Source organism: Melozone crissalis, unplaced genomic scaffold, assembly GCF_028551555.1.
Source record: "Melozone crissalis strain CALT ecotype California unplaced genomic scaffold, PUWL_Pcris_2 ptg000042l_1, whole genome shotgun sequence".
NCBI lineage: Eukaryota > Metazoa > Chordata > Aves > Passeriformes > Passerellidae > Melozone > Melozone crissalis.
The window spans coordinates 28,792,987-28,937,165 of record NW_026535820.1 but is presented as its reverse complement, the minus strand read 5'-3'; the positions used below and the strand labels follow the sequence as shown (position 1 = coordinate 28,937,165).

Genomic DNA, 144,179 nt, shown 5'->3' with positions numbered 1-144,179 from the left:
AAAAACAGAGAGAAGAATCAGTGAAAATCACTCGGCTGTATCTTCAGCTGAAGATTCACTTGTCCTCTAAAATGTGTAACTCACTTTGTCCTGCAGCAGATTGGTGCACTAAGGCTAAAAAACCTCCTCCTGCTGAATATTATCCCCAACATCACACCACACCATGCATGTGTGCACAGCACCATCTAATTGAACCTGTGCTCTTCTACACATTAGCCATAAGACTGCTATAGCAGGTTACATAGGTTTGCGTAAAATGTTTTTATATGATGCATATATTAGTTAATTTCTTCAGCATAATAACATTAAAATATATTTTTAATCAGAACTAGGGTATTAAAATCCAACTTTGAATGTCCTATGATGTACCATATATGCCATGGCATTTTAAAACCTTTTAAACATTTCTGCTAAATTAATTAGTTTTGCATTAAGGAGTCTCAATGCCTCCTATTAAATGCAACACATTTGAAGGACAATTAAACATTATGAACGATCCTTCTAAGGAAGTAACGATTGTGAGAAGAAAAACAAGATTTTTTTGGGTAACAAACAGGAACACAAGAACACATAAAAGACTTCAATTTATTTTAAAAGTCTTATGCCTGCAATATTTTAGATCCGTTTGTTTGAAAAATCTGTCTTCTGTTTTGTTTTCATAAAGAATGAAAACCCTAATGGAGTCCCGAAATCTGTTAATGGTACTAAAATTATAACAGTATAGCAAAAGAAAAAACCCCACACAGTAAAGTCTATATTATATATTTTTTATGTCTTTAAATGGAATTTACAGTTCTCCCTGGCAATGTGAATGAACATCCTATAATTTAGTCAATTTACAGATTACAGGTTCAAATTGACCTTGTAGCCCATAAAATTGCTCATCTTCAGTGCAGGATTAGAAGTGGGAAAAGAATGTCATAACTGTATTTAAGGAATTTACCATAACAATGGAAAGGAGGATATGCATGCATAATTTTAGCCACTCTTGCTCACATCACAGTTTTCAATTCTGAAACAATGCATATTCTGTGCTCTTCTCCTGGTTAACCATGGTGGAGACTGTTTCAATTTACTCACCCACAGACATGACACTTGTATTCCCTCATCCCAAGGTGCCTCTTGACATGGTTTCTGGCATCTCCAAGCTGAGCTGTTGCAAAGTGGCATATCTTGCACTTGAATGGCTTTGATCCTAAGTAAAATTTAGCATAAGATATGAGTTGAATTAGAATAAAATATCACCCATGGTTAAAGAAATAAAAATTCCTGAGGAAAAATAACCTTTTGAAAACCTCTCCCACATTTAACCTGTTTGAGATTTTTGCCTAATAAAAAAGTGTCTTGTACATAAATTTATAACTCCCAGGACACAGACAGTATATTCTATACATTACTCATTAAAGTTTCCTCAAGTTCAAGATCACAGAAAATACCCTCTTAAATTTAAATCTGGTCTTTTTCTTGTCATTAAAATCCACAAAATACATTAAAATGAGCAGAAAATACTATAGGTAGATGATGTATCAAAAAGATGGCAAAAGTTGTTCTATGTCTTTCCCAATGGCCAGATGCTGAAACTCAGGTAATGGTCCTAAAGTGGACTGGTATCAGTTTAAACTGCAAAACATTCTCTTTTTTTTTTTAGCAAATATTTTTAAAGTAAAATAATATTACAAGTCTTCCAACTTTGAATAGATTTCACATTAGCATTGGTATTTCAGATTTGTTCTGTCACACACAGCAAATGATTCATCACCTAGCTATTGTAATGGCATGCAATGTATGAACATACAGTGGATAAAATATTATGCCTTTATGACTGTTTTATGGTCAAGAATTTATGATTATTCTGCAAACCAGAAGTATTGACATTTTGGCTATTATTTATTTCAAGAACAAACTTTAATATTAAATGTCTGCTGCAGACCAAAGAACTCTGAAATTATTTCTCCAAGGAAAAAGTATCAACCTATTTCTTTTATCACATCAGTTCAGCAAAAAGTCAAATTATTTGTCTATCTTAATTAACAGTGATCATCTCTCAAGATGGAAAAACTGTCTTTTTTACTGCCATAGTTAAATTTGGCACATGTCAGTCCCCAGGTTATTACGCAGCAACATCATTCTAGAAGCACTTTCCAATTTTCTGACCACTAAATCCTTAAATCAATAAATCAAAATCAGACAATTGCAGTTAAAAGTAAGTACAATATGGTCAAAGAGTCTCCATATTATGTTTAGTATATGTTTTGTGAAGTACTTCTTCCCATACAGTTAAGCATAATATGAAATATGTGATCTTTAATAAATATACATAAAGAGCTCTGATAAGAAAAATGTTGCACTATATCATACTTGATCAATGAACCTTTTTACTTTGCCCTTGAAAATAGAACATCCTCCAAGAATCCACTGGCGAAATTGAGGATCTTAGTAAAAAATTTTAGAGTCTTAAATTTCAATTTAATTCTCAAAAGCTAACGAAAAATGAAGCATTTAATTTTAATCTTCTAACTGAAATAAAAAAGTCAACAGTACTAAGCACAGGCAGACAAGGTTGAATATTTCACAGTTCAATGACAATGAAGCCAGATCTCTTAATACTTCCATTTCTACTGTTGGAAGTAGATGTAAAATATATTTAGCACCTCAATGGTTATATCTAGTCAGCTGTATATGTTTAAATGTCAAAAGCAGGTTCAGACTGCAGCTCACAGCAATCACATTCTATCCATCACACTGAAAAAAACCCCAATTTATTTAAATGATCCTGATAAAACTGAATTAATCATTAATTTGGTGACATTTCAAATCAACATTGCATTCTACAAAGAGACCAGGGCAAATAAAAAATAAAACCTTATCTTTGCATTAAAAGACCACTAAAAGTTGATGCTTTAACTTGTGGTCTTTAGCTGGACAATTAACAACAACAAGGTCACAGGTGAAGATGATTTTTTTTTTTAAATCTATTGGTGTTTATACTGCTCTTTTTTCTCACAGAATTCAAATACCATGTGGATTCTATCCTATGTTCCCTTAGTTTCTCTCCTACTGATTAAATTGTAAATTCGCTCCTCATTCTGTTGCTGCAGGTGTCCCACAGGGCTTCCATACAAGACCTTTGCTGTTTTCCATTTACATGACTCTTTTGTGAAGAACTCGAGTTCAGACCAATCGTGACTACAGTGTGCTGACAATACAGAAATGTATTATTCTGTTGACCGCTCTCATCCAAAAATCACTGAGGCCTTGAGGGCTTTTGATTTTTATTTTTTTTTTCTCAGATCCAGAGCAGAATATCTGTTAACATCTCCATTTAAACTCCATGAAAATTCAAGTGCTGGCAGGCTCCAGTCGGTACTTATCACCTGAAACAAAAGCAGTGTATCTCCTTTTCAGGTTGCTGGTGCCAAATTTGTTCCAGTATGTTCTTGGATGGAACAACCCAAAATTTTATACTAAAAATAAAGACATTAGACTGTAATTTAAATTAATGGTAAAAAAAAAATTGTATTTGTCATAAAGATGTCTGAAGCAATATAAAACATTTAACCATTTCTTAGCCATATTTATCACCAACTTCAATGGTTCTCTTATGCTGTTTTAAACTGTGATACTACTGGATTCACATTTGGCTTTAAGTTCTCAGAAAAAAAAAAGAAAAATTTCACTGCTTTCACTATATCATCTTTCCAACCAAATTATTCAAAAAAATAGCCAAAAAAATCCAAAAAATCCACCAAACTACTTTACCCACAAGTTATGGCATGGAAAACAAATGCACATTTTCTGATGGTAGCAGGAAACAATAAGGCTCTTAACAATTGGGGGAACACCAAACCAACCAACAACATACAAAACAAAAACAGAACAATAACAACAAAACAAACAAAAACCATCACACCAAACTGAAAATAAGACTAAATTTAAGAGTTCAGGTCCAACAGACAAAAACCATCCTACTCTTTCATAAAAAAAGAACTGAGTCCATAATCTTTGCTTTACATTAGGAAAATAAAGACCCAAAGCTTTAAGAAAAAAATTCACTGTTGCAGCTTTAGGCCTGCCAAAGGCAACATGACCTGCACCTGCAGGCATTGCTGTGCTCCTAGCTCAGGCCCAATAGAAAGTGAGCAGAACCATACAAAATGTCATCATACCATTTCCTCCAAGGTTTAGGACATGGGGAGTAATACAGTATATTTGCATTGTGCACAACTGCCACTAACTGAGAAATCTGATGAGAAAAGAAACGTAGATGATGCAGCTGCAGGTGATTTTTCCTCAGATGTTGATTGTTAATTAAGTTTATGGGACCTCCATCAGTTGCAAACTAAAAAGTCTTCCACCTCTACTACTCCTTTTATTTTTCTTTACACTTCCTCATTTTCACTTGTCAACATGTGATGGATTTACTTGCTAGGTCCTCTACAGAAATGCTTTCCTTTCATTTGCAATGTGAAAATCTCCTACATTATTTAATGGTATTTTGAAACAGTATTTTTCTATTAATGGAAATTATTAGTTGTATCTTTATGCAACTTTCCCTTCTCTTCCCTCCACTACCTCAAATCATCACTGATTACTCAATTAAAAAAAAAAAAGGAGGAAAGGAGTTGGTGATGGTTACACATACATACATGTATATAAACCTATTTATGCACATCCAGATGCTAATGAAAGACTTTTTTAAAAGCATATAATCAGAATAATAAATGGGAAAATGTGTGGCTGTGCTTTTATGCACCTGTTGTTACCCTGGGATAGGTCAGAAGCTAGAAATGGTGGATTTTGCCTCACCAATGTTACACACAGTTGGTGCAGTAGGTCATTTCCTTCTGCCACTGCTCCCAATCACCTAAACATATTTGTTTGTTATTAAACTGCATCCACTGTGATACAGATGGGAAGAAAAGGTTCTATAAGAAGAGAACCACAAACAGGAAAATACACATTGGAAGAGAAAGCCTTCTTGCCATTAAGTATTAATAAAAGTCTCCACATTATTATTTATGTGAATAAGCAAAGCATAAGAAAACCATTTAATTTAGAGTTGCAATGAGAAAGAGGACAGATAAAACTCTGTTCTGTAACCCTTCTATACTTCTGCACCAAAAAATGACTTGCAAAATTAAGCGTATTCTTTCACTTTGCTTTGCATATTTAGTGCTATCCAAAAGCACAGTAAAAATATACTCCATGATAAGACCTACACACAAGATGTTAAAAAGTACACTAACTTTTACTAAATGTTACAATCAATGATGTAACTTATGTAAGTAGGGTTGCTTTGTCATATATTGATAGTTACCTCACTTTCACATCCACATTAACTTGATTTTAAATGCAATTAATACATATAGTCAAGGAAGACTAATGGACTACATTCTGCACTTAACCTGGTGGACATTTTCAAATGGCACAAGTGACCAGTGCAAACCTATTTTGCATTGTAAACGACTAAATAAATCTTAATGGATTAAGAATGATCAGCTATCAACACACAAGGGAAATTAAGTGCTGAAATGCCTACATTGATTATTTTAAATTATTAGCCTTACTCTGTTCTTGAATTTGTATGCTTTTAGTGAGCTTTAACACATTTACAAGACTTATTGACTATAATTACAAGAGAATTCAAGTAATGGACACATCAATTATAAGCAACATGTCTTGACCAGACAGTTGCATAAAGAATTCTAAAGAGAGCTCCATTAGCATCCTCCCCCTTAGTTTTATTCAGTTTTATCTGCCGTAAGAGGGCATATTAAGGGCTTATACAGCTGTTCTGACCATGTGAACATGAGCATCCCTCTGAAGACTTAACACTGCATTCCAAGTTGGATATTAGCTGAAGCAATACAGAAAACTACACTATTGACAGGACAGAAGTAATGCTGAAAGTATTAAGTATGTGAGTTATTGGTATACATGAATGCTGCAGTTACAGTAAAATACTTTGAAAGGTTTGAAATACAATGTCTCTGTTCCCCAAGATTAATTTTTAGGATTTGTTGTCCAGTCACGCCCTTGCCTTTTCATAAAAAAAACTTACAAAACTATTTTAGGATTATGCCAGGAATTACCATTCTTTTATGCTTCTTTTTGTTACCTTTTTGTTCTCTTCCTTGTAACCATGCACTAAGTTTCAAATACTGCATGAATTTAAACTATAGCTTCCATAATAAGCCATTATTTAAAAGTACAGTAAAATAAACCTTACAGTTTTAATGAAAATATGTTCATTGAAATGTGAATTTATTATTCAAATCCACTCATAAATTCAACCATGGAGACACCACTTGTCTAAGCAGAGCTCAGTGATTTAGAAAAGCTGTCTATTTAAAATAAAGAATGTATGGCAGGTTTATAGAAACATCGCAGTGAATTTTTACATAAATTTAGAACTGCAGCTTATGCATTTTTCTACAGAAATGTTTTTAAATTTTCCACTTAAAATTAAACATAAAAATGAATTTAAAGTGTGATCAGCACAGAAACTAAATCAGATGCTACACCCCTGTGCAACACATCAGCACTGCATACCACCTTCCAAAAAGGCTGACCAATTCCAACCGCTATAACTTATTTCTACCAAAACCTCTTGTTGTTTCTTATTGGCATTTATTTAGGAGTGATGTAGTATCAAATATCTATTCTGAAGTATTATGTAATGCTGAAATGCTGAAAGTTTCACTTAATTGAAATGAAATAAACAATTTGGATACTAAACAACTGCACAGAAGAGAAAGTTAGAAAGAACAGCTAACTAATCTCTCAAACCACCACTGCTTCATTATATAAGAACCAATGAATGGTTACAATGTAGATTAAAAGGAAGAAAATCTCTCTATATGAAACAAAAACAGAAGGGTGGCTGTACTTGAAATGTTCTTACATTTTCTGCCCTTTGATCACTGTATTTTCATACCCTTTTAGATAACTTTGAATTTCATCAGGGGCTTATCAGGAGATAAAAATGCCAGTTTCTAAGAAATATAAAAGGGCTTAACAAGCAGAAAAAGACCAATGGTATAATTCAGTGTTTCAAAGAGGCCAACTGCAACAACAGCGTTTCCATACCTGTGTGGGTACGGATGTGAGCTAGGAAGGCCATGGAATTGCTACTTCTACACATCTTCCCACAATACTTGCAGACATTGCCTTGGTTCTCTTCCCTCTCCCTGTTTATCTGCTCAGTGTCTTCAACAATGTATTTATTGACTTCCCGCAGCAGCTCTTCATGCTGCTCTTTGATGTGGAGAAACAAGCTCTGCTCGGAATCGAAGGGCTCCGTGCACTTCAAACACTTAAAGGTTGCGCCTCCTTCGGGCAGCTCCTCCACGCTCGCCTGCTCATTTCGCATGTGCCCAGCACTGGCCAAGTGCTGGTGAAGGTTGCTTTCTGTGTAAAATGATTTTCCACAGAGTAAGCAATGAAAATGCTTTTCTTTTGAAGGATGTTTCATGGCTATGTGAACATTTAGTCCGCTCAAACCATCTGCTAGAAAACCACAGTCATCGCAGCGAATACGTGTCGATTCCCCAAGGGAAATTCCTTCTGATTTCTTCTTTTTCCCACCACTTGTTGAAGTGTCTGCTGTCACTGTCAGCTCACTAGCTTTCACTGCCCCTGACATCTGTCCTTCTGCAGAATGGTCAGTGGCCTCCCCATCTTGATGACTTTTTAACCTCACTATAGAAGAATCAAACTTGCCAGCATTTTGCATTGCCTTTCCTTTATCATCAGCACTGATAACTGTTCCTAAAGCCTCATTACTACTTTCTTGCGTGCCCTCAGCTGTTGAGCCATCTGCCTCCCAAACATTGTTATTTATAGTTACTTCAGCTTCACGTTGTGCTTCCATAAGGGCTTCTTCCTCCTCCCCAGTAGGATCCTCTCTGAAACTTCTGTCACCATCTAAACTATGTCTATTTTGTACTGCTTCTCCAGTGTTTCCAGCAAAATTTGATTGCTCTACTGCACTACTTGTTTCTGGAAGACTTAGCATAAGTGGGTTATTTTTCTTCAGTGATTTTTTTGTGAGACTGTCTTTGTCTCTACATTCTGCTTCTGGGTTTTCACTACTTTCTTCCAAGCTCTCCATACCTTTCTCTGAATTGCAGTTTGTGTGGCTTGATCTAATTTGATTTTCTGCAGTGCAGTAATCATCTGAGTTGAGCAGCTCCTGACCATGCTTACTCTTCTGCACCTCACAAGTACCTGTTTCTTTGACTGATACTTCCTTGACAAGTTCAGCAACTTTATCTTTCTGAGGAGTTTGCTGGAATCCTTCACAATAAGGGTTTTCTCCTCCATTTGTAGACTCCTTATCAAGTTCATCTCCTACTGCATTTTGGGAATTGACATCTTTAGAAATTCCTGGAGATGTATTTTTATTTAAGGCAGTACACTCAGTAAAGCTTTTATTCATATGATCACCTTCTGATGCATCATTGGCACACTTTGTTTCATCTAAATTAAATTTTGATTCTCCTGCACTGTGATGGTGCTCCTCTTGAGGCAAAGCAGCGCCTTCATTAGTGGTATTTGCTGCATTTGCTTCCTCCCCAGAAGAAGAACAAACATAGGATTCTCTTCTAATTTTGTGTTTCTCTGTTGCTGCATGCCTTATCATCTCTCTGCGAGTAACAGCATAGTAGTCACAAGCCATGCAGTAGAATTCAAATTGTTTTGTATGTTTTCGCTTCACGTGCAGCTCTAAAGAAGCAGCAGAATGAGCAATGAAGCTGCAGTGTATACACTTGTTGTCGTTTGCACCCATGGCTCTCCTCTGGAAGCCTGGGTCACAGTCTTGAGCAACCCTTGCTGGTTCCAGCAACACATGTTGGTTTATATTCAGCGGATTCCTTCCAGGCTGCATATCTGGCAGCTTACTGGCACTTGTGGCTTTTAACTCAGCATCTCCTCGCTCAACTTCCTGATTGTCTAAGACAGAATTTTCCAAATCTGACTGGCCACCATCCTCAACATGTTCAGGCAAGGCAGTCATGGGGCTGTTAATCTTCTTGCTCATGGATTCAAAATTACCTCCTTCAGGGCTAACGATGATCTCCGAGTTCTGTTTTCCACATCCTTCTATTTCAACACGGCTTTTGTGTTTTTTGGTTGCACAGTGACGTTCCATATCTCCTTTGGTGACAGTGTAGTAATTGCAAACCTTACACAAATAGCTGTACTCATGACTGTGCTTTCGCCTGATGTGAACAGTCAAATTTGTAACACTGGAGGCCAAAAGGCCACAATGGGTACATGTCCTAGAAATAGTACCTTTGGGCTTCCCTCCTCTGGATGCATCAGCTAAAACCAATTCATTTTCACCAATCCTTTGCTCAAGTAGAACAAATTCCTTATTTCTTGATAAGTTTTCCACAGAAGAGGATGAAACATCTGTAATTTCTTTATCCAACTCTGTATTTCCACTTCCAGCAATGGAAGTATCCACCACTGATTTAATACCGCCAACACCAACACAAACCTTTACAATACATTCTTCAAAACGTAGTCCAATGTTGTTTTTCCTGGCATTTTCAAGATGCTTGCTTCTTTTGATATGTTTCTCCATTCCTTCCTTACTCAGTGAGTAGAGATTACATGCTTTGCAAAGGAAGTGATACTCTTGTGCATGTCGGAGTTTTATGTGCCTTGTAAGAACTGTGGAAGATCTCGTCTTATAAAAACACTTTTTACATTGAAATTGGGTTTTATTCAGAACAGAATGCTTTAGTTCATTTCTATGATTTATGAAGGAAGAGTCTGGAATTTTTGCTTGCATTGACACTTCCATTTCCTTTGCAAGTCTTTGGCTATTGTTCGATACTGAGTCATTGTAAGGTACCACTTGCAAGGTCTGATCACTGTTACTCATTGGAGTAGCTTGCTGAAATAATGAACCATCATGTTTCTCATTTTTTTGATGATTTATCAGCTCTTCTTCCAATTGAAAAAAAAGAACACAAGCTGGACAACTGTGGGGCATTTTGTGCACTTCACTCATGTGGCTTTGAAGGCTGTCCACATTCAAGCTGGTAAATGAACAGAGCTGACAATTAAAGCTACAACTATCCATCTGGTGTTTACTCTCCTGACAGTGTTGCTTCACATCTTCCCTGACTCCAGAGGAATAGCTACACATCTGACAACGAAACTGGATCCTTTTTGTATGAAGCTTTGCAATATGAGTTTCCAAACTTTCCCGGTCGTGAAAAACATGACCACAATCCAGGCAAGTGTGAAGGGCACCATCATCAGCAATAAGTTTAACTTCAGAATCTTTAGCACCTGCAGTGCTAGAAGAAGGGGTACTTGGCTTATATTCAGTGAGATCTTGTATTTCTGCAGCAGTATTGCAATTACTTTCAGCATCTGTTTCTAGTTCTGTATGAGACACAGGGCTTGATTCACCATGTTTAAGCTGTGTGCAGGAGATAGGCTTTTCATGTACTCCACGAGTTTCAGATTTGGGTCTCTTACTATCCCCCAACAATCTGTATCTTCTTCTAACCTGCCTTTTTAATGTAGAAGACCTACTCTGTCCAAATGAAGACCTTACCAAGAAAACATTTCTTTTGTGTTTCAGTTTATCAAATCTCCTCGTCCTGTGTAAACTATTAAGTAGCTTTTTGGTAGTTGGAAGCGATTCTGTTTTCTGCAAAATATTTTCTGATGGTCCTGGTATTCCTAGTTTTTCAGTTTGAACTTTATCATTTCCTTCTGTACCAGAAGAAAGTGATGTTTCTTCTGTCATAGTATCTGTTTTTTCAGTGGGAGTATTTGAAGATGGTATCATTTCAACAAGTTCGCTGCCATCAGTTTGTTTAGATAAGCTTACTTTTGAGCCTTTCAGTGCACTGCAAATACTTAATTCTTTTGCATCAGCAGTTCTTGCCATTAATTTATTGGTCCCAGGTTTTGCCCTGACATTCCTCTCTTTGGTTGCAGTAGATTGTTGGTTTTTAAAGGATTTTTTTGTCAATATCTGTACAAATCCTCCCCGTGCAGCAAGATTTTGGCGTCGAAGGTGAGTCTTGCCAAGGAAATGAGAATTTAGGAGACTCTCTTCAGCACTCTGAAAACCACAAAGATCACAAGAAAATATCTTGGATTTCTCATGATCTCGCTTAACATGCATATGTGACGTTGAACTACACTCACCTATGCAACCACAGTGAGGATGTGTTTGCTCTTTGGATGGTTTAGAGAGGCTTTCTTGTTTATGTTTTTCCTTATCAGAGCAGGAAGGTAAACACTGATCACTCATTTTGCCTTTAGGGTGTTTGTCTATGTTTCCACCTGTACAGACAACACTGGTTTCTTCTGAAGAATATAATTTATCAGAAAGAGCAGCTGACACGTCTTGTGAATGTTTATTTTCCTTTTGAATTTTCAATATGGCATCATCAGCAGCACATCTGAAATCATATCGTAGGCACAGAACATCTGTATTAAATATGTCACTATCAGGACCACTGGTGACACCTTTCTCTTTTACAGTTCCAGGTATTGTACCACATGATTCTCCAGCTAAAACTTTTTGCAATTTCCTTCCAGTATCTTTCATGTCTTCTGAAGAACTCAGCTTTCTTTTCCTGGAGACATTTTCAGGTTTCTCTGCTTCAACAATATCCAGACCAGCTGATTCTGAAAGTGCTGTTTTGTTTGTGCCATTCTCTTTTTCTTTCTTTTCAAGGTCCCTGAACACTTCATCTGATGTAAGCCTTGTTTTCTGTTGAGATGAAGAGTCACATCCAGCATTTTCTTCTGATGTATTTCTTGGGGATTCTTCTGTCAACTCAACTTGTAAATTCTCATCAACATCATCTCTCTTCTTATTTTCCTCCCCATCCATTCTTAACAGTGATATTACCAATTAAAGATCATTTGGTTTAGCACCTACAAAACAAAAGAGTTACTGTTAGTCTTTTATGCAAACTTAAGGGTTAAAATAATCAAATTTTAAAAACCCCAGGCAATATAGAAAATTTAAATCATGGCAGGAAGAAAGGCACAATGAAAGATATGAGGCAACAGTTTCACCATGGTATCTACAGCACCTTCTAGTTACAGAGCTTTCACAGTAATGACCACCATGGGAGCAAACACTTAGATCCCATAGTTTTTATGTAATCGAGTAATCTTCTACATGCTTTAGACTTGGGCAGACAAACATGACCTTTGTTTCTGGAAGTATATTTGGGACAGAAAATACTAATGGCTTTCAGGGAACTGGTCATGGAATATTTTACTTTTCCTGAACTAGAAAATCAGCTTCCCAAATTTAAACATTCCCAGGTGAAATAATCATGACAGCAACAACAAGCAAAAAAAAGCCAGCATAAATGTTAAATATTTTAAGTATGCAGCTTGCTTTTCTTCCTCTGCTTAGATTACCTGCTAAAGAGAAAGAGGGAAAACACAAATAGAACCATGTTCTAAAAGAATATGCTGCAAATATAGCTTCCCATCATTCCTAAAATATCCTCTAAAACATTGTTTCCTAACTGGGGAGGAGGGAGGAGAAACAGAAAGTCATGAAATAAAAATGCAGAGAAGGGCAGTACCTTTGAGATCCAGCACAAACTTTAACCATTCAAATCCAGTTACCAGAAGCTTTTGCTCAACTGCCCAGTGTGACCCTCTTGCTCCCAAGAAGATGCCGCCACTAGAAAACTGATGCTACCAACACAGTTTATAAGAGGGATGGGGATGGGAAATCAAATCTTGACATTTATTACCTTTTCATTTTGATATGAAGCAACTGAGAATTGAAAATGCATTTCATTTTAACAGATGATTAAATACTAAATGTTTATCTATGTGCTTTACACTGTGATTTAAACATCAATTTGCTGCAGATCCAAGTATTCAGTTTTTTGTTCAGTTACCCATTGAATGAGGCCATGACCACAATTGTAAGTACTTCCTGACAAGATTAAGTAATTGCAATGTTGATACAGATAACGTAGGGTACAAAAAGCTATTCAAGTACATGGTAAAAAAATAATTATGCTTAAATTTGAGGACAAAGTAAGAAAGTATTAAACTCAGAAAATAAATTCAAATCAGTTGGACTTATTACCCATGGAAGTAAAAAAGTGTTTTCTTCTTAAGAATAATTTCTGGAAAGCCCCTAGGGAATTGAGTGCACATTAGTCTAATACATTGAGCAGTTTTTCAACTGTAGGTCTTTCATTGAGCTGAAGCACTGACCAAACCTATACCAAGCTAGTTATACTTAAATAACAAGAGAATAATCACTTCTAGATCACAACAGCCCTTTGGAGGATCACAGTATTGTCCCCTAAATATGGCTTTCTGATTCTTATGCACTACTGTTTTTGTTTCTTCACAAAACCATGATGGAAACTTATCACAATTTGTCAGAAGGAAAACAGTCAGGGCTATATTCTCAGCTGGTATAAGTCAGCACACTGTTAGTATGTTCAAAAACACTACAGCAATTAATAGTAGGACCAGACGAAGCCTTTGAAGTGCAACCTTATCAGAAAAGGTTATAAGCATAGGTTATATCTGTTTGGGATACAGAAGAAAAAGATCAAATGAAAATTATGTGGTTTAACTGCTGTACAGCTTTATTTATATAATGCAAAATATCAAGTTACTTCAGTGACAAGTGTACAAGTCCATCCTTAAACAAGTGACCGTGGGTCCTTTGCCTTCTTGCACCTCCACAGCAGGTTCCCAGCCCACCACCAGTTGTGGGAAGAGCACCAATTGTGGGAATGGCCTGGGGAAGAGCAGCAGTTTTTCCTTTGCTGTACAAAACTATTTGCAATCTCAAACCAATTCTCCATCTTCTTTATAGGACACTTCCCTCTCAAACCATTAGATTTACCAGAAAACTTCTCCAGCAGTGAGCTAACACTGGCATTGAACATTTCCACTGTCAAAAGTTGTACTGGGATAATTAGAAGTTTCTCCATCAACAAAAAGGTTGCCTTTTCTGGCACTCCCCCAGAAATTCAGCTCACCTCCACTGGCCACTCGCTCACCTAAAAGAGATGTTTGATTATCTGCATACAGTCTCTACAGTTTTATCCTCATTTCTCAGCATTTGCTCAGTAACTCTCCAACAGAACTTCATCCTGCTCTGTGCTCAGATCACAATCCCAGTTCTGCTGTCCAACCTTCTCTCCTACTCAACTGCACCAGTTATGGATTTTTCTAGTACTTAGGAAAAAAAATGCATTTCCTCTATTTTATCTTTGTAAGCTGTTTGTAGTAAGAACTACAAACTAGCTGCTAGAAAAGTGAAAAATACAAAACATAAACCTCATGGGTGCTACCAATCACCTCAGTATGAAATTAAAATAATCACATGTGTAATACAAATATGCTAAGATGCCTTACACCTCAGACTTCTTGCCTAATTCCTTATCTCTGCTGTCATTTCATGACAAACTTCTAGCATGCAGACTAGGACTGCACTCTGTTCCATATACAGGCAGTTCTCCTAATGAAGTCAACAGCCTTACATCTACCCCCACAACCAGTAAACATTACCAAGGCGATTTCTCTCCAGCTGCACAGCAGGCCACCTGTGGCAAGGTATGGTAATGATACACCTTTACCAACTTCATCACTACCACACATCAAAGTTTCCATGAAAATAGTCTACCCCTGCACACCCTTCCCAAAGTTTGCCTCCATTCCACTTTCATATAATCTGTTATATATAAATATCACTACATGGGAGTCTGCACCTGCATGAAACCAAAATCCAGAAAGTATTCTCTATGAAAGAAAACAACTATGAGGCAGTTGCTGCTGTTTCTCTAAAATATTAATTAATCTAAGGAATTAAACAGCTTCCAATTTCTTTTAGCTCTCTCTTAAAGCTGCCTGTAGGACAAGAGTGCATCTTCTGATAGGCACTTAATGGCTCCTATCACTACTTTTTAATGGTACCATGACCAGCAATTTGTTGAGTTCTGCTCAGTTCTCCACATCGCACACAAGATCTGGAGCACTGGACCAAGTCTCTGTTCCTTCCTGCTACAGCCTTGCTCAGATCACACTGCCATGCCTCTAACACAATTTCAGTAGCACACAGCTCAGCTCCCTGATGGCAGACTAGTGCCCCACACCAAATGCTGCTGTGGGCTCCTTCCTGAATGGATATATTGCAGGAATGGCTATCACTCCTCAGGCATTCAGCACACCACTAGCTGCCTCTAGACAAAAAGAGCCTGTAGTGCTTCCTCTGCTGTAAGCTTCTCCCCCAAAAGCTCTCTCCCAGATTTGTCACTGGGTACTAGGACAATGGCGAAGCACAAGCTGATCATAAATGTGAGTGGTCCTAATCCTCTGTCTACCTAAAGCAATTCACTTCTGCTCTTAACAAAGCCACCACACTAATTAAGGGCTATCCTGCATTTGGTATTGTAATATAGAAGAATCAGTGCATTGGAGAAGGCATCAACAGCACTCAAAGTTTGGACAGTCCCAGTGACCACACAAGGTCAAACGGGTTTCTTTTTGGAAAATTAATCTTGGATCTACCTTAGTTTGGCACAGGGATCACCATCACAAGCAAATCAGCATCTGGAATTTTATTAACCTAATCAAAGAACACACTCTAGATACAACAAGTAACCCTCTGAAGCCATGGCACCCTAAGCATATGCTTAAATCTAACTCCTACTTGTTAGTGTGATTGAGTAAGCCTTTTGATAGCAACGTAATGCTGCCAAACTCGTACAGCAGTATGAATGGGGAAGATCAGCTCTTGAACCACCTTATTCATGGACCAACAAGACTAAAATCAATGCAAGATGTAAACTTTCTTGTGTTTCCTGCTACCTTCATCTTTTAAAGCATCATCTGGAAACATTTTTACAAGTTACAAGGGCTTGAAGTGCAACAATACATAACCACTTAAAGTATTCCATAAATAAACCAAAATGTATTTATATAGGCTCCAGGACTTCACCAATGGCAACGCCAGGTACTGCACAGCAGAAACCTGCAGCACAGGATCAATCCCAAGCTAAGCAGACAGCAGTCAAATCCTTGTATTTCCATAGTTTAAAAGCTGGTTCTGTCAAACAGTGCTGTCTTAACATCATATTCGATGTTCAAAATGAAGCTGTTCTAACTCAAAAGTGGGTTGACTTTTTGTAACATAAATCTTTTGTTAATGTTCATATAAATCAAGTATAGCTGAACAGATCCTTAAAGGATATGACCAAAAATTAATTTGCCACATTAGCTTCAGGTTAACAAATTCTTCTGCTTGGAGACAGTCATACATTACCTAATGCATTTTAAGGTTCTTTGCAGCACCGTGCTGTTCCTGAGTTTTGGAAAGAAACCCATTGTGGCCTCAAAATTTTTGCTCAGAAAAAGCTGAGCTCAGTAATTCTTTTGTAAATAGGTGCTCAAACATAGTGCTTTTCTTCAATAATTCTCTAAATATCTGAAAGAAGTGAAATATGTTTTTAAGATCTTCAAAAGCAGCATGTTTGTTACATATGTTACATCTGCACAGCCCAACTATCCAAATCCTTACAGAACGTGTAAGACACACATTTTTAAATTGCAAGTATATAGCACGTAGTACTTTGGCTATATCACATAAACCAATATAGCTAAAGATTCTCCCCTTTCATCCATTGGGATTTCCAAATCATTAGAATCATGAAGTTTTTGTTTCGAGATTTAAACTAATTTAAAAGACATCCCGCAATCACAATTCAGCACCATCTCACTATCTGTAAAGTAGAAAATTCGTACAAAAAAAAAGATAAAAATAGCACTTCTTGAGCAGCCACCACCATTTTTTACCTGATAACAACTCACTTTCGTATTCTTCGTACAAAGCTTTTTTGTATATTGACATAGTGTCTGCTACAGTTCTATACACAAGCATAAGTCATTTGTGGACAGAAGCTGTTTTCTTGGATGAAAATAGGGAACATTGGATTTGAGAGTTCTAATTTTTTACCACTGGTCCAAAAAACAGTATATAATGTCTTACTATGCCAAAAGGTGGAGACAGTGCAGTTCACTTTCCAGTGTAAGATCTGCACTTCTCTAATCCTCAGATGAAATTTAAAAAGTACTAATCTTAAATTAATTTCAAAAGGACAATTAATTTAGCAATGATTGATAAATCTCTAGTAAATGTCAAAATTCCTTAACTTGATGGTCAATACAATTTTATTTACTTCTCTTTTTGATCACATGCCAAGAGAAGGTGTAGGGATGTGTACAGAAGAACACACAAAAAAAGTACTAATTTTATTTTTGTTTTATGCTAATCCTGGCATTAGAATTTCCAGAGCACTTCTCAGTCACACTACTATTGTCTCCAAGTATTCAATGTCCAATCTGCAGCGTTTGTAAAGAATGTGACATATGGAAAACAGAGTTTCATTTTTTTCCAGTAAAAATTCCCCTTTTCAGACAATTAATACTTTCAATGAAAACATGGATGCGATGAAGCAAAATCATTTTAATGAACTCCTTAAAAAGCCTGCACAAAACTGCATGTTAACAACTCATCTCAACATACGACCTTTGTGTCAAACAAGCATCTTCTCAGGGGCACAACATCCTTCCTAAATCAAATCATATGTCTGTCTTATGGCCTTACAAAGTTACCTCACTTCCTTCAGAAAGACTAATCCAATCTAACAGTCTCCTCAATAATGGATTATAGGAGACAATACGGTTGTCAATTGAAATGGAACAAAGATCACCTTTCTTTTGAGGAAAATTTTGTGATATCCATTACAAACATTTGTTTTCCTTTGCAGCTCAAAAATGCTGGACTTCGAGCTTTGCATCACGAGCCCGTTCTTCCCACAAAGCCAGCACTTTCCTAGGACATCAAAATCTCCACAGGAGACTTCCAAATAATCAGCAGACTTCCAAGACTAAAGATTTTGAAATTTCCACACAGATCTATCCAGAATAGTTCAACTGACAAAAAAAAAAAGCCCCCTGATAGTCATCCCCTGTATACCACTGAAAATGGGGAGTTAGCTGCACCACCCATTAATTTTACTTTCTCACTGCCACCAGAAAAAATTGTAACGGCATCACAGGAAATGCACCTGCAATATGACCCACATCCCACTTGCTTCTGCTTCCAAACCAGCCAGAGTCCTTCCAGGTGAGCAGAAACTGGCAACACAAAGGCTCCCTAGTTCGTCATCCACTCATTTCAGAAAGAGCCAAATGCTGCTAAATGCAGCAGGGACCACTATTGAGATCAGCTTTGAAGAGGAAGTCAAAAAAGACACACACAGATATACACTTTTCATTTTAAGTGCAGTCAGAATCAATAGGAATGTACGTGCAAGACAGAGAATCAGAGGAAATGCACTAATATCACCTAAAAAATGTTCTATAACCTCCAGAGTTTCAATTTTTGAAAATTTAAGAAGGTCTGTATATTTTGTATTTTAAAATCAAAAAATTCTGTTTGCAGAGCAAGCATACATGTAACAATAGCAATAAAAACATTCAATAGAAACTTCTGAGGATCCAAGAAAGACTGTATTCAAATAGCACTGTGATATTGATGGATGAATAGCACTTTTAAAGTATTCACAAAATACTTCATTTTAGAGAGTTTATCAGATCCACGAAAGAAAATTCCAGGAAATAAATACCATTTTCCACATACATTAGTAAGTTCTGTGGGAATTTTCTAAATTATGTGCTTTCGTGAAAGATACAATTCTCACCAAGTACACCAATTAAAAGTAGAGAGAAACAAAAAGTAAAATGCAATTTGAATCTCTTTGTACTGTTGGCTGTAGTATCCTCTTAAGTACAGTGGACCACACTGGAATTTATCAGAGAAGTACACAAGCACTATCACTGACACCTGACAAAAATGTTGGAAGTCTTAAATTTTTCCTGAACTTTGGCAGCCAAAGATAAAAGCAAGTTTTACTGGCTTCTACTTGTAAATTTGCTCTTGTAAATTTTACCCTAGAAATCTGGTCCTAAGAAGCCCTATTTTCTCCTTTAAAAACATAAGGAATATGAATTCCCTAGAAGACTACTCTGGTGTTTAATATTTGTGAAGACTTACTAAATTTTCATCAACCTTTGCTCAAAATTAAATCCAAAAGACAAAAAACTATGGCTTTGTTGGCCTCTTGCTTAAAACTGCCATTTCATACAGAAAGCAAGAAGAGGCCTCTACCATCACAGCCTGGAACATATTGTTGTCTACTTCTACTGTATTTATCACCAGTTAAATTATCAAGAGAAGAATGCATGCAGTAATCAGTGTATTTATGGCCATGCTTCTCACTCTTGTGCATCCTGTTTTCCTTATCTGCTGCCTCTTCAAGAAGCTCAGCTGAAAAGAGCTGCACGAATTTTTGGCTAAATAGGTAACATAAAGACTTGGGATCTTTTGTGTGATAGGCTAACAAAGTTTCCAGAAAATACAAAGTGTACATTTGCTTCTAAAGAAAAGGGGACGTTAATAAAAATAAAAGCATTCTGATGACCCCTGGTGGCCACTACATACAAGGAAGTAATAGCATTCCATCTGAGAAAAGCAGATCAAACAGAATAGTCTTACATATTCTATTGGTAGGCATATCTAAAGAAATGACAGCTGATATTATTCAATTAGAATATTTATTAGAATGTACATATTTACATGTCTGTCTATATCAAATTACTGTATTACGGTAGACACACAGATACTCAAAAATTTAATTATTAGAAACAAATCCTCTTTTTCTCTTCAATGAAATAGAAGTGAGCACACTGGAAGTATTTCAACTCAGTCCGACAAGACATACAAAATGGACTTTTTTTCAGTTTTGATTTTCCATCTGGGTTGTTCACATAAAACACAGAGTGTTGGGGAGAAGCACAGTGGAAGCAGGGGGCTGCCTCACACCAGGGTGCACTCAGAAGGGCTCTGTGTAATAGATGATGTCCCAAATGCCTCCAGCACAGACAGTTCTCCAGCACACTTTAGGAAAGCAAACAAATCAGCCTCTCCTTCTTTACATTTATATCTTTATATTGGACTTCTACAAAAAGAAAATTAATATCCATCATTAGGAATCAGTATAAAAAGGTGATAGTTGAACACAGACCTCAGCTATGGAGAGGGTAAACCCTTAACATGCAGAGGAAAAGCTGCATGGCAAATCACACCTTTTCTCCTTAATGCTTTCCTGTAAAACATGCAAACAATCACAACAGTGCTGCCATGTCCTCTGCAACACAGAGAGGGATTTTTCCCGCAGTAACTTAGATGATCATGACTGTGACTTCAACCATGCATAGCTGTGCAAAGCCTGGCTTTCTCCAGAAGTAACTATTACCTGCGTTCAGCTGAACAAACCCATGCTTCAGCTACAGTCACTGCAGAACCTTTAATGCTCCATAGTTCTGTACTCAGAACAGTTCAGGGGTTCCAACTGACCTTTATTCTAATTTCCATCTGTGACACATCTGTCTGTGTCAAGAGACAAACCAACATAAGACAGCAATGGGAGGCGTACCAGTGTGAGGTAGCAATGTGAGTCCAAGCATTGGCAATAAGGGATGATACAAAAATTATTCATGACTTCTGTGGTGCCTGTGATAGCAGTCAAGGGATACTACTATGGCATAGCATGGAGCCTTTTCCTTTCCTCATCCTCAAGCCCTTCACTAGAAGAACTAAGCCATATGGCTACAAAAGCCTCCTGCACTTCAGCTGAGTACCAAAAAGAGGATGAAGGCCAAGCAGGCTCTCCCACTTCTCCCAAGCAAAACACAGTCTTGGTCAACAGGTGGAGAGTGAAGGTGAATGAGGGAGAAGGCATGGCTATCCCAGAGAGAGAGGCCAGAGGATGCCAGAGCAGCTTCCACCTGCCATTGCAGCCCATATGATGAAACCACATCTTCCCAGAATGGGTCCTAGGCAGATGGAACTGAAGGAGGGAAGGGACTGATGACAAGGAACAGCCTCTTGTTGATACCACCATCACTTACAAAATAAAACCCCCATTCGGTAGTCCAAAGCATTCACATTTACTGATAGTTTGGTAACAAATACCATGAAGGTTTCAAAGCTGCTGCTTGTTAACAGTATCCATTTCCCTCCATGTCTATTTGTTTCAATTCAACAAATTTTGTGCTTGCCTAAATCAGTCCCTGAAAACTCAGCTCTCTTCCAGAACCAGCAATATGCCTAAGCATCACTGTGCACAATGACAGCACAATTTGTGTGAGGCACACGTGTTCAACATTTCCAAACAAGGAACCATCTGACAACACTTTCATCTCTCCTGCAGGAGTGGTGCAATGGGGTATAGCAACAGGGAACAGTTGCACTGGGGACCACTTCCTTAATACCTACAAAAATTATGAAGCTTCATTCTCCTCTAAGAGCTGCACCTTGCTAACTGGGTATCTTAAGAGTGCAAAACCCCTTCCCTATTTTGAAGCACACTGTTTAACAGCTACACAAGACTGCAACGCATTTCCTTCTGTTGTTGGTTTATCAAATCAAACTCCCATCTCCAGCCAGCACCACAATATCAAACATGGGAGATATCAGCAATGGAGCCCAAAGTGTGCAGAGTCTCTCCCTCCCACCAGAGCCCAGCAGCCACACAGAGCCACTGCTAACCCCACTATCATCCTGCGTGATCAGGGTGGCACCACAGCCCTCCTCTTCCACAGACTAGGAAGATGTGCCTGGTCAACCTGGGGGTCCCAGGCACGGCCTTCTGCTCCCCAAGGCATTCCTGGGCAGGGAGTGCAGATGCTGCTGGACCCTGCCCAGACACAGCTCCTGGGCATCACAGGAGGGCACAGAAGGACCCTGCAGTGCTTGGCTGGGCAAGGGGACCTTGGGAGTTGGGGCAGAACTGCAACTTGGTTGCAGAGACTCCGTCTTTTTTCAATACATCATCACTCTCTCAGGGATGCTTTAGGAGAGTGTTATTACTAAAAATGCTACTAATTCCCTGAAAAACACCAAGTTGAAATCAATCCCACAAACTTTCCCAAGATCAATAGGTTTTAATGAACAAAGAAAACATACACAGTAGCAACTGAGGGCAAGTACCAGGAGACCAAGCTAGAGTAATAAATTGCACCTGCTCCAACACTTTCCTGGCAGGAAAAAATTGACATACCACTAAGCAGGCTGTTGCTCAGCTCAAACACCCACAGGATCTGAGGGCCCCCAAGATGGGTGACCCACGTGGTGACTTACCACAGCAAGCACAGCCAAGACTCAATGCCAGATGTGTCCCCCACCTAACAGGGGGGTTTGGCAGCTCTCAGTTGACGCAGCAGCCCAGACCAGAGTCAGCCCCTCTCACTGCAGGTCCAAGGGGCTGCTTCCTACAGTAAAGGGTCCTGGTACAGCCTGGTTATCTCTCAGCGGGTAAAAAGAATATTTAGTCACCTGTTTCAGTCATCAACAGTCATTTTTCTAGTATTCACCCTGGGAAAAACTTTTACAAGTTAACTCTCTTCCTACCTGTTATCATGGATGGAAAAGAGACAACAGTGTCAAATTAAACCTTACTGTTAACAGAGCAAAAATGTCGGTTTATGTCTTTTACAGTGAGACCTAACATTAAGTGTGCTGTTCCACCATGAATTTTCTAGAAGACTTGAGCATCACATCCTATTTTTCCCCAAGAGCTATCATACAGACTTTCACTTTCTAGTAAATTCCATGAGTCCTTGATAATCAAATGGAACTTCTGTTTTGTCAGCTAAGCAGCCTTTCTCATCTTAAAGCACCAAATTATTTTTACATGAAACAGGAAAGGAATTCACTTCTAACAGTGACCCTGCAATTCCATTTTACAATTCAAAATACAATTCCATTTTACAATTTAAAGTTTTGGAGCAAATGCACCACTTTCCCAGGATTTCATATCTGATATTATTTCCATATACTAAACAATACAGAAAATACAGAAAATTTCCCTGGTTGAACCGCTCTAACATCACAAATCGTAGCAATGTAAATATGTAAAGGATCTTATTACAACCATTACACTTTTCTCATCAATCTCATTCTGTACTACTGTGTTAAGGACATCCAAGTATTATTGGGTGCATGTACAATGGAAAAAATAAATTATTACCCTTTTTAATGAATCTCTCACAAATTTTTCCCTCTCCCTAAATCATAGAATTGTTTAGGTTGGGAAAGACCATGTTCCTTAAGTCGAACTGTTAACCCAGCACTGCCAAGTTCACCACTAAAACATGTGACGTCCCACATCCACGTGTCTTTTAAATACCTCCAAGGATGCTAAGCTCCACTCTTTCCATGGGGAGCCTGTTTCGGGGCTTGAGAGACCTTTCAGTGAAGGAATTTTTTGTAAATCCAATCTAAACCTCCCCCAGTGCAACTTGAGGCCATTTCCACTTGTCCTGTCACTTGTTACTTGGGAGAAGAGACCAACCCACACCTGGCCACAGCTTCCTCTCAGGTACTTATAGAGAGCGTTGAGGTCTCCCCTGAGTCTCTTTTCCTCAGGCTACACAACCCCAGGTCCTCATAAGACTCGTGCCCCAGACCCCCCACCAGCTCCATTGCCCTTCTCTGGACACACCCCAGCACCTCAATGTCTTTGTTGATGTGAGTGGACCAAACCTGAACAGAGGATTCAAGGTGCAGCCTCAGCAGTGCCGAGTACAAGGGGACAATCCCTGTCCTGCTCCTGCTGGCCACACTATTCCCCACACAGTCCAGGGAGCCATTGGCCTCCTTGGCCACCTGGGCACACTCTGGCTCTTGCTCAGCCACTGTCACTCGGCACTCCCAGGTCCTTTCCAGCAGCAGCTTTCCAGCCACTCTGCCCCAGCCTGTGGCACTGCCTGGGGTTTTTCATGACCCAGGAGCAGGACCCGACACTTGGCCTTGTTGAACTCACAAAATGGCCCCAACCCATTGATCCAGCCTGTCCAGATCCCTCTGCAGAGCCTTCCTGCCCTCAGCAGATCAACGCTCCTGGCCAGCTCAGTGTTGTCTGCAAAATGACTGAGAGTGCACTCGATCCTCTTGTCCAGATCACTGATAAAGATATTAAATAAAAGCAGCCCCAGTAATGAGCCCTGGAGAACACCACTGGTGACCAGCCATCAGCTGGATGTAACTCCATTCACCACCACTCTTTGGGCCCTGCCATCAAGACAGCTTTTTACCTAGGCATCTTCATGCCACTATCTGTGTTTTAAACTCGTTATTCAGTATTAAATAAAATTAAATAAGCCAAATTCTTTTTAATTAAAGTTAGTTTATTTTTTGAAAACTCAACAATTAACAATGCTTAGTTGCATTAATAACTCACTCTCCAGAATGCTTCAATAGAAAAATTAAATTAGATTATTTTTAATAACTTGTAGAATTTAAAAGTGCCCATTTATAAATTAAAGGACTACAGAATAAAGGTAGCAAATGCGCACATTCAATGCTATTAAAAGGCAGACACATGAGATCTCATGTATCTTGTGCCATTTGTAAAAAGATTGTTTTATTATCATTGTAACTAATCACAATGAAGACATCTCTTACAATCAAAGACATTATAATGAATTTTCTTTACAGCTACAGAGAAATGGGATTTGCTGTTCCGTATCAAACTAGAACAGGCTGTATAAATTCTTCTTCATATTTATTATTAAATGTAACTTTTATCTATAAAATCAGCCATGAAATATTAAAAACTGAAACAACAGAATTTATATCCTTTACTTAATTTAGTTTAAACGGTCTATTCACTAAAGAGAGGGGAAAAAAGGTTACATATGTATTATATAATGTGCCCTTCCCTCTCCCTCATAAGTATTTCCATTATAAACCACCTAGTTTTTGGAATTTATACCTCAGCTGTAAAAATCCACTTCATATGTAAAAGTTGGTGTACTTTTTCTTTTACAAATTTAAAAAAAAAAATCTTTTTCAGAAGGAAGGCAAGAAAGAATGTGAGAGAAGAGAAGGGGCAAAGCAATTAGACTAAGAATTTTAACTCTTGGCCAGTTAAATCAGTTGGTAGGAGCCATCTTTTAATTCAGCCCCATCTTCCCACCCCATCCTCTGAAGAACCACTGGGAGATGGTCAGCTGGCTGCACCAGAGCCCCTGGGCAGATGGGAGCCAGGTACTGGCCTCCAGTTGCTGCTGACCTCCCAGGCACGGCTGTCTTATCCTACTGCTGCCTCCTGAAGTCAGCTGTACAGCTGGGAATTGGACAAATGGAAAACAAGTGAGACTAGCAAACAGCATTAAAATCACCTGTGTCAGAGGAGAGACAAGACAAAGCACATTAGCACATCTTAAAAGTGACAAATAGACAAAACAGCCAGTAAAAAAAGGGTTCTCGCAATTAAAAGACATAAGATTTGAGCATTCAAGAACTGGCGACTGGACAACATACAGTGCAATGAAAACTGAACAGAAAAATAAAGGCAGATAAAGACCATCAGAAGTTCACACAAAGATTAAAAGGGTCTTATTTAAGACAGCAAGGAAAACAATTCATACATAAGATGGCAGATTCCAAAATGAAGCATGAAATAAGGCAACAAGAGACAAACAACCTACGACCTAAAGATGCAATCTACAACCTACACTATTCCCTGCTAACAATATCTTACTTTCAGCTTTTTCCAGGAGCACAACAGCAAAATTTACCATTATTTTCAGAGTCCCCATTTTACAGTCTGAAAGGAATAGAAAAAAAGCAGCAAAGGAGTAAAACCCTGCATTGGTTCTCATAGTGCAGGTGGTGAGTTGGATGAGCTGGCAGGAGCAACAACCAAGCTACACCAGGTAGATGCCTGCAGACACTGTCTCAGGAGCACCAGGGAAGCTGGCAAAGACCTGAAGTCCAGAGATGCTCCCATGTGCCCCAGGAGATGCTGCACTCTTGCTCAGAGGAAACCACCAAGGCTGTGCATTCAAATGTAGCCTTTATTTAGTCTTCAGCTAAGTTTATTCACCAGAAAAGTCTCTCTCTTGGCAATTCTTCAACTACAGCCCATGAGCACTATGTATATGTATTGCAACCAATTCCCACAACAATACAAATAAGCAATGTTTCTAAATTCATTGGTTCTCTACAGTGATTTAGGTTTGAAGGTAGTCAGTTTCAAAAAACTTTCATAAGGACGACCTTTTAGTGGACTAGATTAATCTGGCATACACAGACAGCAGAGGATATTTCCAAAATATCCACAAAAAAAACCAAACACAGTAGAAAGATATCACCCTACACACCCTCCTGCCACACACTCAAAAAAGGTAAATGAGCAAAATGAACTACAAAGTATGAATTTTAGGGATCTATTAGACATTGATATCATTCATTATTTTGATATAGCTTGATTTGCAATAGAGACAAACAACAAGGAACAAGAGAAAGAATGAGAAGATCAGTGCTCTAAGGCAAACATATCCTTAAAACTCGAGACTCAAAGAGCAAAGGCTGCAAATACAATATCAGTTACCAGTGAATAAAATTTATGTCAGATCACCAACAGGAAAAAAGAAAAAGGGAAAGGAATGGCTGAACCAAGCAGCAAGGATCCTCTAAGGGATCGGATGGTCTCATGGCACAAAATCTGCACTCAATTCCCAAAATTAAACATTCCAAAATCATTAATGTCTGTATCAACCAGGTATGTTAATTCTCAATCAGCATGAAACAGCCCTAAGCTAGAGAAAAACAGCAAACACAAGTCCTAAACCCAGAAAACAAGAGCTGCTAAATATGGCAACCGAGAGAAAAGCCACTGACTCTGCAGAGCTGCTACCACATCATTCACTGCTCACAAACCTGAGAAGCCTCATTCTTGTACCTGGGGCACACAATCTTTTATGAAGTCACTAAAATCCATATTCACTCTAGGAATAGTTTTATACTTCATGTCAAAAAATGTACTGACTATGAGATTATTTCATTTGAATTCACTGTACTTATTAGAATTTATTATCAAAATGTATTCATTACAAAAATATCTATTGAACAAACACAGGAAAACATTTATTAATTGTTCTACCTGGCTGCTCTTATTCAGTGGAAGGTCATAAAAAAAATCATTGGGAGTACTTTCAAGAACTATTCAAACAAACATTTCTAGAAGCAAAACCCCAACAAAATGGTTTTTAAATTTTAAGCATATTTTACACAGTACTAAAATTTGGAGGAATACTGTCCTCAAAATGTGCCTCTAAATTACCCCTATTTGGAATGACTGGCATGACTATATCAGCCACACACTTTAACACTGCTTGATCCAGTCAGCTCACTAAATCATTAAAAACATACATGACTGAGCTTCAGTTTGACCTGCAGTGACTCCTATATGTACTCTAAAAATTAACACAAGCACTGAATGCTACTAATCTTCAACTTGTAATAACTGATCAAAGAATACTGCCCTGTAATTCCCTACAAACTAAAATCATAGCACTGAACTGTGCATTTTCAAACAAGTGGTTTATAGCTCTAGATTTAAAATGCAAAGTTTCCATTATATTTAATAATTAAAATGCATGCTGTGTTATGGTTACATTTGGTGACTAGATTAGTAGTACCCCAACTGAGTTAAACAATGCCTTTTTCCTATTAGAGTTCATATTACCATATTGTCTATTTGTTTAAGAAAAGAAAGAAAAAAAGCACAGCAAGGAAGAAGGAATAAAAAAGAAATATGAATATCAAACATACTGAAAGACAGTGAGAACCAAGACAGCAAGAAGACCTGGTATCAGCAAAATATAGGCTAGCTGAAAGCAGAAAAGCTGAAATATCTGTGCATTTAAAGTATGAAAACTTTTAATAAAAAGAATATTCTCCCTTTGTCAATAAGGGTTCTCATTCAAAGTAAAGGGAATAAAGCTCAGTTTGTTTTCCTAGATGCGGTTGCTACAAATTGAGGGAATACAGACATCACTGTCAAAGTGCAGACTCTTTCAGGCTGTCAACTTCTTAATCAGGGTCTGACTTCACTGGAAAGTGTGAAATTATGTAATTATTTATGCTTTCCAATTCTGACGGTTTAAACAAATCCAGCACTATGAACATCATCTTTTATAATGCAAAATTCCTACTGCGATTTTGTTTTAGGGAATATACCTTTTCACTTTTTCCTGTGCTTTCTAGGTGGTTTATTCAAACAAAATTTAAATATTATGTGAAGTATTTGTTTTCTCTCAAAACAGATCCCATAGAGCTTAGAAACATAACTTACAAGGATGAAAAATAACACAAAAATAAAGTAAAAATTAAATCATGGCCACAGTGGCATCAACTGAAGCACTGTCACTTATATTGCCACCCAAAACTCTCTAATGGCAAGACTAAAGACCTTTGAGTACTTACAACAAATGTACAAATGAAATATTATTTGAGCCCATAAATATATTTTAATTACCTTGGTACCAGCAGCACATACAAAGACAAGCTTGTGTACCTGAAAGCTCACCTACTTCTCCCTCTATCGTAGCTGACCTAATGTATTGCCTCTGCCTGTAAGTCACCTTCACAGAAACCCATCCCCTTACAGGGTAAATACCCTTAGCATACAAAGTACAAAGGTAGGCATTCTCTGAAATAAAAGTTTATTTAACACTCTTTCCCAAAATTACACTTCACTGAAATCATGATGATGTGAATGAAGAAGAAGAGAAAGCATTCCTGCAGTCCATCTCCGCCAGCATGTTATTTTCCTGGAAATGGAACCTGAATAGCCTGACCAGAGGTAGCAAAATGCATGGTCAGGTTTTCACTTGTCCTCTCCAAACAACACCTTCTGTGCCCAATGACCTTGTGCCCAGAAGAATGTTTTGGGGTTTGACAGAAGGAGCTCCTTGTATCTCATAAGATGCCTGCTGCAGAGCAGCTGAGGTCAACGCCAAACCTTTGTCAACTTTCTCTTCAGACTCTTCCTCCCCCTCCCTCCTCAAGTTGCCATCCCTGTTAAAAACTTCGTGGGAGACACAAAGGAAAGGAGACAGGGAACAAGGCCTATATACAACCCTCTGCAGATATCAGAGGCACTCACAAAGAAGTCAAAGCAATTCTTGTCAAGAATTTCTGAGCTTCCTAGATTTAGAACGGCACTCACATTCACAAGTCTGCATTTTTAACAGTCAAAGCCTAATGAGAAACAGCTAAAGAAAAAAAAGGTAGTTTTTTTCTTATAACATATCTGCCAAGTTCCAAGTACCAACAAGTAACAACACTGTATTGCAAAACCTCTACTCAAGAACCAATCTATTTTTTGAGGTAGGATTTGGACAAAAAAATTAGAAATCCAATTTTATTTCTTTGGTTTTGTATGCAAAAATTATAAAATGGGGAGGTTGTGTCAGGTTCTGATTTTGATCATTTTGACACAAATTGAAAAAATTCTGTTAAACTAAATGAAAATATTCTGATTTATAGTCAGGTAAATAACATCAAATTCTAGTCCCAGGTTTTCTTTCCTTCCTGATTAAATTACATTAATGTACACTCAAAGCAACTACTGTTATCCCTGTTGGTTTTTTCAGAAGAATAATTTATCTGCTAAAAAATACTACCTGGACATAAGCATGAAGTCACAAGGGTTCTTCACATGTCTGCCATCTATCTGAAGCCTTGCAACAAAGAGGCTTTTAGCAGTATCATAGTACGTGGACACCAAGATATTATCCTAAATGTAGGGCAGAAATCAACCTGCTTCTGTGAGGACCTATATGCCATAATTTCTCCCTAAAATACTTTTTATTAACCTGATAAATATATGAGACAGCAAAAACCACAACACTCTGTATTCTTACATTATGGAATGTACCAGAAAAAGGCTCAACAACTAAATATTGCATCTCCACATTCTTGCTAAAAGGTTTGACATAGTATTCATTGCCATATTATTCCTAATTAACAGTTTAAGCTTGTTAACAAGAACAGTTTATTTGAGGTAAACAGGAATTATCTTTCCATTGTATAGGTAGGACTTGTAAATAGGACAGCTCATAAATTCTAAGATGAGAGCAACTAGGAAACGATTCATTAAGACTTGGGTTATAAATTCAAAACATGAAGCATAACATGCTTAAAGAAGATGGTTTTATTTTTAAAAGCATTCATTAGGCTCTCATCTTCAAGCTTCAGACTTGTAAATAATTTAAAATGAAAATGTGAACAACAGGCAGGGAAAACAAAACAAATGCAATTCAAATCAGTCCATTGTTGTACCAATAAAACTCAGAACAACAGAAACTAAGTTGGCAGATTCTGAAGACAACATCCAGAAAACATCTTTATGTACTGTATCTTTGAACTTACATGTTGTGCTACCACTGGCTCTAATAAAAAAAAAAATTAGCTCTGTCTTGTAACAGCCAGGCTTTGCCCAGTAAAGGATACACATGCTGAACTAGTAACTTTTGGTATTCATTGCACCTTATTCTGGAGATGCCAAAGCAAACAAACAAGCTGCAGTTTATCAATGCTTTTAGATTTTATATTTATCCATTCTGACTTTTCAGAAATGTATATCCTATTAGCAATTTATATGACAAAACCCAAGAATAATCTTCCTTTTAAAGATTAAGGTAAAAGGTAAACCTCAGTTTGCCTCACATGGGAAGCATGGAAAGAAACAGCCTTTACTTCACAGGCATTGAAAATAAAAAGAAGAAGACAAAAGTAACAAATCAAACAAATAAACAAAACACAAGGATCACTGCTGACCTGACAGTGTATTCAGTGTCCCAAATTCAATGTCAATACATCCCTGCAGAAAGCATGTTACACACCAAGGAACCAGGAAAATGCAACATTTTGCCTTCACTGAAGATATGGAGTTTGCTATCCTTTTCTCAAGGACTTGGAACAATCCAACTTAAATATTCAATGTCACTTAAATATTCAGTGGAAGACAAGCATGGAACTGGAATTTCTTTCTCCATGTTAAAAGACCACGTGTCATTGCAAAATGCAGAATTGCCATATTCCTTTGCCATATTCCTATGCCGTGGCTATTGTGCAGAAAGATGTGCATAGATGCTGGCTATCCCAGGAACTCCTCAGAAGCATGGAAACCAGGAAAGCTGACATTTGTCAGTCACAGGAATCACAGATGTCCTGCAGGGCTGCAGAACATTGAGCAGGAAACCCTGGCACACCCAGTGAGCTCTGGGCACACAGCAGGATGAGACTCAGCTACAGCACACACAGCCAGCACAGGGCTTTCCAGAGGCACCAACCCTACAGGCACTACAAGAGCAGTAAGTCTGATACTTCAAAATGTGAACCAAGATGGAAAAGTCACCCTGGTCCCTGCTTCTCCCTCCAGCACAGACGAGGGAGGTGCCAACACGCTAGACACTATCAGGGCAGATAAAGTAAGTCTCCTCCTGATTAGGAGTGCCAAAGCCAACTCTGCATGGACTATCTCATGTTCACAGCAAATGTCTACAGCAAACGTTTAAATAAATCCAATCCAACCCATTGAATGGAAACAGGTGAAGGTCACAGGCTCTTCCAGAGTGAGCCCGAGCTTGAAAATCTGACTAAAGAGAGAGCTCACATATATAAAGCCATACCAGAGCTCTTGAGGCCATCCAAATGGCAACACAACAGTCTGTCTTTGATTAAATCAGAACTCCTGTCAGGACCTCCACAAACTCCTCTGGAATGTTCTCAAACTTCTTGCTGGAGTGTTTCCTACAGAAAAGCTTATATAACCAGGTAACTGTATGGATTCCATTAAAAAAAAAAAATCACGTGAAATGATGATTTCCATGTGAAATGATTACTTAGTGTTACCATTCCAGTAAGTTTGTTACCCCTTGTAATTCCAGTGGATTTTAATATTTATATGCATTTTTTATGTCATGTTACCTGTATTTTTGAGAAGAACTTTCGAAATTGCAAAGATGGGGCTAAGAACAGCAAGAAACTTTATACCTACAGTGAGAGAAAGAAATAACAGCTAGAAAAACATCTATATATGCACTTGTAGCAAAATATAACCTATAGAGATGTACACATTCAGATCTATACATTGATCCTGTACACCTCCCCCTGGGCCACTGCATACATCACACACACGTACCAACTTGTATGTCTGGACTCAGAAAGGCAGAGGCAATTAAAATTTATGCCTGCACCACTAAGGATCAAAAAGCCTAAAACACTCATGGCCTCACAGCCCACTTGAACAAAACCCATACAGACAGTAGTTCAGTGGTAGGCCACACTACAGAGAAGAAAGGTCAGCCTGGTGTAGAACAAGCAAACAAAACAAAACAAAGCAAAAAAGATTTAGCAATCAACAGCTCTGCTAACAGAGGACTGGAAAGCAGTCACAATCATGCAAACAAGCATTCTACTTTTGGAACACCATTAGTGCCTGTTTCTAAAAGGCACTTAGGTAATTTCCTTCTTTGTAAGGATGTGTGTGAATTGGGTAGTAGGTACTGCAATTTTCCTTTCCTTACTGAGAAAAAAGATAGCTAGATTTCTTTCTGCTATAAAGCTGTAGATTGCTGACAAAAGTTTGGGACTCAACTTTCTTTTGTCTTCTCCTGTTGAAGAACTGAGATTAAGCAAAATATGAAAACTTTCACATACATTTAACATAAACACCTACAATAGGCTACAGACTGTCCTGTAAGTACTGACTCTTCTCTGCAGATGGCAGAAACAAGACTAATGGCATTCACAACTGCAGAGCAGGAAAGCATGTATGATTCCTGTTTTAAACATACAACTCCTTTCTCCAAAGCAAAGTTACCTTTAGAACTTCTGCAGGTGAGAAATTGGAAATTACAGGAACATCTTTTTTACATTTTTTGCTTCTGCACTAGTTTTATACACACATGCTTACAAACAATGTCACTTTATATGTTAACATAGGCCATAATGACCAAAAAACAATTAAAAATTACAATTGGGCATATTTAAATTTTCATACACATTTGTGTAACCATGTAAGAATGTCCACTGCAAAAGCAAACAGACCAAAGATACAATCCCTCTGATGTTACTGGAGAGATTTTGCATGAACTTTGACACCACGGGTCAGGCAAGATTTAAGCAGTTTGCAGTGCCAGGTCCCATGCAACCCTACTCCTAATACATTCTCTCCAAGACAATCATGTTGACAACCCTATGCTTGTTACTACTAAACATACTTGCCTGAGAGAAGTTGGCCTCTTCTCCCCGGCAACCAGCGCCAGGACAAGAGAACACAAGTCTTAAGCTGCACCAGGGGGAGTTTAGGCTGCACCTGAGGAAGAGTTTTGTGATTAGCTCTTGGAATGGACTGCTCAGGGAGGTGATGGAATCACTGTCCCTGAAGGTGTTTAAGGAAAGACTGAACTCAGCCCTTAGTGCCATGGTCTAACTGACATGGTGGTGCTGGGTCAGAGATTGGACTCAATCCCAAACGTCTTTTGAGAAAGAACCATAGTTGATTCTGTGATCACTCGTGAGGCACAGTGCTCATTTCCATCATGTCTTTGTGTCCACCAAGAAGTGCTGTCATTGCTTCTGCTCCTTCCACTCCTGGTACATCAGAGGAGCAGTGCCTCCATGCCTGGGCTGCTGCTGGCCAAGGCTGCAGTGATGTGGCTGCACCTCGGGCAGTGGTGGCAGTGCTGGGTGACTGTGCTACCCCAAGGTGGCAAGGCCAACACAAAGCAAGACCTTTCTGGGGTAGAAAAATAACCACAAATGCTGAGCTGGGCAGCTGCTGTCAAAGTGAAAGCACCACTTCCATTTGACTCCTCATGTTGGGGAAGATGAAACAGGAAAGCCTTATAAATATGATTGCCTGGCAAAAGATTTTGAGAATATAGAAACTATAAGCAAGACTGAAATGAAAGCAAGCTTTGAGATACCTTAGTTACTGAACAACTGGAAAACAATGGTGTGGCCGACTGAAGGTAATCCCCTCTTGATGAAACAATACCCTCTCCTTGCAGACAGGTCCAAGAGTCAGAGCAGGCCCTACTAGCTTGGCAGAAGGGCTCCAAAAAGTAGGTTTTAGGGTTTAAAATGTAACATAGTATGGTAATGTAATGATTCTTATAGGCTGTATGTAAATGCTCTAGGATTTGTATATTGTACTAGATTCGTTAGTGAGAATTCGAATATTCAACACAGAAGATTTATTGTATTGTAACGGGAACCTCACTCTCTTATGCCTTTGCTCTCTTACCCTTTTGACTCTCTTACCTTTTTTACTCCCTTATGCTCTTACCCTCTTGCTCTCTTACCCTCCTCATCCTCTCTACCCCTCTCTTCTCTCGGGCCTGCTCTGAGCTGGGGCTGGCAGCTCCAAGCAGCTCCCTGCACCCACACCCTTTGCAATAAACCACAAGTTCCACGACCTGGCTGCAGAGATCTCTCGTCTCCGTCCGTCCCAACCATCCTACCCCCCAACCCTCCCACAGCTCACACAACAGAGCACAGGAGAGAGACCACTCCACTGCATGTCTAGCTTTGAGAACAGCTGAAGGACACACAGCCACTACATCTGTTCAATCACATCATCTTGTCTTTCTTCCCAAGCTTTCAAAAGAGTAAGTTATGCTCCAGATTTCAATCTAAAAGGTCAACTTTTTAGTACCTTTAACATGCACCATAATACCAAGGCATTAATTTCAATGAATGAGTAGACCAAGTGTATCTGAAACCAGTGTTTTTATTTGACTTGGTGGGATCATCCATCCAATGAAACCTTTCTGTTTTCCTGAGGAAGAGAATATTTAAATTCTAAATCACATTAGCAAATTCAAACATAGGAGCCACCAAACTATTCCAGTTCAACCACATTTCATGTGCCAGTGTGTCTGTAAATTCCATCTCATGCACAAAACTGTATACATTCAAAAAATTGGAAAAAAATAGGCAAAGCAAAGCCACCTCATTCTAATGTTGTGCACACTAACAAGAAAATGCAGTTCTTCACTACAAAAGGTTGGGTTTAATGGAATACTGTGACTGACATCTCCTTCACACGCATTTTATATGAAAGTAATGTTTTTCTATAGAGACAACACAGGTTAAGTTTTAAAAGCATTTCTAACAAAGAAAACTCTCATGCAAATAAATTAGAAATCTCTGATGCTGTTACTATACAGTAGTTCCGACAGAAGAATGATAGTAAAGGATTTAACTCAAGTCATTTGAATTATATTTCCCAAAATGCTAATAAAACTGACATGTTTGAACATACTGAAAAAGTCACAGTCCATCATCATCCTGTCACATCAGTGCATTTAACTTTTTCTAAAATGTATGGATTATACAATTACTGCCAGGCTCCATATTTTATATATAAAAGCTACAATCTGATTATATGTCCATGCTGAGATAATTTATGAAATAAGGACAGAATGACTGCAATGTTACTTCCATGATGAATGTAACTTGCTGTGAATAGTGTAGGAGATTGCAAGAGAGACCCAACTGAAGCCTGTAATTGTCTTCATCTTTCATAAAGAGGTGTGACCTGGGAAAAATATAGACCCCAACATCCAAAGCTCCAGCCTCATACAAACATCTTGATTACTCAAGTTCTGATACAGGTATGGAAAATTTATAGTCTTCACATGCCACACCTTTGGGGTATTAAGGTGAGAATCACAGGGAATTACATCCAGTGTTTAAATTGTATGTTAGTCTGCTATGGTTTCTCACCACCAGAAAATCCACCACTGCCACTCTTACCCCTGCCCTTTGGGATTCCCATTATTTACCACTCCCTAGGTGTCACCACCATCCTTAGTATCATATGGATGAGCACGAGCATGTGACAAAGCCAAAGTCTTGTGAGTCTGCATCTGAACAACTACACAAAGAAGCAAAGAAAACAGGAAAACAGAAACAAAACCTTTAACTTTATAAATTCTAAGATCACTACTAGCTACAACATTCAGATCACAAATGTTTTTTCCTTCCCCTAACTAACATTACATTTAATATTAACATTATGGTCCACAGGCCACAACAGTTACTTGAAGGAGCAACAGGAAACCTTTCACAGCTCAAAGTAAACAGGACAGGACACAGACTCATAGAAAGGCTTGGGTTGGAAGGGACTTCAAAGATCACTTAGTGCCAACACCTTCTGCAAGAGCCAGCTGCTCAGAGCCCCATCCAACCTGGCCTTGGAACAGTTCCAGGAATGGGGCACCCACAGCCCCTCCAGGCAACCTGTGCCAGTGCCTTTCCACCTTCACACTAAACAATTTCCTCTATATAAAGGACATACAGATAATAACCTATCCCTCAAAGCCCATCCGGCAGTTCTGGTTTAATGATCTTTCCTTCTGAAGACAGACACACCCTCAGAAGTGTATCAACATTCCTGTGTTGTTTATGGGAACTTGCTTTCCCTGCCACCACCTGACAGATTCCCTAGGGGTCTACTCTTGATTCCTTAGATCAAAGCCACGTTGAAAGTCAGAAGACTGTGAGAGCACAGGAGGTGCTCATGATTCAAGAGCCCGACCTCCAGAGGAGAGCAGTAGTTCTGTGAGGAATAGCTGAGGGAGCTGGGATTGTTCAGCCTGGAGGAGGCTCAAGGGAGATCTTATCATTCTCTACAACCACCTGAAAGGAGAATGAGGCCAGGTGTGGGTCAGCATCTTCTCCCAGGCAACAGCTTGAGAGGACAAAAGCCTTAAGCTGCACCAGGGGAAGTTCAGGCTGGGCATCAGGAAGCAATCTTTTAATGAAAGTGTGATTAGACTTTGGAATGGACTGCTCAGGGAGGTGATGGAGTCACTGTCCCTGAAGGTGTTTAATGAAAGACTGGATGTGGCACACAGTGCTATCTGTTGACAAAATGGTGTTCGCTGCATCAGAGGTCTTTTCCATCCTACTTCTGTAATTCAGTGACTGCTCTGCCTGGTGACTGAAGCAGAATAAAGGGAAAGTAGCAACAACCCTTCCTTTATACCTTACAAGAGCCACGTACAGAGCTCCTACAGTCACGTGTGTCCGTCCCTCACCGTCAAGCGCTGCACTTCTCAAAGCTCATTCTACAGCAGCCTTCGGGAAAGGAGGGGGAAGTAAGAAAGGGGGTATTCGGGCGGCTGAAACCACACCGAGCATCGCCAAACCCCGCACGCCGCCACTCCCGAGCGCCCTCCCCGGACCGACCCCGCCCCGCCGCGCCTGCGCAGCCGCCACCGCGCCATCAGTCCCGGCTCGGCGGGTCGGGGGCGCCGCCCGGGGCCGTCCCTGTGGGGCGGCGGCTCCACGGGCCCGGCACCCACCGCCGCCGCCGTGCCCCGTCGTGTCCCGCTGTCTCCTCAGGCCGCAGCTGCGCCCGGCGGCCCCCGCGCGTGCGCACCGGCCCCGAGGAGCTGGGCGGCGGGGGGAGCCACAGGGAACATGGGAGGAGCCCGGAGCACGCGCCAGCCGGAACCGCGCAGCGCGGTGGCGACTCGCGCGGGTCCCGCCCTGTCCGGTTCTCTCTCTGTCCCTCCCGCCGTCCCCGCTGTCCTCGCCCGTGCTCTCTCCCTCTCCTGTCCCCGCCGCCGCCCGCCTGCGGCACAGCGGAAGGGAAGACCCCCAGGGCCCCGGGGCCGGCTGCGGCAGCCAATGAGCGCCAGAGGCGCTCTTCCCGCCCTCAGCGCCACGGCCAATCGGCAAGCAGCTTGGGAGGAAGCAGGCACGGGATTGGCTCGGATGGTGCGCCACAACCCGCTCGCCCGCCCACCCAAAAAAAAAAAAAAACGACGGCAGCGCAGAGGCCCAAAAAGCCCGAGGGGAGACGGCGACGCGGCGACCCCGTGAGCCCCCCTCGCGAGGGCCGAGGCACCGGCTCGCCCCGCGCCGCTGGGCGGCGGGACGGGCCGGCCGCGCCGCGGCGGGCAGCGCTTACCGCGCGGGGGGAGCCGAGCGCCTCCGCTTGTGCTGAGCCGTGTCACCAGTGGCGCGCCGTAGATCCGCCGCGCTGCGTCACTCCCGGCGCGCGGGGGGGGCGGGGGCGAGGCGCGCTCACGTGACGCGGCGGCGCCGGCGGGGCGGGGGCGCCGGTGCGGCGGCGCCGCTCGTGCCGCCGCGGGCGCGAGGGGCCGCGCGCCCAACGGCCGCCGCCGCCGCGCGCGCACGCAGTCCCCGGCGCCATCTTGCCCTGCCGTGACAGCGCCCCTGGCTCCCAACTGGGGCTGCCACCCCCATATCCCGGGAAGGGACGGTCCCTAAGGGAGGGACGGAGCTCCGAGGGTTTTCCCGGAGTGTGCGTGCCGGGACGAGAGCAGACGGCGCCGGCAGGAGCCAGCGGGTGCGGGTTTGGGGCTTCCCGCAGCTGCCCGTTCCTTGGTGTGTGGCGCAGCCCGGCCTGCTGGTGGCCTCTGCTCCTAGGGCAGCCCCCGCGCCGGGGTAACCTCGGGCCGCACAGGGCTGTGCACAAAGCTGTGCTTCACATTCTCACCCCGCATCGCACCGCAGCGAGATGTGGATCTGGTCCTTGGGAAACCTGTTCTGCAGGAGGAGGGGGAAACAAGTCCTTGGCGCACAGCCCGCAGCCGTTCACTTGGGTTATCAGAAAGGTGTCGACGATCCAAGCTATATTAAAATACCTTTCAGAGAATGCAGTTGAAGGCAGAAACAGTTGACAAAGGCAAGAGGGAGGCAGTTTGTATTTCGCATTTTATAAATTCGTGAAGAAACCGCGATGATGAAACCCCAAGTGTTCTTTCCCTCTTTTTAAGCCAAGTCACATGATAAAATATAATATCAAAGCAAAGAAGCAACGTGTAAAGAGTCTTCAGATGCTTGTGGTGAAATGCAATTGCTTGTTCACAGTGTCTTGATTTTTAAAATGCAGGTTTCCCATTTATCTCCTGATGACACAACATTTTTTAGTAGGCCATATCTTAGTTAAACAGCTTTTAGCATTCTTCAAGGGCGTGGCACAGAGGAACAAGGATTGAGCACCTCTTTGGGAATAGGTTTGCAGTTCCTTGACTTTCCACTGACACAGTGTGCACCAGCTTACCGACTAGAAGTGACAATTCGCAGTGCTATTCAGCCAGTTAGCCACTGGCTAGTCTGCCAAACTTATGGCACAACAATGCCAAATCTCTTGTGGGTTGTAAAGACTGTAAGAATGGGTTAAAAACAGGAGTTGCTGTGGCGTGGGGCCTTCATTGAAGCAAGACACTTTACCAGTGTCTTGGGAAAGATCTGAAATGAATGAACAAAATTTAAAACAGCAAAGTACCACGTTGGACATTGTGAGAGAGGGCTATCTCCTTGTCCTGTACCTAAGGGTTATAGCACAGGATATAATTGTTCTGTGTATAATAGGAAATCCCCACAGAGTATGGCCAAATTTGTAGTAAAGATATCTGTGTGATTTTAAATACATATTTAGATTTAATCGTTTGAAGCCACTGGTAGTTGTAAGACTAATAAAATTACGGACAATCTAATTGTTCTGGATATTTTTCAGCATGAGGAAAAGAGGTAAAGCAACCTTTTGATGACCTTTAAGCTCAGTTTCTCTGCAGTTTACAAATTCCTTTCATATGGCTTTAAAGATTCGTAGATTTGGCTATCAAGTAACAGCAAGTGAACCTGCCCGGTCCCTCAGTTATTTCATCGTTTGTTTACTGGGAGGAAATACACTGGAGAAGACACGACCTTGCAAGCTGGAGTCTTAACAAGTTGAAACATTTCTAACAAAATGAAGAGAGGCAGCATATTTTAGGAATGGCCTGAAGAGGGAGCCATTGGTATGGGACAAGTAGCAACTAAGGCAGAGTCGCTGTTAATCTAAGAAAGAAATCATACCTGTACCAAAAACAATTAGTTTTATTTTGCAGTTATAAGCTATACTTATTAAATGTTTACATCTGTACGTTTAATGTTTTGGCTTAGGTATATACAGAATTCTAGAGTTGTGCTGAAAAGTTGTTCTGTGTTCTGAAATATTAGTTCCACTAATAAAGATAAATTAAAATGCAAGCTGAATAAGTCAATGAGTAATTAACAAGAATTTAATTTGTTAATAGATTAGTTTATCAATGGATTGTAAATATAGACTATTTTATTTTCTAACAGAATATGACAGTAGGAATGATTCTGCAGTTGCTATATTTCCACCACACCAAAATACTGATTTTGCTAGAATTGTCACTCATTCCAAGAGTAGTTCCAACACTTTACTTAGCCGTGTAACTTAAAACTCTCCCTGCCTTTCCTACTCAATATTCTGTGTTTGCTCCTGTACAGAACACACACACAGCTTTGTAACTACTACTACCAGAAGTCAGACATTCAGCAGCATAAAGGCAGTCACCATAATACTACTTACCAACTCTGAATCAGGGGATTTCCCACCAGATGTGTTCAGAAGAAATAACCCCATGACTCAGTGATGATCTCATAGGTAGAATGTCGCTGGCAGGCCCTCCAAAGGATGTGGTGATGTCTGTAGGATATCAATTTATCAGCATCAACCCATAAGGGTTCCTTAACCACCACTGGTTTTTCACTGAGTAGCAAATTTTTTAAGAAAAGTTGCATATACCTTTAGTCTGCAGTTCCCACCCCTACAAAAATACGAAACAGAATAATTAGCTTGTAAACACCAAGAACCTTTTTAGTCTCAATTACCTATACTTATATATACACGTGTATATACCTTCCCTTTTTTAATGCAATTTTTTTGTCCATTTTTCAAGATGTGTGGTTCAGGAAGCAAAGCGCAATATTCCAGTTTGACTGACCTGCTGCTGCATGCTGTTCAAACTGATGGAATTGCTTTGGGTGGGCATCCTTGGAGGCATTTAAAGGATGTGTAGATGTGGCACTTAGGGACTTAGGGTTTAGTGGTGGACTTGGCAGTGCTGGGGTGATTGTTAACGTCTTTGAAATGGGTTTTAATGTCTCTGCTGACTCGGGGCAGCAGGTTTGTTGCAGAGCCCAGCAGTACTGCTCCTGAAACAGACAAGGGTCTGCACAAGCCTGAGTTTCTGAGCTTTAAGGGGGGAATATGTGACAGGCGGTTCGGGCAGGCTGTACCTTCCTAGTGCCTCAGCCAGTGGGGAAAGGAATTTGGGCAACATCCGGCCGGGAATTTGGAATAAAAGTAGGCTGCGCCCTCCAAAACCTCGAGAGAGAAAACCGCACGGGTTTGTGTCTCAGTGGAGTCAGTCTTCCTTTATTCGAATAAAGACAGGATGCGTCTCTCTCATTTTTGGACTTAAAGCTCTGGCGTTTGTGGATTTTCCTGACAGAGTCGATAAAGGTCTTTTTTAACAGTGGACAATTTCAATGAACAATTCTATGAACCGGCCGTGGTCCTGTGATCCTGCTCCCTGGCTGGTGCAGCACCACTGTGATCCATGGCTCAGCTGTTCCGGCACGGCAGCCTGGGCAGAGCGTGGGTTCTGTGTTCTGGCCAGCTCGGCGGGGTCACAGCGGGACCAGGGCACTGCCAGCGCCACACCTGAGCACGGATGGGCTGGCTGGGGCCGCGTGGCTGCAGCTCCGACGTGGTTTTGAGGAGGGAACCGCGACGGGAGCTCCGTACCCACCTCCCCTGGTGTCCAAAGGGATGGAGAGCGAGCCTGCACAGCCCCGCTCCGCATCCCGGCAGCCACGACAGCTCTGGGAACCCGAGGAGGAGTGGCCGCGTTACGGCACGGCTGCACCCTTGTGCCACCGAGGTCGCTCTGCCCGTGGCACCTGCACCTCACTTTCATTAAAGACTGCACCTTCTGACTCACTTCGTGTTACCCGCTGGGTTCGCTGCCCAGGCGTGCCAAGTACTTGTTTGAAGTACAAGTAGTTAACCTTTTTTACATTAACAAAATGCTCACCCACTGCTAGGTACCTTTTGTTAATGGTTTTTTTGCTGTGATGTAAAGAACCTTTTGCAGGCAGGTAAAATTGTAGTTTCCCAACTTTTCCTGCTACTGTAACGGCAGTATAAATGAAAAAAATAAGAAGGAAAGTGCCCGAGCTTTAATGGAACACTTACAAAGGATTTGTTTGAATTTCTTATAAATATGTAAAATCTAGGGGGGAAAAAAATTTTTGAGCTGCTTCAAGTATTGAAAGGGTGTTTTGTAATTAAAATACTTTTATAGGAATTTAAGTTTACAGATAGTTGCAAGAATTTGAAGAAAACCAATATAGTGCTTGAAGCTCCCCCACTTCACAAAAGAAAGTAAGAGTGACTGCAAATCCTTTCATTTGGCCCCCAAATGATGCATCACCCAGGCCTAGCCTTGCCAGTAGTATTAAAGGCTTTCTACAGCCTGCAGCACAGAAGAATGGGGGCCATGCATGTCTCCCTGCATGTGCACTGAGAGGTATCTTCACAGAGGCACTTGAAGAGTCACATGTGATCTTTCATCAGATCCCATGAATAATTATTCATCCTGAATAATTCATCCTGAATAATCTGAATTATGTTTTTTGAAAGTCAGGTTACAGTCCAGCTGAGGGGTGGTAAGAGAACTGTGTAGCATCTATGAGATGCAGAAGTCTAAAACAGTAGTGATATAGCTGTCTGCTCTGTGTCACAGTAGCCAACATCTAAAAAATAAATAGTAATAAATGGTCATAGAAAGCAATTGTATATAACCACCAACTGCAAGCAATTGTAAGCACCAACAACTAAACTGTTTTGCCTACACAATACAAATCATGCAGGCAGGAGACCTCACTTATGTCTCCATGCATGCAGCTTTCTAGGTACAAACATCAATATCAATATACAAATAAATCAGATGTGGGCTTTTTTTCCATGCTGAAAAATAACTGCCATTACTTGAAGCACACAGGCAGAAATTTTACACATGGACATTATCTTTAAGTCTTCAGGCTGTTCCCTCCAGAAAATCCCACGTTAAAATACATCAGCACCTCTAGAACACTGCAGGCGAAATATCCTTTTTCCTGGGCCCATACACTTTGGTGTGCATTTTATAAGGGTGATTTTCATGGTTTTGGGTCACTGTCATGGTTTTGTTTGTTTGCTTGTTATTTTGTTTAAAATTGACTTTTCATTCCACTGTTTTTCAATAAAAAGTGGACTATATATAAATTTTGGTGTCCAGTAGCCCTCAAAAAGGGCAGCTCTAGAAAGGATCTTACTGGCCCTTCCACTGTGATTAAATGAAACTTTGTCTTTTGAAGTTGTCACTGGAATGTTAGGGTTGCTGCCAAATTGAGGATGTTAACCCTGCGTATGGAATTTGATGGCTTGTCAGGAAGGCATGCACTATAAATAAAGCAGTACTAGCTCTTGGATTTCTAATTGTAAAAAAAGAGTGATGCAAACCTACATGAAATTCATATGAGGGTTCTGCCACCACTTGTTTCTTCACACCAGAAGAGTATATGTCAGGAGTGTGTCATGTTGAATATTTTCAGTTTTCTATTACAGAGATTTTACAGTTTCAATTCTGAGCTCCCCTTCAGTTCCTCAAATAAAAAAATTAGGAGTGATATTTTAATTATTCTTACAGATATAAAAACAAGAAAGAGGAAAATTGTAATTGCATTGTAAAGATGGGGAACATGCAATTGGCCCACATGTCATGTTATTTCACAGTGAGAGATCATCAAAATGATTTTGAGACAGGTAGCAAAATCAGCATTATCCACACATATATCCACAACGTCTGATTTCATTTAACTACAGATATGTTTAAGTCTGTCTGGAGGCCAACTCTGCCAAACCTCCAAGGATTTAGTTTTCTTGTACTGTGGGTTTTTAATAAAAATTCATCTAATTTTAATAATAATTTGTTGCAGTGGAATGAGAGTCATTTATTACCATGTATTGTCTCTTATGTGTGAAAATGTCCAGCTTGCCAGAATTTACAGCTCTGCAACTGTAAAATTAATCTCTTGCAAACTCACAAAGCAAGTTTCTCAAATAGACATATATCTCAAATACAAACATCAAGTAGATTATGCATCAATACGTTAAAATTTAATGTAGTAGCAGATCAGAAAATAATATGCAAAAAAAGTTTGCCACATGAAATAGAGATTTAATCCTTATTTTTCATCTTCACTAAGTCAACATATTATCCACCTGACACATGCATCCTAGTCCTGTTAGAACTACATCCACTGAAATAAGAATGTGTTTATACTGTTAGTTCTAAAGGAAGAATTTTCTGGTTACACACTGAAATTCTCAAATGTTCATCAGGTAAGGAATGTGACCTTTTTTCATTGCTGTTGGGATGCACCTTATGCAGGGTGGACTTTGTAGCTTAAGCAAGGTTTTGTTTGGCTTTTTTCCCTCCCAAGAGTAAAGTTTCTTAGCAAAAATTTTCCAAGTTTCACACCTGTAGAAGCGTGTTTGCACTTTCACTTATCTCTTTCACAAGTACACAGCTGTTGCTCCTGCCTTGAGGAGTGAATATGGCATGTTTCACTCAAAGAACCTGAGTGAAATTGCATAACAAAACACAACCACATTTTCAGATAGTATTTACAATTTTTTAAACTCTTTGAGAGCTGATAAAGTAACTAGGAACTGTCTCCATTTTCCTCCAAATGGACATCCAAATCCAAACAACTCATTCTGTGTGACACCTAGCAGAAAACTGGGAGCTGCTGATCCTCCCATTACAACAGACAGTGACTCACCTCCTTAGAAAGCAGTGGAATGTTGAAATGACTTCTAAGTGACTTCAGAAACAAGACTCACACTGGTCCAAGTTCATAGCTGAAAAAAAATAAGAAAAGAGGTTTCAAGATTGCATGCCACCATGCTTATGTTGTTAGCAGATGATTTTGAATTTTCTGGTCTACTTTTATGTAATCTAATGTATCAGCATTGCAGGAAAACCCTTGCTACATATTTGTTGAAATTATCTGCAACATGGAGGTGTTCTTCATACACTGTTCTGAAGAATGCAAGTGAGAAAATTACTGAAATATGTGGCAGTAGAGCAAACCAGACAAATATGCACTCTGTTAATAAGGAACTGTTCATATTTTTCTATTCATACATTTGTTTAAAATATTTATTGACACACCTCCTAAAGGGCACAATGTATCTCCAGCTCCAAATACAGATATACATGGAGTTGGACTCAATGATCCTTATGGGTACCTTCATATTCTAGATATTCTATAATACAAGGTGAGAACTTGAAAATCAGTTAAGCTTCACCTTGGAGCAATAAGTGCTGAACTTTACATGTTACTTGCAGCTGGAATGTTCCAGCAGGAACAAGGGAACTCATGGGTCTCTTTGGCACCAGCCACTGTGGCATGAGCCTCTGTGTCACACATAAAAGCACAGTTGCACAATCTTCCCTGTCTAAACACGGACTATGAACGTCCTTAACTAGCAAGGCATTTTAGAACACTTTGTGAAACAAGCCAAATGCTTTATTTTGAAAGGAATAACTAGCAGGAGTCAAAGTTAAACTTCTTGGGAGTAGTGTTACTGAAAAGTAAAACCATAACTATGTGAGTAAGCCTAATTTCCAGTTTCACAGGCTAAGCAGATGATGACCTGATTAGTTCTCAGGAGGCTGCTCATCTCTCATGCCTTCAGCTCCTATTGTCAGCATCTTATTCTCCATGATTTTAGCTGACACACTTTTCAGTCTTCTTTTTTGAAACATTACTTAAGGATTAAAAACTATGTTTATCTAATATAAAAAGCAACTTTCACACTTAAACCCACTGATTTGAAATGGAAATTAAAATGTTCTAATTTATTCTTTCACATTAATAATCAGTAGAAAAATTATAGTAGTTCCCACTCTTGAGTGTTCAGTTCCCTACAACACAGATGTACAGCCCACAAAAAAAAGGAAAACTTGTGCCAAGTCTTCCTCTACCAGGGAAATGGGCAGAACCTGACCAGCTATGTACAGGCACCTAGCACTGTCAGGTGTGCTCTGGGGTCTGTGCAACACTGGCACAGGCTGCCCAGAGAGGTGGCTGGATGCACCATCCCTGGATCATTCGAGGTCAGCTTGGATGGTGCTCTGAGCAGCCTGATCTGCTTGATCCTGCTCATTGCCGTGGGCTTGGACTAGATGGTTTCCAAAGGTCTCTTCCAGCCCAAACAATTCTATGATTCTCTGATCCTTAAGGTCCTTTCCAACCAAAATCCTTTTATTATCCTATGATCCAGGTCTTGATATCTGTATCAAGCTTTCAGAGATACAGATGCTGCTTTTGGACATCCCCACAATGTTGTTTTCCCATTATTCAGTCATTAGTAAGAAAAACCTGAATCAAAATGGACAAGATTTTTTCTTTTTGAAATCAATGACTGGATTAGATCGTGGAAGTGTACATATATATACAGCTACATACATGTGTATATAGACACACAAATTGTGCATATGATTTCTGTAGTTAGTTGGTCACAATTTGAGAATATCTAATGTGCTCTGACTTGGAATATGGCACATCTAGAATAAGGTTAACAAATAGAAGCAAACTTTAATTTTATTTCTAACACTAGTATTGTCGAGTTATCTTTAATTTTCTGTGGCAAGAAGTAGCTGTTAGCGCAACCAAGAGGAAACATTTCTAGAAATGTTATATAACACTACAGACCTTAGGAAAAAGCGTATAATTTCTTTTTTTTTTTTTTTTCACAAGGCTGATGAGATGCTGCCTAATTAAAAAAAAAAAAAAAAAAAAAAAAGAAGACAGGGTGGGTACTCATTCTTGATCTAAGAAGGAAAGAGTAGCTCTCAATACCCCTGTGGACAGGAGTTGCTTTCTCAATACTTTCTTTCTTTCATGGACAGGAGAATCTGAAATTGAAGTTTTATATTCTTTCTCTCCTCTGGGACTGAAGGAGGCATGGAGATGGTCTGCATAATTCAATGACCCCACAGTTTCACTCACATACTTTTAACTTGACAGTAAGTGGCTATTTATTGCAGAGCAGAACCTTGTTTCAGTGCACTTCTCTGAGAGCATCTGTGCTTATAAAATGATGCTTTTTTTTAGCTCCATTTTATTTGTCATTCCAAAGAGCAACAGTAAAAAATAAATAAGCCCATCTTCCATTCCAGCTTCATAATCTTGTAGAACACATAGACAGCATATATTATAGTGGTATTTCAGAGGAGTCATATTCCTAAAACACAGTCTCCATCCCTCTTTTGTGATGAAATCTGCTGCCTCCATCTCACCGACTTTTCAATTCTTCTGCCAAAAGGGTCCTATTTATGTGCAGAGCGTTCTTTCCATTATGTTTTAAGCTAATTTGGGGATGGTTCTGTACAGGACTAAAACTTTGTCGTGATGATCCTTGTGGGTCTCTCCCAACTTGGCATATTCTGTGAGTCTGTGATTCTGTAATTTGTTAAAACCACTGCAATCCCAGAGATTGCAATGTTTTCTGTCAACTACATGTCTTGAAATATTTCAGCAAAATTCCCTCATGTACCTCTATGGTGTGATAGCTTTTAGGCATGGACCAATCTGCCCTGAGTCCTGTGCAGACACTGGAGTACTCACCCCTGCAACATTCATTACCATGCTTGTTCCTAAATGCTTTCAACAGGTGAAGGGAACTGAGAGCAACAGGGAATTATTCTGCAGGTTGATGATACACAAACCAGAGTCTTCTGGTCTTTGAGGCTTTTTGCTCCTTGTCCTGGAGTACACTGCAATTCAGCAGTCAGCAGTGAAGTCAGACACTGAGCTGAGTGCTCCTTTTCCCCTTGAACACCATCAGCAGCCAGAGCCAGAATCCTTACTCAGCTCTTGCAGATGAACTGTCTCACAGTCTCAGCTAGGGCTGAAAATGGGTGTTTATTGAGAATGTATGAGTATTCCCTTTTGCTGTCTCTGCATCCACATCTTTCTTCTTGCAGATTTTTGCAGGGAATTTACAGAAGAAAAAGGAAGCATCTCAAGTACTGTATGTAATTTACTTAATGTAATTTTTTTAAACAGTAGGGATAACACTACTGTGGTTGTGTGTGAATTATTTTGGAGTAAAAATCACATTTTTAAGTTTAAAAAGATCTAGATTTGAATGATAAGCTTTGTGCTGGATATTTTGCCTAAACAGCAAACAGAGCTCTCAACTAATTTGCTTTTGACTTAATTATTAATGTAAACTGATGCTTTAGAAGTTCTAATTGGGTGGAAAAACACCGTTCTGATGACAGACTTTAGCCAGAACAGATGTTTACAAAAATTTCTTTCTATTGTATGGAAAGAAAGTCACATAAAGAAAACATTAAGTGATTCTTAAAACCACTCACAGCACAGTTAGAAGTGATTTGGATGAGAGGGAAGGCAGAATCCAAACCGGGAAATGTTTATTTATTGTTATAGTTCTACTTATCTCAGTGATTATACACATAAATAGATACAAATAGGCAAATCTTCACATCAAACTCAACAAGAACACTTCATTGCACTTCCTATTTAAAACCTTCAGTGAAGGACAAAGAGAGATTAGTTTGACAGTAGCTCTTTCTTCAAAGAATTCGGTAAGTATAATTTTGTATATAGATAGGAGGAAACTGCAGTGTGTATTGCTTATATTCAGAAACTGGAATGTGAACTAGGCAGCATGAAGAGCGATACTACAAAACAGAAATAAAGTCATTTTGATAAAGTGGATGTATAAATTCCCTTGGTCTTGAAGTTTAAAACTAAAATATAATGTGTTCCATTCAGCAAGAATTAATTATCCCTAACCCTATTTTACAGCATTAGGGATAAAAGCACTTGATGAACCATATAACAAATGCATACCGTTTAATAGAATGCCAGAACATAGCACAGCATTTATTTTTTCCCCACCAATTCACAGCCACTGAATATGTGATTTATATGTTTTATTTAAGTTAAAAAATTTAAGGAAGTGTTTTGCTGATTTTCTTGATATAGTCTGTCAGTTGATAGTCTCTGTGTGGGAAGTTTCATGTAAATTCTGATGTAGCTTTGATATCTCCAGGAAAAAAGCTGCAAACAATTTTGTTCCTTCAATATAGTTGTGTCTGTGAAGAAGGAAAGAAACACAATGAAGTCTTGTCAGGTTGTCCTGCTCTTAAAATTAGGAACATAGTCCAGTGAAGTTTTATGAGTCTTCAGAGGAATTTGCAACCCCTGAAAATTACCCAGTGCACAGAAGTGCTGGACATCCTTCAATTTGGTACTCCTCTGGATTTACTTCAGAAAACTTTTTCCAGGTTTACATACCCAAATTGGTATTACCTGTAGTCAGCAGTGTTGAGGCTTTAATGAGGGGAGACAAAAAGTAATTTGAGAATTACTGTAGGATTCTCCTCTCTCCAGAGTTCAGCACGAATTGACTCAGAGCCTGCACAAGTGTTCCGGCAACACACTGAATAGTGACTTACCATGATGCCTCCAACAATAAACACCAGTGACAAATTTAAGCTATTTTTTTGTATAATTATGCTAGTTTTGGTCCCTGGACTATAAATAACTCTTTATAGCTGTTTGTACTGAAAACCACCAAAATCCTCACAGAACCGTGAGTGTCTGTGACTGGTGCACTTCAAAACAGATGCTGTGATGGAAGAGTGCCCATCCACACCATTATCTTTCAGACCAGAAGCAAATTTCATTGCTAGAGAAATGAAAATTGCCAATGCAATGAATTTAAAAACTGAGTAGACACCCAGAGAAAAGTGTATAATGGTATGCGTTACACCGGGAATTTTGCTTGCTTGCTTAGCACAGCATCCATCTAGTGTGCTGGAAATATTAGGTTTGGGCTGCCCAATGCACAGCAGAGCTTCCCACCTGGGCATGGGTACCAAGGGACTTCAGTTCTCCCCCTTCTCTAGTAGCAGAAAGAGACAAATGAAAGAAACCTGCTTATTTTCTCATTCTGAGAATGCTCCCCAGCATCGGCCGCTCCAATCGGAAGCATCATCACACTTTTCTGTGTTACAGTCTGAAACATTCTGGCAACAGGAATTGTTGAGCCGTCACGGGTGAAATCTGGATCTTCTCCAAAAACTGGAATATATTGGAAAAATGAATTAATAAATAGGTGTGATCCAGGTGGTTTTCTCTGCTATCATATATTTAAGAAAAGAGCTGATACTAAGAGCTTCTGAGTAGAAATGGGTTTGAGTGTGCAGCCCATTGATTTCACGAATCAGCTCTGCTCTATAAATCTCTGGTTTCTTATCAATACAAAAAATAATAAACAAGGTCTTTTGGCTATTCCTATAAAACATATCAAAATTAAACAAGATATGGAAGACATTGACAAGTAGTTCTATCAAAATCAATGAGATTTGTAAGGGTATGAGGCTGCAGCACTGAATTGGGAAATCTGCTTTGCCTTATTGTTGAGCACAGTGCCCCTGCACACTTACAGGCACACTAAGAACTGAGAAAAAAAAAAGGAACACACCTGTTTTTACTGCCCTTCTTGCTGCTTTATATAGTAGATCATTAAAATCAGCAAGCCAGGGCTTTACACCCAAAGGCATGGACACTTTCAGTTTGTTTGGACTGTTTCTCTTGGAAAAGACACCCTCCAAGTGTTCCACCACCTGTAGGGAAAATACTTTTAAAAAAAGCTTTCATCTCACCACTCGAGCTTATACCCACATTCCTACTTCTCCTGGAAGAAATAAGTGCTAAAAACATTCAGTGTACTACAAGTCTAGATTTGTGAGGTGCTAAGAGAGACTGAGTTTACTGAGTTTACACAATAGTGGCCAAAAAAAGATTTGTCTCTTACCTGCTTTTTCACAACTGAAAGGTCCATGTTGGGGACCTGACGGATGGAGAATTTGCCAATTACTTTTGCTGGAATTACTGTTTTAATGCCTGGTTCATGGAAAGCTCCTTCAATCCCATGAATAGAGAGAGAGGGGTAACGCCACAGGTGCAGAAGTATTTCTTCCTTTAGAAAAAATTCAAAGTATAAGGAATGTGGGACCCCTTAAAAATTCATAAATATAAGGGCTATAAACAAGCCACATTGTATATAAACAACCTTTTTCCATCCTAAAATTTGTATTTGGAGACCTCTGTATTTTAAAGATATTTGATTTTTTTTTTTTTTTATTTAAACCCATGCACATGTATTTTTATTTTTTAAAAATACTACTACTTTCAGTCATAGAATGATTTGGATGGTAACAGTTTTTCATAAAAAATGAGAAAAATAGAGCATTGTTTTAAAAATCTTCAATGTAAATTTTCATAGTGCAGTGAAGAAATTCTACTAATGAAGACTAAAAAGCGCAATAGGAAAGATTATAATTTTCAGTAAGTAAGTTTTCCTGGAGAAGATGCAGAGGGAAAACAAAATACTATGATTATTACTCTAAGGAAAATAGGAGAAATGTATCAATTATAAACTGGTATTCATGCAGAACCTCAGGGTGCTGCTTCTTTCCTTCAGTTTTATGAGACTAGACCTTTACCTACACATAAAATTAGCATCAATTCATCCTCATACAGCATCAAAACTCAGATGGTGTAGTTACATTATATCTTTGTATTACTGATTCTTACAGTCTAGCTTTAGGCAATTTGAAAGCTATGAAAGCATCCCTGTTCGCAGAACCTACACCACAATAATTATGTTAGCGATAAAAAAAATTAATCAACTCCTTTCTCCCAGCTGCCACTCTTATGCAGAGAAAAATCTTTCCAAGCCAGCCCTTACCTGCTGGCTTTTTATTTAGAATATAATTTTTAATTGCTGGTAAGGAAAAGCTTGTAGCTTTGGATGCTTTTTATGGCAGGCTTGGCAGACATCAAAATCTGTATTAAATAAAGACCATCCAAAACATATCTGCCTAAGGCTGCCTCCCATTTTTTTCAGAGCTGAATACAACTTCTTTCCTACTGTGTAACCTAAATGTAGACATTTTAATGCATGTTTTATTTGGCTGATTAGGCTTAGGGGGAGGGAAGGGGTAGGCAAGGAAGGGAGACTTACACTTTTAGTTTTGCATCATTGCTTTTAATTGATTATTCATATTTCAGATCACTTTCCCCAGATGCAGTGCCTAACATTTTCAGCAGACTGATTTTATTTATTTTTTACTTCTCAGTGCTCCTTTACTTTATTTTGAGCTTGCCATTAACTGAAAATATCTTTCAGTATGGCTTTATATATAAATACTACAAATAGGTAATTTAAATTCTTTCTGCTGAGTACTCATACAGATGTTACGTTACCTTGGTGCCATAGAGGAATTTTTTCACACCACAGTTTTTTGTATGTTCCTCTAGATCAAATTCAATCGATTCATACAACTTCCTTTCCTCGTCTGTCAGGGCAGCAACACTGTCATAGATTCCAGGGATCTGAATATGACCTGTGGAATCCACAAGGCTGTCTACAAAATAAGATACAGATATCAGTACAAGGGGTACAAGTATTTCTTCCCCTTGGAAATCATAACACCTTCTCCCTTCTCCCTAGCTCTTTACCAAATTAGTGAGCCTCACAACTGTTTGCATCTGTCAAGTTGCTTCACTGAACTTGATATATTTGCATATTTATTAAGAAAATCATTGAGTTGTTGTTTGTGTGGAGTGTGTGATGTGTCAGCCCAGCTTCTGACATGAAAACATCACCCTACTGGGATACAAAGCAGCATTAAAAAAGTCAGATTTTGCTATGTGTGCATGTATTAAAGTTGCCTGTAATCGTTAAATGTTCTTCATTGATGTGTGACTGACATCAGCTTAACAGGTCTGAAGTCCTGGCCTTACTGCCCTTACATTTTTCTCCTGAGAAGCTGAGAAGCCTCAGAAACTAAATGTAAACAATAATTATCTGATTGCTTGGAATGTGGTTTGGAGGTTGCTTACCAACAAGTGCATCTTTGATTGGTTCCATATGAATTGTTTTAACTTAATGACCAATCCCAGTCCAGCTGTGTCAGGACTCTGGTCAGTCACGAGTTTTTTTTATTATTCATTCTTTGCTAGCCTTCTAGTGTCTCCTTTCTCTTTCTTTAGTATAGTTTTAGTATATAATTTTCATATAACATAACATGACATAACACATAACATAACATAAAACATAACGTCATGTCACATCACATCATAAGCATAACGTCATGTCACATCACATCATATCATGTCATATCATATCTCATAATAAATCAGCCTTTTAAGAACTTGGAGTCAGAATCTCATCTCTCACCTCATCCTGGGGACCCTCACAACAGAACTGCAACAATTGGTGACCACATCTGAGGAACTTTCTTCAATGAGACTCACCTTACAACAACTAAAGGTGTCCCTGACCTTCACTAGGTGATGATGGGCAGCTCTCCCCAGCTGCTCTGAGCAGTGATGAGTTCTTACCCAGCAGCGCTATCAGGTCCAGCAGCGGCTCGTGAATGATGCCCCCAAAAGTTCCAGAGTGAAGGTCCTTGCTGCCACATTCAACCTGTGCCAAAGCCACTGGTTACATGTGAACACTCACTAACACTCACTACCTTATTCTTCTGTCTGCTGGGTCCAGTTTTTTTGAACAAGATCACAAATGAACAAAAATTTTTTTTTTTTCCTAATTATTAAATAGGAAACATCGTGTCAGGAACAATCTGCTTTGGCAGAGAAGATGGAGCTCCGTTGTCAAGCACCAAGAGAGAGAAATTCAGCTGTCTGTAGCACTCACACATTAGAGAGCAAGGGTCCTCCTCCACTCCCTCTTTTGCTTCAGTAAGATTAAAGACATCATACATTAAACATTTGCATGTTATTACTGTTTCTAACATTGGAGAATAAATTCTTCAAGTTGTCTAACCTTTTTATTTAATGCAAAATCTTCTTTAAAAAAGGCAAAAAATAATCTTGCTTGATACTAAGAATATATGTCCAATCTTAATTCAAGATTGCAACAAATAAAAATTTATAGGTCTCTTGAATAACAAGTCGTTGCATTTGAGTTATTAAATGGGCTCTTTTTCCAGACACATTTTCATACTTGAGTTTATCATAAAATATTTTCCTGCAAAGGACTTGTTTATTCTTCTCAAAACCTCATTACAGCTAACTGTCTACTAGCAGGGAGAGATCATTTTTGATGTTTTAATAGCATCATTTTTCTTAACCAAGACTTAGAAGAATTGAATCAAGGCTGCCAAGGCTCTTTCAGTTAAAAAAAAAATCTTTTTTTTTCAGACATAAAGGTTAATGCAGATTTTTCTTTAGTTCTCAAGTTCTTTAATCTTCTCTCTGAATTCCTTTTATGCTTCATCAGAAAGCATTTCCAGATGAGAAATTTCTGCTCTTTATTTCACAGTAGCTCACATTGCCTGTTAAATATAGCGTGTTGGCTACAGTGAACTTTTATCCACTCCTGCCAGTGTTTACAAAAATTTTGTGTGGCTTTTAAACCCAGAGATCCAACCAAACTGAGTCCCTTTAGGCTGATTCATTATACCAAGCAGTATCTGCTACAAAAGGGCAGGGTTGATGGTTTTGGAGAGACAGGTGTCGGGATGGTGTCCATGAGAACAGAGAGAGAAATGAGAAGACATTGGCAGAGTAGCAGGAGAGTAATGGGATAGGAAAGGGATCAAGGGAAGAAATGATTGAAGAGAAGTTAATGGAAGTAAAGAAGGCTAATGGAACTGAAATGAGGAGGGGAACCTGCAGAAGCCAAAAGGGATGCAGAAGAAAGCTCTGTATTGTAAATATTAAGCTTTCCTTCAGTCTCTCTCTGCATGCAGATGTAAGTACAGCTGCATCATCCCTGTCTGATGGAGGCTCAGCTGGAGTGAACCTGTGTCCTTTACCTCCACAAAGAAGCAGGCGTTGCCCCGACTGCCATAGGTGAGGGCAGGCTTCTTGTTGCTGAGCCACAGGTTGTCTGAAATTACAATATAATCAACATCAGAGAAGAACCTCTGGTTTTCTTCCTCAAGTAGCTTCTCTAGCCCCAAGGATCCTGCTTCTTCCATGCCTTCAATTACAAACTTGAAGTTCACTGGCATAGCCTACATAAAAATTAGAAAAGTCTGGGTAAAAAACAAGCATTTTAATTTTTCTTTTAAAAAAAGCTTTAAAATTAGGAGCAGACTGGTTTGCTATGCTAATTGTGTTAGGATAACAAAGATGTTGGATGAGTACATAGGATATATAGCTTACTACATCAGAAAAGCCAGTGACAGACACATATGGGCTCCCAGTAAAACTTATTCTTTTCCTCATGTTTTTATCTACTATTCCTTTTCAGAGGACAATTAGTGATGTCTTTTTTCCTTCTTTGCGTTTTCAGAAAACATGCTGGAATGTCTCATTAAACAGACTTTCTGTCAGAGCTGTTCAATATTCTAATTGCTTTGCAAATTGTAACTGTCTAATAGCAATTGCATTTTCACAGAAAATTTCCTGTCCCTTACATTTCCACTGTTACTGCCCATGTGGGAGCCACTGGCTGTGGTTTTCCCAGTGTTGTCTATCACCAGACTTACATGGCGATAAAAACATTGTCAGTGACTCTACTATAATTGTCTTTTTAACACTCATAAATTTGCAAGCCTGCTGGTTGATAACGATGCATTTCCAAGAGTAATTAGGAGAACTTTTATTATGGAATAGTGGGAGTTGAAAATGCTGACACATCCCATAGGGAACATAAATTTCAACTTAGTTTCCTGTTGCAATTCATATTCTCATTCGAGGTTTTAAGATGTTTTCTCTTTTGATTCGCTACTCAGATTTAAGGCAAGAACAAATACGTAAAATTAAATGAACTTGTGCCATGGATGGGTTCACTGACAAATCATCAGCTGGCCACAGAAATTTTTGAAACAAACTGTTAATGAATATTGTTTGATGGTCTGTGTTGCTTTCTAGAGAAAGGCTTCAAATTACAAAAAATCATTTTTGCTTGTTTGTTTAAATATCAAGATAGCTATTAGTGATTTGAAAAAACTAGAAAGATGTCAAACCCATAACCATATCCACTTACAACAACTGCTCTTTAGGCAAATAATGTGTGTTTTCTAGGGTTTGAGACCGAGGTCAATTCAGTATTATAGATGCAAAAAAACATGTTTTCCAGAAGGTTGTAAGGGGACTTTAACAAAATCAAGTCTTAGTGCTCAGTTTGTGCTATAATGTCATACAAGAGACAGAAAACTGTTTCTCATCACAATAACAGAATATGTCATTCAAATTCAGCTTAAAGGATGGTAGTTAACCCAGTTACAAGCCTAAAATATATTTTTGGTTTACCTTGACCTTGGGGGTAAGACTACTCCAAAATTATTAAATTGTTTGAAGATGGTTATGTTGGTCATTGTAGTAATTTAGGGGCAAATGTCTGACCTCAGAAATCTGTCAGACTCTGAGTGATTGTATTTCTATTTGGTCAATGCACCCATTAAAAATATTTGCTTTTATAAATCTGCTCTGTTGGTGACATAAGAGCCCATTCCGTATGAACATTTTTAGATGCTTATTCCCTTCACACAGACACACAAATTGAAGGTATCTTGTAGGCAGACAAAACCAAAGATCAGCAGAATGTACCAGCAGAGATGAGTTTTCATCAGCATTCTGTAATGTCTGTTATTTTACCATTTTAAAAGCTCTCAAGAGAACAGAACAATTATCAGAGCTGCGTAATGTATGTAATACATATTGAATGTATGTAATACATATTGAATGAATGCTTCCCTGTGGGTTTTCCTCTGCAGGGCAATGGCAGTAAGAGTGTATTTAGACTGCTCAAAACAGAAATGCTCCAAGACAAACTCTTACTGGAGTGAGACCAGTGCCCTAAGTGTTGCATCAGAAATAGTTAATATTTCAAATTGTATATTGTCTGTTGGGACAGAGAGGTATCATCTTACTTAGGAATGTAAATACATCCCTCTGGAGATATAATAAAAAATAACAACAAATAATACTAAATAGTTAAAATTAGCAATAATAATAAAAATGTCGTCATTGATACCTACTAATTTCAAGGCTCTGAATGTTTCCACTGCATTTACCCAAGCTAGGACTGGTCCCTTATTGTCTGTTGCTCCACGTCCATAGAGGTTTCCTTAAAAGGAAAAGAGGAAAGTTGTTAAGCAATCTTTGAATTTTCCCTCATCACTTCTGTGTAATTGGCAAATTCCAGTTCCCACAGAAGCTTTAGTGATGGAAGGAAGAAGTCCCAAAAGTGTCAGGATTTCACTGACTCATTTTAAATAAAAAGTGATGAGTGTTTGGGTGCTTCCCAAAGGAACAGTACTCTTTTTCCCCCCTTTCCTATGCATTATGTTGTGGTTTCTGCTATATGCCAATTTTTGAGCTTCAATTTCAATTTGAGCTTCCCAGGAACTGTTTGTTCATATCAGGTATGCCTGGAGGGTTTGCACAACATGCAGTTTCTGGACACATCATTGAGGCTAGCTAACAAGCAGCAAAAACCCTACAGATAAATGCCATGGCAGAATTATCAGGCTACAAGTCTAAGTATTTAATTTCTTTTTCAGCTGCACATCATGTTATCACTGTACATGAAACTGAAATCTGTGTATCTCTACTTCTGTAGCAGTCCCCACTGGATGTACACTGGAATAAGACAGAAGAATTATGCCAGTAAGGCTGTTGGGAATTGATCCCAGATAATGAGAAAGGGCAACTCAGTGCTTATAGCCTGGGAACCAGGATTTCTGAGGTCTTACTTATCTGCTGACCCTCTATCCATTATTTTTGTTCCTTCTGTCAGCTAGCTGTGCTGTAAGTATAATTACATTAAAGGGTCCTCACATTCTTCTACCACAAATGCTAATATTTCCACACCGAGTATTAGGCAGTCACTGATGGATCTCACTAGTCACAGTACAACCATCAAAGCTGAAAGCTGCTGGACATGTCCAAAAAATTTCCACAGAAATCCTCATGCTTTGGTTAAATAGACAGGAATTCTTCTCCCACACAGAACCTCAGTCATGAATTCCAATAATGATACAAAACTTATGAGAAGATGCACACCATCAATTTCAGCCAGTGTGTAGGGGTCAGTGTCCCAGCCATCCTCCTTCTTGGCAGGCTGCACATCCACATGACCATAGAAACACACAGTGGGCTTTTGTGGATCCTTCCCCAGTTCCCCGAGAATCACAGGAGGCAGTGGGAGGACTTGGTCATCAGGCAGCTGTGGAGAAAGGTTAGGAAAAGGCAACTAAAGAAACCCAAACCTTCTAAAACTTTACAAATGTACAAAAACATCTGTAATTCTCACTACTGAAAATACTTCTACACTCAATTGACTTTTATTTGATTAGGTGCACAAATCTGAGTGAATCCAGTTCTAACCTATTCGGAGAAACTAAAATCTTTCTCCTCAACTGGTTATTTCCTGCTGGACTTTGTAGAAGTCTTCAAACATTTTATTGTCATAAATGCCCTCCTCACTAAGCTCTCACTTCCCAACACTGGAGAAGACAGAGGTAACCTTGTGCTATGGAGTCTCTTGGGACACTGTAATAGTGAAAAGCCACACAAATTAATTTGGGGTTTGATTTCACCACAGACAGAGGGCAGGAGGTCTGTAAGTTCAAACATAGAATCTGAAAAAGTGTTGCTGGCAGGAGGTAGCAGCTATGTCAGACTGTCTTAAAAACAGGTTAAGGCTAAACCTCTAATGCGGCTCTGTGCAGAACAGAGCTCCACACGGCCCAATTGCATTCTCTGCAGCTATTGAATGACACAAACTGAAATATTCAAGTGTTGCTGTACTTCAGGGTCCTTGTGCTAAGAATCAGAATCCTCACCAAAAACATCAGAAAAAAGAGAAGAGAATCACTGTTATTGAACTTTTGAATTGCTGTTAGATTAGGAATGTAACAGCCCAGGGTGGGAAAAAACCCATGGCTACATAAGGTAAGTTAATTAGAGACTAAGGTTTCTCAGAGATTATTTCTTCCCTATTGCTTTCCAACAATGAAAGAAAATAGTTTGGGTCATTTGTCAGAAGCTCTGCAAACCAAAGATGATGGTCTAGGTAGCTAACCCCTAGATGTTCTAACAACATTTTCCTTGTAAAAACAACCTCCTTCATAAAGAAAGTTCAGTGACAAATGATGCATTAGTTCTCATGCTTCATAGCAGACAAAAATTTAAAAACTAGCCCCGGTAAAAAACTCAGTCCTTTTACTTCAATTAAAAGCATCAAACTCTCTCCTATGCACAGAACATCAATTTGTATTTGGATTGCCTGTGTGGTTCCCAGTATGCTCTCAGTTCTCAGACCTGATTTCAGCAGGTGTCATGCAGGTACAGAACTATTGATAAATTTGTATCTCGCTTTCAAAAAACAACACTACGTCATAACATACATGTACACAGCACTGAATGCAATAGGTAGACCCATGGGTAGATATGATGTTTTAAGGCTAAGAGTCAGATAAGTACCTCATGTGACCCCAAGTTCACTAAATTAACAGTGGCTCCCAGTGTTGCAAGTCTGTCTGCTGCCAGTGCCATCATTTGCATTACTTCTTCCCTCAGGTGTGGTTGAACAGAATCGCTTTTCACAGCCACCCATTCCTTCAGATCCTGCACAGGAGGAAAAGTGCAATTAGGTGATCCAGAATGTTGTTGTCCTCAGCCCTTGTATCAGAAATCCCACATTGGAAGATGATTTCCTTTATCATCACATCATTATCACAGATGCTCTAAGGTTTCAGCATAGAGAAGAATCCCTTAGATGTCTCCCCAGGGTTGAGATTCCCGATTTTCTAAACAGGGAGGGTGCTCACACTTAGGCATTCACATTGTCAACCCTGGATCTAAAATCCAGTGGAAGAGGAGGTAGACTAGATGCTGACTAGTTTGCATTATAGAAATTGCATTATGTACAGCTTACCTTGGTGGATCTCATGAGGATTCAGAAGTGCTCATAGATTCAAAGCACAACTGATGCTGACTGGACTAATTATGTTTCTGTCTTTTCACAGAGGGTTGACAAAAGTGAAAGCACAAGGCAAGGACCAAGATTCCTCTCCTTCTAAAGAGCAAACCTACAAAAACTAGTTCTGAAGCAGACAGAGTGAGCATCCTATCTGGCTTGCACGCCCATGCAGGTGCATTTTGGCTTAGTGGAGCCTCTCTCTGAACACACTCAAAGCATGCCCACGACCATCTCTTTTGCTGAAGTCCATGCAAGTCCCTCCTTCACCCCAGGAGTTCCCAGCAGCCTGCTCTCTTACAGCCTTGCTGTGTGAAGTGCATATTGCACTCCTGATGCCAGACCTGGAACCCTGCTCAGTACCTTTGTGACAGGCACTTCTCCTGCCTCTGGAGCACCAGCTCTGTGCTCATTATTTCACTGCAATATAGCTCCTACCTTGATGAAATCACTTTGATGTGCATCAATGTACTGGAAGATCTCCATCTCCAATGCTGAAGAGGATGAGGAGGACATTACTGCCTTAGAGAGCAGCACAGGGCTGAAATGGACGCTATCTGAAAGTTAAGGATAAAATTCAACATTGCAGACATCCTGCAATATACATTTATTTTCAGCACTAAAAAGCAGAGATATCTACAAATTTCTGATCTTATTTAAGTCTCATTTAATCTCCTCAAGCCAGGAGAAAATATACTCATTTTATCACATAAAAACTTCCATTGATTCATAGTCAAATTGCTGAAAGAAAAATTGAAAAAATTACCAAAGAGTGAACATTTTTAGTGTTAGTTTTATAAATAACTTAGGGGTAACATTTTCTACAGAAACATTTGTTGCATCAGTTTTTCAGTGCACAAGCATCAAATTGTATGTTCTGAGAAGACAACCCTGGGGCAAGACTTGCAGACACCAACAGCCCAGGGCACTCATCTTTCTTTTTCTTCATTTCCAGAATCATATAATATCCTGAAATGGAAGGGATCCCCACAGATCTTTGAGTCCAGAACCTGGCCCTACACACACAATTCCAAGAGAATCCCACCATGTGCCTTAGAGCATTGTCCAAACACTCCTCAAACTCTGTCAGTCTGTGCTGTGACCGCTTCCCTGGGGAGCCTGTTCCAGTACCCAGCCGCTCTCTGGGTGAAGAACCTTTTCCTGATATCCTGCCTAAACCTCCCCTGACTCAACCTCAGGCCATTCCCTTGGGTCCTGTCAGGTCACCACAGAGAATAGATCAGTGCCTGCCCCTCCTCTTTCCCTCACAAGGAAGTTGTGACTGCAATGAGGTCTCCCTTCAGTCTCCTTTTCTCCAGGCTGAACAGAACAAGTGACCTCAGGTGCTCCTCCTATGGTTTCCCCTCAAGGCCCTTCACCACCTTCATAGTCCTCCTTTGGACACTCTCTAACAGTTTAATATCTTTTTTATATTGTGGCACCCAAAACTGTCCCCAGCACTCGAGGTGAGGCCACTCCAGTGCAAAACAGAGCAGAGCAATCCCCTCCCTTGCCCAGATGGTGATGCTGAACCCCAGGACATGATTTCCCCCCCAGACTGCCAGAAGAAGGCAGAAAAATGGATTCACTGACACACATTCCGTACACATTCCGTATTTTACATGAATAAGGGAAAACAACCCTGACACTGAAGAGTATTAGAAAACAAATAGTTTTTGTTGTTGATTAAGAACAATTAAGTGACAATGCTGAAACACTTGATATGTGCAGAATTTATTTAGTACCTGCAAACCTCTCGGTCATCTTTTTTTTTTTTTTTTTTTTACAAGATAAGGTTTTAAGGTGTGTTTTTCTTATTCCTCCAGTTTTCCTTTCCTGTTTGCTTTAAGTTGTTGCTGTAGTGTCTTGAATTGGTTCTAGCAGAGTAATCCTTGGATGGCTAAATACTTGGTTGGGCTAAATTCAGAGCAGCTGCTGTATCAGGCTGTGATAGGATGGACTCCAAGGTCAAAACCCAGTGCTTTTCTGAAGATACTCCATACTTGTAACAAAAGGTAGAGTTGCAGATCCATCCACATCTCCTTAAATTTGATGCATTGCTAAGGTGATAGGCTATGGTAATATTAATAATTTCAATTATGTTTCTCTGACAGAGAAGGAAGATTGAAAACCCAAGCATGATGATCAAGATGAGGGAAACATTGTTCACTTAGGCTGGAGAGCCTGGCTGCATGAAGGATGGGCTCCCATTTTCCAACCTTCCCACAGAAGCAAGGTTACAAGGTTTGCTTCACTTCCTGAAGTGAAGGTTTGAGAAGGCCTCTGACAGTAAATTTAGTTCCCAGTGCCCAGTTCCTGACATCTCTTGACACTGGAAACACTGGTATTGAAACAGACCAAATGCTGATTTTGCAGGGGAGTAAATCTGGAAAGCAGTGTTTTGGAGAAGACTTGTTAACCAAGCCAAGAAATTCAAATTTGGAGGTGGTTTTTAGGATGGAGAGATTAAATTTAGCCATATTATTTAAATATAGAAGTATTTTTAAGATACTAAACCCCAGCCTTAAGTGACAGGCAAAGTACCATTTTCTTCTCACATTTTTTTTCTCCATAAAACAGCAAACCCTACCTCCAAGAGGTGGTCTAATCAACAATCCCCTTCAAATATTTTCATCACCAGTCACTGCAGCAGCAATTTGTCCTAAAGCAAAAGTGATGATTACAGGAATTTTTGAAGCAAGCATGGAAAGAATCTGGACACTTCAGATGAGATAAAGCAGCTTCTGGGGTTTATTAACAAAGACATGGTAGAGAATGAGGTTTTGATAATTTAGGTTACAGTCACCTTTGGATTGAGCTTCTTCTGGCAAGGCTTAAGAACAGGAACTCTGCAATAAGCACCCTAAACTTAAAACCCCCAGTCTGGATATTTTTTCCAGCCTTGGACTGTGCAAATATTTGTCCACTGAAGCCCATTTTTCAGGGGCAATAGGAAGGCAGAGTGTGGCCCACTGGCATGGTCAGGAGGACTTCCCAGGCTGCACAGGGCAGAGGAGAGAAGACAATGAGCCCCAGACTGGGGTGGTGGTAATGGGACCCTGGCAAACCCTGAGTTTCCTGGCACAGACAAGACACTGGCTCTTGCTGAGGTGGTACCTGGGTAGATACAGGAGAGCATCTGAGCCAAGACATGGCAGGTCATGTTCAAAAGGGGCTCAAGGTCCCTGGAGATGATCAGCATTAGGTAAAAGCTGAGCACAGAGGCCATTTACGTTATTTTATTCTCTTTTTGTCACTGTGCACTTTTGGGGACCAGGCAATGGCTCTGCTTGTGCCATGTTGCTCAGTCTCACTTCAGCCAGCTGTGTGTCCCAGGAGAGCAAAGTTTACTGTCAGGCTGGTGCTTTTGACTGATAAAGATATTCCACCACATGAGCTGAAGAAGAGGATGGGACCATGATGGGTGCATTTGTGAGGGGCTCTGGGAAAGTGCAAGGCACTGCACCCTCAGACGAAAGTGATAGGAATAGGAATGGAACAGGGAGAATTCATCTGAAGCTGGGATGAGAACCGGTTTCGCTGGTCAAGAGATCCCAGGATTTCAATCAGCTGCTCATCTATAGAGACATCAGGGCTATTATCTTCCTTTACCAAGAAGCTGGCTGGATCCTCAGTTTCACATATATTTCACTCATTTTTCTACCTTGTAATTTCCAAACCTCAATTTGGAAAACATTTACAACAGAGGCCATTGAATGCACCCTCATTTAACTTTAGTGTAGAAAACTAGACAGGCTTCTCAGGTTCACTTATTTGAAAAAAATAGATCTTTTGGTTATGCCACGCTTGTCCAAGTAAGCTTATAGCAGAGGACAGAACATGGCAGCTAGAGGCACCAAGCTCATGCAATGGATTTAAATATCAGTGTCTCCATCACATGTGATTTCCCCTCCCTCTAGTGAAATCTTTGATATTGCTGTATTATACACATTTTCACTCTAAAAATAGTGTCGTTATATATATATATATGTCACCTTTTGGTGACTTGAATAAATACATGACTTGAATAAATACATACCTTTTAATGTCAGAAGCACAAAAGGGCTCCTTGCTTTTACAGAGGATGTGTGCTGTGGTGCTGGTATCTTTCTCTTTTTGTCTCAGTTATGTGCAAATGATCTGGAAAGAGGCAGACAGGAGACGTAGGTCTTTGTCACATTTCATTAGCATTTAACTGTTTAAGAAAATGAAACAAGGAGGCTAAAATGCTGTGAAGGGGAAAAAACCCAACCTACCAAGCAAAATCCTTGGGAAATATCCTAGGGAAATTTGGAATTATTCTGTGATATTTTCAAAACAGACCAAACTCTAAGACCATAGATTATCACAAAAATACTCTCATTAAAGTAAGGAACAGTGGCAAAGTTCAGAAAAATGAATGTGAGGAGATACCAAGTAGCAGAGTGCACAAAATATTAACAATTCAAACAAGAAATTAGGTAACAGCTATGTTTTACTGTAGTAGAAGGAGGGAGGGAGGGGAGTAGCTGGAGGAACTTCATGTTAATGCACTACTAATACACAAAGTGCTGCTCAGGAGCATTTGGATGGCAACTGGAACAGCTCGTGTCAAAAAGGGAGTCGGTTTAATAAAGCTGTAGAAAGATTTCAGGCAAGGCTGAAATATCTCAATGTCATGAGGAGGGGAAAAATTATTTGAAAGAATGATAAATTCGGGGCGGGATATAAAACAAAGACTTCAGTGTTCAATGTCAAGTGTATTTTATTTGATGTCATTTAAAGGAGCAGTTACTGCTCTACAGAAAAATGCAGTATGCTTATTTTTAGAAATAATGCATGGCAGTCAGTTGTGCTCTTTCTCTTTCTTTGTTCCTTAGTAGTAAGAACACTTTTTGTGTCGCTTCCTCCCATGTCGTAAAGCACTGTTAAAGGAACACCTAGTGTTTTTCTGTGGTGACTTAACAAGAAATCCAAGTTGATTCTTTAACTAGGATGAATCTTTGATGAAATATCAACTAAACTTACAAACATTTGAGAAGTAGGTCCTGAACATGCTCTGAAGGCCTCCTTCTCTCCTGAAGCATGTGCTACATGCACTTCCCTCCCTGGCACACAGTGTTCCAGGTGGGTGCAGGAGGAGGGTGCCAGTGAAAACTGAACGCTGGGTTGCACACACACCAGAGAAAAACAGTGAGAAAAACAGTCAGGACTCATCTGGCTTGCAAATAACAAAGTACATTTGACATGAAAGGAGATAAAGATGTTTATGGCAGTAGGAACTAATTTACCAAATCACTGGCGGACTACATTGAAAGGAACATTCCCCCTAAGCCGTCACCATCAAGGCAGGTAACTGAGATAATTTTAACATCCTTTAACAAGACTTGTTGATAAGTGGCATACCTTTGGTAGCAGCAGGCAATCAAGCCACAGTCACCTCTCCAGCTGAGTGAGACCCTTGCAGGAGGAAGAGGAGGATGAGGGTGACAGCTCTTCACGTGACAGTTTTCAAGCCCAGCTCTGACCACGTGCAGCCACTGTTGTCATAAGGCACAAGAGCTGCAGAGACCCAGACACCTGCAGGGGAATGAATGGCAGCTCACAGTGCCTGACTGCATTTGAAGATTACTAAAGAAGTACCATCCAAATCAATAGACTGTGTGACAGCAATGAAAATATCTGGTGGGAAGCATTGGCAAGGTCTGCACTTGCTGGCAGGTGACGCTGCAACACCCAGTGCTATTTCCAGCAGTCAGCTCTAAGTGTTGCAATATCGATTGCCTGAATGGTGTTTTGGAGAACAGCAGTGACCAGCCCTGCCCCTGCTCAAGCCAACACTTTAGTGAAAAAAGTGAGACCCTGTTTATCACTTCTGTTTTGCTGTAATGCAGATGATATTTTAAAAGAACATCCTTATCTCTATGTGCTCTTTGCAGCTGCCTTTGTTGCTGATGATGGGAGCCTGAACTGGAAAGGTCCCCTCTTTCACCTGCAGAACAGGAGCATTTTATATCAATTTTACTGATAAGTTCTGCAGTTAAAGAAGAGATAGTTTTAAGTTAAAGATTAGTTTTGGGTTTAGATGCTCACTTCTGCCTCTCCGTCATACAATAATTAAATCAGGATAGACAAATCAGTAACACATCAAGTCATGAGAAATTTTCCCATCTCCTTTTCCCTCCTGGAATTCCAGTATCCCAACAGGAATCCCAGTGCCAGAAAGCACTTTAACATTGCTGATAAGTGTTACTGCTTTACTGTAGTATATCGTAGGACAGAGAAAAGAGGTGGATTATTCTGTGTCTTGAAAAGTGGGAAAAAAAAGGGATCCATCTCTGTTAAGGCAGAGCCCTTCTCCCAGGAAGTAGTATTGCCTTTTGTGCCCAGTGAGGAGGAGTAATTCACTATTTACTTAAGAAAATTTTCTGCTGATTAGTTTGCAAGCAGATAAACAAGGTATAAAAACATTCTTCCTTTAAAGACAGCTCTGCTGGCTCTTGCTCTTTTCATGGCAGAAAGGTTCATAGGAAAGAACTGTGGGATATGCAGTATTTGTTCTTAGACGTGGATAACCTCACCATCTTCTTGCTGCCATATCTCATATAGCAGAAGGGAGAACTGCTGAACTTGTAGTAAATTTAAGGTGCTTGTGTCTGCATACAAATTTCTACCCTTAAAGTCCTCTGACCATTTCAAAAGCACCTCTATCGACATGGTCAAATTCAGCAGTAAGTATAATAAGGTAATAAGGGAGGTCTAGGTCCTGTCTCAGAGCCTTACAAAGACCTTTCTTTTTTTAAGCACTTGTTCTTCACTTGATTGATGTGTAAAACCTCATTTGCAAATGAAATACAAAATTTGGGGGGAATTCAATGTTTGTTTTAATTTATTTTAAATGATTTTTTTACATTAATCCTGTCTTCATTTATCTTAACTTTAAGTGTTTCACACTGGAGTTATTCCTCAATTAGAATATTACAAGTCAGATTAAAAATAGATCTATTATATCTAGTAGATCCATTCAACTATTTGTCTATTTATCACATAGTACTACTGAGGAACTATACTACCATGGGAAAAAAGAAGCTATTATTACTTTATAGCTTAGTATTTCATTGCTAATTGTCCCTTATTTTATAACCTATAACTTGGAACAAGGTTTAAGGTCCACAATATAAGAGATTTGTTTTGTTATGGTCCTTATTCCATTTATGGGATGTCATAAACATTACCAACATTGTTTAGAAGGACTTTTAAATGTCGGTAGGTTTATCTCTTCAATAAAACCATTCTTTGATGGCAGCTTAATAACTACAAGAAATGAAAGAACCAACTCAAATAGTTTGGTTGAATATCCTCTTTGGGATACAGTAGTTGTTTAAGCAGGAGGAAATAGACTGATTAAAGGAAAATAAGAGCAGAACTGAAACAATAGGATGAAGAGTAGGGGAAAGCATCATTGGCTCAGTCTCTCTTGTTATTTGAAAATGTGAACAATCTAAGACAGAGATAGTCCCCTACTTTGTGTTTTCATTGCTACCTCAGGGCAAAGTGTAGCAACCTCACTTGGTTACAAAGTGGTGGTACCTTCACTTCAGCAGAAATAGCATGCTTTAATTGTTACTTAACAATCCTTAGTTTGAGTGGGCAAATATGTAAGAAATATGCCAATAGGAGCAATATTTCATTGACAGAAAAATGATGTGATGGTTTTCAATGCTTCCTGTCACTCTATAAGCAGCTATCTCTAGTTCAAGACAGGTATTTTTCATTTCTTGAAAGTGAAGTGCAGAAAAGCAGGAATGTTATTGTCCTGTAATAATCAGTGGTACCTGGTTATTTTTGCAGCTGTCATTTCTCAATATACTCCCTTAATATAACTTATCATTGCATCCCAGAAGGATTGGTGTGGAATGGAGAGGCCCTTTCACACAATTCCCCATATCTCCCTAGCCTACAGATATTTCTACTTCCCTGTGCAGTAGCAGCAGCAGCAAGCCCTTCCACCTCTTGGCTCCTTCCCACTTCACACTGCAGTTAGAAAAGTATTTCCCGGCCACCATGCTTCAAGATAACCACAACTGACCCCAAAACACAAGTTAAGCAACACTGTCCACATGAGAGCTTATCAGCAGTGGAGTGAGATTCTGCTGGTAGAGAGGAAAAGATCCCCAAGACCCTGACTTAGTAGTTACATCCATCTAGTTACCTGGATGTCCATAATCACACCTGGGTATGTCAGTGGAAGGAGATTGACTTAGAAAAGGTCCCCTTACCCCGGCAGGAGATGCTTCACAAGGGTAGGTGGCTGCAGACCGTCCTCTGTACAGAGCAATGACACCCAGCACCTTCCAGGAGCAGGGCCACAAAGATCTGAGGTCCGGGGTGGAGGAAGAGCAATAACACAGTGCCCTCTCACCACCTGGTGGCTCACTCAGCCGCCTCTCTGAACCCACAGCTCCAAGCACTCAGGCTTTAAGTGATAAGAGAAACAAGCAAGTTCTTGTCCAGGGCCAATTCCAGTACACTGCTCTGAGTGCTGAGACAGGAAACTGTTCTATTTTTCCAAAAGCAACATTGTAAATTCATTTGGCTTAATAATTAAGCATTTTTTTCAGATATGAATCACACTGAAATGAGGGCAAGAGGTCATGTCCATCTTGATATCCTTCAGACAGCTTTTCTCAGCCAAATTGTGTAGGTTTTCTTTAGGGATGATTCATGTCCTCCTTGCAGGTGAGGATTTTATCCAGCTTATAACTCATAGCCATTTCCAAACAGACACACCAGAAACTGGCTTTTCAGGCTCACCGACTCAAGCTGACACTAACTGTGCAGCACTTTGTTCATGGAGCTCCTCCTACTGCCTCCTCCCAGCTTTCTGTGAGTTCCAGGAGCTGGCAGAGTCAGGGCAGAACTCACTGAGGTGGTGATGTGCATGATGTCCTTCAAGGCACATGTCCAGAGTGTGGCAGTGTCCACAGGGGTCTCAGGATGAAGGAAGAGATGAGAATGTTGACTCCATGTTTCAGAAGGCTTGATTTATTATTTTATTATATATATTACATTAAAACTATGCTAAAAGAATAGAAGAAAATATTTCATCAGAAGGTTAGCTAAGAATAGAAAAGAAATTATAACAAAGGCTTGTGAATGAGACAGTCTGGACAGCTGGACTGTGATTGGCCATTAATTAGAAACAACCACATGAGACCAATCACAGATGCACCTGTTGCATTCCACAGCAGCAGATAATCATTGTTTACATTTTGTTCCTGAGGCCTCTCAGCTTCTCCGGAGAAAAAAATCCTAAGGAAAGGATTTTACAGAAAATAGCATGGCTACATCAGAGCAGCACCAAGTTAACTCAGTTTGACACTTCGCTGACTTCTGCATCTCAGCTGGGTGTCCCAGGAGCCACAGCCTCCCAAGAAAGGCTTAGAAGTATTTTTCCATTTCCATCTGCCTGTCATTGAAGTGTATTTGGGACAAGGCCAAAGCAAGCAAAGGTTCTCCTTTTGACAAATGCAAGCTCTTTTAAGCTTAAATGGAAAAAAAATGGCCTAAATATAAGCTTTCTTAAGCTTAAGTATCTGAAAAATAAAAGAACACACTGTTTATACGTATATGAATATATATACACATACAATAATGTTGCCTCTTGCTACCACATGTTACCACTGCAAAGCTTTTGTGACTGTGACCTCCTTAAGGAGGAGTGTGAGCTATTTCATAGCACATCCCTTCTGTCAAAGCGCCACTGCCTGTAACAAGGGTGCAGCACTTTCCTCAGCAGAGGAAATGCCCATTGAACCAGGGCTCTGCACCACTCACACTTTGTGCACCCCGTGCCAGCCATGGGCCTTTTTGTGAAAAATGCAACAGCCCCTCAACAAAAACAGACAGATAATTACAAGACTGGAGCATTTGGTTAGACAACTGGTTCATATCTGGACATCTTAATTAAACACCTGCACCCAGCCACTGAGCCTGCTAACAACCAGGCAGATGCACAACTAGTGGATCAGCATCTTTAATTGAGTTGCTATAAATTTAATTACGACTTCTCTGGAAAGTAGTTCTCTACTCATTCCACTTTTTCTTTACAGACAAGTAGTTTTGCTCTTTTGTTACAGTCTTTTCAAGCAGAGAAGTTTGTCATATATTCAAAGGCCTTTCAACAAAACTGTAGCATGTGCTTTGACACGGCTTAAAAGGCAATGATGGCTTTTCATTTTTAGTGCTATAGAAAATCAAACATGTAGAACTAATTTTTTTTTTAAAGCTCCTAACTTCTAAGAAAATGACAGTTCTGCAAATCACTGACTTGGATATAAGCCATTAATCCCACACTGAGTGCCTAAATCCTTATTTAAATTACGAAATTTTGGTTGAAACATTTGAGATAGTTCATGAAGATGCATAAAACTTGTACCCCACCACTCACTGCACTTCAGATAGAATTAAGTTTTACTGTGAACTAAAACAGAGAAAGAGAGGAAGTCCCACGGCAATATTTTAAAATGTCATCAGCTATGAAATGTCAAGTGCACAAACAGCTGTTAGAAGAGCAGTTCCACCACATGCTCCTGTCCTCATGCCTGGAAGCCAATCTATGAGCAGAGCACAGCTTGACAAGGAAGAAAAGCATCTTCTCCCCATTTGCAACACTCAGTGTGTGAGTGTACCCTTCCCTACAAGATGGGAACGGGGAAGGCTGGGGAGAGAATGGCATTTTGGATACATCTTGCCTGGATACGTGCTTGAGTCATGAGACTTTCGGTGCTCCAGATGAGCAACACTATCACAGGCTTTACTTTCAACTGTTTTTAGAGAGAGTTTCCTGATCAGGCCCCTAAAATACAAGGTTCTCATCATCTACCTAGAGAGGAGGTGCTGGGCTGTGCTCACCATGCTGGGTTGAGCTTTAGGGCAGCACTCAGCTTGCAGAGCTGCTGAGAGCAAGGAACCACATCCAGTGCATCACTACTGGCACTGCTCCCAGCTCCCCAAACATTCCAAAGACTCATTCCAGACTGACCATCATCCAAAGCCCTCCCTAGCTCTAGGGTGCTATTGGGCAGCCTAAACAACACCAGGTTTTCAAACTCTGACTCTTATTCACAAACCCCACCAGTCCAACACACCCATTGCTGTTGTTTCTCACTTACTTGTGCAACCCCATTGTGTTCTTTGACGGTTTCCCCATGCTGGACAGACAGAGTCAGTGGATGTCCTTTTATGACACAATCATTCAGGCTGGGAAATATCTTCAGGTTAAGTTCAGCAGTAAATCTCAGTCTGTGACATGCAATTGCATAGAAACTGCCCATAAAGAAACACTTAAAATTTAGACATAGCATTTTTTTCATTTCTTCTCTATACAGAAAACTCACAATGTGTGTTCTTTTACTATGCCTCCTAATTAGAGTATAAAAAAAAGTAGCCTTTTTTCTTTTTATTTCTTATGCCAGAAGTCAATATCTTAGATTACAGAAAAGCATACAGGAACAAAAAACCACCATTTTCTGATGTCCCCTTATTTTCCCATGGTGCCTTTCCTCATTAAGACTTTAGAGTTTAGGATTGTTTGTTTTCATCTTAGTGCCTGCAGGGAAACTGGCTGGGCAAGGATATTCCTTTAACAAAAAGCTCTCTGAGGAACATACACAACCCCCCACACTGGTAATTTAGTACAGGGGACTGAAGATAATGTCATCATAAAATGAACCCAGTTTCTGTCACATTTAGAGAACTACAAATGTGTTTATAATGTCAGCCTCAGTTTCTCCACTTGCAGCAAGTCTGCTTTTACCTATCTGATCATTCACTACTAGGGTAAAGGAAAAGTTATTACTGACAAATATTGCTAGAGTCAACACATGTCCATTTACAAAGCAGAAATTACAATAAGAAGCCATAGTGAAAAATCTAACTCTGGAATATGACAGATTTAAAGAGTCCAAACCACCCATTTAGTACCTCATGAGCAATCTCAGCTAAATACAAAGGTGTCAGAGATGTCAGATCCTCCATCTGGGTGCAGCCTTCCCAGCCACACGTAAACATGTCTTTTATCTACCTAGACTTGCTCTGTTTTACCTGGGAGGGAGGAAAATCTCTGTGGAAATATTAGAAAGAACGCCTCTCACACAGTTGAGGCTTTAGGTGAACTCTGCAAGTAAAGGGGGAAAAAAAATAGAAAAGAGTGTCTTTTTTTTCCCTCATAAAGAGTTTTCAAAGAGCCACATTTTGAGGGAAAAAAAAAAAGCCTGAAGGAGTGTGACTGATTGCTTTTGAATTATCTCAGCATGGTGTCATTTTATCTGAAGTTTTCATTTGTTCCTGTGACTAGTAATTGGGCCCTAAACTGACTACCAGATTTAGCAGGATCAAGCTCTCAAATTCAGAGCACTACAAAAACACAAAGAGAATTTTTGATCTTTAAACTGAAAGATAAATGGATGTTATCCTTGTGACATGTGACACTTCAAGTACTGAAATAAGGGGGCTGGGGAGCAGGCTTTTTGGTACTTGGTGTGTTCCTTTGCTAACAGTAAGATCTAAGTCACACTTAGTTTCTGCCATCCAGAAAACACTGAATATTGACACATCTGTGAGAAATGAGTGACAGACCAAGCTTATAAACTTATGCATCACTTGCCAATATACCCGGCATTCCTCAAGTAACCAATTCTGCCTAATCAGAGACTACAGAAGAGGCTTTTATACCATTTTGCTGTTTGTTAGTTTTGAGTTGCAGATTAACTTGATAGGTTTAAAGGACTCAGGATGACATATTAATTTCTATCAACAGATAAGATTATATTTGCAACAGACTGATTGCAATCTTTATTTTTGCATTATAATCATATGCAAAGTGTGTGAAATTAAAATTTACCATCGTGCTCTGTTATAAAGCAAACAAATTTCTGAGTATTTCACAATTTCAATTCACTACTTCCTCTACTTTTGATTTAGATCCAAACTTAAAGAACCAGCCTCTCAGCTTCACAGACCACATTATCATTTTATCAACAGAATTCTTTCTATTCAGCAATGGAAAATAAAACTGATAGTGTGCCAGAATGATAATTATTTTTGATTGGCATAGAGTCTAGTAACTCAAATTCAAAAGTAAACAGGTGCATGTATCTAAGTTTAGAGATTAACAAATACTTCTGGATGCATTAGCCTTATTTGTCTTGATGTGTATGAATACAAGTGTGTGAAAAGACAGCTGTATTACAGACTGTGTGTCAGCAAAAAAAATATTTTCCTACTTCACAGCTGTATTACAGAATGTGTGCTAAAGAAAAAAATATTTTCCTGCTTGAGCCCCCTTTTTAATTTTTAGTGCTGAGTCTAATTATATTCAGAATCTTTCTTCTACATCCATAAGGACTGCTGGCCTATTAGTGGTGGCAGAGAATGTGTCATTAAAACTTTCTTCCATATAAATCAAATTATTGGAAGAAGCTAGATGAGCATTTATTACTGAGGCACTCTCAGCTGCCTCTAATGAGGTCAGAGAAGCTGAACTTATTTTGCATTTGGAAGAGATAATGCTAATCAGCTGCTACTGAGCACAGCTTCAAGGTGACTGCTGTGTCCCAGTAAATCTGTGTCATATTTGCACGTAGATAGATGTGGAACTACAGCACATTAAGAGAATGAAATGTATCATCTTAATTATTAATATTTTATGCTGATGATTCAAGTACCTGTCATATCCTATAGGAACACTTTCACACAGTGGGAGACATAATACAGCACAGTTTTCTATTAATTTAGTACTCAGTTAATCTGGTGCTCCAATTTTCCATGGGGAAAAAAAACCCACCCAGATGTGTTTGCTACATTTTAATCTATTTCTATTTTAAACCAGTCAATGCATGAACTTATCTGCAGTTAAAAACAAAATTTTATTATGCCATTTCTCAAATACCTTTCTCAGAACTCATATGAACTTTAAAAAATTATTTCTGAACTGGTCTCGAGGTATTTAAATTTCATCTATGAGTGTCAGACAGCTCCAAGGAAAGCTTCCAAAAATTATATGCAGTTCTACAAACTTTAAATCCATAAAGCCAAATTCCATTAAATATCACTTCCAGATAAGTACAAAGGAACATTAGCAGACTAAGGACTGGAAGCTAATGAATTCTCGTGCTCTGTTCTCCTGGAACATGTATTTATACATTCACTTTTACCTCTCCCATGAATCCCTTTAGTTCATTTCAGAGACCTGCTCTCTACCTGTGTCTCTCCCAAACCTGTCCACATCCAAGGCATCTTTATTCACAGCTATATAGTGAAATTCTGTTGCCAGGCAACAGAATTGGTAGCCCTGTGTGCCTCAGCTCCTGATGCAGTTTTCCCCTTCCTTGATTTGTATTCCTGAACTCATCTGCTCAGAATTAAAACTGCCTTGAACTAATCACAAGCAGCACTGCCTCTCCTTGTACAAAAGTTTAGGATATGGTTGGCAACACATTATTCCAGGATATTTTGGAAATATTAAAAAGATTCAAAGCTGTGCAGAAATAAATCTTTTGCTTTCTTTGTATTAATTCTCTGTTTGACAACCATTTCCTAAAATGACATGCAGACTCTACTGCATTTTGAATTTCTATTGTATTTTTGCAGCTTTGAACTACAGTCCTACAGCTAAGTGTTGAACACAATAGAAAAACCTAAAGAGATATGACTGGAACCATTTCCAACTCCTTTTTTCTGATGCTTTTCACTTCGGGCATTTCCACAAATTAAAAAGTTCCAGTGGATTTGCAGACATAGCTGCTCTTCTGCCCAAATTTTCACTGGTTGCTATTCACTCACATAGTAAAGACATTAAGGGAGAGGAATTTGGAAACAAAAAGTTACCTTCTCCTACTCTATTTAGTGTTATTATAATGGTATATAATGGTATGCCGACTTCCAAAAACCAAAAACTATTGCAGAGTCAACTACAAAGTAAAATTGAAGGTCAATTCCTCCTAGCAGCTCCCATGTTGGAATTAGAACTACAGCTTTTATGCAAAAAGCAAAAGAGACTCAATCCAGTCAACATGTAACTATCACATTATACAGCAAAAGCCTGGAAATAATCCTTGGAAACTTCATGGTTTCCCCTTGCAGGATTAGTTCTCTTCATGTGAATGACTGGGAAAAACAGGAGTGGGGGAGCAGCAACAGCAGAGAATATGTGAGGCAGCAAAGGGCAGCTACTTTTACTCTGCTTGTACTATTAAAAATCCATCAAAAGAAACAATTTTTATGTTTAAAAGGTTTCTAATGATGCACTGCTAAACAGTTGAAAATGGAAGAGAAAAAGTTATCAACCCATTACTAATACAGCAAGATAGTCTAAACCAACACCTTATCAAAGACATATTTATAAATAAATAGATATTTTGTAGCATTCTAGTTTTCAAAAGTCTTTTGCAGCCATTGTACTACTTTAGCACTTAGTTTAGTTATACTGTTGCTTTCTAGAAGTCTAAGGAAGTGTTTAATAGGTATTATTGAAATTAAGCAGAATCTCAAAATTCTACCTATGAGCATTTAAAGCAGTTAAGGCAACATAGTATTTTTTCTCAAATCTAACATTGACTCCACTATTCACTACACCAACATTAAATTCACTAAGTACTTCAGAAACATCATATTTAATTTCATCACATGTCTTAGCATCTAACTTGTAATTCAGGAATTGGCTACAATTTTGCATAGATTAACACCTCATATTTGCAATTCCATTAATTTACTCTGTCCAAAATAACAAGGAAACAGTCCTCCAAGGGTTCACCTTTACATGAATACATTTAGCATTTTTATGCATGTTTTTAGGTGTATTCACACATAGGCAGTAGCCTTCAAAGGACCCTACCTTAAACACTATTCATACACACGGCTTATGAACAACACTTCAGCTCTAAATAAAGCTCTTTCAGTACAGACCACTGGACTGCCACCGATAGCTGTGGGGCACATATTTTCACAAACAAAAGCCAACACAGAAGCATCTCTAGAAGATTTTCTGAGAATCTAATAATTGTACATATTTCACTTTCAAATATTTTGGCATTTTGTGCAGTGGGTCAAATTTGTGCATGGTTGCAACAGTGTGAGCGATTGACTGGACTCCAAGTGGCCACCAACACTGCTCTATTACTCCATTCCTCACCTGGATAGGGGAGAGGAAATACAATGAAAGAGTCATGGGCTGAGATAAGGGCAGGGAGAGATCACTCACCAGGCAAAACAGACTCGACTTGGATAAATTAATTTATGAGCAATCAAATCAAAGTATGGTAATGAGAAAGAAATCTGTGAAACCTCTTCCTCTGATCCCTTCTTCCTTCCCAGGCTTAATCTGATTGCCAATTCTCTACCTCCTTTACCCCAGGGAGACAGTCAGCTCATCACCTGTTGGTTCTCATGGGCTGAGAAGAGCTGCCATTATGTGCACCACAGGCTGCAGAAGAGTCTCAGCTCTGGCACTTGGAGCACCTCCTCCCCCTCCATCACTGACCTTGGTGCCCACAGGGCTGCTTCTCTCACATATTCTCACTCCTCTCTTCTCTGGCTGCAATCACTGCTGTGCAGGAACTTCTTTCCCTCCTCAGTTATGTTGTCCCAAAGGCTCTCCCACTGTCACTGATGGGCTCAGCCTTGGCCAGTGGTGGTCTGTCCTGGAGCCATGTGGCATTGGCTCTGTCAGACATGGAAGCTTCTGGCAGCTCCTCACAGCAGCCACTCCCATAGCCCTGCCTGACCAGAACCTTCCACACAACCCCAGGACAGAGAGAGAGCATGAAGAGTGACTCCATGGTGGTTTCCCAGTGGGATACACAGGAAGCTGCCTTCTGAAGGCGAGCACAGTACTATAGCCATGATATTTTATGAAAAATCCTGGCAAAGGGATTTTTCTCCTCAGAAGCTGAGAAACCTCAGAGGAAAAGAAAAACAATAATTATCTGCTGCTGTGGAATGCAACAGGAGCATCTTTGATTGGTCCGTGTTAGTTGTTTCTAATGGCAAATCACAGTCCAGCCGGCTCAGACTCTCTCAGAGTCACGAGCTTCTATTATCATTCCATTTTTTTTTTCCTTTCCTTGCTAGCCTTATGGTGAAATCCTTCCTTCTATTATTTTAGTATAGTTTTAATATAATATATATAATAAAATAATAAATCAGCCTTCTGAAACATGGAGTCAGATTCTCATCTCTCCCCTCATCCTGGGACCCCTGTGAACACTGTCACACAGCACAATAACAGTGACAAAAAAAGCTGCTCAACTGTGCTTGTTATTGCATTTTTCAATCTAAAGGGCAGAAACATTACAGGCCTGTGAGCTGCCTCTCCATGACTGAAAATAAAGAGCCTGCACAGAGAGAACACTGCATACTGCTGCTTGAGCATCAGCAGGCCTATTTCATTAGCATGCATGTGAAGTTTTCCTCAAGAAATCTCAGAATCACTAAGGGTATGCAAAATTAATAGGAAAATGAATATTTAAAAGTACTAGAAAAACACGTCTCAGCATTCAGGGCCTGTCATAAGCTAACCTCATGATGTAAAACAGTATGATCAAGCTCGCAAGGGACTAGAATCAAAATGACCCACTAAACTTTCCTGGGTAGCCTAAGAAGATTCTCTGAAGAGTGATTTAAATCCCTACATAACTTTATTAATTATCAGGAAGGCAATTTATTCAGATGGACATCTCATAATTTAAATGCATATATAACACATTAATCTATTATATTTTTATTGAATGAGTTCAGATAACACTAAAAAAGTGATAATGTTTTTGAACTAATAGTCTAACATGAGCAAACTGGAATACTTTATCTATATTAGTTCTATGTTATCTCCACTCTTCACACTGCTCTAAGGTCAAGATCACAGAGCTGAAGCTCTTCAAGTTTTGATTTAGTTAGTGAATGCAAACTCATTGTGGTAAACCAAAGTCTGCTTTGCAAGTTAAAGACAGTTTCAAATTAGGATATATTGCACTGGATGAGTGTAAAATGTATTGCATCATAGAATCAGGGCTCTGTTTTAATGTGCATGCTCGTGTTTCCCAGAACACAAAAATTAAAGAAAAATCACATTTTAAATGGCACTTAGGGCTTATTTAGGGATAATAGCTTGTAATAACTCAAGCTGCTCTTCTGAGTGCATATTCCACATCAAGATACATTGCCATGGATTTTGCTAAGACACAAGCAATCTAGTGAGCAATGAGGGCACAAGTCCACATTCTCAGTTTTGCAGTAGATGCACCCTGAGAACAATTAGCTGTAAAATCCATGTTGTAGATCTTTCTCCCTTCTTGGAGTGGGAGAACTGGAAGCACCAGCAAACTAGACTTGCTGACAGCCACATGCCACTGATCAAGGGAAGCCCCAGATTCAAATTCAACAGGCAAAGCAGTGCTGTGAAGTTCTGTGTGGGAAGTGCCAAGTGGCCTCTGCACACAGAGCAGACGGGGCACCAGACTCTGGCCTTCACTGATGCATTTTGCTTTTCATGACCAGCTCACAATTTCTGTCATGTCAGACATGTCTGTGTTCAACAGTGCTGTTATTAAAAACTTGGGCTGAGCAAAAACTCTTGACAGCAAGCACAAGCATTCATGGATGCCAGGGTCTGAAGCACACAGGCCACAGAAATAAGCTGGCACCACTAGTTCCCTTGTTCACTCACTGAGTACTACAGTTCACATACTACTGCCTTTGTGGTCACCTTGTGCAGGCACAAGAGAGGTCACAGCTAAAAGCAAGCTCCCTTGTAGCAAGCTAACAAATACTTATGATTTCTGAATTTAAAATAATTAATCTAAAGAAATATGAAGTCCCATTAAGTCTCATTAAGTAGTGATTACTTTAGCAACATACTCCTAGGGGCTTAAATAGGCTCCTGCAGGTTGCTCAGGCCAAAGGCCCATTTTAATGTCTTTTTCATAGGATTCTGGCACTTTCCCCATATCAAAATATTTCTGCTGTATATTCAACAGTATCGGCTCCTCAGCCTATTCTACAAACCTCTTGACATCTTTTCTTCTGTTTGGGCCTCCTCCACAACTCTGCCAGGCTGTACTTAATCAGCAAGTACAGGATCTGATACAGTGTCTGCAGTGCAGAGCTTAAGCCAATTAACTGATTCTCAATAAATTTGTTACAAAAGGACAACTACACATGGTTTCTGAACATAGCTCACAACCAAATTAATGAACATACACTCCCCAGCGTATGTTCAGTGCTCACAAGAACTGACACAGGATGGTGTGACTGTACCCCAGCTCCAAGTGCAAGGGTTAATGACACCAGATTATCTCCAGTCATCAACTTCAGTGACAAACCAAAAAACCCAAAGCAAGTTTTCAGTGACACCAGTAGACTCCCAAGCCCAACAGCTCTCCACTGTAAAGTCTCCAGATCAAGCAACAGTGAAAACCAGGTAGAGAAGATTTTCCCACCTTCTACCCTTCAAAGGGGGAATCATCTCATGCTGCTGACCTGTGTCAGGACACAGGACTGTACCATACTGTACCAGAGCCAAGGACCATCACTTGAAACACTTACCTACCTTAGGCTGCTGATCAGGTCATTCAGAAGCAGGGAGCCCAATCCAGCTCAGATTCCAATCATTTAAGAGGTTTGGTTTTTTCTGGAGTTTTTTGACATAATAACAGAAGTATTGGAGTTTAATGTATCCAGTAGACAGCTTGAAGTTGGATGTCAGTAGTAGTCGCAACTAGTGATCTCTGTTTGTGCCTACACATTCCATTCACTCCCTTTAGTATTTTCAGTTATGCTACAGTGTGATGATCTGGTTTACAGAGCCAAAATCAAACATTTTGAGCTCATTTTCTCACAGGAGAGCTGGAGTTTGCAGCATCAGCTTCAGGTCAACAAATTCTTACAGAGACAGAACCCAGGAATAAAAATTTAGATTCCCACAAGATATAGCCTGTGTAGCCACGTTGCTCATCTGCATTTATAGCCACAGAAGCATCCCTCCCAAGTTCCCAAAGTTGCTTTTCCACCCAAGCCATTATTTAAACCTTAGAGACCAAGAGTCAAACTACAGCATGATTATTTATTACTCTTTTTGGTAGTACAAAGGCAGCTTTACAAAAATGGCCAGTAGTCACTACCACAGTGAAATTTCTTACAACCTGATTCCCTGTAAATTGAAGCCTGCAGGCAGGCATCAACTGTAAGAGACAAACTGCTCCTCCAAATCACTCAGCACAGACAGATGTCTCAGTACAGCTTGAGCACATTCCAGTGTTGCCCCATAATCTTGATTACTTGTTTCCAGGACATACCCAGGAATAAGAACCTTAAATTGGCCGGAAGTTCTGCCACTGTTGTGGCTACTTAAACTGCTGAGAGTAAATCATTCCTCTTCATTTACAGGAAAAGTAGATCAATGCAGCAAACTGAAGTGATACAGAGGGATGAAGATGCAGTTCAGGACTGCTGACCAGTTAAGGAATAGTCTGTTCATATAAAGTAAGAATTTAGAGAAGTATTTTTGGCGTATCATGTTCCTTGTCAAGTGGAACTGCCCCTTTCCCTCTCCCCCATCAAAGCAGTGGAGTGTTGGTAGAAAAGGGGAGCCATGTTATACTTGGTACTTGATGACATTTTGCAAGAAAATTCAGACTTCTAATCCATAAACCAGAAAGTGAGGTGTCTAACTTAGTCCTTCAGCTGGGAAACTTCATAGAGGTATGCACCAAGCATCTTCACCCCCTGGATGTAGTTGTACCTGCAAAGAAGAGCTTCCTTTAGCAGTGTCTCCACTGAGCTTTATTTCTAGCAGACGTTTATTTGCAAAGCCACACATCAGTTCCATGCACATGACAAACTCTATAGGAATTGCTGCTGCAGGCATCAGGCACTACTGCCCAAACCCCTACATCATCCCTGGCAAGACAGAAACACCACCCCTGGGGGAGAGGGTAGCCAAGCTTAGAGACCAAAGTATAAAACCTGCTTCTGGTTTCAAGCATATCAATGTAGAAATCAGACTTCATCTACAAACTAGTTACTCAACCAGTCAGTCATTCTCTCCTGGGGAGGATGGCACTTTGAGAATCCAGAGAATTAAACAACAGCAAGAAGTCAGTTCTTAGTGTTTTTCATAATACATGCCAAGACACCCCAGCACAGGAATAGATATTCGCTTACCTATTTAGTTTTTCATTTTGAGAATGAGCACCATCATCTGCAGCTCCAACAGGAAGCAGCATGACATTCTTGCCTGTGGCTTCTTGAAAAGTAAGGGTAACAGGAATGCTTCCTCCCTCCCTGGTCAGGTCTGGTTCAACTCCAAACACTAGAAAAGCAATACTCTAGTCAGCTTGAAGCCTATTTTTTCCCCACAAACCCTCACTTAAGCCATCATGTTCCCCTCTGCACCAGGTGCTGGCCAAATCAGCCAGACTGCAAAGGCCACAAAACTGTGGAGATTCTCTCCACAGATGTAGCACTGGAATATTGTCACTGTCAGTCACACACCAAGAATTCATCTGAAGGCCTGTCTGTACTCCAATACAAGTTAAAGTTGCTCTACCTGCCCAATACCATCTAGCTAAACTGATTAAGAGGGGTGCTGTGACCAAACTTCACTGAATTTGGCTTAGCAAGTGATCTGAACCAACAGTCTCATCCTTATGCAAAAGTACCACCACATCAATAAACTTGTCCCAGAATAGTTGAATTTGATATCCATTATCTCTCCTGCCTGTATTTAAATTTCTGTTTAAAGGTTGCACATGACATGCTTCCTCACTCAGTGAGCCAAAGTTATTAAACATGAGAGCAGAACAGTTAATATTCAGCAAACATGACCTTCACAGTGTTTCCTGGGGTGCTGGAACAAGAGAAAAACCCACTGACCTGTCTTCATGGCCCTCCTACCAGCCATGTAGTGGGGGTGGTTGAAGTCTGACACCCAGGGTTTTCCACCATGGCCTAAGTACACTTTGAATTTGTTGGGACTATGCAGCTCCGCAAACTTTTTGTTCAAGTAGTCTTCAACCTGTAAGAAAGATTGAATGATCTTATCTACTGTTAGCATTTGTATGAGCACTGGCAAAGCTCATATTCTAAAAGCTGAGATCCCTTGAATCTTAGGGACTTGCAGATCACTACAACTGTGCAGCAATACTTTTCTTATTGCTCTTATCTTGAAGTATTCCAATGATTCTCTGCTCTGAACCAGAATATCTTCTTTAGGCAAATTAACAGTGTATCGTAGAACAATTAGGCAGTATGTCAAACACTGCTGCTCTTGAATATGCATTTCTGGCAGACCAAGTGCCCCACAATTAGGCTAGCATTTATTTCTAAGCCCTTTTGAGTTCAGAGAAACTGGGTAATCAGACCACTACAGTGGACTGGGGCACCACAGGATTCCCTCAGTTATCTCATGTTGAGGTGCAGTTCAGGGAAGATAGTGGGAAAGCAAATGAACAGAATTGCTTTAGAAAACAGAGAAACTCTTCCCCAAGGCAAGGTGAACAAAAGTTTAGAGACACTTATTTGGTTAGCAGCAATCCATCTCAACATACATTCTTTGTGACTTCTTCAGGAGTCATGTTTGGCACAAGCCTGATTGAGAACTTGCCAATCACTTTCCTAGGAATCACAGTCTTGGCACCAGAGGCTGAGAAGGCTCCTTCAATCCCATGGAGAGACAAGGATGGGAATCTCCACCTGTGCATAAGGATCTCTCTCTGCAGAAGCAAAGAGAAAAATGCAAGGTTACATGAAGTTTGACAGAGTTCCTTAAATTAATGATTTCATCAACCTAATAAAGAACTTGCAAGAAACAGTGCTTTTTCCCATGCAGAAATCCAGGTCATTGAAGATCACTCAGAAGCTGTTACTCCCATTAAGCACACATTTTGATAACACAGCTGGGCTCTGTGCACCTTAAGAGACTCAGCAGTTCCAGTCTGGCTCTCTCCTAGCTCTGTGGAACTTAGGGGACACAACCAGTCTGCTTCTGATAAGGACACAAGCAGCATTTATAAGGTGCTCAAGCACAGTTTGTAGGGAACATTGAAAGTTTTAATTTCCATTGCCTCAGGACAGGCAGGTGCCTTCATCACCAAGACATTTTCTAAAAGCCTCACCACTGCTCAAACTGAGGCTTACAGTGTGCTTTTCTTTATATCATCAGCTGTATTAAAAAGCCTGAACTGCAGGCTGATTAAACTGACCATCATTGCCTTCCAGGTACATTTCCTGCATTTCCTTTCTGTTACCTTGAGCACAGCTGTTCACTGCATTGGATGCTGAACTCAGTGCAGTTGTTGAGTTGCCCTGAGCAGACACAGGTGCAGTGTCTCCAACATGAGCTTCACTGCAGAAATGCAGGAGACTCAAATTTTGTGTCCATTATGTTAACAAGTTGTTTTTTCTCCAGGTACAAACTGCTTACAATCTTCTCTCAAAGCAAATGCAGCTGTCACAGTTCAAATCTCCCAAGCACATTTGCTTCTTATCTGGAAGTTACAGTCATCTCTCCAAGCCCTAAAGTCCTTCTTGCATGTATGCAGCTTAGAAGTCCCTTAGCTGGAATTTCTGTTGAGCCAAGACTGAACAGCTTCAGTTCAGTATCACAAAGAGCATCTTGCCAGCTTCTCCTTATATCCAAGTTATAATTCATCCATTACTTTAAAGGACAGAGCTAAGCAAGGAAGCCTGTTTGCTCCCAGTTGATATAAACCTGAGCATGTAAAGACAAGGCTGAGGATATAAATTGTTACTTATTCCTATTTGAGTTCAGTTTGAAGTCTCCTGACAGTACTAGGACAGAGGACAGACCTGCACATGTAAACTTGCCTTTTACAACACCTCTGTCTGCTTTTTATGACAGGAGATGTATTTACATCTAGGGTTTTAAAATTAGTATGTAATACCTGTACCTTGTAAGAGTCAGTGCTGTTAAAAGCATTCATTTGGAGAGCTCCCAGGATGCAGATTTAACTTTAGACATGAGTTTATTGAGCTTGAGATTGTTCAAAGATTTGGGCTGCCTAGCTCATGATTACAAAACAGTCCTTGTTTGCCAGGTCTAGGAACATGTTCAGAATGCCAGCCTTGAATTCAGCAAAGCTGGGTTTCAAGCCCTTTTCTCACCTAAGGAGCAATCACCTCTCAGCAACTGCTTTATTTCTGATAACCCACTGAACTTCCTACGCATGTAGGAAATCAGATGCTTCCTGTAGATTGTCACCTGGCCTCTGGAAAGCTGCCAACATTCTTATCTAGCATTAAGAGAACAGCATAAAAGTTCTGTACAAGTTTCAAATACTATTTATACGGAGTAAGGAGCAAATTCAGAGTTGTTAAACATGGGATAACCTAGAATAAGTTTTCAAGCACCTAACACTAGCAGTTCCTCTGCAAAGTGTTAAGTATGCAGTCAACCATGCAGTAAGCAACATCTTCAAGGCATTCTCACCATTTTGAAGACATCAGATGAATCCTCTGCCTGATAAATTACTTAATAACACACACACATCCACAAGTTTGTTTCTGGTCTCCTACTAATACAGACAGCTTAATCTAGACAGGGCAGAGAAGAAGTGCAGCACACCTTCGCATCATGCAGAAGTCTTGTTGCTCCTACATCTTTTGCATATTCTGTCAGGTCAAAATCAATCTTCTCATATAATGCCAGCTCCTCATCAGTAACAGGGGCCACAGCTTCATTAACACCTGGGATGAGGATTTTCCCTTTCTTGTCTACAAGAGAACCTGTAAACAAGAAGCACCTAATATCAGTATTCAACCAGAAGATACAAGATGTCATTGCTGGGAACACTTTCCTTGGGAAACTGAAGTCTGGGCCTTCTGAAAACTCTGCAAATGCAATGAAATTTAGACTTCTATTTTCCAGAGCATGCACCACTGAACATGGAAGACACTTAAAAGGATTTGCCTGTATCCAAAATGTACACTTGCTAGCTACTCTGTTTAACTCTACTGCTACATTTCACTGGCTGTCTGAAGGTAGGATTCCCAGAGAGTTCAGTATCATACCCACAGCAGAATTTGAGAAGACAGCTGATCTAATTAACATGCAAATTTACAGCAAGGTTTCAGGGAATGCTAAGAGTAAATAGACAACTTCTTGGCAAGACCTTCACCATGTTTCTGTATCTAAGGCAGTAGTTTTGCACTCCTGGCAAGCACCATTTCACTGGTCACCGCTTTGCTACTGCAAACTCAGTCATGCTTGGATGGCTCTTGCTCCCATTTTAAATGCATTCAGTGAAACCTGTGTTTTCTTACCCATCAGAGCAATGAGATCTGTCATGGCCTCATGGACCGAACCACCATAAACTCCGGAGTGAAGGTCTTTGTCACAACATTCCACCTGATTGAAGTGAATGAAGATTCAGCACGGAGATTTTGCCATGTAGGGAGGAAACTACAACAGCCAAAGCCCAGCTAGAACTTGATCTGGCCAAGGGCCAAGGAGTGTCCCCACCATTAGTTCAAAGCAGAGGGCAGCATAGTGTCAGGGGATGAGAAAAAGGCAGAGGTATTTAATGTGGTCTTTACCTCAGTCTCCAATATCAAGATCAGTTGTTCTCAGGATGCCCTGCCTGAGCTGGAAGTTGGTGATGGAGAGATGAGGGAAGCCCATGATCCATGAGGACATGGTTAATGACCTGCTATGTCAATTAGCCACCCTATGGGCCCAGATGGGATCCATCCCACCCCAAAGTATTGAAGGAACTGGTAAAAACTCGTCAAACCACTCTCAATCATCTACCAGGAGTTCTGGTTAATTGGAGATATTCCAGCTGACTGGAAAGCACAAATGTGACACCCATCTATAAGAAGGATGTATGTGGATGATGATATCTATGCTATGAGACAATCCTTCAGTGGAATGCTGGTTTATCTTGCTTCACACATCTGAAAGCTATCCCCCCCACCCAAGTATCAGATACAATAGCAAAAGAAGGATGTTTAGACTACGAGGAAAAAACATTCCACATAAATAGCCAATTTCTTTCCTGAAAAAAGCTACTGACATTAAAAGATTTGCACTACCACTCTTCTCCTGTGGAAAATTCAGTTTAATAATAATGGATTTGCAGTGCATTTCAGCACTTACCTCTATGAAGTAGTAGCAGATACCTCTCAAACCATAAGTGATACAAGGCTTCTTCTTGCCTAGCCAGTAGTTGTCAGAAATGCAAACATAATCCACATCTTTAAAGAAAGCATCTCGCTGAGCAAAAATCAGTTCATCAAGGCCTTCAGATCCTGATTCTTCCATACCCTCTAGGCAAAACCTAATATTTACTGGAAACTCCTTTGAAATGACAAACAAGAACAGATTAAGCATGTGAGAACACTTGACTCCTTCAGCGATCTGTAATTTTCATCTGTTGCATTCAAAGCAGAAAAATGGACATGGCTAAAATAACTCCAGTGGAACGACAGTGGAATTTGTTAATTATATACTAACTGGTTTCAAGTTTGGATTGTGCTTATGTTGAGGGCACTTACACCACCCTTCACTTGATGGAATTCAAATTCTTCAAAAAAGTATTAAAAACTTGCCCCCCAAACCCTGTAAGCATGGGAACACAGCAGAAATCTGTTGCCAAAGGGAAGCCACCTGGCTAGGAAAACTAACATAAACCACAGGAATTGCATGCCACAGTAGGAACAGAGCTACCCTGTCTATCCAGTCTAGCATATTCTTTATACCTAGATAGCAGCTGAGAACTGGTTATTCCTCTCAAAAGCAATAGGAACTTGTCTTGCAAGATTAAGAAAACACCCTGAGCTATTTGTGATTGCACATTCTTTAACAGAAATAAGCAAAGCTCCCAATTTTAGTGCTACAAAGTTAACCTCCTCTTAGAGCTCAGTGGCAGTGAGGCATTAAGCCTTGATGAAGGCCAAAGTAATTTGACATCCTTACATGACAGTGATCTCATTTGATTATTCCCCCTGATCCACATGCTTGCATATGTATTTTCCTTCCTACATATTTCATTAAAAGAAAATTGTTAGAATTGCAACCTAAGCATCTACAGGACTAACTTATCAGCAAGACACCTTAACTCTACTAGGAAGTCAGGAAATTTACAGGACTATTGCATCATTCCTTCAATCGGCTGAATAAGCAGGCTTCCCTCACAAGGGTTTGTGGCTTAGGTAACATTTATTGCTAGACTCAGCTATGTGTGAAAAAGCAGAATATGTTTTGGGCACATACCTGATTAGTTTGTTGATAAGCCTCCAAGGCATTCAGCCAGGCAAGCACTGGACCTTTGTCATCTGTTGATCCTCTCCCATACAACTTTCCTGTAGAAACAAGATAGAAATTAACCAGTGAGGAAAAAAATTAGTATGAAGTTTCATCTCTTGCCTAGATGAGAACATTTGGTTTTGCGTAACCCTTTTTTCCCTGCTTAATGAATAATTTCTGATTCTTCATAAGTAGCAGTCTTACATCCTGCTTCACATACCCTTTCAAGTAGGATGGATACAGAATAGTTCTCCCACTCAGAGAGCTTCCCCACCTCTTCCCTCAGCTGCTCCCTTAATAGGAATTTATTATAACCCAGGAGAAGACATAGTCGCCTTATTTTTCATGATAATACAATTTTCTACAAACATCTCAGTGTATAGAAACAAGTTTTCTGCTTTTAACAGAAATCTATCAAGTATTATCTTCAGTTCAGTAATTCTTTGTTTGAAGAGTAAAAATTCAGTGGCTAGTTACAAATCACTTCCCTGGACTCTCCAGATAAAAGTGGATCTTGCCAGAAAGGAATTTAGTCAAAGGTGAGTTCCACAGGCCACAGGGAATTCTGAGAAAATGTAGGATCATAGGATCATAGCAGAGGCACTACCAGTGCAACTCAGAGCTGTGGCTACATTCCCTCAGTGCTCCACATAACCAGTGACAGAACAGGCCAGACAGCTTGCAAAGGTAAAGAGCCATTGGAGAATGTCTCCTGCATGGCCAGGCTCCACAAAGACAAGCCACAGCCTGAGGCAAGTCTAGATCTTTCCAGGAGATGAGATAACTCAGTTTAGTAACTTGGATTCTGCTGATTATAAGTGCCCAAGCAGGAGTACTAGTTGCACAGCTACTCCTTTCTCTGGCAATCATTAATGCTTGTGGAACAAGAGTGGTTAATGCCCACCAATTGAGCTGACCTTTAACACTGACAAAGTGAAACAAGAAGCTGTCAGCAGCACCAACTTTTAATAGAAAATGGAGTTTTAAGTCTTCTTGACTGCTGGCAATGTTGTTTCAACAGGAGATACTGCACCATTTCTTCATCCCCATTTATGGGAGAGGGACAAATTTTGGGGGACTACCTCTGCAAAAGAGGTTCTGTAGTTCCCATAGTAGAGCAGTTAAACACAAGGCAACCCAGAGAGGCTGCTGTGTCACTCCTTTCTCCAGGCTTGAAGAAGTTGTATTGTGTATTTTTTCTCAGTAATGGTTCAAAAATCCTGCTGTCTGACATGACCTTACAGGCTTCAAGCTGTGAACAAGAAATCAGTTCTAAAAAGCTCTTTGGCAACAAGCTGGCACCATGGAAGGCAGCTGTTAAGATTGTGCTGTAGTTACAAGAAAGAAAACCTGCAAATTACAGCCTAGACTATCAGAAAAGGAAACAATTCCAAGAGTAGCTGAGATTCTGCAGCTCAACTTTTTTACCATTTCCCTACCTGCACATTTTCACCTCAACAGTACTAAATAAACACCCATACCACTTCTAACTCTCCTTCCCCCTTTCAATCAATAGCACAGCTTTGGAACAATTGAGGAATACCACACTTGTTTATCAGTTTGTGAAGCCCACTGCTCTCACCATCTCTCTCTACCAGGGTGAAGGGCTCACTGTCCCAGCCATCCTCTAGGGCAGCTGGCTGAACATCCAGGTGACCATACACACACACTGTCTTCTTGCGTGGATCCGTGCCCAGTGTCCCCAGAACAATTGGTGGCAGGGGGATCTCTGATCCATCAGGCAGCTAGAAATAGGAAGGCAGAAGTTTTGTTAAAATGTGGAATGTCAGAGCTTTAAGCAGATATATGAATTACCTTAATATTATGGAGGTTATGAGAGTAGAGGCACGAGAGCTAAACAAAACTAATCTACTTAAACCAATTGCCAGAAGCAGGGTGCCAAAGAAGGCCTGGTGGCACCATGCCAGTTAGTTTCCTGACAAGTCCCAGTAACAGCCAAAATGTTCCAAGCCACGTAGAACTGTTAGCTTTAAACTACCAATCCTACATCAGATTTTAGCAGAGCAAGCTGACTGCATGCCAAACTGCTGTATCTAATGCTGACCTAAGCATAAGTGATAAACTCTATTCAATATTGCTTGTCACTGCACTTTCATCCTGTTCACAGTACAGCTCTCTGGACAAAAATTCCCTGACAGTGGTAAGGCTGGGTGTAACATGTGCCTACACCCAAATAAGACTAGCATAACAGACATATTTCTTTGTACCAGCCTACATTGTTACACTAAGGGCAGGGTAGTGCTGATGAACTCAGTTCAGGAGTTCAAGAGTTGAACTTAGCTTAATCCCTTGGAACACCCAATAAGCAATTATCACAAGCTACTCCCAGTCAGCAAGTATTTCCCTTTCAGTGAACATGTACTTCTACACACTGTTCAGCAGATGCAAGATCAGCTTTGACTTTTTGCTTATATGGGTTCCAAGCTCCAGATTTTTATCAAGAGGTTACATGGTCCCTGGCCAGCTGCAGCTCTTCATGACTGAAGCCCTACTGCAAGAATTTACAGTAAGCAACACAACAAATTGCTGTGCAGCAGTAAACCAACTTTGATCTGACAAGTTCAGTTGCTTTACATTGTCCCTCACAGATATAGCAGCAACACAATACATTGACTAGCTCTCTCTACACTTAATATAAAACACTGAAAGTAACTCTTGCAGATGGATTAAAGTTACCTAATGAAGCTATTATGTATAAAACTCTAAAGTCAGTTCTTGCAACCAAAAAGTTACAGTGATGAAAAGAACAACTTTGTTTCTTAATTAACTGAAATGCTTTTGATAGGCTTTTAGGTTGTAGGTAGTAGCAGAGCTAGAATTAACCCTACAGATTCCCTCCCAAGTCAGCTGTTTTCCTGCTGCAACCTGTAGTTACAAACAAGTGCAATTCAGTTGCCCAAAGCAAAAAACTGCTCAGAAGATTCCTATAAACACAGATCTCACTCAGCAGTCTGTCACACCAATTACAAGGACAATCTTCTAAAACTAGTAAACATTCCAGTACAAGGTTTTTAACGCCACTATCCAAATCCTAGTCTCAAAATTTTGGTATGGGCTTTGCTCTGAGGCAGGTAGTGGCTAGGCACTTCAGAGAAGGAGCATAGCAAGTGGCTATTTCTCTAGGATGAGATTATCATTATCATTCTTATAGGCACATACATTATCAGGGTCAAAAAAAAAAGCAGTCTGGACAGCTAAAAGTGAGGAGAGAAGTAATTCATTTAATGATACTTTTGTATCCAGTAAGGGAGAGATGCAATCCTGTGACAAATGTAACACTTCTGAAAGAGTCCAGAAGTCCTTTGGCAGACTTACTGAAACCTCAGTAAGTATCTTTATAGTCTATGGGTCTAAGGACAAATAGCAGCCTGTTGTTTAAATGTCTAACATTTTTGTTTGCAGGTGCTCTATTCATGTTCAGTTCAAAAAGTATTTAAAACACATTTAATACAGCGAAAATTTAATTCAGCATCTTTAATTGGGTCCCAACTATAAACAAAGGTTTTTAACAGAACATTCAGACTGTGTGGCAGCAAAGACATTATCCTACACCTCAACAGGCTACTGCCTTTCCAGGCCACTGCCCACAGGACCTTTGTGTGGTGATCCCAACCCAGAAGCCCATCAGGCACCAAGGAATTAGTGACCCCCAAAGATAACCTGAATAGCCCAAAGCCTGTGCCATGCTATGCTGCACACACAGCTTCACCTTCCTGCCTGTACTGTGCTGGGCACATCCCTGGACTGCAGGATAAACTGAGCCTCTTCACTGTAACCTGAAGGCAGCTCCCACTGGGCACTGGGGATTCCATCACCTGCATGTTCTTGACTTAATCTAAAAGTGCATCAAGAAATTCTCACACAAAATCCCTTCTGTCGGTGGAACTGAACAGCTTGAATAAATAAAATGGAAAAAAAATGTCCATGCATGGGATCTGCACAGCATGTTGGATGCTGGTTGGATGCCTGCTAGATGCTGCACAGCTTGGAGATTCCAGTATCTGCAGGGACATAAGAATGTCCATACTATCATCTTTCTTTACAATGATATGTCAAATAAACAGCCTTCCAATGGAGTCTAGGTGCCTTTCATACTGGGAACATAAGAAACCAGCACTTCCTCATGCACAACACCTTGTGTCCTAAAGAGATGTTTTTTCCTACTAGGCTGCCATGGAGATGCTCACGTACCTTTTGTTTGCCAATATCCATGAGTTTGGTTGTGCCTCCCAGTCGCTCAATCTCCTTGGCAGCAACCTCCATCATGCGCTTGATTTCGCCCCTCTTCTCTGGCCATGCTGACACACTCTGGATTGCCACCCACTCTGCCAGGCGCTGCAGAGATGCAAGAGCTACAGGTTTCACTGCACAACAGGCACCATGCAAATACCACCCCACACCTTGTAATTCAACAAACGGGTTTAAGCCAAGCTCAAACTGAGGCAAATCAGCTCTGTCCTCTGCTCAAAGAACTTGTAACCAATAATGTTACTCTCAGGAAGTTCTCTAAAACCTCACTCGCCTACAGCTGTCCCTGCTGCACTGCACAAAGTCTACAGACACATCAAGTAAGCTTAAGAGTATCACAGCTTGTGCCTATGGTGCCCTTTTAGTTTTTCTTTAACTATCCAGAAGCAGTAAAGTCTTTTGGGCCTCTCAAAAAGGCCACTTTAGCTTTTTCTCCCTGCATGAGTTCAGCAAGAACTGGCAGAAGTCAAGCTGAACACTTGGCACAGTTCATGCCTCAGTTCACAGTGCTGTGCCACTGACTCCTTCATGGATGAAAGGGATTACAATACAACCTAAACTAGCAGCAAACTAAACAGCAGGTCAAGCAGCAAAGTACCTCTTTGGAGAGGGCAACCTCTTCCTCTGTACCCCAGCATAAATTGTTTTATACAAGAAAGCTTTGTTCCAGCCTCATTTATAATACATTTCATCTCCCATCTCCAAAGGGAAGAAACTATACACCTAGTTTGGCATTCAGAACCAGTGTCAGCTTCCTGTACTTCTAAATAGGTCACCAGTTGCAGTATACACTAATACATCATTTCCTAATAAATTTACCATGGACATTAAAGTTTTTAAACAGAACTATGCCTAAATTTAAGAAACAGTTTTCTGGCCTGACTCAAATCCCTCACACTTGCTCTCTCCTCTCTCCCAATACTTGACATTATTACTTGGGTATACCATACAGATGGAACAACAAGCTTGAAGCTGAGCACATAACTTCTAATATCCCATAGCTGCCCATGCTGCAGGAAAAAACTGAAAAAACTTACCTGAACATAGAGGTCCTGGTGTTCATCAATGTATTTAAAGAGGGTTTCCAGACCAGACATTTTTGGACTAGTTTTCAGAGCAGCGTTGCTGAAGATTCTGTGAGAGAAAAATAATTTAGCTTCTACAGGGTTAAGAAGTGACAGTCAGTTATCAAGAGCCAGAGGAGACTTTCACATTTCAGCTTTCAATGCCACATACCAAGCTGTACTAACATAAAACTTGAGGCCTCTCCCTTTCATGAAATCACCACAGTGAAGTGGCTAAACAAAAGCATATTTAAATTTCAACACCACTCTTTATGCCTCTCCCCTCAAAATAACTTTCAAAGTTGAACTGAGCAGTCTTGTCCCTAGAGACACTTCAATGAAATCATACACTTAATTTCACTGTAGACTTGCAGGCAAAATGTTACTCAAGTAAAATGCAACTTCAAAGAGTAGATTTCATTATGAGCTCAACTAATAGCATGCCATAGGTTCAAATGCTGGTAGCCAGGTCCAAGAAAGCACCACACTTTGTGCTCTGCAGAGTATTGGAATAGAGGAGGTTAAAAACAGCAGCTGGAAAATTGTGCTTTCTTCAGCCTTAAGTCTCAGCCTGCCACTCAGATTTCACAAATAAGGTCAGAATGAAGCCACAAGAACAGAGGCCAGCCCCAGCAGGTCATGAGCAAGTTGTCAGTGACTACTTCAGTGCTATCACTTCCTCCTTTTGTTTTTATTTCAACTGAAGTTCACATGAGAAAACCCAGGACTCCTTTTCAGTTTACTGTCTTCCTTACCAGTCTGAAATCAATATTGAAAAGAAATATTGCCCACTAAAGCAAAAAAGCTTAAGCTTAACTCTCGAGTTAGAGCTAAAGACACAGCACCTCATCTAAGCCAGGAAAACAATGAGCTTTACAAATCCCAGAGTGGCTAAGGTTGAAAGGGACACTGGAGGTCAGCTGGTCTAACATGTGGCCCTACAACACATGACTCAGTATAGTGCCCAGGAAGCTTTTGAGTAACTCCAGAGGAGGCTCCCTGAAGAGTGCCTCTGGAATCCAAGTGCCTGGACTAGGAGGAAGAGCTCCAGTGCCCATGTAATAGAAGAATGTTCAGCAGCTCCAGTCACTGTGATTCAGTATTTTGTTGAGTCAGCTTTATGCCAGATCCTTTAAGCCTTTCTTCTGCTTCTGCATGGTAGTCACAAGACAGCTGTTAAAACATCTGACTGCTTGTCTTAGGATTTCTTGAGCAGCTGACTACTCCACATATTTGAAACAAATCCTTTTCAGCTGCAAGTTGTCCCACACAATATACTGCAATACAAGTACCACCCCAAATTTTCTTTCAAGCAAGGTTGTACTTGCACAGATACTGGTGTTTGACATACAAAAATCCTCTCCCTCACCAGACATAGCATTGATTTAATTTAAAGCATACATCGAGTTTAAATTCGGATAATTACTTTTAAACACCAATTAGAACAATCCCAAATCACCAGACAGGTAAGCATTCCCTTTAAGAGTCATAAAAGGTGAAAGCTGAACACCTTCAGAAGGAATACATAGACATAATCAAGTTAAAGCAATGCTTCTCACTGAAGCTGGGGATCCATAATGAAGCCACCCTCCTCACAAACAGAGCTCGGGCAGGATTCACATGGAGCTTTTCAGGAAACCAGCACACAGACATCAGTCCAGGGCATCTGACCCTCCCCTTCATTCAGCCGGTTTCTAGAGAAACCTCAGGGCTCCAGCTCCAGAGCACACACACAAAACACGAATTACATGGAGGCTGACTTTCTGTCCAACACAAACAAGATCTGGACTACTTGTTAAGTCAGAGACTACTTTAATTATCATCTAACCATAGTTATATAGTTCTGAAATCACAATGGCATTGAATCACACAAGCCACACTGAAGAACTGCAAGGAAGCCTGCTCGAGAAAGCTTCAAACTACAAAAAGCAAGTATTGGTTACTACATAGCAAAAGGCTGGATGTTACTTCCCCCTTCATCTGCCAAATCAGAGTTTGAACTTCCTGTAGGTCCTTCAGAACAGAGAGCTGAATCCTTCCTACCCATGCAGAAGAGGCTCTACAGTTTTACCTTTTCATAGGACTACAGAAGTTCCACCTTGAAATAAAACAATCCAAGGGGCTATCACTGCACCATTACAACTTTGCCCTCCTTATCCACAGACAACATGAATATCCCAGAGGAGAGCACTGAACCAAGAGCGCTCTGTAGCCACCATGGAGCCCATGCTCAGGTCGCAGGCTCAGCACTTCGGGCCGAGGCTGACTTGAAAGTTAAACGTGAGTTTCTTTACGGGGTTTTGCAGCACCGAAGCTGACCTAAAGGTTAAACGCGGGTTTCTTTACAGGGTTTTGCAGCACCGGGACGAGCTCCCCGCAGCCTCCAGGCCGGTGACAGCCCCGGGACGGGAGGGAAGGAGGCAGGGCACGGCAGGCTCCCTAAGGACAGGGCGGGGGGAGAGCTCACGGGGAGCGAGAGCGGCAGTGAGGAAGGGACAGGAGCAGAGAGGCAGGAGCAGCTTCTCTCCGGGGACAGCCACGGTGCCGCCGCGCCCCAAGGGCGGACAGACCGGGAGACACGGAGCAAGGCCCGGCCCGCCGCCGGCGCTGTGCCCCGGCATTCCCGGCTCCTCCCCGCCAGGCCGCGCAGGGACAGAGCCGGCCACGTACGGCGGTGCCGCCTCACGACAAGAACGAGGGACGCGGTTCCCCGACCCCTCCCGATACTCACCCACAGCGGCCACGCAGCCCGGCTCCCACCTGGAGTGAAGAAAACACGCTCCCCCACGGCGCCTTAAATACCCCCGCTCGAGCCCCGCCCCGCGACACGCGCCGCTCCGTGCCCGCCAATCCGCGGGCAATGAGCGCCTAGGGGGCGGAGTTTGAGCCGAAAAGGGGCGGGACCTCATCGCGGCGCTGCGGCCTGCCGGGGGGCGGCCCTGTGGGGCGGGGCCGGAACCGTAAAGGGGTGTAATAAAAGGGAATATAATATATAGGTGGATATAACATGGGGTATAACAGACTGGGAGAGACCAATCTGGACAGCTGAATTATTCCAGGCGAAGCTAGGAGTATCCTTATGATCTTCCTACATTTGTGGTTTAGATAGGTTTAATAGATTCAGATGTGGTTCCTAGAATCAGAATTAATTATGGAATATCCTGCATTGGAAGAGAGCCACAAGAATTGTCAAAGTCCAATTTCTGGCCCTGCACAGCACATCCCCAAAAATCCCACCTGTGCCTGAGAGCACTGTCCAAACTCTTCTTGAACAGTGTCAGGCTGGTGCTGTGACCACTTCCCTGGGGAGCCTGTGCCAGAGCCCAATCCCGAAGGTGAAGTACCTTTTCCTAATATCCAACATAAACCTCCTTTGACACAACTCCAAGTCATTCCGTCAGGTCCTGTCACTGGTCACTGGTCACTGTGGTGTCCTGTCAGGTCACCACAAAGAGATCAGTGCCTGCCCCTCCTCTTCCCCTCACGAGGAGTAAAAGCAATGAGATCTCCCCCTCAATCTCCTTTTCTCCAGGCTGAACAGACCAAATGACCTCAGGTGCTCCTCACACGGCTTGCCCTCAAGGCCCTTCACCATCTTCATTGCCCTCCTTTGGACACTCTCTAAAGGCTTAATGTTGTTTTTATATTGTGGCACCCAAAACTGCCCCCAGCACTTGAGGTGAGGCTGCCCCAGAGCAGAGCAGAGCAGGACAGTCCCCTCCCTTGCCTAGCTATCCCTGATGTCTCCAAGACACCCCTGGCCCTTATGGCTGCCAGGGCACTGCTCAGGTACAACTTGCCATCAACCAGGACCTCCAGATCCCCTTTTGTGGCGCTGCTTTCCAGCATCTCATTCCCTGGCCTGTATGTACAACCAGGATGAAATTACATAGCAGGGAGCTCAAGAGAAACAGGAAAAAAGTGAGAAACAGTGGGGCATGCTAGATGGTCTGTGAGATGCCGTGGGGGAGAGGTGCATCACTTGGGAATTTGGCTGGTGGAGCTGTGTGGGGTAAGGTAAGTGCTGGGGTCTTGCATGAGGCAGGTCCGGCTGCAGGCCGTGCTGAGCCGGAGATTCACAGGCTGATGCCAGCCTTGGTTTGTCCCCAGGAATTTATCTGGAGCTGGGGCTGCCCTGGTGCCCCCCAGATACCTGGCCCCTGACTGGGAATGGGATGGGATGGGATGGGATGGGATGGGATGGGATGGGCCCTGGCTGCCAGGCTCCCATGGGGAGCTCCTGCCACTCTTGGCAGCCCAGACTCTGAGGAGCCCCTGACACCTGGCACTGTTCTGTGTTGGTGGGAGAGCAGATGGCAAAATGTACCCGAAATGGGCAAATGGAACTTAGAAACTGGAGTAAAGTTTCTATTTACACTTATGTTAGGAAAAATCTTGCCTGGGAGCAACAGGGGGAAAAATATTAAAAAATTAGCCAAAGGAAAGAGAAACTGCTTCTAAAAAGCAGTTTGTTTCATTTATGAAGGGTATTAAGTGGTATGATAGAGGATGATTTCTGGTGACCTATTTTATTCTCATGTTCCTACATGGAAGTAATCTTTGGTGCTTTTTTCCCACATCCTTAAAAAATTCACAAACCGAAATAGGAATCAAGGACACGAGCTGACAAAAGAAAGGCATTAAAGAAACATTTGTTTTGTGGCAAATATTGTGCACTGTATTATCACAGCTTTCTGCAAGCCTGTATTGATCTGAATCCACAAAGGATTATGTGAAGAACAAACACAAAAACCACATAGTAACTTACCTGAGGGAAAACAACAACTTTTTCTTGAAAGATAACAGTCCCAATTATCAGCTTTGAGAGCCTTGTAAATTGTCTCTATGGAAACATAGTTTTGTTTTACAAGGCTGTTAATTTGGAGGTGAAAATAAGGTATGCATACATAAAAACCCTTTGGGAATAGAGGAGAAAGGAGGGGTGGGAAAACACACATTTATCAGAAGTGATTTAGGGACAGGGGATGACAAAGCAAAGTATAAAGAAAATGTAAGGATGCTCAGCATTCTCTGGTCCTGACAGAGATAACTAAACATCTAAGCTGCTCTATTTTTTTTTTTAATATGTTGTCCTTGAAATAGTTTTGTTCTAAAGAAATAATTTGTAGGTACTTGAGCCATTGCTTTTAATCACAGGGATGTAGCATGTATGAGTCAGCTGAAGCAGTAGCAGCAGAGTAAGTGAGGAGCCTGAAACATAAGCACTGGTCTGGGAGAGGACAACTGTGAATCAGCTTTTTGGATGGATTGGACTGAGAGCCACGGGGCTTTGGGAGGCCAGCAGAAATGCCATTAATAGTGTGGCTGTCCTTTCTGAAAAATTCCATGCAAAATGATGAAAGGGGACAAAAAGTTTCTATGGACACTACAGTATACGTGCGAAACTCACTCTCATTACTTTTGAAATTAATTTCAAGTGGCGGTCATGTCCCTGTTTGCAGGTGTATGCCATCTAAACATTTCACATTGCTCAATTTTTTTTGTCTTTTCTTTTACATGAGATAAAGTCACAACATCTACTTTAGTGCACTTCTGAGCATCATCGAAAGCTGAAATTAGTTGTCTTCAGCCTCTTTATTGTATCTTGCTATTTCCTGCTCTTGCCTGTCTTCCCCTTTCCCCTTTATTTTATACATTTCTGTGTAGGTGATTCACAAGCCAAACTTTCTAACCATTGGTTGCTATATAAACCATACAACCATACAATCATAAACTGCTAGACTGAAAGGAAAGATTGTAAATATGAATGTACAGAACAGTGTAGTTTTCTTGGATTTCTTTGCTTTCCTGCAAACAATAATTTTTGAGCTAGTGACAGCAAATTTAAAGAAGGATGTTTAAGGGAGTCCTCACTGGTTGCTTTAATCCCTTCTAAACTGTGTCCTATTTACATCACAGTCATGTGCATGTGTCTATGTGGACATTTTGACTCCATTAACATTGCTTGCCTTAAGTAAACCACTTCTGCTGGGTTTGATTTTGTTGACTAAAGGTGAACAGAGCTGCTTATCCCTGGAAATTGCATTGCCACCAGCGTTCCAGCAACATTAGCTTTACCTATTACCCCTGGCTTTTCAAAACCAGGTGGCCTCAAAGCCCAAACTCATTTAGAGCATTATCACTAAACCAAAACAAATCAAAGTATCATTTACTATCCGGTCAGTACTTTGGCTTCAGAGGTAACCTTGCCCTGGCCTCCAAAAAAGGCAGGGCTGCTCATGTGAGGGGCTGTAATTGTAGAGTGCTGAACATTTGGGTGTGTTCATGCCCTTCCTAATCTACATATGCATGTGTGCCATGCAGTAATTAATGAGCCTGATCCTCACAAGCTTCTTCCTACCAAATAATTTTTAATAGGTGATTAATCAAAATACAGGGCAGATTACATTTACCCTAGACTCAACCATGTAGAAAATGTTGATGTTTACGTGGGAGAGCCCAGTGTGGGGTGTCTATGTACTCAAGTCCCTGGTCAGAACCCAGTTAGAATCTCCATGGCACGTCACTGGACTCTGCACTCAGCTTTTGCTGTTGTGAAACATGCACACAGAGGAATACTGCAACTGACACAAGAACTGAATCAAAATCTAGAATCCTGGTCCTGTGATCCTTCTTCCTGTCTATGCATGGAGCACTAGTGTGAAATGAAACCTGTGTGGCTGAGTAGCCCAAGCAATAATACATGCTAATGGACACTCCTTCCCTCTGCTTCTTCCCTTCCTCAACCATTTACTTACTGCTCCTTTTGTCATCTTCTGTGTCCCCTTACTATGCTGAACCTGACAAGTGAAGGACTTCTATTCCCTGTGGCTCCATCCAGGCCAGCTCAGGACAGAGACATCTGCACTGTCTTGCATGAGCCCCCACAGTGCTGTGCCACTGTGGAGCAGACAGACACAGAGAAGGGCTGTGTGCTGCTGTGCTAGGTTGTCTCTCTGGCTTGGTTACCACAAGCATGAGGAGCTTATTTGCCCTGCAGTGGTGGGTTGGATGCTCAGGAGGCCCAGCATGCTCACTGAACTTCTCCTTCCTCACCAATCCCTACAAACCTCTTCCTGTCCCCAGGCTCCCAGCTCAGTGGTTGACACATCAAACTTTTCTGCATCTCTGGTAGCCCCTGTATCAATAAGGTTGTAACTTTTCTCATAAAAATCAGCTTGCTGCAACTATAGTTCCTCCAGTATCTTAACAAAGTACCAAAACATTCTGGATTACTCAGCCTTCAGCAGTCACTAATTGCTTAACTAAGTCAGTTCAGGACACCATAGATCCTGAAATCTTGCATCCTAGGCACTAGATTTATCTGCAAACCATGACAGCATGAAGTAGAATACAAGGGTGCACTGCTGGATTTGCTCCTTTTTTTCTGGCTTTATATAAGATGTTTTTGCCCTTCCCCAGAAGTGCCATTTTGTTGAGTCTGTACACTGTATTGCAACCTGTGTTTTCCATGTCCTTTTCTCAGCATGCCCCAGTGACACATTGGCAATGTCACTGTCAGAAACATCAAAATTGACCCGTCTAGAGGGCTGGAGAGATTCCCTCAGAATTAGAGAGAGTGGCAGAGAGCTAACCAAAAAACCCCCAGCCTTCTCCCCATTTAAATTCAATGTACAAATTGCTCAGATATCAATGTGCTTTTGGCAGTATTCTCCCCTAACATTGTCCAGGAACAGGCAGTCTATTACAGGGATCTTGTGCTCAGAGAGGGCAGGTACTGTTCCCACTTCTGATTTTGAGGCACTGATTAAAGAATGATGTGAGAGGCTGTTAGTAAATTGCTCTTTTCCAGCAGAGGACTGGCTTGCAAACTGCAGAGCCAACATATCTTGGAAAATTATTGAATGGGCATGCCAAAGAATTCTTGTTTGCTGAAGTGTTAGTCTGATGAAGTGAAGGGAGATGACCCATCCTCTGATCAGCATCGAACTCCGATTTATTGATCCACCAGGCACATTTTATAACAGTGTTAATTAAGCTTATACATATTGCAAAACCCGAGCTCATCATAGGCTACAGATTAAACACTAACCCCTCCTTTTGTTTTCAATACCTGTGGTTTGTTATTGAAACCAAGATTTGTGTTCTCACCCTGATATGAATGGTTCTCAAAACCTCCATGTCTGTTACTTTTACTTTCCCAAAACAGTCAAGGACAAGATATTTACTTGTTATAAAAAACAACCTGAGAACTTCTGCTGTTTACATAAATGTGCCTGAGGACCTCGTAGTTTACAGAAACAGGCTTTGAGAATTTGCTCCTCACAGCTGCCTTTTACTTTTCCATCAGCTGTATATGATTATGGCATGTCTGAACAAAACTCTATAAGCCATTTCTGAGCAAAATTCTCCAACATTAGTCCAGCAGTGCCAGTGCTTCAAAAGGAGTGAAAACCACACCTACATCCCTTTGTTCATCATCTATTCCTCTGCCTGAGGGACTAAAGCAAGCACTCTGTGCTTCTGCCTGCTTGTGCTGCTACTCTGCATTGATATAACAAGTCAATGGCTCAAATGGGAATGGTGAGATGTGTGTCGTGTAGCAGGCACGTGTAAAGGACAGGCAGGCAAGGAGTCAATACCCAGCTAGATGTGCTCTGACTGCCAATGAGAACCACAGCCCTTGGGCACTGCTTCAGCCCTGCACTTTTCTTTGGAATGACCAAAAAGCCCAAATGAAAAAACATTCACCCTTTTTCTGCTTAATCTCAACTATCCTGTGTTTCATCCCAGTGTTTCATCCCAATTCCATGCCCAGTTTATCCATGCTGAAAGTGCATGGAATGTTCCAAATACGTGAATAAATGTCATTTTCAATTTCTCCTTGAATATATTTTGGAGTGCTGGGAGACTTTATTTCAGTCTTTTGTAAGTTGTTGATTTTTCAGTGTGAAAGAGAAATATTAAAGAGGTTTGGCCAGCAATGCATGCTCTCCTCAATAAAATGGAGCCTAAGTGCTTCCCCAGCTGGAATTTTACTCCAGAGATGCAGCTCTGCAGGGATGCTTTTGGTATCTCTTGTGTCTTGAGGTTTCACTGTGGTTCCATTCCCCCTCCTTTGGTGGATCTCCTCTCTTCCAGGACTCAGGATCACTTCCAGAACATTGCAATCCCTGTTTTTCATTTTGGGAAACTTGCTATGAGTTCTTTTGCTAAGAACATGTGTGTGTGTGCATGTGCACAGCATGGACTGGAAGCACAGTTTTGTTCTATGCAGGAAACAGGGAGTTGCAAAACCAGCAAATATGAAATGTTGTCCAATAATGGCATCTCTGCATATTCCTCCTTTTATGTTCCTTTGTATAAATCAAAAGCAAAGCCACTGATTCTGGACCAGAATTAAGGACTTTTTTTGTTTGTTTTTCAAGAAGAAGAATGCGGTTGCTAGAGGTGGGAGAGAGGGACTCCTTCTAAAACACACAAAATCATCTGAGGACAGAGGTGACTGACAGAGGATGTTGGTGGTAGGCAAGGGCTATGAAGAACTGAAAAGGTAAATCATTGAAGAATAAGGAGAAAAATTTAAGTAGGGAAGAAAATGGGATTGTTCTGAAGAAAAGAGACAGAAAACAGAAGATTGTGCCTGTGGAAGAAGCTGCAGACATCTGCTTCTGAGGCTTCTCAGTCACCAACTATTCTGCTCAAAGCTGGAGGCAGCACCATGGCTCTCCTTGGTTGTTATATTATATTATATTATATTATATTATATTATATTATATTATATTATATTGGCTTTGATGCCTGGGTAGCAGTGAGGCCCCAGAAACAGGCCTGGCCTCCAGAGCCACTCAGGTTCTTGGAAGATGCTTGCATGTAACAAGAGGAACATTGTACAGCAGTGGCACTGCTGCTGCTGCTCAGCTGGGCAGGATCCAACACTCAGATTTCTTGCTTGGGACTAGCACAGGGGATTCACTTGCACTAAGAGATGCTTAATCTTGATAGAGTTATGAGCTGTTTGTTTGTTGTAAGCAATACAGAAATTGAATAGTCTACTCTTTCCTAAACAAATGTCATACAACATTGGATGCATGCAAACTAACAATATATTGCCTAAAGAAAAGCTAATTACTTGGAAAGTCTGATAGAAAATTGGATTTCACTAATGGATCATTTTACAGTTTGCTCCGTGCCCAGCTATTCATCATTTGCAAAGAAAATGCAGTGAACAGCTTCAAGGAAATAACTGAAAGTAATTAAGTTTTACAAAACTGGTCCTGAAAATCATCCAAGAACTTCCTAAGCCATCATTTTTTTCTACTTCAGATTTGGATTTTTAGAAGAGAAGTCAAAAAATGGACATACTCACATGTAAATGCATCATGATCTACCACTGTATGTGATGGCTCCCTTTCATTTGATTTTTAAACATACAGTACTACAGTACACAGACCTTAAGCCAAACCAACAAAGCCAAAGAGTCAGGAAAAAATGCTATAAATTAAGATTTGCTTATGTGAATGGAGAAAAGCAGCACAGATTCTCCCTGGAAAGTCTGTTTCCAGTTTACAAAACATTTCACATGCAGTATCATAAGTATCCACTTGGTGGTTACTTGTGCCAACAAAGGAGATGCTTTTTTCCATCTCCAAGAATCAGTTTTCTTTCCATTTCTCTTCTACAGCTACAGACAGCATGCAGACCTCTGGCTGCATTTTACAATTTACAGCATAACAAGACGTGAACGTGTGGACTTTGGGTATCCTAGGTCACTCTTGCCAGTAGAAACTAATTTAAAATCAGTCTGGGGCAAATTCCTAATATAAACTCATTTCAGAGTCTGCAGCCATAGAACTGGATTGATTTAATCTGTATAACAACATGATATCCCTTCTGGTAGTGTCAGCTGTCAAAATGTCCTTTTAATGCACTGAAATAATAAGTCTGGTCATTTGACTAGAAAAGATGACATTTAAATTTTTCTCCTATGAGCTGCCACACATCTAAATGATCACAGCCCCATGAACGCCATCTGTTTATTATGTGTAATATTCTGCCCCTTTAAATTACTTTAAACCTTTCATGTAAATAACAGCCCAATGCCAGACAGAATTAGCTTATTAGATGGTGGGGTGTTTCTTTCTACACAACCCTAGCACAACTTCTAAGTATTTCTGGAATTGTTTCAGACACTCATAAAGAGAGGCTACAAAGAGCCAGATTCACTATTGGCATAGTGAGATCACTTGGCCTGAACTTGATGCAAAGGCTGGGAAACAATCTCAGCATTTTCCTTTCTTTGTTCACCCTTTCACACACTGGACAGACACACAACATACCACACAGCAGCAAATTCCACTGGAGAGCATCCTCTTAGGCTTGGAAAATTGCTCTCAAGCCACTGACTCCAATCCCAAGCAAAGAAAATTCCACTTATAATTGCCCTTGCAAACTGACTAAGCTTCATCTTACAGCTTATTTTCCTTTTGGTGACTGGCAACATAAACAGGCAAAGAATGTAGCAGAGAAGCAATAGGCAGTATTGTATCAGGCACTATTTGGGATATGTGGACAAAAATTCCAGAATATTTTATGCCTCTTAACTTTTCCATCTCGTTTGAAGAATTACAAGTAAACTGCACCCCGCTACAGTGATTGCCAAGGTATCTTACTGGCTTCTTCAGGTGATACTGCTTCCAAATGAGAGGGAAAATTTGGCATGAGGTTAATAAAGAGATTAATTAGGATATATGAGAAGAGAAGGATAATTAAACTCTGCTATGTGCAATCTATATAGTGGTAAAAGGGAAAAAGAAAGCTAGCATCTTTGTTGCTTTCCTGGGCAACTCTACCTAAGAAATATTTCAAAACTTAAAAAGCAAACAGGAGAAAATATATTCTTTTATTCTATTTATACATGGGAAAGCTTTTTCTGTCTAAACACCTGCCCTTGTTTAAATCAGTGAATTGTACCAGGCTTTTCCTTTGCCCACAGAGCTGTACTCTGTATTTTATACTGTGCCATTTTTCTGCCTCTGGTTCACAATGTGACCCAATAAACTCACTGCTCACTGGTGCCATAAAACTTCTGTGAGGAGTTTGCAACATACTCTTTTTGATTAATGATATAAATGATAAAATACATTTGGATTCCTCTGGTAGACTCAGTACTCTGCAGGGGAATTTCACTGCCTAAAGGGCATGTTCAAACCTATGTCTAACCTTGCAAGGTTTCTCAGCAGCAACTTTGCCAAAGGAAATCAGAAAGAAATATTTGTATGTTAAAATATATTTTCAAAGTTGATTTGAACAGCCCTTAAAAGTTTCTTGACCTCTCAGAAGGAAAATAGGAGACTTACATGCCTTGTGAAAGATTAGCAACATGTACCCCATTCCATAGATAACCAATGACAGAAGGTGATAAAATCAATCAAAGAGAACAATAAGTCCTAATGAACCAGTTTTACATTTCATTAACTCGAGTGCCAAGGTAGTTCTTAAGGACTGATTTAGTTTCTTTCTTCATGAAGAATTCAGTAATTAGGAAAATAAGGTCTAACAGCATAATACAACTTAAGCCTGCAATGCAGTTTGTGTCTGAAGGTGGTGAGAAACAGGAGGGCTCAGCAGTTCCTTGGGCTGAGCCCTCCTCATGGCCCTGGTCTGAGGAGCTGCTGAGCCCCTGCAGAGGCACACAGCATGCAGGGATGCCATGCCAGGCTCCTACCTGGCTGTGCCAGGGCATCTCCTGGATACTAAAGCCTCTGGTTATTCCACATCTGAACTGTCACAGTGATGTGCAATTCTGCGATGTGCCCAACACAGCGACAAAGAGGAGGCCAACTTGATGCTGACATCATGCTCTAAGCACTAATTCAAAGATTAATTGGGTAGGAACTAATTTAGTTAGTCCTGGATTATTTTTACTGCCCCTGATGTTTCTTGCCTTAATTCAACTTCTCCTAATTAATTTCCATCAAGTTTAATTCTCAGTCAAAATGAGAATAGGAATATAGCTTCCTTTGGGAACACAGGAATGCAATGTGAAGCAGGCACAGTTTAATATATATGGAAAGCAAGGGTTCTCTGATGCAGAGGATTTTTTAAAAGAAAGATTGCTATAGCACATAGGGACACACACAAACACACATCTATATCTATATCTATATCTATATCTATATCTATATCTATATCTACATCTACATCTACATCTATATCTATATCTATAATTCTGTTAGTCTTAACCTTGAAGCTTAGGGAAATCTGAAATTAGACTTGAATTTTGCAGTTAGCAATAGGTTGTTATTAAAGGCTAAAACACATGATCCTAAACCATCTAGGCTTTTATGTTTTACTAAATCCAAGCTTTCTGGGTCAATTCTTGACCTATTCTGAAGCTCTCTATGTTCATGTATACCAGAAGGTATGTGTACACACACACATACATATTTACCAGGCTTGTCCAGCTTTTCCGATCCACTAAAGTCTGTGAGATATTAAAAAATTCAGAGCCTGAAGAACTAGATACAGCCCCTTCCCCCATCTGAATGCTGTACTGAAATTTTTTGGGAAGACAGGGCTTTATTCCCTGCAAATGTTTCCTGTGGGATTTACCATAAAATGAAACTGGTAAACTATGCAGTACAAGTGTCACACAACTTGCATTTGCTTCATTAAGCTCCATTCATCTTGTACTTTTATTTTTTATTAAAACTATTAAAGCAATATTAAAACTACATTAAAACCTATTATTATTTTCTTTGTTTATTTCTTCATATTTCATCATTTCAAAGCATCAGATACCTGCATGTTAAAGTTACAATTGCTCTTACTACATGTAGCAGCTGTTTCCAAACCAAAGAAGAGGATGTGATCTCCTTACAGACCTTGAAATCCAGTGAATTTTAGCTGGTATCTTGGGATGAAATGAAAAGTGCAGCCAGACACCCTCCTGATGCTGCCTGCTGGGCTACCTATCCCCATCCAGCTGCTGAGGGAGCAGTGGCAGCATATGGCTGAGGTGGAAACAGGGACAGGACTGCTTCTTTCAGCAACCATTTCCCTTAAGATCACCTTATCTGCAACATCTCATTGCCCCTTTAAGGTGCAGACATTTGATACAGCTCTGCCTCCCAGAGTGCCCAGCCCCGCAGTGTGCATCCCTGCACCAGCCTGGAGGCGCCCTCAGGGCTTGCTGACCTCTCTGAACATAATCTCAGCAAGAAACTGCTTTACACTTCTCTGCCCTCTTAGCAAGTTGAGAAAGGTCCCTGGGAAGCAAAGAATATCTTTCACTGGGGAAAGGGACTGGACTGGGCAGGCAAGGCAAAGAGGGAAACAGGGAGATGGTGGCAGCGGAGGAGGAGGAGGAGAAGGGTGAAGGAACATCCTTTTTTTTTTTTCAGTGGCAATTAGAGAAGGTCAGCTGTGACACCTAACCTGGTCTGAAATCTCCATATTCTGTTCCTGGTCTAAAGTCAGGTGTTAGATTTGTTTTCAGAGCTATTGTTGAAACACCAATGACACGCATACAGAATTTCAGAGACATTTATTAAAATCGCATAATATCCTTTGGGGATTGCTGACACACAGAGAAGTCAAGATCCACACTTTAAAATACATATGGGTTTGGTGGTGTCTAAACTATTACCCAGACAGCTTAGGACCAAGCAGTAGGGACGTATGCTTGACTTTCCCCCACCACCTGCATCCCTCTTCCACGTGGGATGTGTCTTGGGATTGTTCCAGACATCAGTATGGCAGAGCTGCAATTTTATCTCCTAGGTGGCAGCAGTCGCGGATGAAGGTTGGCTGTGTTCAAGCTTAGCTGGTACTCCTACAGAGGAATGGCCAAGCAAAACTCCTCCTTGTCCACTTATTGTCCTAGAAATTTCTGAAGAACACCCCAAGCTGGTCAGAGACAGCTTCTGGAAGCATTTCCTATCAGCCTGAGAAACAGGATTAAAATCTTTTAGTTCCTAGCCGCCTCCTTAGTCTTTGCTGCTTGCCACATTCCCAAGAAACAGACTGTATCACCAGTGCCTCAAAAGTAAGCTTCTCAGTAAAAGGATCAGGGGAAAGAAAAAAGAAAATTTGAAAAGGCAGCCTCAGCAGGTGAAGAAATGAGATGGTGGAGAAATCAAGCAAAACACTCTGACAGAGGATGTGGCTAATGATAATGATTCTGCTTCTGAGACTTTGGAGATGAAAGTAATTTTGCTCTTCTTGCATCTCCCTCCCCACTGACAGTCTCTAGGAAGGAAAGCTGGAATATGTCCAGCAATATTTTTATCTTTCTTTTCCTTTTCTGCCACAGTCTGCCATCTACTTAGAAGCTCCATTTCAAGCCCTGCTCTGCTAGCTAGAGGAGAACTGCACTGATCATGTAAAAGGTGTGGATAAAGGCTGCACCTGTGTTCTTCCCTTGCTTTTCTGAGAGATAAAATTCGATCATATCAATAGAGACATCTTTCTTTTTAAAGACTTGTCAAGGAGGCATTTCTCATTAAGTTAGACATGATGCTAAGAACATATATCACTGAACCGGGCTCTCTGAACAGAGACTGTGCACATCTGCGCCTGGAGTGAGGAAAGAATGCCAGGATCTTCCTTGCTGCACGAGAACAAACATCTAAATCTTTGACTTCTCAGAAAGGTTAGCGAAGTCAAATAGAGGCTGTCCGGTGGAGCTGACCGCACCATAACAGGGACGCAGCTACAGAGAGACAACGAGAGGGCAGGGAGGCAATCTGTCCAGACCAGCATCCTGGGACCCAGTACAGCCTGCCTGTTTTGGCAGCGTGTCCCCAGTGTCGCTCCCGAGTGAGGCAGACCCAGGGGTGCTGGCAGGGGCCAGCCTGCACCCCGTCCCTGCGGCTGGGGAGCCAAGGGGCGACCGACCATGGGGGCGCTGGGGACTGCGTTACTGAAAGGGCGTCTGAGCCGCTTCTCTCTCTCCCTCCATTAGCTCCGGGAGGATAAAACTGAGAAGTTACACCAGAATAAATGACAACTTTTTATTCCTTTTCCCATTTGCCGGGACACGAAGCTTTCACCAGAGGGACCTGTCCGTCTCCAGGCTGCCTCTTGCAAAGCGTTCCCAGAGCAGCATTCATCACCCTTCAAACTCCTTTTATTCTCGGGTGAGAAACTCGCGGAGGAGAGGCGGGGGGCGCGGGCAGCAGCCGCCAAGTGGCTGCAGGGGCCGCTTGGCACCGGGGAGCGCAGACAAAAGCCGGCGGAACTACGTGGCTTAAATTCAAAAGGGGCGCTCGGGGCTCCGCAGGGGCAGCCCCGGCCCGGGCAGGGGGCGGGGGCGGCCGGGGCAGTCCGGCGGGGTGGGACGGGCGTGCGGGGGGCGCAGCGCGGCTCCCCTGGCCCCGCCGCCGCTCACTCGGGGCCGCCGCGGCTGCAGCGGCCGCCGGAGCCCGTCGCAGCCCCAGCCCAGCGATGAGGGGCATCCCGGGCTTCAAGCGGCTGCGGCTCAAAATCTGGCGGCGATGCGCCCTGCTGCTGCTCCTCCTCTGGGCTGCCTGCTGGGTGCTGGTGAGCGCTGCGCTGTTCCTCCTCCACAGGAGCGTCTTCTCCGAGAGCTGCACGGACGAGAAAAGCCACCGCATCCTGGCCAGGCTGGTACGTGCCCCGGCGGGACGCGGGGCATCTCCCGGGAGCTGCCGGGCAGGACGAGCGGGCGCTCGGTCCGTCGGGGCTGCTCTCGGGGCGCCCTGCCCGGCTCCGGCCGCCGGAGGTGCCGCATCGCCGGAGCCTCCGGTGCGCACGGGCGGGCGGCTGCCTCCTTCCCTACCTCCCTGCCTCCCTACCCGCTTCCCTCCTTCCCTCCCTCCCTGCCTCCTTATCTCCTTTCGCTCCCTCCCTGGCACGCTACCTCCTTCCCTGCCTCCCTACATCCCTCCCTGCCTCCCTGCCTCCCTACCTCCTTCCCTCCTTCCCTGCCTCCCTCTCTCCTTCCCTCCCTCCCTGCCTCCCTTCCCGGGGCGAGGTCAGGTGCCGGCGGCCGCCCGGCTCCCGGTCGTGGGATGCGGGTGCGCTGCCTGAGCCGAACGCTCCGAAGAGGAGCAAAGCCTTCCTCCGGGTGTTTGGGGGTTTTTTGTTTGTTTTTAGCCGAAAAGCTGTTTGTTCAAAAGTCCTCTTTGAGAAGTGCCAGGCAGCTTGTATCGCTTCCTTTATGGTCTGGTGGGGGCTGGTGTGTAAGATGTGGTTAAAATTCAAGAAAGGATTTGCGAATATTCATTAAAGTTTCCCTTAAAAATAAAGGGAAAATGTGTAGGAAACACTTTGAGAAGAGGAGCAGCGTGGGTTAATGCTTTTAGTTCAATTTTGTTTCTTAGTCAGGGTATCTGTAGTGCCAGTGGTTAGGTGGGAAAGGAGGAATCCTAGTGGGAATTGAATAATCTATCACTGCAAGCAAGCAAAAACTGATCATAGATTTTCCTTAATTCTGAATAATAAAGGAAAGGCAAGTGTAGGCAGTGGTCCTGACAGCGTGTGTTTAATGGCAGTGAGTTCCAGTTTCAGTACCTCAGGAGCCAGATGGAAGCAAGGCTGAGCTCAGGTTTGCAGCTGTAGGAATGATTCCTGCCTCATCCTTACGTGCTCGGGAAGAGCACTGAGATACGGAGGTGCACGGAGCTGCCAAGCTCAGGGAGGTCCAGGTCCTTGCCATGGCAGTCACCAATAAACAGATGGACAGAGACTTGTTGCTGTTCTTCAGTTTGGAAAGCGTCAGGCAAGGCTTCAGAAGCCCAGGGATCAGATTCCAGTCGCAAGCTTGGGAAGTTGTCTCTGTCACTGAGACAGCTCAGGCTCAGACCCTCCTTGCAGAGGAAGAGTAGCTGAGATCGCTGTGCTTGTCTGTGAGTAGGTGCGTCATCAGTAGTGTCGCGAAGGTTTGTAAGCAACAGTTTTCCCAGATGACGTTAGAAAGGGCTTGTCCTTCTAGTGGAATAATTAGAAAATGAACTCCTCTTCATCTGCCCCAAAATACGTTTTTCTACGTCTTCTGAACTTAGCAGGAGTTTCACAGTTTCAGAAAGTGCAACTGATCTGTGAAACAAATAACCTGATAGCTTGAGTCTCACACCTTCTATTAAGCAAAAGTAAACTTCTAAGAAAAACTATTTTACTAGTCATCTCTCAGTAGGAGATGAGATATTTTAAGGAGGTGGGTGCAAATGCCCTACCAAGTGGCATTTCTGAAGGTTTTATTTCCTTATTCTGAGTAAGACATACATCTGTGCAGCTGTGTACTGCACTGAGAAGGCTGAAATAGCACTGGGCAATTTGCAGAGACCAACTTTAACTCTCACAAAAAGCTCTCCCCTTGCTCTTTCCTAATGCCAGTCTCATCTTCATTCACACTGAACACTAAGCAATCAATTTCTGTTCCCTCTGGAGAAATCAATTACTTCTGATGCCTTCCAAACCTGGCTCTGTATTGCATTTACACAGAAGTAGTAGCTAACTAGGCAGAACATCAGTTTCAGGGCACTGATGGTGGTACAGTGGGTTATTTAAATTTATTTAAATCCTTAGCAAGGTTTACATTAATTTAAGCTTTCACATTCATTTAAACCCAGCTTTTTAAACTTATCTTGATAAGTCCACTGAAGATATTAAAAATTATTTAGCCAATTTTAATAAGATACATATGAATGAGTCCAAGCTGTGCTTGTGTGTGCATTTTTGTGTAGTACAGCTGCTTCTTTATAAGGCTTTTGGCTTAATAGCACTTTCATATTTTAGTTTTAAGTATCTGGCACTGAAAGAAGAATCTGTGGCTTTCAAAGGTCGATCACTAGGTCAATTTAAAACTGTCTCATCAACAGATCTCAAACTTCTGTCATTAAGACAGGGATGACAGTTAGGTTGGAGGACCAGTTCTGAAATATTTCTTTGGGGAATTGATTCTTCCTTTTATCAGCAGGATGATGGACAATCTTGTATAGTGAAGTCTGAAGTTAGTGGAAAACTTCCTGTGTTGGTAAATAATGAATGGTCCATTGTGTCATGGCAGGGTAATCCGTATTACCTGGTTAAATGCTTTCAGTCCACCAAATTTGTGTTTTAATACTATAAAAGGCAAGCTAGTACACTGGGGAGCACAACAGCACAAGCCATGCCAATATGATGGAAGACTGTCCTGTAAAACTGTGTTTAGAATGGATGTAAGGGTCAAATAATTGCTACAAGATGAACCACCAGTGCAAGCTGTGCCTAAAGGGTTGATAGGAAATGGTTCAATCTTCTTGATTGCTTCCTTGAGGAAGTCTTTTTGAAAGAGCCTTGCTTGCCTTTGTGACCAGCTGAGAATGCACTTCTGGAAGGCTGATCTGTGTTTCATCACTGTGAGGCCACGAGCTCTTTGGTCAAGTCCTCTTTCACAGATCCCAGTTTGCAAAACACTGCACAAGTTTATTGTAAGAAGAATTTGATTCTAACACTGTTTGTCAGATGCTAGGTTAATTATCAAATATTTATAGCTTCAACTGGAAAAACAGCAGAAAAGTCCTTAATAGCAACGAGGTTCAAAAAGGACCTGTCTCCTCTGCCTGTGAAATCTGAGTCTGCTTTTTCCACAAATACTTTTTTTCACTAATGCCATTAAGAATGACGTGATGTCAACACAGGAAAATAAGCTGTGCCTTGACATGTTTGGCTACAGGTCATGTATTCTTTTGGATGCCAGAAGTCCACCCATGTGAACCCAATTACATGAATAAGTCCTATCTTCTCTTACTGTACAAGAAGAGAATTAGATTGTGGTCTGTCAATAGAGTTTTAAATATGCTTATACTTACAATCCAAAGAAACCCCGAAAAATTCCTTCTGTTTGTAATTTTCTTTCTAAAATTGCTTAGAGCTCCAGATGGCAAGAACTGCTAACCTACTTTTGTCGAGAAAACTACATTTCCTACTTAAAAAGGTAGAGTAAAATTGTATTACATTAGTAGGATAAAATTTTCAAAAGCAAGAACATTGATCTGCATGCTCCGTAGTCTGCAGATCTGAATCTGAGTGAGTCTCAGAAGTCTGAGTGAATCTCTTTAGTCATCCTGGTGTGGATGAGAATGCAGATGTGTGTGTTCATGCATGGACTCAGTGTCCAGTCACTCATGCAAGAGTTTGCCTACCTGACTCTCCTTGCTGGCACTGAACATTCCCACTTGGGCTGTGGGAACATCAGAATATAAATAAATTTTATGTCTCTCTGAACTGCCCTCAGTGAGCTGTTTCTGTCAACTGATCATCATTCTTGGATTTTGGACTTGATCCTCCACCCATTCCCTGGTGTGTTGTTTAAGGCTGGACTCTAAATGTTGCTTGGCATCAGAACATATTCCTCTGATGTGCACACCTCAGGGACTGTCCCAAGAAAATACATCGCTGGAATGCTACTAGGATCACGTTCCGCATGTAACAGGCAGTCACAAATGAGGTGGGGCTCAGGCGGCCACTGCGAGTTCTGCACGTGCAGGGGGGACCTGCCAGTTTGTTTAAGTGAAGGTTCAAATGCCAGAAAGCAATGGAGGTGGATGACACTGTCAAGCTGCCTCACAGATGTTTGGCTTTCTACACCACCCCCTCTATTCCCTTTCACCACAGACCTCTGATCATCCCCTCTACTGAGGGACTCAAAGCAGTCCCTACAGCTGCACTTTTGGATGACCACAGGAATACATCAACTGCCTCCACTTTTGGAACTGATATTATAGAAATTATTCTGGCTTGAGACGAACTGGTGAGGGAATCCTTGCAGTTCTTGCACTAATTTCCATTGACCACTTGACTATCAAGCAGCAGTTCCCTTGTTTCCAAAGACTGATTTCTTTCCAGTTAATAAAAGATTAAATACTGAAGCAATTAATATTAAAATGTCACTTCTGATAACTGCATATAAACCCTGGAGAGTCATTGTGTTCTGCAGCATTTACATACTCAAAAATTCTGAAAGTTCTTGGTCCAAAGCTCATTGAATGAAACCTGTGTTTCCTGGTGATACAGGAGGAGGTTATCACTGCTTCTTCAGGGTGTGTTGAGTGCAAGGCTGAAACATGCAGAGCTCTGGAATGTCCCAGACATCCAGCTGCACATGGGTTTTCCTTTAGTTTTAGTGGTGATATCTAAGTTATGCTGCCCTGAACCTTCCAGAGAAGTGCTGCATTACTGTGTGCCTTGAAGTGTTACACCCCATAATCATACACAGTACAGCCCAGGTGTTTGGAGTTTGTCCCACTGAACTCATACGTGTAAAATGTTTCAGATTGACAGGTCATCCAGTCCCTTTCCTTGCCCCTGAAAAGCTTGCCCTCTACCATCCCCATAATCCCTGTTTTGAAGCAAAACTCCCCTGGTAATAGATCTCTAGAGACTTCTGAAAAACCGTTGAACAGCCCAATGATTGTAGGTGTGTGTTTGCAGTTCCATGACTGCTGCAATCCTCTCAGTCTTAGGACTGTTGCTCATTATTTGTCTTTCTTCTGCATGGTCCATAGGGGTATGGTTCTGCTATGAATATTCTGCTCTTTCACTCCAGTGCCTCGACTACAGCAGTGGAGCCCTGACTGGGGACCTCTGTGAAGACCTGTGTGTGGCACAGAAGCTGGTGTACAAACACTGCCTCTACTATGACAGAGGTAAGAAGGTCATCCAGGCTGATTGGAGAGGCCAGCCCATCATACTGAAATCCAAAAAAGAAAGCTTTTCAAGCTACCAGCACCTCAGTATGCTAGAGGAGGTGGAAACACAGGATATCCCCGAAACAGAGCTTCTGCTTATGGTAGCTTTGGAGGTCAAAAATGCCCTGGGGCTAGAACTGTCTAACAATACCATGGGGCCCCTGTGGACAAGGAAGAAGGGACCACGTTGGAAAGCACAGGTGGCCAGCATGTGGTCCTTGCTCCAGCAGGAAGAATATATCTACTTCAGTTTGCTGCAGGACTTCAGCAAACATGTGCTACGAATTATTGGCTCTTGTGGACACTTTTATGCTGTGGAGTATCTCACAGCTGGGCATGCCTGGCACAAAACTCTTTTTCCCTTGGAAAACGTGATGGGCCCCTCCCTTAGTGGCCACAGGAGCAGGGTGAGAGCCATCATTGACATTGCACTCAGCTTTCTGGACATGGTGCAGCACTTTGATAACGATTTCTCTCACCGCCTTCACCTGTGCGACATCAAACCAGAAAACTTCGCTATCAGGCATGACCTCACGGTAAGCTGGGCCTTTGGGGTGGTGTTCCAGGAACTTGAGGCCAAATTCTAGTCTGAAGGTGGCTGTGTAAAAATGACACTTCCCTCCTCGTACAGCTTTTGGCTAAGTTTTTGCAAAGCCAATGAATTTACAAGCATCAAGGGAGATTCTCTGCTGCTTTTCCTCTTTGTAATGTGTACCGTCACATTTTTGGAGCACTAAATCCTGCTGCTTGTTTTGAAAACTTCTTGCTCGTTTCTGTTTTGTTTCACTTCTTCAAAGGCACCGGTGCAAGGTCCCTTGGATGTGGTGAGGGATGCCTTCTGGAGACAAGGGGATTTCAAAAGCTCTAAATGAAGCTGTAATTTGAGTCATATTTCTGGTAGTGATGCTGAAATGAAAAAAACTGTATGAATTTGAAAGCTAAGGCTGAATTCATGGTCTGACACAAGGGGAACTCCCCACATCCAAACACATATTTGTGCTTTGGTGGTCAGCTTACCTGGTCTGGAAACTATGCAAGGACAGCAACATGAAACTCCCTACTACTGTCACTCTGACTTCTCATGGTGCAGCTGTAACTCGGACCTGATAGCTGTGTATATTTTCTAATGAGTGCAGCTCACATTCATTCTGTGCACAGAAATTCCTCTGGTTTTGGTTGGAATTTTGCCTACAGATTGGAGGTACCGTGCAGTGGGTGTTTGAATTTAGGCCCCAAATTTGCAGTGTCATCAGTGGAGTTTCTGCACTCTGAGTGAATATAAAGCATTTTCAGGGACTTTATTTTTAGTACTCACTGAGTGTTAATGTAACACTTGTATCTTCAGAGTACTAGACAAACAAAAACCTAAACATAGAGCCATTAGGAGCAATTAGAGTGTTTCCCCTTCACCCTTCCCTCCCCTCCCATTGTTTATTCAGGTGCAATACAGCAGCTGAGCAGGGAATGGGCGAGGAGATACAGCAAGAAACTGAAGCAAGCTGTAGCACTACTTAGCACTACTTAGGAATTCCTCAAGGCAGGCTTTGCCCATCTTCCTCAGTTACTCAGGGCTGTGGCTGCCTGTGGCTGAGCACAGGCCAGAGCATCTGTTTCACAACCTACTTACAGGAAAATAGATTCCATTTAGGGAAAGGGGATCAATACCGGATGTGTCTTCTCTTCTGGGTCCTTTTGGTGAGGCTTGCTTTGCCAGGATCTTCCAGTGACCAACCAGTTCCAGAATAGGAACAGCAATGCAGCCTCTTTTTGTCTCTTCTGATTGTTTTAAGCAGCTTTTTCCCTTGCTGATTTCTTGTATAGGATAATAGAAAAACCTCACAATTGTACCACTATTCCTCATTTGAGTAATGAGACTTCCAATGCCCAAAGAAATGTGCTTGGAATGCAATGGTTTTACTTTGAGGATTATTTTCATGCGGTGGGGATAAGCCTCCAGCCTTCATGTGCTCTCCTACAGCAAAGAAAGGAGCTGTCTGGTAGATCATCCATAAGAAATTTAAGCTGCCATGGAGCCACATAAGGTACAGAGTTAGAAGGAAGTTTGAGTGAATGCACAGTGCTCTGGGAGAGCTTCCTCTTTTACCAATAATTGAGTGAAAACTGGAAAGATCACAGCACATTAAACATGACTTTAAATCAGGTCATGAGCCAAGTTGGGTCCTTCCTGTATTTCCTTTTTTCATCAGCTATGATCATGGCAAAGCCCACCAAAATGTAGCTGTTTATAGGCAGAGTGTCAGCCAGATGTGTCTCCATAGGGTCTAGCTGGATGCTCAGACATTTTGTAAAAGAATTTCAGTGAAGCCACTGAACCCTTTGGCAGCCACATATTTGGGAACTGGGGCTGCTTTTCCTAGTGAAGCAATGGATAAGATTGTCAAATGTGCTGGCAAACACCCCACCTGGGAGGTGGAACAGTGATGCTGGGACTGGGGAAACCCTGCACTTCTCTCACTGTCTCTTCTCCAAAGAACTGAACAGCAAAACCACAGAAAGCTTTAGGAAGTAAAGAACCCAAAAAAACCCAAACCAAAACAAATTTGCCTGTCCAAACATGTAAAATTCTTTAGGCTACATCAAAATTATAGACCTCTCCAAAATGCTTAAAAATACTTATGTTTTTAAGATATGCCTCATTTCTGTAAGATTTTTTCCCTATGGAAAAAGGAGTAGAACAAAATGAACATTAGACTATGTTCTTTATTTTGCCTGTGGAAGGTTTATTTGGCCTTCTACCAAACCAGACATCTTTAGTTCCTGGGGTTGATCCAGTTGCTGTTCCAGTCACACTGTTCATCTTCTCCTGTTACTTGGGAGGTCGAATCTGAAAAATAAAACTATCATTTGAGCCCAAGTAACTCTGCTTTGCCCAGGTCCCTGACCTTTTCCTCTATGAAAATGTGTGTCAGATGCTGAGAAAGAATATCCCTGATCCTGACTGTCAAGTGTGAAATGCAGCTGTGAACATTTGCTGGCTGCACATCCCTGATGTTTGAGTCAGGCTTCCTTCTCTGTGGTTACCCACAGCTTGGCTCACATCAGGCAGCTGCCATCCCTGTATTGGATTTCTTTCTTTCTTTCCGTCTTTATTGCTGTGATTTCTTTAAGTGAAGCATTCAGGGGTGGGGTAGCACTGGCAGAAACTGAGCTCACAGCCCTTCCAGAGAGGTCTCACCCCCAGCACGGGCAGCAGCACTGCCAACACTTTGTGCTGTGTCTGAAAGCCTCCTGCCAGGGGAGGAAAGGGACTTTCCTTTCACTCAGGGTTTTTCTGCTGTGACCAGATTCTGGCTGGACTCTGTTACAGGACGTATTTCTGCACTATAAGAACAAGAACTGTGCACAATAAATGTGTCAAACCATAGCAAAGAAGACTGCACAAAGCCAGACCCAGCTTTCACCAAAGTCAGGGATCTCCTCCTGCAGCTGAACAGACTCAAACCTGCAGAATGCAAGGACAGGTTTGCAGGAGCTGTACCAGGTGCAGCTGTCCTTGCACATCCCACTGCTCCTCTCCACAGCGGCAAAGTCAGGGGTTTAGTCTAAATGCTGACTTCTAAATGACACTGTCTGGCCCATGGGCAATTGGGCACCATCATGTAATTGAGAGGTTGAGGTGCCATCTGCATCTGCTGCACCAGCAAGTAAATCCATCCTCAGGTTGGATAGGTCCACTTTAAGGTGAATCAGTCCAATTGACCCCAGGGGTGCATGTTGTTCACAAATAATTTTTCCATTCCTGGTGTCATAAGCGTTGGCTGGTTTTGTTTAAAAAGCGGTGTTTATAAGGTTAGTATGGCTCAGTTAAGTGAAATGAAGCCCCTGTGATCCCGGTTCCCTGCCAGCAGATGCTCTTCGCACAGCATTTCCCAAAGCCAGCAGCAAAGAATGCCTGCTCAGCCCTGTCCCAGAGGCTGTGCTGGGCCAGATCTGATGGGATGTTTTGATTCACAGGTGGTGGCCATTGATGTGGATATGGCCTTTTTTGAACCCAAAATGAGAGACATCCTGGAACAGAAGTGCACAGGAGACGAAGATTGTAATTTCTTTGATTGCTTTTCAAAATGCAATATGAAAATCAGAAAATGTGGAGCACAGAGAGCCAATAACAACTTGCAAGTGAGTAAACACAGCTGTTTTATGCATCCATTCCTTTTAAAATCACACTGACTATAAAATGCATGGGATGTACAAGGAGACCCTGAGATGAAGACAGTCAGTTTTTAAACATGTCCACCTAAGTGTCCTGTTCAGAAATCTCATCTTGGGGCACACAACCAGATCTTTATATTCTCTCTATATAGTGTTTATTTGTCATGGTTTTCTGGGTGTTAGCCCAGTGCCACAGACAGGAGAGCAGAGTAAGCAGGGGCAGGGGATTAGCACTTCTGTCTCCACTGACAGTAAATTCACATTCTTGAGTTGCACTTCAAATCCTGTGTTCATTTCTGGGCCCCTCACTTCAAGAAAGACATTGAGGTTCTGGAGAATGTCCAGAGAGGGCAATGGAGTGATGAAGGGTCTGGAGCACAAGTCTTGCAAGGAGTGGCTGAGGGAGCTGGAGATGTTTAGGCTGGATAAAAAGGAGGCTCAGGGACATCTTATGGCTCTTGGTAACTACCTGAAAGGAGGATGCAGTGAGGTGCATCTTTTCTCCCAAGTAACAACTAGCAGGACAAGACAAAATGACACCAAATTGCACCAGGGAGGGTTTAGGTTGAATATGAGAAAAAATTCCTGAAAGAGTGGTCAAGCATTGGAAGAGGCAGCCCAGGGAAATGGTGGAATCACTGTCCCTGTAAGTGTTCAAAAATGTGTAGATGCGGGCATGATTGGGGCATGATTTAGTCATGGACTTGGCAGTGCTGCATTGGCACTTGGACTCAATGATCTTAAAAGTCTTTTCCAACCTTAGTGATTCTATGATTCTGTGGAAGTTGAGGCTGTCCAAGTGTAAGCAGCGGTTGTGATTCTCCACTCTACAGATGCAGCGTGTGGGTGCACTGGAAAGGGGTGTCCATGGAGTCTTGGCTTTGGGATGAGGGGTCTTACAGCTCACCCACCTTGAGCTGGTGAGAGGCACTGGCAAAAAACAAGCTACAGCCCCCCAGAAAGGCACCCCCTCACCCTCACCACTCGTTATGCAGAATCATGGGATTATTCAGGTTGGAAAGCACCTTTAAGATCATCAAGTACAACCCAGTGTTGTTAACCCAACACTGCCAAGTCCATCAACAGATCACACCCTAGTGTCACACCTCCATGTCTTTTAAATATTCCAGGGATAGTGACTCATCTAATTCCCTGAGCAGCTTGTTCCAGTGCCTGACAACCATTTTGGTAAAGAATTTTTTCCTAATATCCAGTCTAAACCTCCCCTGGCCCAGCTTGAGCCATTTCCCCTTGCATTGCTTGTCACCTGGGGGCAGAGGCTGATCCTCACCTGGCTACAACCTCCTTTCAGGTACTTATAGAGGGCTATAAGGTCCTCCCTCAGCATCCTCTTTCCTAGACTAAACAACCCCAGCTCCCCCAGCCACTCCTAAGATGTGTGAAGTGCAGGAGCAGCCTGAGAAGGGCCATCCCTTAGCTAGAGCATTGCCTTTATGGATGCTCCTTTCCTATACCTCCCTCTTTGAATGGCTAGAGGCACTTTGGATTCAGATGACATTTTGCTACAGTCCCAGGGAAGCAGCAGGGCATTAGTGGTAGCTCCTGAAACACAATGATCTGCTCTGCTGAATTTGCAGGCAATCCCAACATGAGGAGAGATGAGAATCTTGACTCCATGTTTCAGAAGGCTGATTTATTATTTTATGATATATATTATATTAAAACTATGCTAAAATAATAGAAGAAAGGATCTCATCAGAAGGCTAGCAAGGAATAGAAAGGAATGACAATAAAATCTTGTGACTGCTTATAGCCTCGACACAGATGGCTGTCATTGGTCATCAATTAAAAAGAATTTCACATGCTGGGTAAACAATTCTCCAAATCACATTCCAAAGCAGCAAAACATGGAGAAGCTGAAACTTCTCAGGAGAAAAGATCCTAATGAGAGGATTTTTCATAAAATATGTCTGTGACACTGCTCTTTTTCCTTTCCCCAGGTCATTTGTGACAAGATATTCCGCCGCTGGTTTTCCCCCAGTCTCAGAGGAGCGCTGGTCTCCCTGCCCCTGCAGCTGCAGCTGCAGAAAGCCGTGCAGGAGTGTGCTCAGCCGGGGCTCACGGGTGCCACGGGGCACCAGGGGGCTCTGAAATCCCTCTCGGAGCTCTACCACCTGCTGAGGGTCACCCAGCGGGAGCTGCAAGGGCCAGAGTAGGCACAAAGGGCAGCGCATCCTGCACGGGCCACACCCCATCTCTCTGCCACCCTCCTAACCCCGGATTTTACAGCACAGAGATTGCTTTTCTGCTATGCAAATGAAGTTCATAGCTGCAGGTGCAGCACGTCATGATGATACCCTCTAAAATGTTAAATTGCTTTACACGGATTGTGTTCTTGCTTGTTCTCCTGAGGAAGCACTGCCCCTCTCCATCAGCATACAGCACATCCTTCTGGGCTGCAGTCGCTGCTTAGATAGCATCTGTCTGAGGATGCACTGATAGAAGAAAAGTGTAAGTGCAGCAAAACTCGATCAATAATTAAAAGAATGGGTGAGTGGGTGTGAATAAGTACATGCATGGTGTTTTAGTTTCTCTGTCAAATGAGGTGAGTTTTTACAGTAGATAGAGAGCATTTTGTGTGGAAAAAAAAAAAAAGGAGGGGATCTCAAACAGGGGAATGTGCTGTCACACAAGGAAAGAGTTGCTTTTGTACAAAGCAGTCCTTCCTGAAGTCCCCAAATGCATTTCCTCTGGGCCATTGCATTACCTGTGCCATTGCTGACTCTTTTGGGGAAAAATTATATAAAGGTATTTTGGACTTTTCTAGGGCAAAATAATTATACCCCTGCTGAGCTCCCATGTGGGTACTCATGTTCTGCAGTGAAGAGGTATGAATAATGCTACTGGATTTTCCCTTGTGAACAAGCCCTTAGGCACTTGTACATCAGAGCACTTGATAAGAAGCACTCCTTTGCCAGAGAGCAGAATTGCCCAGGAATGTCAACAATCTGTCCTTTGCAAAGAACAATATCCAGATGCAGAGTTTTCTTCCATGATATTTTTTTAATGAACAAAAGGAAATTTTTTTGTACAAATTCATTATCTTGTGATCAGTTATGTAAATAAAGATCTCTAGATTAACTTGAAAACATTAACTTGAAAACATTAACTTTGCCTTTCAAATGTGCAGAGCTGTGGCTGGCGAAACTAAAATGGGTTCAGGAGACATTATAAGTGTGTAGGCCCAGTACCAGGCAACGTCCCCATGATCTGATTTTGGCATGGGGAAATTACAAAGCCCACAAACAGGAATCCCAGCAGCCTATGGCAGCCCTCAGTTGGAGGAATCAATTTTAAGACTCACAATACTGGTTTGTGGATGTGAGACATGTAACAACACTTAACCTGCACCATCTTTATGTCCCTCAGCCTTATGGCAGCTGTGAAGCCTGCGAGCACCAATTAGACATAAACTTTCCATTTCTGGAATGGTTCTTTAAAGTAAAGCTAAAGACTGCCTGTGACCAGAAAAATGGGAGCTGTTGAGGAGACCTTGACCCCTTAAAACCTAGCTCAAATTTTCAGACTGGTGCTGCTGTGTTTTTATATATATTTCTTGCAATAAGCTATTATAGTTTTAAAAATCATGCAAGCCCTCAAGAAACTCACAGCAAGAACAAGGTCAGATGCCTTGCCTGGGGCTGGACAAGCTGCTGCTAAGGTGGAGCTCCAGCTTAGCAGATCCTGAATGGTAAAGCTGCTCCTTTAACCAGGCAGGCAAAGAATGCTTCAATACTTTAAGATCATTCTTTGCAAAAGCAGGAAGGCAAAGCAGAATAAGAAGAAGCACAAATTGCAGAACAAGCCCTGTTACAAAGTCATGAAATAGATGGAGAAAATAATTAAGGACAGAACCAGATTGTGGCAAGGGAGTGAAGATAGGTAAAGTATCAGTTAGAGAGAAGACAAGAAAAGATAGATGAAGGGAAAAGAGGAAAAAAAAGAAGTAAAAAATACATCAGCCTTTGTAGAAACATGATTTATGATGCAAAATTCATTAAAGTGACAGTCTGGGGAAGATGAGGCTGAAGATAAACATGATAACTCTCTTCAAAAACTGAAAGGTTGATAAAAAGAGAATAGGAGAGAACTTTCCTATCCAGATTTCCTTGGTGGATATGACCAGCAATGAGCTTAAACTGTAGCAAGGAAGAAAACAGGTAAGACATTTGCTACAGGCTTTCTGATAGAAAGAAACAGTGAAGATATGGCACAAATCATCTGGGAAATCATCAGACTTCACAAATTGTGGTTTTTAACTCCAGGCAAGAGTAAGTGCCTGTCAGGAATAATGTACATGAAGTTAAGTTGGTAAGGTAATCTTTTATCTCTAAGTCATGTGATTGTTATCACCAGTTAGCATTTGTCCTTTCATGACACAAATCAATTTTTGTGCTCCCTCACAACAAATCCCTCCTTCTTGATCCTTGCTAGGTCAGGAGGGACTCAATATAAATCCCAAATGCTGCTGGGGAACCTGAAGCTACTATAAATCATTGTGTTCCTGTTTCCCTGGTCCCATTCTTTCCTCCTTCCCAAGCTCAGAGGGCACCTTCAGGGAACAGCAGGTATCACACAGACCCTCGGTGCTTTGCAGCAGTCAGGCTGCCCCCATGGCAGGGATCCCCTTCCCATTTCCAGGTTTGCATTTCAGACAGAATAAATTTCTGTTGGGTGGGATATTCCACTTTAAAAACAGGTGAAAAAAACACAGTGAAATGAAAACTGGTGGCAGCCAAATGCTGGTGGAATGTGACTCTGCTCAGAAGATCCTTTTTCCTTGGCAGGATGTAGGAAGGGAAGCTGCCTTTGACAGATTTCTCCAAACCCTTCAGGGCCTGGCTGCAGCCACCTCCACCTGGCAGGGACCTCCTTCCCCACACCACACTTTCCCAGGACATTAGGTTTCACTCCTTTTCAGGATAAAGAGAAACCTCAGAAACCTCTCAAGATCAACACAATTGGGTTATTTGTCCTTGGCTGGGCTGTGAGATTACATATCACTGATGCAGCCAGCTCCAGGCAGGCTTTGGTGCACACCTTCAAGGAGACAAGGAGAATCTGACAGGCTCTGTGAACACAGGGCTTGATTCTTCACAGCCCCCCACGTGCTTTGTAGAGTCACTAAATCCTGGGAAACAGGAGAGAAAGCACTAGCAGCGAAGCAAATAAAATACTGTAATTTAATTAGCACAGGTAGCAATGACCAAAACAGGAATAAAACAGTAGTTGTGCCTTCATGTCCCTGGGACAGAAAGAAAAAGTTAAGGCACTGGTTTAGTAACCATTTACCTTAAGGAGACAAGTGCAAACTGCTGTAATTTGAGCCTGTATGATTTTACAACCACATTTTTGGTGAAAATAACAATTTTTTTGGATGGAAAAATTGATACAGGTGTTTGACAAGAAGATCCGGGACTGGTGCTCCTTTCTGACAAAGCCCCTTTCATGCTGCCCTGGCAGCACTGCCCAGCCCTCTTTGGTAGTTAGTGCACCACAGCTTTACAAAGGCTGTGTAAATCCTTCCCACTGCTCATCCCTTCCATATAAGACGCCAAGCACAGGTTCACTGGTAGCATTTGGTTGCACTGGCAGCAGCCACTTCAGCCCAAGATGCCTGCTCCCATTCAATTGATCTCAGCCCCATCCCTTTGCTCTGTTAGTCTGTTCCCATATCCTTTTTGCCCTATAAAAGTGGCATTACCTCCTGATTTATTTCTACCACTTGCTGAATTAGTGCCTTACTCAGCAACTTCTGCCCCTTATTTATGGCTCCCTGTGAAACGGGAATGGCATTAAGTCATTGTTTATTCATTCTTTGCATCTCAGTTAGCAGCATGTGCTTCAGCTCTGCAATAATCCAAATACACTGTCTGTTCCCACATTTTACAAGAGGTGAGTCCACTTGGAGGTCCTACTTCATCTCTAGGAAATCTTTAGAAAAGATAAATTCAACCCGATGCTCAAGATTTTCACAGAACTACCTCTGATTTTCTCCAACTGGCATTTTATGCTCTGCAAAAGACATCTGCAAACAATAGTCCTGCACTAGGATGATACAAAACAGACAGAACTCCTTACTCCACAGGGTTTATGTGGTCCCCCTTGTGTTTCTAGGTTAGCTCAATGGTGACTAGCCCAGAAAAGCATGTCATTGCTGTAGCCAGAGCTGTTCTTACACATACTGCTGCTCCCTAATGTGACTGCCCAGACTCCCCTTTCACTGAGAGCATTCAGATGCATTGCTGGAGGCACCACTAGAGATAACAACAGATATTTGGGACTGGGAGAGAAGAGAGAGAAGGGTTTGATTCTTTTTTTTTTTAAATTAGAAACATTGGCTGAACAACACATTTCCTAAAGGTGAAAAATGGGATCATGTACTTGAAGAGGTTAGGGACTCCTCGCTGATAAACTTTTTCCTTTGTTATAAAATGTAGACCCAAGTTGGCCTATTTATTTTGGTGTAGATAAAAGAAAAACAAAACAAACTCCCCAAAACAAAACAAAACAAACAAAAAAAAAGCCCAAAACCAAACAAAACAAAAAACCCCAAACCAACCAAAAAAATTAAAGAAGCCATGTACCAGCAAATCCTATTGTCATGCGTTACAGCCAGGAAGGTGATAAATTGTAGCTTTTAATGAGTTTCTGGCTGTAACATGGGAGCCTTGTAGTTGTCATGCCAGTCTACTCATCTGGACAGCCAACTACAAAACAACCAAAAATCCTCTGTATCAGCAGATGTGAACAACCAAATGGCTGATTTGGCAGATGCCCTCTGAAGCCTAGTACAAATGAAAACTGAAATCCCTCTGTCTGGGCCACCTGTAGTGAGCCCACACAATAAGCAGAGTCGCTCTGCAGGAGCCTCGGTCTCTGCCACTTTCCTGGATCCTCAGTGAAAGCAGGAAAAAGGCTATTGGGCTTTCAGCAGCAAAAAAATTCAGCAATGCAGAGCAAGGAAAGAATGAGATGCTTGAAAGAATGAAAATCCAGGACAATTGAACTCAGAACCAGAGATAAGAGACTCCATACTGAAAATTCAGAGAATGTCAATGAATTGATTGTGAGAAAAAAAAAAATCCCAACATTTCCATTATTACTTTCCATTACTTTAAAATAAGGAAGTTCAGTAGCACAGGGGATATAGTGCAGCCATGACCAAAGCCATTTGTTGTATGTGTCTAAGGATCTGTCAAATAGACTGTGGAGCTGTGTAATGACATCTGCAGCCTAAAGGCTAGACAGAGTAAAATCACTTGGAAAAAGCCTTTAGAACTACTATTTACATAAATGCATAAAGCTGCCCTAATTAGCAACAAACAATGTCAGCCAAAAAGAGGGAAAGGAGTGTTTTTCTCACTAGAAGTGTTATTATGTCTATAAATTAAAATATGGCAAAATGCTGAAATCCCTTGAAAGACTGCGATCCATAATCCTGTGGGTAAAGTTTTGATCCTGCAGGCTTGGGCTCCAGAGCAGCAGAGTGACTGCTGAGCTCATTTAAACACCACAATTCCTGGTGCCTTCTGCAGTGTACTCTGAGCTCCTTCTCCTGTGAACCGGAGGGGATTTTTCCTACACTACAAAATGTGCCTAAGTGATGTTGGCAGCCAGAAGGATGTGCCTATGATCCAGGGCATAATCACTTCCACAAGCATCTGCTGCCAGTGCTTTCAAGATACATGTAATCCAAGCTGGAGACTATTGTGAATACCTCTCATTTTCCCTCGCTGGTTCCTTAGCAGTTTGCTTCTAGCTAGTTAGAAACAGAATCCCCCATCCTGCTTAAATTGGTTATAATCTCTCCAAGATTCATGCTGCAGCAGGAAAAGAAAAAACTGCCTTGAGTTCAGGATGGGTTCATTCTCTTAAAGGTACGACATGCAAAGCAGCAGGGAAGAACAGAGGTCAGCTCTTATTTCTAAAGAGGAAGTTAAACATGGGTAGCTGAAAAACAATGGATCTTTCAACCAATATCCCATGTACATTAATGAGCTAACATTCCTCTCCATTTGCATAATTCAAAGCCCTCTGCTTCTTTCCAATTCAAAAGAAAATTAAAAAAGCACAATGTGTTTACTACTCCAAATTTCACAGATATGGTAATTACTTCTTTCTCTTTTATATGTCAGAGATTTCAGGTTCTATCTTTGTCCTTAGGAAATTGATTTTTTCCCTTATCCCAGGAAAGGGAATAGCTGGGAAAAGGCAGGGGGGTGGGGGTTTTTTGCCTTTTTTTGGGTTTTTTTCTGTTGTACAAGGGTTATTAAATACCAATCTAATCTTGAAGGGAGTTGATCAGTGGCTAAATATTTATTATATGATCCAGGGCCTATTTAATGGAATCAAATGTCTAATAATAGCTAAATAAATATCCAAGTAATTACTCCTGTGTTCAGAATTTGTTTTAAGGTAATGATACCAGTATTTGTCTATTTGATTCTAGATTACATATGCTCATGTAAGTGCTTTGCCAAACATATGTCCAGATGTGCACAAACACAGATTCAGCCTGCATCTGACTATTGGCAAAACTGTGACCAGAGCATGGAGGAACAGACCATCCTTTGGAATGTTATAGCCATGGTCTTTCTTTTAGTCTTTGTATTCTATTTTCCATGGAGTAAAGGCAGTGTGCACACAGATACTCAGGCATTCCTTTGTTGAGCTGTAATTTCATGTCACAAATGCTCAGTGGGCAGACCACAAATGCCTGGGGTTTTATTTTTCATATTATATTCTATGTAAATTGGGAAAATGCAAGAGTGATTAGCAACAAGAATGAGCAACACACAGTGCACTGAAATAATGAAAAATTAACAGAAGGCTTAATCAAATTCTGTGGTTTTACCCATTGATTTCACTGAGCTCTCTTAAGTAATTAAAGAGTTACATTTTTTGGATCAGATTCTAGTCTCCAACTCTTAGAAAATATTGGATAAACAGTGTTACATTAGCCAAAGCAGTATCACTGAAGAGGCATTAGATAATGCAAGCATACTGCCTGAATTTCCATTGCCATTTAATAGACATCTTTCACAAGTGAAGAAATGAAGCCAAGAGCTGGACAGGACAGTGATAAGCTCCACTGAAAAGCCTGGAAATGGACTATGCAGGGGCAATTCTTCAGTTCCACCTCATTAATTTTGCATCCATTTTCCCCCGAATATGAAGCCACATGTGACACTGGCATGTTTGGAGGCTCAGGCTGGATTTGCACCAGCATAATTCCATGGCAATTAAGTGTGTGCTCCTGATTCATGTCAGCAGCAGAGTGGGGGCTCCTTGCACTTTTAAATGGGCAGAGATAGGAGTAAAATGAGCAATAAACCCATTTAATAAAAGTCAGAATGCCGATGTTTAACCACAGCCCAGTGCTTTTTTCCTTTCCATAGCGGGAATCTCTGTGGAAACACCGACACATGGCTGCATCCACTTGGACACGATCCAGGGACCTTCCTCAAGGGCTGTGGCACAGCCCATTGCTATCCTTCCATGCACACTGGCTCACCAATGGTGCCTGCTCTGAGCCTGGGCTCTGCTCTCACTGCAGGCACCTCCTCTGGGTCCTTGGGCAGGGCAAGGGACCTGGGGATGCAGCTCAGGAGAGTTCTTGTCTGCTGCACCTGGAAAATGAGCAGATAGATCAGACTGCCCTGCTGCTGAAGGCTCAATCTGAGCTCCTCTCTGGCAGCACTGACCATTAGGCAATGAGTTACAAGGGCTCACTCTCCCAGTCCTTGAGGGAAAGCTCGCTGGGAAATAAAACTACTTGTCTAATGGATCTCCATTGGGTGCTGGAGGGTGAATCTCTAGCACCATTCCCAGTACTGGAGTGTCCCACCCAGAAAAGTCTCTTTCACAGCTGGGACCCTTCCCAGTCCCAGCACAATGGTGGGGAGCTCACCCCTGCCATCCTGCTCTTCTGACTGCAAAAGAGAAGGAAAAAACCTCTTCTTTTATGAGAGGGGCACATCAGAGGATCACCACATTCTTGCCAAGAAGGGCAATGAAGGAACAGAAAACAAATGTCGCACCATAGAGGTTCCTCATCTGTTGCTATCACCCCATCCCATAGCCTGTACACAAACTTTGCTGAGGCAGACCTACTCTCATAGTGTAGACTGCTGCAAAAAATTGTGGGGGTGTGTTTAATTGTATCTGCTTTTCCATGTGGGAAACTGAGAAGGATTGTCTGAATAATCAGTACAAAGTACAGCAGTCTTTTTGCAAGTGTAAAGGAAGAGAAAGATTTTGTTGTGCTCCATCCTTTTACATAACAGATGACAAAGCACAGCAAGGGTGTTTCTAGTTTTTATTCCAGCAGTTCACAAGACTGTCAGCCAGCTCAGATGCCATCTCTGTAAGCAACAGGGATTTAAATGCAGGCACACACACCTGTCTGGGCATTTGGATAAAAGTCTGGTAGCTGGAGTGTGCAACCACACAGCTATAAATATTTAAACTGGCTGGCCTGAGTGCATGCTCTCAAGCTGCAAAGATGCTGGAAAGCAGAGCCCAGCTGGAGCAATGCCAAATCAATAGGTATGGGCTTTTAAAGGGTGCTTGTGTGGATCTCTGCAGACACTTCTGGTACTGTGAAGTGCTTGCTGCTAAATGCAGAAGATAACAGTGGCTTTTCATTAGAAGAAACAAGTCCTACAAAAAACCTCACATCCTCTCTCTTGTACAGGAACAGGGAAGATTGTTATGAGAGGACTGAGAGGTCTGGGCTTGTTTGGCCTTAAGCAGTGACTCCTGTGTACAGCTCATAGAGATGGAGCCAAGCTGTCCTTGGAAGTGCACGATGGCAGGACAAGAGACAACAGGCACAAGCAGGAACACAGGAAATTCCAGCTTGGTATTAAGAAAGGGTTTTATACACTGAAAAATGTCAAGAACTGGAACTGCATTCCAAAGAGGTTGTAGAGTCCATGTCCTTAGAGACACCTGAGCTTGACAGGACAAAAGCCTAAGAAATGCAGTCTAACTGGTGCACCTTTGAGCAAGAGCTTGGACTGGGCAGCTTTTATGCCTCAGTGCCAGCATGGAGCCTTTCAAAAAGGTTAACTGCAGTTTGAAAATCAGAGAAACAAATCAGGCCTTTACAAATTATTGTTACTCAAAATACCTAAATGTTTCTTTTGATTGTGGCTCTTATTCATGTGAAGAAACCAAAAGCATGTATTTGGTCTCCATCTAACAGGTGGCCCTTCCAGTTTGCAGGCATCTTCTGCTCTCAGCTGAAGAACAGATTTCACACCCTGGCCTAGCCAAAGCCAACACCAGCTAGCTGAGGAAGCTGTGGAATGGGAAGAACAAGGGCTTTGTGAATGCCAAGGAACAGCAGAGTTGCATTGCTAATAGGATGAATCCTCTGCAAAATTCTTGGATCCCAAAACAATCTCCATCTGAACTTCGAGGAAAATATGATCATGGTTTAAATATTTTGGTATCTGTCCCAGGCCAAGTGGATAAGGGGCTCACTGTGCCAGGGGCTGGACAGGACCAGGGTAATAAACAATGCCTGAGTTGGCATTCATGTTTGGACTTCTCTGGCCCTTCAGAGCTGCAAATTGATATCATCGTAATCTGTGCCCGCTGCAAGACCTGAACAAGAGGAAAAATCAGAATCATGCCAAATAGTTTGGTGTATTCTTTTGTATGGCTTAGATTCTCTCTCCCAAACAGACCCTCAGTCCTGAGAAAAAGCCAGTACTGCTCCTTTATCCCAAGCACAATTGCAAGATTATGAACAAAAAAAAAAGACCAGCCAAGCACTGGAGGTACAAAAAATTTCAAAAGTAGCTGTCATATTTCTACCAGAGGATTATAAAACAGTTCTGTAGGAATATGAAAATAAATTTTCTTTAGCTGTTTAGATGAATAAGACATAGCACAATTCTAAATAATGTATCCCTGCAGTTATGAGCTGGAATAGTACTGCCTTTTCCCCCTAAAGAAGCAGTATATGTTGCAGATACAAAAGGGTTGTTGTTTTGTGTTTAGTGTTGGTTTTTTCAAAAACATTATGCCAAGTTTCTGTTTTCAAACACATGTCCATGCTGGGAAGAAATGGGCATGTATCCATCTTGCCTCCAGGCCAAACCATTTAACCAGAACTGGGAATACTGACAAAACTTTCTCAGCCCTTCTCTCTCTCCAGTGCAATTGTATAAAGCAGCCCTTTTCAGAGTTCTCTGTGAAAATGACCAGTATAAATATCACACACTGTGTTTCCATTTATCGAGTGGAAAATTATTTTTAACACACTTCTAGAAAAAGGTAACAGGTAAGTAGCCAATGTTCTTACAGCCATTTTAAAGGGGAATGTGTCAGTCTATAAATCAATAGCTGGCTCGGTGCCATTTGCTTCTGAATGGAAATCAACTATTTTTGCAGAGCTCTGCTCACAGCAACTGAGCATCAATGCTAAGTAATGTGTAGCTATTAGGGGAAAACTGAGCATGACAACACAAATCACAGAGCCCCTGATGAAGATCTCTGTGCATGGCTGCTTCTTCTAATCACCAGCAGAATTTAATGAGACACCTGCAGTTTATAGACACTCTTGTTCCAACATAAATTGCCCTGAGAGCACAAAGTCTTCTTTTAAAAAATATTCTTCAGTAAACCATAAACCACAAAGAGTTCATTGTCACTAATAGCAAACTCCTCATTAATATATAATGGAATGAAACAATAGTCCCTCATACACAACCTACAACAGATCTGAAGATTGAGTTGAAGGGTGTTAAGATCTCCTAATTAGCAGTTTTCTACCATTTAGATTTTCATTAATAAAACAGTGCTGAGTGCTAGAGACCTTGAAATTGACTACTTGCAAGGCTGAAAAACCACTAATTCTTCATAAATCTGACCCATATGAGATGAGGGAGAGGACTGAATGTAACCCATGGGTCTCTTAAGTAGGAGCAAGCTCAGGCAGCCTGGGATTCCTCCTCTGCTTGAAGCTGCAAGGGCATTCAGCTGTAGGCACAGATGCTCCAGCCTTGCCTTCTTCCTTCCATTGTAGTGAGAGGGCAGATTGGACTGCCAAAAAACCATGGAGGCAGTCCATCAGAATGCCAGAAAGGATAAAGGGTAAGTGTACCCTGCCAGAACTGATCAGATTTCTAGAGAGGGGGAAATAAACCCTTCATTTTCTAACCAGCAGCAGTTTCTTTGCTGCTTGGGGGAGGAAACAGACAATGGTGCCTGCTAAAAGCAAAACCAAATCCGACTCCTCTGAACCAGTGGGCTCAGAGAGAGAGCAAAGGCTTGTTGCTGAGAATTAGGGATGTTGTCGTCCACCAAGTCAGCAGCTGGAAATTTCTGGCAGGAATTGCTGAATCTCTGGGGCACCCTGCGGTTTTATTGTCTTGAACAAGAACTCAAAGTGGCCACAGCACAGAAGCCTATCAAACCCTCTCCAGCAGGTGCACAGGCTTCCCAGGAATTCTCATACAAGCTGTTTTTGACCACTGACAACAGCATTTTGACTTTTTTACCTCCAGGATGAATACCTGAGGATCTTTGGTGTAATTTTGTTGCAAATATCTGAGAATTACTCTAGGACCTTCCTTGGAAGACCCCTCAGAACTTGTTAACACATTATAAATTGTGATGCAAGCCTGCTGCTTGTAGGAGGAAAAAGGTTTGTGGCATTAGTTAGTGAATCAGCATTTAATAGCAGTATTGGAAAAAGGGATGGGAATTTCATTTTGCTCCTCTTCTGTTGTCAGAAATAATCTGTCAGTGCCTGCCCATCCAGCATTTCCTATCCCCTTCCCTCCTTGGACAATAGCTGCATCTCCCACAGTGCCAGCTGATATAAATAGACACTTCCCCAGTGAAGTTAATGGAGCTGGGGCTTTTCACATGGTCTAAGGACCTGGTGCTGAGCATTTTAAACTGGCTGTGCAGCTGCATCAGTTACCAAATAAGATATGTCAGCAACTCTTGAGTCAGACAAAATAGTTGTCTAACAGCCCTGCTATCAGGAAAGCCACAAATGCTGTCACAAAAATAGCTCTGGTGAAACTGGTATCTTTTACAATATGTTACTTATGGAATATAAAAACAGGGCAGTGCATTTTTATTCCTCTCACGTTATTCAGAGATTTTCTCATCACCAGAACAAGGAAGTGTCAGAATAAGTGCATTTGGAAAACCATTTTTAAATAAAATAAATTAAGTCTTTTTTGGTAATGGGAACAAAACAGAATAATGTTAATGGAATTTTTATTAAAGAAAACTTCTTTGCAAAATAGTACATACCATTGGGAGAGAAAATTAGCAGTCAGACCATCACTGTGGCAATCTGGCAGGGTTCTAGTGACAGACTAACATCCCGTCTAGTGCTGCAAGTGAAATTACGCAGTCAAGTCATGCTCTGAGACATGCATTTGTTATGAACTACCTCATATTTGTTACTGGTTACCTCAGGGCAGAGGAATAAATTCATTTTTATTAATGAGAAATGTGCAGGTGACATCTGACAGTGAACTCCTCAAGGGTTTGGCCTTCCCTAAAAATGAAAACAAAAGTGGCCTAGAAGAAATACAGGAAGAAAAAAAGAGTCTCTGACCTTTGGGACAGCACCTTCATCCCGAAGCTCATTCCCTTCCCTTTGCAGGCTGGAAAGGTGAGGTGGCACCTGGCAGTGCTCCAGAGGGAAGCAGGTGGTGAAATGTGCTGAAACATATATGCAACAAACAGAGAAACGGGTGAATAAACATCAAATACAAACTGCAGAGAACAGAAACCCTTTTCCCTATCAGCTGGGGGGCACACTAGTGCCATTAGGAAACCCAGAATGCCTGAGAGACATAGGAAAACTTTGAAACTGAGCAGAAAATCTATTCCAGGTGAAGCCACTGAGAGAGCTGGTGACAGGAATTACTGCAAGGTGTGGAGCAGAGCCAGGGAAAACAGAAAACAGTTGATCAAACCCTACAGAAGACTTTGGGATAAATTGCTCTAGAAAAGTGCAGCGCTCATGAAGATTGGATTCAAGGGTGCTTCAGTACCTTTCTAGTGTAAAGTCACCTCAGCCAGCTGCTGGGGAATGTTTTAGCAGCTTTTTAAGGAATGAGAAATACAAATTAATCAAAGCAAATATTTTGGAAAAAAAAAGTATCTGCTTTGAAAAATATCCACAAGAATACAAAACCAGCGTGGAACTAGTGCATTTTTTTGTCCAAGTTACCTCTTGTGCTTAATGTCCAGAATCTGTTGATCTGTGGCTTCTCATCAAAAGGAGCAGTCCTGCAAATACCAAAATTTTGATACATAAGAATAGCCCCAATTTGTGAGCTGCCTGAAAGCATATTTCCCCACAGTTTCAAAAATCCTTTTGCAAAAACTGGCACTGTAGAAGTCCCAACTCAAACAATGATTTTCAGAGAACAGAGCCACCATTTGGGAGCTGAAAATTTTGAGCAAAGGGGGACTTTGAGACAAACTCTCCATAACATTTGGGATTCCTCTGTTGCTGCGAATTACATCACCACACTGCATAAAACAAACTCCTAATTTTATGTTTAGTGCCTCTTTAAGGCATTTACAAATACTTGCATGGTCTATATTAACAGAGTTTATTAGCTTTAAAATATTTTTAATAAACAAAATCTTCACATTTTTCAGTACTGACATCAAAGCATAAGCAATCCCTCTAAACATTTTATTTGAACCAGCATTAGAAATCAATTTGGCATTTGTTGTACCATTTGCCTCATTCTTATGTAGAAGCCTCCTATTCTGTTTCGTATATAATTTTATTTATTACTGTAATTTTGGTTGCAACTAATCACACACATTAAAAACCATCTAGCTTTGAATAAGTCTTTATAAAAATTGTGATGCTCTGTGCTGCTCATTCTTGATAACTGATGTATTAATGTGCACCTGATTTAAAATGCACAGTGCAAATACCAAGTGCTAATTACAGCGATCCAAACTGCAATCAAGGTTTTCATGGCCCTGCAGTGAGTGGCATGGCATTCACCAGCTGTAGCCTAGGATACATATAAGCCCTTGTTCCCTGATGTATTCCCAGGGAACAGCTTCTTTAGGAGCAGGGAAGGAGGCTTACTGTGTTCCCTGGGAATAAATGGCACTGCAAGACCATATTAACTCAAATCTTGATGTCTGCTTTCTCATCAAACTGCATCTTAAACAACCCCTCAAGACAAGCACACCCTCCCCTCCAAAAATACATCAGGCCATCCTGTTGCTAAATGATACTAAATTTTTCTACTATATATATATAAAAATATATATATATATATATATATTTATTTATAGATCATTATGTATGTCATTATATATATATATATACACATATATATAGTAATATATATTTTTCATTATACATTTACATATTTATATCTTTATATCTTTATATCTTTATATATTTATATATACTTTTAGATACACAGTTAGATAAGGCCCATAATTGCAGATTCAGAGCTTTTTTTTTCCTCTGAGATGCCTGATCCCCTGTGTATTTGGGAAGTGCCCTGCAGGCTTTGAATTGAGCCTGGGATTTCCCCAGTGTAGACAGCACAGCTCTGTAAGACTAAGCTCAGAAGCAATTGTTAATTTGTACTTGACAATGTTCATCTCATATGTACAGTAGGTGGGTGGGGGAGTTTGAGGGCTTTCAAATTGTGTGGAGGAAAGGGAAAAAATAGACTTTGCTCTGTATTTAGAATTTGAAAGTGATAAATCTCTTTTATACTCTCTAAGTTACAACATGGATGTGGAGCGAGAGAGATTTAGATTTTCATCTTTTTACTGAAGTAAAATAATTAAAAGTGTTTCATAAACTCATTTATTTCCACATGAAATATTCTATTTCAGGAATGCTTGAGAAAGTGTTTCAGAAGTTAGTGATTTAAAGCAAGCAGCTGCATACTGATGACAGGCACTGCAGCTTTAGATCACAGGAATCCACTCAGCAAAGAAACCAATTTTTCTAATTTTGAAAAACAACAAAACCCCACTGGCTAGAGTGCTTGCCTGAAATTAAAGCATATATCTGCTGATTTTGCAAGAGAAATAGTAAAAAAATGGGTTGAAAGAGATGAAGCTGTTTTCATATCTTGCAGATTATAATTTATTGCTAAGGCAAGAGCCACTGAATTCTTCCTCCTCTAATTACTATTAATTTGTGAGGTATGGACAGAAGAGGTGCCACTGTTCATATGGATATTTGCAATACTGACATTGTGCTTATGTCCAAGCGGTTCCCAAGAGTGGGGATTGGATTATTTGTGCTCCCCACCCTCGCTGCAGCGCTCCCAGGGCAGTCCTGAGGCAGGTCTGTGACTGGGCTAGAGCACAGACTCCACCACCACCACAAACTTCCAATGAAATAAGCGTGTGGAATTAATTCTTTGCCATGTGGTAACCTGCTCTTGCACTTTAAACCCTGGCAGCTCAGTTTTATCAAATGATAAAAGGCTTTTATCACATGAGTCAATGCTCAGATGGAAAATGTGATTGGGAGAACTGGTAATAGCTTACCAGACACTTTGCTCAATCCATTTTTCTGTCCTTAGACTTGTCAAGCATGAAAACAATCAAATCCTGGCAGCATTTGCATTTGATGTCCATCCAGACCAACTTACTGAGTAATAGAATTATCTTGGTCTGACATTTGAGGTCACCAAAAGGGTTTCTGGGCCAAAGACGCCACCATAAAACATCTCAGTCAGGGCTCCTTGATGGCCCATCAGGATAAAAACAGCTTCTTTCTGCTGTGAGGAGTTTTCACCTACAGATGTCTATGGTAGCATGTGGGCACATGGTTTTCTTGGCAACTTTTCAAAACTGCCCTTTTGGAAAATTATTTCCATACTCACTGAATAGTTGGATGCTCAGACTTGGGCAGACTTGAAGAAAAAAGATCTGGGAAAGGGAGTTCAGGGTTCAGAAAGCCACACTCATGTTATCAGTATTTTAATTTGCCCCAACCTCAGGCTTAAATCCAGAAGGACTTGTTAAATATTGTAATCTTCTGTAGATCAAAGGCTTTCATACAGGCACCCTTTGTTGAGCCTCAAATTGTCTGTTTGATTCGTCATCTCTCCCATGTGAGATTTGATTGTTGATTTGAAGACATCCAGACATGGAAAGCCCTTCACTTCTCTTCCCAGTTTGTTCCAGTGGCTAATCAGCCTCACTTGTTTCTCAATTAAGTCTGCCTGATGCTGGCTCCCAGCCACCTATTCTTCCAGTGCCTTTCTCATGGAGTAAGACAGCTTTGGGTAAGGCAGGGTCAGGCACTGGAACACTACGTCCACCCAAGCAAAATGCTCTGCAAGGGTGCTTGTTGGCATTTTTAATTGAAAGACTCTTTGCATATTTATTTAAATGAATTGAAATAAAAAACCCAGAAAAAGAAACCACAGCAGATTAGTGTTTTATACAGAATTTTAGAAGACATTGTGCTCTATAAACATGTGGTTTTATTTTAATGTTTCTCTAGGCAGATATTACTGAGAACTGACAAAATAAAAAACCCCAACTATGTATTTATTCTTCTGCATTGTATAAAAAACATCTGCATTCTCTTCTACCTCAAGTGTCTGTTTATGAAGTTAGAGGAATCCTCTACATAAGGAGTAGGCCAGAACAGTACTGAAAACTCAAAAGAAACTCCAGATGACAGTCTGACTAAAGAGAATGAAATAAAACTCAAAGCTTCACCTATCGCTAACAAAACTTATTCCCTTAATGACCCAGTCATGGCATTCAATGACTATATTTTCATTGGAAAGCTGTTTCTTCTCTGCAAAAAATACTCTGAAATCAGGATGGACAGAGAAACTTAGTCTTCAGATACCCAGAAAAAAGAGGAATTACTCAAAAATGCTAAGCATACAGTAGATAGAAGAATTAAAAACTCTGTGCCTGCATCAGCTGGAACAGATTGAAGTTTTGCTCTCAGTGCTAGGACATGCTTTACTACCTTGACTGAAATATTTCTGTTTCAGAGTCCCCAAGGACTGCCAATGTCATGCCCTGTCAACACCACTGTTGTGGGGTGGATCCATTGGCTCTGTGTTTGCAGGCTGGGTTGGCAAGGACGGCAAGATAAGGACATGCCAACAATCTAAGACAATCCACCAACCTCAGAGCCCACAGAGATGTTAAATCAGGCAGAGCCCAGGGGCAAAGGCAGGAAAAGTAAAAGTATTAAAAAACAGCCTCTTCAAGAACTACTCTTGAAAGCTATTGTCATCTTTATAACTCAAGTTTCAAAGACCCCTACAAATCAAACTGGCCAAGATTTATTTTAATAATTGCTTCAATGGCCTAACTTCTTGTTTTTGTTCTCCACCATGGAAGAACAACAATGCACTTAAGTAATTGTTGTGAATGGATCAATTACACAATTACCATTAGTGCAGTTGTCTAATGAAGCCTTTTCACAGAGCTAAAGAAAATCAAAGGTAATCCATGCACATTAATGTGCTGTACCTTTTCTGCAGGATGCTCTGGCATTGCATTAAGTGCTATTTCTAAAGACTGCCTGCAGCAGATTTAAACTCTGGTTGGGTTGAATAAAGAAAAGATAATGTTACTTCAACCTCTTACAGTCATCTGGGTTTTGTTTTCATCGTATTTCAGAAATATTCACATGCTTTCCATACATTCTTTAAGGGTACTTTTGTAACATAAAGTTCTCCTTTCTAAGGTCATTTATTTTAGTTTTGATGCAGCCATGCTGATGAATGGGAGACAAAGGGGCATGAGAACTTTCTTGCCCATTTAATCACAAACTTTAAGCAATAAAGTGTACTCCCCAAGTACTAAGAATAGTTTGTGTCCAAATCTTATGTATGGAAAACTAGCTGTTTGCAGGGCTACTTATGAGTGCCAATTATGGATCCAGCTCCTCTGGGATTTCTAAGCCTTTCATGCCCTCTGTGCACCTGCTCGCAGGGCAGCACTGGTACTTCCTAAAGCTGTGCAGGCAGCACAGCCACCACAAACCTTCCTGTTTTTCCATCTTCAGCAGAGGTTTTTCCCCTTTTTTCCCTCTTCAGTGGAGGTTTAATTTATTTTCATTTACCTCATTAAGTTAGATGGTTTCTGTGCCAGGTCTAGCTCTGGCAGGGATGGGGAGGTTGTGCTGGCATGTCACCTCATCTTGGGATGCTAGAGGATCAGCTTCCAGATATCCAGATACACAACTGGAGGAACATACTTTTTGGCAGTGATCACAGATCATTGGGCATGGAAGGCTGTAGGAGCTGGAAGAAAGGCTGTGATGCAGCCAGGGAAAGAACATAATCTGCCTGAAATCAGCAGCACATTCCCTTAATCTTGCATGCTGGAAAAAACCAGTGCTCTAAAAGACATGTCTCAAACTCTCTCTTTCAGAGGTCTCTTCAAAGTAAATACTGAAAGAGTAAAAACCTGGAAAACTTCTTGGTCGTCCCTGGATCTTTGTTTGGACAGATACAATTGTGGAAGCCAAGACAGGGGTAAGAAAACACTGATCAGTGACAGAGATTTCTGTCTGGGAAGCTAAGAAAACATCAGGTTGGAATAAGACTGTGGGAGAGACCAGGCCTTGTGGGAGAAGCTGGTGCTCTCTGGTTTTCTGGGACACTCTGGGCTGCTCACAAATAGATTTCTGGCATGTACTCACAGACAGAATTAGCTGGTCCTGGGCCCTCCCTGGCCTGGGAGGGAATCATCTCCATGCAACTCATGTAGCACCATCGACCAAACTGCATAATCTCTTCAAGCCTGAGATGGGAAAAAGGAGGGATGGGCATCAGGACATTATGGGAGGCATCCAGCTGGCCAGAGCCTGAGTTCCAAGTGGGATCAGCACTTTAAAGCAAAGAGTTTGCATTTAAACAAAGATAATTTGTGTTAAAATCTTGTCTCATACTGTATCCAAGGGGAGTCTGAGGCACAGCAGGCAGAGTGCTGCTGTCTGGCCAGGGCTGCAGCCGTGTCACAGTGCCTGAGAGCCCCGCCATCCCAGGCATGTCTGCCCACGGGTGATGATGGTGTTGGAACTGCATAGCTGGGCTGACACTCCTGGTCAGAGAGGTGCTGGCAGGCTCAGGGACACCCTGGGGCAGGGACACCTTGGGCAGGGACACTCCAAGGAACTGCAGTTGTGGGTGACCCACTTGGGAACAGAGGAAAAGCAGAGAGCAGCAAAACATCATCACAAATGGGAGCTGGCAGCTTTATGAGACAACACACTGTCAGCACAAGCAATAGAAGTTGGTGCAAAAAGACCAAGGATAAAAAAGGCTTGAGCAAAGACATGAGCTGCATACCTATACTCACAGTTTTAAGTAAAAATATATTTTTTCCCTCCAAGAAGAAATGTTAGAAGGAAAAGATAAAAGAAATCTAATGTGTTTGGTGATGAACAAACAACCTCAATCTCAAAAGACCAAAATAGGAAAAATAAAGCTTATTTCAATTCTTGTTAAACTTCCTTTTCAAAGACACCTGGCTCAGATGCTCTGAATACATTTAATCATGACTGTCTGATTAAGCAAGATTGAGCAACCTAAACCATATGAAAATTGTTACTGGCCCAAACATGACTCACTAGGAATGACAGCCAGCCCCATTAATTACATTCTGTAGAGCAATCCCAATGTGCATTATTCACACTGTAGTTCTAAGCACATTGTAGCTCACGAGGCAGAGGTGGGAAGATCCTCATTTGGATGGAGACAGAGAACTGCACCTTTGGACTGAGCAAGCACAAACTGGTGGGAGAGAGGAGTGACAAAAATTATACAGAATTCGGTATGATTGATTAATTGCCTTTAATGCAAGTACCACCATAATAATAAATGGAGACTTGATTAAATGTGCAAAGAACTTGATGGGAACTATGACACAGAACCAGTTGTAAATTTTGATACTCACCAGCTCTCTGTTCCAGTCCATAGTCTGTGCCTCCAAAAGTGTGTCTGTCCTGCTTGAGTATAAGCTCATCAGAACTGCAAGTACCACATCCATTTATGAGTCAATGAGTCTCAAATTTTTACAGACTTTCTGAGCTTATGTGACTGTTACATCTGAAAATGAAAATTATTCTAAAATACTTGCCCTGATTATGCAGTAGCAGGCATGTGCAGTTGAACCAAAGGAGGTAAACTTTGCATCAAATTTCCCCTGGGCACTGTGTGAAACTGCACAATAAATGAGTGTTGCTGTAACTTAAACAGATACTGACTCTTCGGAGACATGAAAATAAAAATGTTCTGGAGTTAAAACGTGGCCCTGACAGGTCTATTACACTCTTCACAAAGTCTGATCGTTTTCTTCTAACAGTAGCTCTCTTAAAAATTAATGATGCATGCTTTCCATGCGCTCTCATTGCCAATGACGACTCAGTAGGTTCAGATGAGATTCCAGCTAGGCAGGAACTCAGTCAGGGGGTGTATTCCCCCTTGGCAGGGCTTAGTTCACCAAAAAACTTTCCTTCTTCTTTACCTTTTTCTATTTAATCTACAGAGACCTTCTGTGAGATTTCTCTTCTCCTTTCCAGTTGTCAATATGACTGCGTTAGATCTGCATCTTGGGTTTAAAATTCCAGATAATAGCATGAAAATATATTTTTTTAAACTGAAGTTTGGAAAAAGCCCAAATATTTCAAAAGAAATCTTTTTCTATAGCACATGTTAAAATTTCCATTAATATTTAAAAAGATCCCAGTAGATGAGAACTTTTCACCATAAAGCTGCAAAAGTTAAGGCATTCAGAGTATTGAAACTCCCAGCATAATTGTTACAACAAATTCCCTCGGGCTTATTATCACTAACTGAAATTGCAGCAAATAAGTAGCTTTTAGCCTTTTAATTTAAGTAATTTAAAATAAATTGATCTCTGTAGTCATATATCAAACATGTAAATCAGCTTTCTAAACCAGTGTCTCTGTGATTTAACTCAACTTCTTGCCCACTCCCACCCAGCTGGCTCATTCCAGCCCATAAAAGGTTTGGGAAAATAGGTAAAATAGGGAAAATAGGTAAAATTGTCATTCTGGTACAAAGGACAGCAGATCTGGCTGTGCCAGGGGAGTGCAGGGCATGAGGGAGTGTGGCTCAGCGCCCCACACCCAGCTGCAGCCTCAGACTTCAGTAGATGCAGGCATGCCAGTGGCCAAGGGATGTGTGCTTATCCAGTATTCCCAGTGCACATGAAATCCCCAAACTGGTGTTGTTTTTCCCTCCAGAGCCGAATGGTGGCTCATACTGTGTGCACTTATACTGCCAGCATCAATGGACTCATCACTAAATGGGAATTAATGAATACGTATGATTAATGCCAAGCTGGGCTGGCTGGGTGCCCAGGTATTGGGAGCTTTGTGTTTTCCATTACTGGAATGCATTTAATTTCACTGCATGGGCAGATTTTGGATTTTATTGTTATTCTTTCTAAATTTATATAAAATCTGCAGTGGCAGAGTATTCAACTAGTAGTATGAGACTGAAAAGTAATAACCTGGGACAATGTGATCACTTTGAGTGGCATTTTACTTAGGGCATTCCTACAGGAGCAGCAAAATCTGATATACAATGAAAAGCTTTTGTCAGTCTTCAAAGCATCCAAACTTCCAGAAAACACAAACTTATGGAACTGAGCCTTACTTAAGTCTCTCTTGCAATACAAGGAGAGCTACAAGAGTTTTTCTGGTTAACAAGGTTTGAATTTACACACACTTCAGTACTTTACAGTGCTGGCCACACACACTAAAAGCTGCACAGTAAGCTGCAAAATGTTATCTGCTTTACCAGGGTTCCATTTTAATTCTTCACGTATTATTTTCCATTGTATAAATGGAATATAAATGAAGTTATTGTTCTGATTTTTTCTTTTATTTTGAAGACTAAGAACTACATGTTATGTTCTTGAATTATGATTTACCACCCCTTTTTTCCCTCTTCAGCAGAGGTTTAATTTAGTTTCATTTACCTCATGTGCTTTGAAATATCCCAGAGATGTGAAGCTTCAACTGCAATAAAAATATTTCTGCTGCGTAATGTAATAAAAAAGGTGACAAAAAATTAAATGGGTACATTTCTTTTTTTGGATGTGTGGATATAGGGGTTTCTTGCTTGCACCTCTCAGGAGAATAACCTTTCTTATTTTTATTCTGGAAAACACGTTGGCACTGAGCAGTTCTAGCTGATTTCATAGAATCACAGAATGCTTTGGAAGGGACCATAAAGATCATCAGGGACACCTTCCACTAGACCAGGTTTCTCAGAGCCCCATCCAGCCTGGCTTTGAACACTTCCAGGGATGGGGCACCCACAGCTTCTCTGGGCAGCCCACTCCAGCGCCTCACCACGCTCACAGTGAGGAATTGCCTCCTAAATCTGATCTAAACCTGCCTCTTTGAGTTTAATGCCATTACTCTGTGTCCTATCACTCTGTGCCCTTGTAAACAGCCCCTCTCCCTCTCTCTTGTACCCTGGAAGGCTGCTGTGAGGAAGCCCCAGAGCCTTCTCTCCTCCAGCCTGACAAACCACAGCTCCCTCAGCCTGTCCCCATAGCAGAGATGCTCCAGCACTCTGATAATCCTCAGGGCCCTACTCTGGACCAGCTTCAAAAGATCCACTTGCTTCTTGTGTTGGTAGGCCCAGAGCTGGATGCAGCACTCCAGGTGGGGTCTCATGAGAGCAGAGTAGAGGGGGAAAATCCCCTCCCTCAACCTGCTGGTCACCATCCCCTGGTACTCACTGGCTGCACTGAGACAGGTGGCCAACTGCTTTGCAAGACAAATGTTCCTTCTTGCCAAAATCTGTGCTGTGATACTATGCATAATTAGGGGAAATGCATTTTATTGAACTGTAGAAGTTAAGAAGCATGTAGCAACATGCTTTGTGCTTATTTCTGTTGAAGTTCAGCTCTGGATCACCCAGCCAGGTGACCACTTTCAACTCCCAGGCACCTGCAGTGCTCAGACCAGTGTTGGAACAGGCAGGTCCTGGCACACAGAGGAGAGCCAAAGTTTTACCTTCACTACTGGGTTGGCATCACCCAAGATTTCATGCCATAACCATTCTGCAATCTGCAGCTACCAGCACATTCTCCTACTGTTGATTTATTTAGATAGCAGCTGATGGTTTAACAGTATTTAATTAAGCCCAGTGTGGTGAAAACCAGCTAAGCTTTGGCAGCCACTCCTGTCATTGCAAATCAAATTTTGTATTATGGACAGGGGAATCAGGGAAATAAGATGAAAATTATCCCTCTTGCACCACCCCCTGGCACTTGGCAACAGGGAACTTCCCAAGGCTGCTGCCCAATCTGAACTGTCTGTACTAGAATAACATTTTTCACATGACACACACTCAGCATATTTTTTAAACTTCTCTAATGAAGCACAGCCATATGTATGTATGTGCATTTTCACACATGTGCTCTAATACATACAGATATGTGTGTGCATGTTTATATATAAATATACACACATATTTAGCTGCTAACACCATGGAACAGAAGTGTCTCTCTGAAAGTGATTATTTAATCCCAGGCAAAGAGCTTCCTGCAAGAAGATCAGACATATTAGCATTCAATACTTTTGAACTTCTCCCACTGGAACAAGCTTAAATCCCTTTTACACACTGGGTTAAATAAGAAATTTGTTGTCACTGTTTGGGACAATAAAAAATGGTTGCAAGAAGCTACGTGTGTTCCTGGTGGAACTGTAAGCTCTTTGAAAACAGTTCTCACATATTTTCCAGCAAAGTTGGACTGCCTTGTTCCAGATTCCAACACTACCCTGGGGGATAAGATGTACAGCGCTTGCACCGAGTTCTGC

General features: G+C 41.2%; 4 protein-coding genes across 6 annotated transcripts in view; 1 reads left to right on the top strand and 3 right to left on the bottom strand.

The window, feature by feature from the left end:
* Positions 1–37,962, bottom strand: part of ZNF407 (zinc finger protein 407) — a 332,858-nt gene extending 294,896 nt beyond the window's left edge. The window contains exons 1-3 of one of the 2 annotated variants that reach the window (XM_054284975.1): positions 37,890–37,962; positions 7,090–11,919; positions 1,081–1,195 (exon numbers count right to left, since the gene is read on the bottom strand). In XM_054284975.1, the coding sequence (XP_054140950.1) occupies positions 1,081–1,195; positions 7,090–11,875 (4,901 nt within the window). In that variant the 5' untranslated portion in view covers positions 11,876–11,919; positions 37,890–37,962. Of the gene's footprint in view, positions 1–1,080; positions 1,196–7,089; positions 11,920–22,243; positions 22,286–37,889 lie in introns of those variants that run through there. The other variant, XM_054284976.1, reaches the window with a different exon arrangement.
* A 10,916-nt stretch (positions 37,963–48,878) lies between these two features.
* On the bottom strand, positions 48,879–68,718 carry CNDP1 (carnosine dipeptidase 1). Its single transcript, XM_054285114.1, has 13 exons — positions 68,675–68,718; positions 63,901–64,001; positions 60,300–60,418; positions 59,366–59,509; positions 57,944–58,106; positions 56,917–57,005; positions 54,745–54,945; positions 53,306–53,390; positions 52,166–52,326; positions 50,712–50,876; positions 50,379–50,520; positions 49,828–49,975; positions 48,879–48,984 (listed from the first exon to the last, which is right to left on the bottom strand). The coding sequence occupies exons 3-13, from the start codon at positions 60,375–60,377 to the stop codon at positions 48,879–48,881; spliced, it is 1,482 nt and encodes a 493-aa protein (XP_054141089.1). The 5' UTR covers positions 60,378–60,418; positions 63,901–64,001; positions 68,675–68,718.
* Positions 68,719–79,957: 11,239 nt separating this feature from the next.
* On the bottom strand, positions 79,958–94,868 carry CNDP2 (carnosine dipeptidase 2). Its single transcript, XM_054284897.1, has 12 exons — positions 94,812–94,868; positions 92,466–92,562; positions 91,372–91,515; positions 88,742–88,904; positions 87,127–87,215; positions 86,011–86,211; positions 85,176–85,260; positions 84,478–84,638; positions 82,442–82,606; positions 81,768–81,909; positions 81,057–81,204; positions 79,958–80,634 (listed from the first exon to the last, which is right to left on the bottom strand). Exons 2-12 carry the CDS (start codon positions 92,523–92,525, stop codon positions 80,565–80,567), a joined length of 1,428 nt encoding a protein of 475 aa, XP_054140872.1. The 5' UTR covers positions 92,526–92,562; positions 94,812–94,868; the 3' UTR covers positions 79,958–80,564.
* A 13,994-nt stretch (positions 94,869–108,862) lies between these two features.
* On the top strand, positions 108,863–120,769 carry DIPK1C (divergent protein kinase domain 1C). 2 transcript variants are annotated; one of them, XM_054284965.1, is made up of 4 exons: positions 108,863–109,085; positions 114,007–114,684; positions 118,124–118,288; positions 120,283–120,769. In XM_054284965.1, exons 1-4 carry the CDS (start codon positions 108,903–108,905, stop codon positions 120,496–120,498), a joined length of 1,242 nt encoding a protein of 413 aa, XP_054140940.1. In that variant the 5' UTR covers positions 108,863–108,902; the 3' UTR covers positions 120,499–120,769. The 2 variants fall into 2 exon arrangements, with proteins under 2 accessions (XP_054140940.1, XP_054140941.1); XM_054284966.1 differs by having other exon boundaries at positions 113,966–114,684.
* Positions 120,770–144,179: the final 23,410 nt, after the last annotated feature.

What these genes read in the sequence shown, in the direction of transcription:
- DIPK1C (XM_054284965.1), top strand. Translation starts at nt 108,903, where the DNA reads ATGAGGGGCATCCCGGGCTTCAAGCGGCTGCGGCTCAAAATCTGGCGG. An exon ending in CTATCAGGCATGACCTCACG is followed by an intron (nt 114,685 to 118,123) that starts GTAAGCTGGGCC and finishes TTTGATTCACAG; the next exon opens with GTGGTGGCCATTGATGTGGA. An exon ending in GAGCCAATAACAACTTGCAA is followed by an intron (nt 118,289 to 120,282) that starts GTGAGTAAACAC and finishes TCCTTTCCCCAG; the next exon opens with GTCATTTGTGACAAGATATT.
- CNDP2 (XM_054284897.1), bottom strand. Translation starts at nt 92,525, where the DNA reads ATGTCTGGTCTGGAAACCCTCTTTAAATACATTGATGAACACCAGGAC. An exon ending in TGGATATTGGCAAACAAAAG is followed by an intron (nt 88,905 to 91,371) that starts GTACGTGAGCAT and finishes TCCTATTTCTAG; the next exon opens with CTGCCTGATGGATCAGAGAT. An exon ending in TCTGCTACTACTTCATAGAG is followed by an intron (nt 85,261 to 86,010) that starts GTAAGTGCTGAA and finishes CACTTCAATCAG; the next exon opens with GTGGAATGTTGTGACAAAGA.
- CNDP1 (XM_054285114.1), bottom strand. Translation starts at nt 60,377, where the DNA reads ATGTCCTCCTCATCCTCTTCAGCATTGGAGATGGAGATCTTCCAGTAC. An exon ending in TTTCAGTTGTGAAAAAGCAG is followed by an intron (nt 50,521 to 50,711) that starts GTAAGAGACAAA and finishes TTTTCCCTACAG; the next exon opens with GTGGTGGAACACTTGGAGGG. An exon ending in AAGAAGGGCAGTAAAAACAG is followed by an intron (nt 49,976 to 50,378) that starts GTGTGTTCCTTT and finishes AATATATTCCAG; the next exon opens with TTTTTGGAGAAGATCCAGAT.